Source organism: Seriola aureovittata, chromosome 14, assembly GCF_021018895.1.
Source record: "Seriola aureovittata isolate HTS-2021-v1 ecotype China chromosome 14, ASM2101889v1, whole genome shotgun sequence".
Classification (NCBI taxonomy): Eukaryota; Metazoa; Chordata; class Actinopteri; order Carangiformes; family Carangidae; genus Seriola; species Seriola aureovittata.
Window position 1 is genome coordinate 12,182,395 of NC_079377.1, and position 120,353 is coordinate 12,302,747.

At 41.6% G+C, this 120,353-nt stretch overlaps 7 protein-coding genes across 14 annotated transcripts; 6 read left to right on the forward strand and 1 right to left on the reverse strand.

Annotated features, from left to right (window-relative positions):
* The first annotated feature begins 20,500 nt into the window (after positions 1-20,500).
* On the forward strand, positions 20,501-36,894 carry ercc6 (excision repair cross-complementation group 6). Of its 4 annotated transcripts, none has more exons than XM_056396062.1 (22): positions 20,501-20,571; positions 21,080-21,348; positions 21,463-21,691; positions 22,047-22,167; positions 22,278-22,392; positions 23,605-24,313; positions 25,829-25,960; positions 26,672-26,830; positions 27,735-27,870; positions 28,143-28,313; positions 28,596-28,772; positions 30,283-30,399; positions 30,910-31,005; positions 31,655-31,873; positions 32,352-32,462; positions 33,073-33,192; positions 33,486-33,580; positions 34,089-34,234; positions 34,365-34,973; positions 35,088-35,256; positions 35,355-35,433; positions 35,532-36,894. In XM_056396062.1, the coding sequence occupies exons 2-22, from the start codon at positions 21,153-21,155 to the stop codon at positions 35,976-35,978; spliced, it is 4,353 nt and encodes a 1,450-aa protein (XP_056252037.1). In that variant the 5' UTR covers positions 20,501-20,571; positions 21,080-21,152; the 3' UTR covers positions 35,979-36,894. The 4 variants fall into 4 exon arrangements, with proteins under 4 accessions (XP_056252037.1, XP_056252038.1, XP_056252036.1 ...); XM_056396063.1 differs by having other exon boundaries at positions 20,522-20,571; positions 21,083-21,348; XM_056396061.1 differs by lacking the exon at positions 20,501-20,571 and adding an exon at positions 20,614-20,732.
* Positions 36,895-38,286: 1,392 nt separating this feature from the next.
* On the forward strand, positions 38,287-44,833 carry drgx (dorsal root ganglia homeobox). Its single transcript, XM_056395785.1, has 7 exons — positions 38,287-38,534; positions 38,710-38,800; positions 39,632-39,732; positions 40,344-40,445; positions 42,265-42,437; positions 42,847-42,959; positions 43,058-44,833. Exons 2-7 carry the CDS (start codon positions 38,743-38,745, stop codon positions 43,423-43,425), a joined length of 915 nt encoding a protein of 304 aa, XP_056251760.1. The 5' UTR covers positions 38,287-38,534; positions 38,710-38,742; the 3' UTR covers positions 43,426-44,833.
* Positions 44,834-47,763: 2,930 nt separating this feature from the next.
* LOC130181603 (centromere-associated protein E) lies at positions 47,764-62,578 on the forward strand. 2 transcript variants are annotated; one of them, XM_056395928.1, is made up of 3 exons: positions 47,764-47,893; positions 50,023-60,456; positions 60,759-61,054. In XM_056395928.1, exons 2-3 carry the CDS (start codon positions 50,233-50,235, stop codon positions 60,906-60,908), a joined length of 10,374 nt encoding a protein of 3,457 aa, XP_056251903.1. In that variant the 5' UTR covers positions 47,764-47,893; positions 50,023-50,232; the 3' UTR covers positions 60,909-61,054. The 2 variants fall into 2 exon arrangements, with proteins under 2 accessions (XP_056251903.1, XP_056251902.1); XM_056395927.1 differs by having other exon boundaries at positions 50,023-62,578.
* A 1,171-nt stretch (positions 62,579-63,749) lies between these two features.
* Positions 63,750-71,759, forward strand: vstm4a (V-set and transmembrane domain containing 4a). Its single transcript, XM_056395240.1, has 8 exons — positions 63,750-64,020; positions 65,250-65,717; positions 68,628-68,681; positions 68,771-68,878; positions 68,995-69,028; positions 69,201-69,349; positions 70,289-70,356; positions 71,173-71,759. Exons 1-8 carry the CDS (start codon positions 63,972-63,974, stop codon positions 71,323-71,325), a joined length of 1,083 nt encoding a protein of 360 aa, XP_056251215.1. The 5' UTR covers positions 63,750-63,971; the 3' UTR covers positions 71,326-71,759.
* A 2,196-nt stretch (positions 71,760-73,955) lies between these two features.
* wdfy4 (WDFY family member 4) lies at positions 73,956-114,464 on the reverse strand. Of its 3 annotated transcripts, XM_056395234.1 has the most exons (65): positions 114,356-114,464; positions 113,159-113,248; positions 110,862-111,119; positions 109,438-109,549; positions 108,487-108,611; positions 107,947-108,075; positions 107,627-107,816; positions 106,903-107,092; positions 106,532-106,692; positions 105,087-105,319; positions 104,849-104,988; positions 104,172-104,302; positions 103,807-103,908; positions 103,503-103,693; positions 101,809-102,539; positions 101,564-101,657; positions 101,248-101,462; positions 101,037-101,119; positions 100,663-100,891; positions 100,363-100,439; positions 100,061-100,279; positions 99,656-99,834; positions 99,301-99,532; positions 98,633-98,784; positions 98,450-98,561; positions 98,170-98,360; positions 97,902-98,054; positions 97,695-97,768; positions 97,182-97,340; positions 96,970-97,064; positions 96,766-96,862; positions 96,454-96,656; positions 96,054-96,220; positions 95,858-95,977; positions 95,592-95,771; positions 95,350-95,508; positions 94,763-94,889; positions 94,510-94,658; positions 93,549-93,787; positions 93,321-93,442; positions 93,009-93,194; positions 92,809-92,918; positions 90,310-90,387; positions 89,992-90,183; positions 89,829-89,901; positions 89,516-89,730; positions 87,760-87,908; positions 87,534-87,648; positions 87,158-87,243; positions 86,999-87,061; positions 83,542-83,584; positions 83,216-83,335; positions 82,913-83,036; positions 82,701-82,810; positions 81,231-81,381; positions 80,346-80,437; positions 78,895-79,104; positions 78,668-78,788; positions 77,092-77,249; positions 76,512-76,670; positions 76,212-76,391; positions 75,783-75,965; positions 75,275-75,362; positions 74,479-74,608; positions 73,956-74,267 (listed from the first exon to the last, which is right to left on the reverse strand). In XM_056395234.1, exons 2-65 carry the CDS (start codon positions 113,177-113,179, stop codon positions 74,204-74,206), a joined length of 9,741 nt encoding a protein of 3,246 aa, XP_056251209.1. In that variant the 5' UTR covers positions 113,180-113,248; positions 114,356-114,464; the 3' UTR covers positions 73,956-74,203. The 3 variants fall into 3 exon arrangements, with proteins under 3 accessions (XP_056251209.1, XP_056251211.1, XP_056251212.1); XM_056395236.1 differs by lacking the exon at positions 114,356-114,464 and having other exon boundaries at positions 101,564-101,654; positions 113,159-113,406; XM_056395237.1 differs by lacking the exon at positions 114,356-114,464 and having other exon boundaries at positions 89,838-89,901; positions 113,159-113,406.
* On the forward strand, positions 83,709-86,944 carry lrrc18a (leucine rich repeat containing 18a). The gene is made up of 3 exons (XM_056395241.1): positions 83,709-83,737; positions 84,669-84,793; positions 85,924-86,944. The coding sequence occupies exon 3, from the start codon at positions 85,928-85,930 to the stop codon at positions 86,771-86,773; it is 846 nt and encodes a 281-aa protein (XP_056251216.1). The 5' UTR covers positions 83,709-83,737; positions 84,669-84,793; positions 85,924-85,927; the 3' UTR covers positions 86,774-86,944.
* Positions 113,592-119,946, forward strand: si:ch211-223a10.1 (putative ZDHHC-type palmitoyltransferase 6). Of its 2 annotated transcripts, none has more exons than XM_056395239.1 (10): positions 113,592-114,047; positions 115,822-115,957; positions 116,043-116,153; positions 116,267-116,399; positions 117,121-117,299; positions 117,469-117,542; positions 117,706-117,868; positions 117,956-118,038; positions 118,383-118,573; positions 118,943-119,946. In XM_056395239.1, exons 3-10 carry the CDS (start codon positions 116,071-116,073, stop codon positions 119,429-119,431), a joined length of 1,395 nt encoding a protein of 464 aa, XP_056251214.1. In that variant the 5' UTR covers positions 113,592-114,047; positions 115,822-115,957; positions 116,043-116,070; the 3' UTR covers positions 119,432-119,946. The 2 variants fall into 2 exon arrangements, with proteins under 2 accessions (XP_056251214.1, XP_056251213.1); XM_056395238.1 differs by lacking the exon at positions 113,592-114,047 and adding an exon at positions 114,897-115,183.
* The last annotated feature ends 407 nt before the right edge of the window (positions 119,947-120,353 follow it).

Sequence of the window (120,353 nt, forward strand, 5' to 3'; positions counted from 1 at the left end):
TCTATGCAGTGGCTCCAATGACAGAAACATCTCTACAACTATGAGGTGGATCGCAAAAGTTTTCCATTGAGCTAGAAGATGAAATGTAACGACTTTACTGATCCAGTGACTTTTCACTTAGCAACACAATCAGGTCGACATCTAATTTGCATCAGACCTTGGTTTATGACCAAATACCTGCAAAACTGAAAATGAGTTCCACCAGCCTCAGCTGTGCTTTGTGTTTAGTGATAATTACAAAATGTTACCATGCTAACACACTACAGTAAATACTGAATATTGTAAACACTCAGCCTGCTCAACATCAGCAAGTTTATACTGTCACTATGAGGCTGTAAGCATGTTGATGTTAGTGTTTAGCTCCAAACACCACTGCGTCTTTAAGAACAGCCTCACAGAGATGCTTGCATGGCTGTACCCTATTAGTAATTCTTTTGATAAATTTAGCATCAGCAATGATAATTTCATACATTTTTAGTAATGTGAGAACAACAGCATTTGTGATCAGACGACTAATCCAGCTTTGAGTACTGATCAGTAGAGAGAGAACACCAGGCCAATTTGTTGTAAGACAGTCAGTAGTTAGCCAGTCTTCACACTGCAGCTACGCCAGAACAAACATCGTAACCAAATGTTTAACAAGAGAAAAGGGAATAGTATTTCCACTTTCATTCTTCACGCCTTGCCAGTCCTCGTCCGAAACTGAGCCAAGACAATAAATCCTTGCCCACTCTGGCTGGAAGAGAAGTGCAGCATCCAAACCCAACATGTTCTCATATGATCACACAGATCTCAGCTCCAACTTCACTCTGGTGCTTCACTCTGGTGCTCTTGAGTGCCTAACACTCAGTTTGCAGGAAACCCAATCGCAGCATGGAAGTGAAGTAAAGTTGTGAAGCTGAAACCACGGGCACAGAGCAATATTTAAGACCATCCACCTTGCACTCCGCCCGGCGCATTTGTTTCCATCCATCTGGCTGCCTCAATGAAGCTTTACTGGAATCGCGTCTATTGTTAAAGGAGAACGCAACCTCACAGACACACCAGTTGTCTGCTGCAGTTTGCATAAAACACATCAAAGAAATGAGAACAAAGGCTGTCTAATACCCAGACTGAAAGGAATTCCATATCAATCTGGTATGAATTGTACAATACATAAAGAAAATCTTGTAAGTTGGCTGTTTATTCTTGGCCCCAGTACAGAGGAGGAATGTTTGGCTACTGCCTTTTAATATCAGGAAGTATTTTTACCGATAAAATAATTCCCTTCTTAACTGTCACAAATCAAATTTATTCCACTTCCAAAGAAAAACCATTGGATCATGTGTATTTCAGTGGGTGATCTTCTGACAAGCACAGGTTGTGCAGCTCATAAAAGCTGTGTCCAAGTTAAGATTATGAGCAATGAACTTTAGTGTTTCAACACCACTGTACAAGTCAGCTAAAAAAAAAAAAAAAAACTTGGACACAGTAGAGACAGATCTGGCATGGCTCTTGTCTTTAAAGAGGCTGCAGAGGAGCATTTTTCTTCCTTTGGCCCTTACATGGAAGTTCACAGATCAGGATGCAGTTTTTCAATGTTTCCATGGGCCAGATCTTAAATGTGCAGTATAGCACTGGCCCCCTCAAAAATAAATATTTCCATTTATTTTTCCATGTATAAAGTCTGTATACATTGGCACAGAGACAAAACCAAAACCAAAAACTTAATCTGTGACATTTAAAAGCGGCAGCTGAGCTTTGTTAACAAGGTACAGACAGATGACACATTTATAGCTGGGAACTCTAACAATTGCTTAAGTGACTAATTATACTGATATAACCGTCACTGTAGTTTAATCAAGCTTGAAATATGCTGAAGAACAACAACGAAAGGTTTAACCAGTGTAGGCTAGGTGTGACAAATTTGAACACATCAATAAAACCGAAACAATTCATTTTATTTCATTGTGTAAACAGGAAAATAAAGCTCTCTTTCTCAAGAAACATCACAACCATCACCACATCAGTGTTCAAATGGTCAGTGCACCCAAATCGTGAATAAAGGGAACATAAAATGTATACCCAAAGGCACTGTTTACGACGTGGTGCAGATCTAACATTTAACAGAGGATATAAAAGTTATTTTAATGCTGGAATCAAATAACCCTTTTAGTATCCTATTGTTACTACATTTATTCTTCTCCCATACACACACCCAAACCATAAACTCACGGAGTGATTCCTCACTTTCCCGAGCTGGACACATGAACAAAGCTGGCACCGCAGCCAGTATGTGAATCCCCCACGGTGTGAGCGAGACTTAAATCTCTCCACCTGCAACAAGAGGCTGAACTGTGATGCTATTTCTTCTCAAACTTAAACTGTCACATGCATTTAAAATGAGTGCCAAAAGTACACTGAGCAGGGTGCTCAGTGTACTTTTCCTTACAAACCACAGCTGGAGAAGCCACAGTGTACATTTTCAAGTGATGAAGTGCCTGCAGTGCTTGCCTAATTTGGAGAGTCAGTAGCAAGAACAGGAGAGTAAAGTAAAAGAAGAGTAGGGACTTGAGATCTTGACGGCGGAGTCTACTCTGGTGAAATAACAGCACGAGAAGATTTTACTTGAATGAATTCACTGAAAGCTCACACAACACTTCACTGTTGGCTGCAAAAGTCACTTAAAGGAACAGTTCCACATTTCGAGAAATTAGTTCATCAACTTTCTTGCCGAGAGTTAAGTAGATGAGAAGACTGATACCATTCAGGTCTGTAAAGTAAATATGTAGCTGAGACCAGCACTCAGTTAGCTTAGCTTAGCATAAAGACTGGAAATGAGGTAACCTGGCTCTCTCTTAAAAAAAAAAAAGTTTTTGTTTAATCCGAACAAAGTCTATTTTATCGTATGCTGGGACCAGATGCTACATGAAAAAAGATCATCTAATTGAGCTGAATCTGCTGCTCTCTTGCCTTTTATCTGTCTGAAATGCTCTCACTAAATGGTTTGTGTCTCTGTCAAACTACCAGCCAGCCATATCCGTCTTCCACAAACTCACTGCCAGCTTTTCAAGGCCACTTACACAAACAATTATGTCGACGTCGACCTCCTCCTTTCCTGACACACACATACACCCACACGCATGATAAAAAAGGACCCCTCCCACCTTCAGAGGGCTGTGGACAAATCTCTCTGTTCTCTCTTAACGGTAGGAGTTTTTCATTGAGCCTTGTGAAATGTGCTGCTGTGACATCCATTTCTCCGCTCGCTTTTGATGGTTAGGCTCTGTACACAATTGCTCATTTCATTTCAGCTGCTGACCCCCTGCAGGGGTTTTTATTACGTGCATCCAACCATCAAGAGTTAATAAGAAAATGACTGTTGTCAACATGTCATGAATGAATTTTCAATTTTCAAACACAATAACACTGACACACGAGCAAAAGCTGTGGTTAGTATTTGTCAGGACAAAAGAAGCACAACTAACTCTTTATGTGTTTAAAAAATTAACTGACAGATGTTGTTGCATATGTTTGTCGTCATCCGTGTCCTGTGACGTTAAAGAGCAAAGCTGCTCAGAAAAAGATGAGATTGCTGACACTGTCGAACAGCGCAGCTCATTAGACGATTCACATGATTGTGCTTCATACATAAATCACCTCCAGCATATTTAATGGATATAAAAGGAGATTGAATTCTTGGACGGAAACACCTCATGTTAAAGGATGTCATTGTCAGCAATAAAAATGGAGGGATGAGAACCTTTGGTTGCAATTTAAAGATGTAGGATAGACACACGCGAGGAGGAGGAGGGCAAGGAGAAGGCACCTGTCTCCTTCAGCAATTAAGAGTGTGAAGGCAAGAAAGACTTGAGAGAAAAAATAATAAAGGAAAAAGAAGAAAAAGGGGATAAACCTACACAAAGGAGAGACTTGGAGATACAAGGAGAGAGAGAGAGAGAGTGTGTGTGTGTGTGTGTGTGTGTGTGTGTGTGTGAGCATGTGAAAGAGAGATGAGCGGCTGCATTGTGTATAATTGCCTCTGAGGTGGAGGAGAATCTCACACCTTCTCAGGCCTGTTAATTTCACTCCAGAGATGGAGGCAGTTATTGCAGTCCCGTTCAGTAATTACACCGCGGTCCAGAAAATGCTTAAAGTTACATCTACGTTATCCTGGCTGTCCAGCCCCTGGGATGCACCTGGAAATTGCTCTCAGTGCTATTTCTTTCAGACTCATTACCTAGTGCTTCCGATACTGAAACTGAATCCAAATGATGTTGTGCAAACAGCAGAAACAGTAAACAGAGCAAAACCAAAACAGTGTATCTAAATTCTGATTGGGCTGTTTCTAAAGAACGACTTTATCTTATTGATCATAAATCCTTTCAGTTCTGAAAGAAATGTATTTCGATACACTGATGTGAGATCTAGTGCAATTCTTAGTCCAACTACAAGTGAAGTGGAGTTTTCCCAGCACTTTGTGTCCAGTAAGCATGACACCGCCCACACACTTCCAGGAAAGTCATCAGAGTTCTCTGGCTGCATTTTGACAGCACTTGTTGCTGATCCGGTGATAAAAATGCACCAGCATGTTGAGGCTTCAACTAAATAAAGAAGACCAGGGGTTTGCAGACATGGTGGGAACTCTGTGCAGGAACAGCAAGTTAGCTAATTGCTAACTCCAGTATACTGACATGTTTACACCAACAATGCAAATATACATGCTTACCATATTCACGCACCTGAGTTTAGTGTGTTGGCATGCTAACAATTGCAAATTAGCTAAACTAAACACAGAGTACAGCTGAGGATGATGGGAAGTTTTGCAGGTCATAAACCAAAGTGCTATAAAAATTAAAAATTTAACCTGATGTTCACGCTAGATAAAAAGTAAGGTGATCACAAAAGTTGGTACGATCCATCTTTATGTGGACGTGAACGTCAGGATGAAATTTCATGATAATCCATCCAAAAGTCATCGAGATATTTCAGAGGATCACCAAAGTCACTATTAGGATTCATCCTCAGGGCATCATGAATGTGTTTGAACCACATTTCATTTCAATCCTTCAATATTTCAATATACACAATGACTTTTCCATCCCTGAAGCCATGCAACTAGCATGGCTAAAAATAAAATACAGCCATTTCATTTCATTATTCTTGGGTAAATATTAGGATTCTGCCAAACAAAATGAAAATGTATGCATAAGCAAAGGAAATGCGCATTGTAAGCGTGACTTAAGATACTTTCATCACAGAGCACTACTGTATGGTTTGAGCAAATATTTACAGAAACGCACATGGCTTAATTGACTCTCTGGCAATTTTTTTTATCAGCAATACTCCTTGAACTGGATTCCTTCTAGTCTTTGTTTGGTCTTCTGCTCATGATGATAAGATTGCAAAACATTTTTAGTTTCTCTATCTCTATTTTGGACAACAACAATGTGTAGTGTTTGAATGACAGTACATGGGGAACTTAAGGGTGGTGTGTCAGAGAAAATACAGAGTAGCCTATTAAACTGATGAAGATGGACATTGTTGTTAATAAAAATGAAACGAAATATTATCCTTGTTTCGTTTTGTGTTGGGAAAACCTAGCACACATCCACCCACACACACAGCAGCAGGCCAGCAGCTTCTCACTCCTCAGTCAACCACAGACTCTGAGATCTGGAAACGCTTCACTGCTTGGTCTCTTAAAGATGCTTCACACCGATGCATCAGCCACTGTTCAAACCTTACCACCACAAGCAGTCAGGATTAAGACACAATGGAGAAAAACGAAAGCATTTGATTTTCATGAAATGAAGCAGTCAGCATGAAAAAAGAAGTACAGGTTGAACTTGGAAGGAGGTGCCAGTGAAGACATGCAGAGCAGAGACTGACCTCCGAAGGATGGGATGGGAACATGTTCAGGTTTCTCATGTGCTGGGAAAATGTTTTCACTTCCACCAAGAAGGTTACGCTTTTGTTGCAGTTAGTTTCTGTGTCTGTACGGATTGGATTAGAAGTTTATCTCATAAACCTACAAACACATTTAAATATTATTTTGTGAAAACAACATTGTTGCTCTGTTGACAAAACAGAACTGATTAACAATTATCAATTGATTAGTATTCGGTGGTGATCTGGAGCTGTTGAAAATTAGGAATTATTAGTCATGATTACAAAACAAACTGAAATACTGTAGATATTTATATTTTATGACAAAAATTCCACACTTGATGATTCCTGAGTCGGCTACATCCATTTGTGAAGAAATGAAATAAAGAAAATACAGTTGAAAGCTGTGAAAAGCCAGTGAGTGGATCCTGTGTTACACATAACAGAGACAGACAATACACATCACCAGTGAGTGTTTGTAAGGTCAAGAAATTCAATTTTAATGAAAATTTGACTGAGATTAGTGACATCTTTTTGTTATAAAAGCACATTAAGCTAATTGGCTAACAATATTTCCAATTGCATTTGAAGCATTTGAAAAACGGTGAATGCAGCTCACATCAATGTTCATTTCATTAACAAAAACTGTGATGAAAAGTATAAGTAAATGAAAAATATTCCACAGCAGAAAGAGACTAAAACAAAATATAAAGTAACCTATGAAAACAATTACTATGACAAAAGGTATTACCATTATCAATAGTCAATAAAAACTAAAATACAATATGAAAGATGGAACAAGAAAAATTATATTAAATAGAAAATTATATACTAAATTCATCTGTAATCCCAGTGACAGTTAGACAGGAAGCAGTGACAAAACATCTGGGAGAATCCATAAATACATTAAAAAAGTAGGCAAACATTAACATAACAGTATGTGCTGTAGATCTGAATATAATATTAACATTACTTTCATGTTATGTCATTCGTGTTTATAGAATATCACTGTGAATAAGTACAGTCAACCATCTTAAATCCTAAGGAATAGCGCTGCATTAATGTTATCTGATGTTTAAGCTGCTTGTCTCCATTTCAACCCCGACAGCGAGACTCTACTAAATCAGTGTCAGGTGCCAGAATTAACACTGAAAGGTTACTGAAGCATATATATTACCGCTCTGGAAATGACCTGTACAACTTCAAAGTGTAGCATGCTGTCACTAATTATGGCCACATTAAAAAGCCACATGTCCATATGTGTTGTATTGTGCTAACTCCTCATGCAGTCTATGATATTTGCAGTGTGCGGGGAAACACAGGAGCAGGACCCAACGTTGCTCCAGAGGGATGAGCTCTCTGGGGAAGCCCGGTATCTGTTAAAACAGATATTGAGTTTGTTATTTTAGCTCCAGGAGGGAGAGAGGATCTGTTTTCACATGTAACTGCAGGGGTTCTGGTGTGGATGTTTATTTGTCTTTCTCAATGACAGAGGCTGTTATCAGTCACTCGAGTTAAAGTCTGAAGGAATCACCAGCAGGTTTTTGCCACTGATCATAATCCAATAAAACATCACCTGCAGATAGATGGTGCCTCCCCCAACAGCTCATGGCTGGTTCAACAAATACAAACTGTGATAACATTAAGACAAACAAGCAAACACCCAGGTGAAGTGATAACTAGGAACCCTGAAGACCAGGGTTTGACCAACGAGAGTTTTGAAGGTCAGTTTCTGGATTGTGTAAATTTGGCAACGCACATCATCCTCCTTCTAAAGGAAATCGTGAAACATTTACATCATACAGCACAGAAATGCTCCACTTAAACTAAATTAAATTTGTCCGCTGTGTTGACAGCTCATGTGGGTAAAGTGGCCCACTGCACCAATTGAGAGAATGGAAACTGGGATGCACTGAAAATAAATTTCATTGCAGGGCTTAGAGACTGTTTTTAGAGCATAGCTGCACAGTCTAAGACTCATGTATCTTGCCACACCAGACTTTTCAAAAGGTGGTTGATTTTAGCTCAATAAATTTCAGAATCAATATATATATATATATATATTCTGGGTTTTTGATATGTTAATAGAAGTCATCAAAAAAGAATATATCAAGGAAAGTGTTTCATTGCAACCTTAGTAGCTTCATGCCCGGAGAGGCTTGTTAGAAATGTACACAAACACACCACTTGGACTTTGAGGCTGATACAGACAGACTGGCATTAGAGAGGATGTTTAGATGTTTAGTCTTAGGACACACAAACCCTTCAGGGAGACTTGGTAATGCAGGACCCCGAAACCCCACTGACCTCTGACCTCTCAGAGGGGCTCTGAAAACATGGACACCGGGGCATTTGAACCAAAAGATAGACGTATTAAATTTAAACAGAGGAGAAGAGATGAAGGGAAGCTGGGAAGGAGAGGCAGAGGGAGCCCGAGGGAGAGGGCAGTGGAGGGCAGAGGGAGAGCAGGACAGGAAGGCAGAGTGTGGCCTTCGGTAAGTGTTAAGGATAATAAAGAAGGGCTTAAGAGGGTTTAGGGGCTGATGGTGGATAACAGGAGGACAAATGAGAGGTCCTCTCTAACAGCAGCACTTGACTGACCCCAGCTGAGTCAACAACATCACCACGGGAAGGTTGTTGTGTCTCCAAGTGTGAAAATTCCTTCTCATCATAGATAACACTGATACTTCTGGTATTTTATGCCCTATTAAAGTGCATGAGAGAGAGGTATTAATGGGAAGAAACCGCCACTTATGTGATTTCATATATTATACTTATCTGCTGTTAGTATAGATAAATGTCAGTGTTATTCTAATAGTCAGTGAGGCCATATTTTAACTTGAGAAATGATGTTGCAGTTCTTGTAGCCCACATCAGACTATTGAAAGTTTCCAAATGGTTAGTTCACACAACTCACAAAAATTCAACAGCACCGTGTCATTACATAATGTCGATGTTTGAATAATCCACAGGCCTCAGCATTAAAGGAACAGTTTGACATTTTGGGAAATACACTTATTAGAGTTCTGGCAGAAAGTTAGACGAGAAGATCAACACCATTCTAATATTTGTTGGTTAAAGCTTACAGCCAGTGCCAGTTAGCTTAGCTTAGTTTACCACAAAGACTGGAAACAGGAGTATATTACGACCCATGGTTATGTTTTATTGTTAGGCGACGTCTAGCAGCCATAGTGATTATGATGGGAGCACACATGGGAGTCTGCTGTTCGTTAAACCAGAAGTTGTTTGTTTTATCCATGGCCGTTCCACAACCTTAACCGCATGTTTGTTATTGTAACCATGACGACAAAGGTCCTCTAATCTTAACGAAGTACTTATTTCAACCCAAACCGCGATCTTTTCCTAAACCTAACCAGTAGTATTTGTGCCTGAACCTAAAACCAGTAGTTTTTTAACCTAAATCCAACCAAAACGGTGACTGTTTACAGCCTTAACTGCATGTTTCTTATTATTACCATGACTACGAAGGAACAAGTACGCTATACGCTTGAGGACTTGTTGCGTTATATCTTGTTTGTTTGAGTGCAAAAAACAACAGTTCTCTGTTTTACAGGGGGTTATGTACACGTCACTTTTTCATGGATTAAACAAACTATGTATGGGCTTGCATGAGATTTAGAGTCACTGGTATTGTACTTGTTTCCCACCGTTTCGAGTCGTTATGCTAAGCTCAGCAAAAATGCTCTTAAATTTTCATTCCAATTACCTTTCAGTAAAGAAATGGCCAAAGGGTTTCAGCGAATACAATGCTTGTCCCGCACAGTTTATCCCATACCTAATTGCAGCCCAGCCCAAGTGGCACATATCCAGTCTATTTGAATTGTCACTGAATCTGCATCAGTGCGTCATAGGAAATATTTTCGGGTGTGGTTTTTCACTAGGCATCAAGCAGCCAGAGCGGCAGTGCTTCCCTTGAGGTAAGGAGGTGATCAACAATAGATTACTGAGAGTTGGACAACTTCATTAATGCTGTGTGCCAGCTCTCTGAAGCAAAGAGAACATGACCATGCCAGCATTCATAGAAAACTATTTCAACGTTCAGTTATTAACTGACAAATAGAATGAGAAAGCTGTATTCGATCACACTGAACAAGCACACAAAGTAAAAGAAACATCTGTGTCTCATTTCTGTGGGAGCCAGAAAGTTGTCAGCTTTACTAAAAATATTTTGCATCCAAACAACAGATGCTAGTAAGGTTAAATCAACTGCTTTTTTTACTGGCAATTGTCAGTCAAGCACATTTCCATGTGAAACAAAGCATTCGAGCTGCTGAGCAGGTGAGACCTCACATGTTGATGTGGTGCAACTGTCCATAAAACAGATCAAGTAATAATAATAAATAGAGTTACATGTTTTTCCTGTTTAAACACAGATTGAAATAGAGAGCTTTTCTTTTTGTGTGTGTGGTTGCTTATAGCATATTCACTTTCCTGAGCAAAACAAGAACAAGCTTAAATCATTTCTCATCTTTAAACAGTTTATTTGAAAGCTCTGGCATATGCCCTCTACAAATGAAGACATGAAGACAGAATACTTATTATGTCATCTTCTCTGAACGTCTCTGAAAGATGATGATTCCGTGGTTGCAGATTTAGGTGGCATCAACATTGGGCCCAGAAGATAAAGAAAAAATAAAAAAAGAGCTACTGTATATTTTGCCACAAAGCAATAGTTTTTTCTACACAGCTTTCTCCGCTGGTTCATTTTGGTTGGCAGCAGCTCTGTCTCTTGTTGTGTGAGCAGACAGACTTTTCAGATATTCTAACAGAAGGATAAGATATGTCGAAAACAGCCTACAATCATCTGTGATGTGAGTTTTGATACCGGCACAATCATTACCCATGTTTCACAAATCATTTATGTTAAAGGATTTGTATGAATAATTGAAAATTACACAATTAACAAGTTACAAGCAGCATGTTGTTAAATGGGTGCTGAACGGCCATTATCAGATTAGATTTAGGATCATTCTATGTTTAACCAACCCTCATAATTGCTTTATAATTTTGCATTAATGTTTCTGTTTAAAAACAGTTTATTGGACTTAAAGGCCAAAAGTCTCATTATAGAATGAATTTGTGTTTAAGCTCTAAAACTATACTCTGTCTTTGCGCTTGATGAGCTTCTTCCTCTCTGTTTCCTTCAGTGGAAGTCTCTGCACTCTCTTTTTCAAACACCTGATTGTGCTGCAATGTCAAGGGACTGTTAAGATGACGTTAGACCATTTATTTGTGATGAAGTATGCTGACCGCTGAATGAAAATGCCCAGAACATTTCCTCATTTCAATGTCACCCTCACTTTTGCATTTTTTCCCCCCAATCCACATAAACCACATGCAGCTATAATTTACTGTGGTCCATATCCAAGTTATCTGCCATGAAAGAAAAATGAAGTAAATGACAAATGTCTTAAATATTAAAAATGTGAAATTCTCCAAACATAAAAACTCTAAACTCTAAAAACTTAAGTAAAGCTTAAGTCTTGCACAAGGTGACAAGTCATAATAATGATGATCATGCTTTGCTTGATATTGCGCAAATTCTGTCCAAACAAGTGTGCAATTAAACAAATGACCAGTAACCAAGTCACACACTGTGAATGTGGGGTTTTGGAGCCCCACAGAAGTTACCCACATCTCCCACCTCTCACTTCTCTCAATATCTGAAACCAGTAATGTGACTGGAGATGTACCAGAGGCTAACAAATAAATATACAGTAGATTGATTTTTACTTGTGGCAGCTATGTGGCCAGCTTCTTCCGAGAATCCTTTTGTTTACTCTTCGTGAAGAAGTGTTACATTCTTCTGTTGGTCCCAGTTTTCCTGTTTTTCCTTTACACCATGTATCGCTGTTCTCAGCTAGGAGTTCCCCCGCATGTCCACTCTGAACAGACCCCAGGTCATCACAAACATGTGGCAAGATAACAAGACCCCCATTAACCAGGATCATGGCTCCCCTCAGGATATTACAGAGCAAGGCAGCACTCGTTCTGGACAATAAAAAATGCCCTGACACAGGAAACACAATAGCCTGCGCTGAAAAGTGACAATAAAAATGGCATGACCCCAAGCTCATGCTACTAAACTTAGACTGCAAGCAAATAGTGAATGGGTAGTGGAGTCATGAGGTCTGACATGAGAAAGTTCATTGCTCGCAAAGCTGAGATTAATGATAACCAAGATGACACAAAAAACAACGTAAAAACACCATTATGTCCCCAACAGAGGACAAATTATAATGATTCTTTAGACAACAAAGAAAGAGCAGGCCTGGGATTCTTCTTATGATGAATGATGTAGGAGTTTCCATGTTGCAAATGACAGTGCAGTGTAATCAAATACGCTTATTCGCTTTCTCACTGTGAGTTAGGGAAGAGGATCAACACCACTCTCATGTTTTTGCATTACATACTATATGTAGCTGTTAGCCTGGCTTAAGTGTTCCTGGCTCACATAATAAATGACTCCATTATTTTGAGGTTTTAGAGGTGTTGGGAGGTGTTTTCGAATTTCAGCCAGGCTAGCCGTTTCCCCATGCTTCCAGTCTTTATGCTAAGCTAAACTAAACTGAGGTAAAATGTTGACTGACTCTAGTGCATATACTTAACACACTTAACACAGCCAGTAACAGTCAGAATCTGCGACGAACGTCACAGCAGTATGAAGGGTAATACGTTCACTTACTGATACTGAAGGGCATTTGAACAGTGATGTGATTACTTAGCTTAGAAAAAAGTGAACATTGTCTCAACTGAACTTAACTGATTCGAATCAGCATAGTGTTTTTGCATCTGTACTTATTCTAAGGTCTGCTGCCCATTTCATCAATTAACAATCCCTGATACAGGAAGACAGCAGAGCTGAGTGACAAGATCCGCTAAGGAAGGACATTTGTGAGTAATGAGAGGAATGGGACATGTATTTTCCATGGTTGGATCCCTTGTATGTATTGTGTAGTGTGAACTGGCAGTACAAAGGATGGGCTGGAGGAAAGAGCACGCACATAGACACAATAAGTTGGAGAAGAAAAGCAGGCATTTTACGGTTTCTATATTTGTTAATTCCCTTTCTCTCTTCCTGGTCGGATTGCTCCCATCGGACTTACGCTACACAGAAAACATTTATTTTACCTCACTGACACGACTCCTTTGCTGATTCTTCGGCCCAGAGCTGATATCAGATTGGGTTGCGTAGCGGCTAAGACACTCTTGGCTCTCAGACATGGCACTTTATCTATTCCAGAGTCGGCTTTTCACTTTCCCAGCGATACTCCTCATTTTTCTGGATGTGTCCTTGGTGAATATACATAAATCTGCTATGCTAGAGTCCATTGCACTCCTGGCAAGAGGTGTGGTGTTTCCTCAAACTGTACAATAAAGGGTCAAGTGATAGTCACAACCTCAGCTCCTCTCAATCTTGACACAGTACTCTTTGTGCTTACCCAGCTAATTCCGTGTATTTTTTATCCATTGATGGGGCACATAAAACATTTGTAATCAGAGCCTGATGTGCAGTAGATTTGCCAAGTCTTTGTTGAAAGTCTAGAAACCAGAACATACTGGCAGAGAAAGGACTTTATGAGAAAGTGACAGAGCATATTCATTATCAACAAAGAACGTCGCTGCTGAACTGGAATTTGATTGATTCCTGCAAAAAGGATTTGGTGTAGCGCTTCATATATTCATCTAATGCACTTGGTTGTTTTACAAGACTGGTCATTGCCTCCCATGATATCTTTGTGCAGCTGGAAATACTTCTGAGTACTTCGCGATTAAATTTGGTTCTCAGAAGACGTCAGTATGTTTGCTTTGGTCCATTAAAGAAATCTGATAATCTCGTTCATGCATTTTGTTTCCCTGGTCAGTTTTTCTCATCAGATCATAGACTAAAAATAGGGTTTTTCACTTAAAATTACATACGTTTTAAAGGTTTAAAACAAAGTTAAAGTAGCTGAAATTTATAATTGTAAAATCTGAATAAATTCCTGTCCACACCCGCAGCAAACCCCAACAACCGGCAGCATGCCATGAGTGTGAGGAGTGATGCAGTTTGATAAAGTTGATGTGGTTTGCCTAGGGGCAGCTGTTTAGGACTCTCTGTTATCATCCTGTGAGCACAGCCACCGCTACATACCCTGCGGCCCTATTTGCCCCTGGCTGCATGGCATCGGGTCACTTCTAATCATGCTAAGTGAGGACAAGGGCCAAGTCTGTGACAATAAAGGGTAAATACGGTAGAGGGGCATGAGCAGAGGAGTTCGCAGTTAACAAAGCTTTTCGCTAATTTATGGCCCCCCAGAGCCGATGGGGGCATGGCCTCAGCTCCTTGGTCATCAAGGGCACCCTGCCTGGGCTCAACACCCTGTGATCCTGCCCTGGAGTAAATCAACCACTCAAAACCCTGACAGACCGAGGGCTGCCCGGGCAGCCCATCGCCCCTGCACTACACACTACAGGCCTGGTGTAAATCAGCTAGACGTCAGAGAGAGGGAGAGGCACATGGAGGGAGTGATGGACAAAGGGCTCCCTTGAGGCCAAGGTCCGCAGAGACACAAAGCTCTCTGCCTCTTATCAATGCATGTTTTTAGTTGAGTTTACTTGGGCAGACACGCTGGCAGACACAGAAATGTACTGCAGACCATCTTACAACTGGACAATATATTTTAAACACCAGTTTCCAGGCTGAAAAGATCATGACGTCTGACATTCTTTACATCAAATAACCATCAGTCAGTCTTTTTTTTTTCCCTCAATGAGCCTACCCCTAAAAACAGATCATTCTAGACACTATTGTAAAGTGGAAATCGAATGGATGGGTTGTTTATTTCACAGCTCCTCTTGTCTACAAGTCATGCCAAATTGTCCCTGAACAAGACCTCAAGTTGTGTCTGACAAATGAATGTACTGTGAGATATTTCTCTTGTAATTGCAAATCCTTACTTTTCCTGTTCTTCTTTTGGTTGTGAATATTTGAATATATGAAACACTGAAACTCATATGTGCATGATATTCATTGTTGTACATCTAAAAAATGAGGCCATGACACGTTTGTGGCTCCTGAAAAGTTTGGGTATGTTTTCGCCCGGCAGGAACGACAAACTCAATTTTGAAGTGAACGGCATGAGAGGTCCCTAACTGTAATAAACCACATATACTTTCGCAGTGGTTTTCTTAAAATATATTTGTGGTGAAATAGCAAATTCCTGTGAAACAGGCAAAAACATTTCTGTTGCTGTAAATGATTTATATTCTGTATGTCACTGGGAAACTTTCTTTAACCAACCTTGTTTGACACCATCATTAAATGGTCCTGGGAATCAATCTACTGCACATAATGCAAGTGTGGAGTTGGTGAAAAGTGTTGAGCTGCTTCCTGTTCCCAGAACATCCAGACCATGTCTCAATGAGCTGACAGGAAGAAAGAGCTTTGAACTTGGAGCTTGACATAACCTTTGTCTCTCAGCTTGGTCCGACTTACTGATCCTCTTGGCCTTGACCTTCTTGTCCCAACTTTGTTTCAGTGCTGGTAAAGAATAAATCATAATCTTTTTATCCTTTTCCCCGAAGTTAGCTTAGACACATCAAATTTTAAATAACAAGTTTATCCCCCTGCATTAATGTTTTCCCCTAATGCACCTAAGTATGATTACTTCAGCAATGTACTACTTGGTTCAGCACATCATCACCACCGATCCCTGTTGTTGTGCTCTATCATTTGAGTTTACTGCAAATCTGTTTTTATGCCCATGAAGTTAATTGCCCAGTGGGCGAGGTCCCTGGTGTGCAGTGGTCTCCCTCTTATAAAGTTCTGTGTGTTCAGCACACATTTCCGATGATGGTACACATGTTTCAGATTAGAGGGAGAGAACAAACACACAGCAAACAAAGGAGCTGTTCAAATGTCCAAAATATCCCATGTGGGCAAAATAGAATCAAACCTATCTAGGACCGCAGCGCAGTGACACAGAGAAATGTGAAGAATCTGACTGCTAGCATTGAAAGCCATGGAAAATCACTCAGCTCACAGCCAGATAAATCATAGAATATTGAGCATTATTGCATTTGACATTTGGAAACATTTCAGTTATGATAGTGAATAAGTGAATATTATAGGTCCAAATTTGGGTGATGGAATTTGTCAGAATTAATTTACCTTGAGTCTTGTCTCTTGTGTGGTTTAAGACAGACCCCCATGCACACTACTGCAATTTATTACAAGAATAAAGATATCACAGACAGTGCAATGACAGAAAGAGGCCTGGAGAGAAGTGGGATGAGAAGCGGAGGGGGTGAGGATGAGGATTCACTTTGCTATGTTTACAGACGAATGCTAGAGAGCAGCACAGCGTAGAACAGGTAGCCATACATCACTTTGAGTGGATTAAACGTACATAAACACACATTCACACATTCAGACGCACAGAGTTGAGGGAGGTGCTTGGGTTCTGTTTTGATTCCCAAGCACAAAAAGAGTTTAACTACTGACTGTAACTTGTTGAACATAAAAGTTGACAGGAGCTGATTTCTCTCCTGCCTGTGAGGTACGAGGACAAGGGAGAGTCATAACTCAGTTTAAACTGTTGGGAGACGAAGTAAAACTTCTTAGACTGAAAGTTTTCCTGTTGTAGGAAGTTTACATTGAACTAATGTCCATTCATCTTCTCTCCGATGTTACCTCCCGAGCTGTTCCCTGTCTTCAAGACTGAACAGATGAACTGCTGTTTATTCAGGGAGCACCTTTCCAGAGAGCATGTATCATCAGCTTGGCGGCTGGTTATGTATATTTTAACAATTTCTGAACCAAAACTGGAAAACAGGCACCATGAAAAATGAAGTCACTAATCAAACCATTTCTACATCTGTTGCACTGCGTTGTCTCTGCTTGTGTCGGCTTGTGTTTCAGTGCATGCTCTGTGTCAGGACACTGCTGCCACTGTATATCATCAACACAGTTCTGATCCCATTGTTGTGGTCTATGGCTATCACTAGCTGGAGTCCCCCAAGCCACATCTAAGAAAAGACTATTTATCACTGGAGAGCAATGCATACCCCAAGTTAGCTCTCACACACTGAAACACAAACACACACACACACACACACACACACACGCACACACATACACACACACACACACACACATGTAAACACGCATGTACACATACAGTAAACTGAGCCTACATTGCGGTGTTCTGGAGGCTTCATGTGACGTGTCACTGTACCACACAGATCACGTCCTGACTCTCTCTGCTGTGGTTTGTTCCAGCTGTGTTTGAGGTCGGCTAAGTACACAGTTCTGTGTGAACTCCCAGTAATGTGTCGGCACAAACTGACCTGGAGGAGGTAGACATGTGAAACTGTGGTTGGTCCTGATCAGAACCAGTTTGCATGCAGGTGGTTTTCCTGTGCACTCTAGGAATCACTTTAAAAGCTTCTATAGGGAGAGAAATATTAAAACCCATTCCCTTTAGCTCAACGCTTTGGACAGTTCTCCTCAGAAACTAATTTTCGTAAAGATCATCAAGACCACAGAAGTGTGCAGTTGCTGTGCGATTATGTGCACACAAACATGCATAATCGCACACTTGCTGCTGGGCGAAATCACAAGCAGATGGATTAGACATCTACTGTAACATGGCAGTGGTCTGATGCACTCAGATGAGAACCCAGCCCACCCCTGTAATTACTATCAGACACACACACACAGACATATACTAACTGGGACAGGGGAACACATGGGAGACATTAGCACTGCCAATATGGCCACACGTGTAAAGTACAATATGGCTTGCTTATACAGCAATGTAGACACGATGATGCTTTACTCATGTTGATTTATTAATTCATCTGTGGCTTAAGAAAACACCACGGTTCTCATCTCCTCCCAGTTAGACCCTGAGGCGTTCACTTACTCCAAACATAAAACACTTAGTGTTCCACTTAACTGCGCAATACTGCAGACTTCACCTGTAGAAATGCAATGATGTCACTGTATGTGTGTGTGTGTGTGTGTGTGTGTGTGTGTGTTTCTACTGTGGCATATAGAACTTTTTGCATGTCATAAAATAATGTAAAAAAAATATGAATTTAATTGTATAGTCTATAGTCTATGGGTTTTTTGGTCTGATCAGCGATATTTAATTTACAGTAATATTAATATTTGTATAGTACATATTTGTTAGGCTGAATTCAGCAAATGACTTACTTGATATTTGACTGAATGAATAACCAGACATAAAAATAATTGCTGATTACGTTTCTGTCCAACTTTTCTTTTTTCTTTTTTTTTTTTACACATTAGTTTTCCATTAAATTATATCCTTGGAAAAAGATCATTTTGCACATGTGAATGCATTCCTTGAAAACAAAACTCAGTAACTTGGCTCAGTGACAACCTTTTTAAATTCACTTGAAGTGAAATGAAGTGTGATGGAAACAAAATGCCCTTTAGCAGTGGAATGTTTGTGGAGTTTATGCCACAGAAAACAAAACAAATCCAGCATGACCACTCTGAAAAGACTCAGACTGAAATGACACATCAAAATTTTGAGGGAGAAAATGACCACATAAAATCCTCATATTTCTCTTATTCACCCGGGCACACAAAACACAAGAGTATTTCAGTAAAAAAAAAAAAAAAAAAAAATCTCCATTACAATGTTAAAAATGCAAATGTGCAAGGAAAAGAAACAAATGAAATTTCACATGGTTCACAAGGACGAGCCTGTCTACATTGAAATCTATTAAAGAAGGCCCAAAACAGTTTACCATAATACAATGTAGTGACAAGACAAGACATGTTTTCATAGACCTATTAAGTAACTGGTTCATCTGAGGTAAGAAAACATCCCTGTAGTACACTGTGAATGTACGGAAAAACTTGTTTCTCACAAAATGCTTTGTAAAATGATTGAATCCTTGAGACATTCGTCATGTTCCAGGCAGCTGATGAAGGCCATACAGACTAGAACACCCTTGCAAGGAGGACAGTGTGCAAGCGATAACAAATATAGCACAACTTCAACTCCACCAACACAGAAAATATGGAGTATGAAGAATGTATCACCTGTGGAAGCGTGCTACAGCATCTTGCGTTACCTCACTTACCCCTTTCTGCACATAAACACTCAGCATGTTGTAGAACCATAACTATATATAAAGACTCTGAACAACAAGCCCACCACGCTTTGCACATGTAAACTTAAACCTGTGATGTTCTCTCTTTAAATCTCACTCCACTTGTTATTCTACTGTCAGGATGCAGAGCGGCACTGAGCAGCAGTGTTAACATCACACCACCGCACCCTCTGGAATTTACACTCTAACTTCCAACAGCCTATAAATCTACAAGCTCCTCACACACAAAGTAGCAAGATTCATTAAACACTCATTCTCACATGTGAATACATGCGCACACATAAAGCTAAGACGGACAGCTTTTCCACCCACTAAATCCTGTTAGCCTGGTGTGGTCTGTCAACTAGCTTTACCTAAATTATGATGTGCAGAAAACACAGCCACATACATACATATTATCTCCTCCTCCTATGTGATAAAAGCTGTAGTATTGCTTAAATACACAAAAGATGGAGGGCGAAGACAGACAAGAGGTTTACATTCCTCTCTGCCGCTCAGCCTTATAGTCACAACATTGTGCGAATGCATTGGTTTATTTCCCACCATACATGGTTCATCCGCGGCTTGATAGTTTATCTGACTTTTTTCTGACTCCTATCTTTGAGCCTTTATATCAGCTCTCCAGAAGAAAACCAACAAAGAAAACAGTGTGTCTGTTGGCTACCTGATCAGAGTGGTGCACACTGCAGGTCTTCTACTCACTAAACTACAAGGCCTGTTTCTTACTGTGACACACTTTCCTTTTTGTTCAATACTTTTTTAAATTCAAATACCCTCCAGTGTCTCTGGAGAGGTTTCACTCAAGGTGACCCACATTTACTAGTTAAGCAAATAAAATAGACCAGTGTCTCCATCTTCCTTCACTTTCTGTGCCAAGGGTAACAGCAATATCTCTCCCTATATAGATCTGTCTGTTTACACTTATAACACTGTTTGGAAGGATTGCCGGCCTTTGCTCCGTGCAAGGCAGAGATGATATTTTAATTAAGTCCTTTGTTTATTATTGCATGACACTGGAAATAAACTTCCTCTGAGATATAAGTATTTGGCACTGCTCATATTTTTGACATCCATCAAGTGCAGGAAAAAAATAGTTACATAAAGGACTGATGCTTTGCAAGAAACAGTAGTTTTGAGACTTTGGAGTGGCTTATTGGACAGTGCCATTATGCAAGGTCTGTCTGAGCTGCACCCTGATTGCAACACAAAAGCTCCCAGACGACTTCAACACATACATCTGACTGGTTCCCAAGATGATTATGCAAAACAAAAAGACAATGGATAACATGTCAAACATGTCAAACTCTGGTCCAGCCAATTTCAACGTTGGTGGGGGTTCAGTGAGTTCCTCCACGGTCTCCATTATAACAAGCGGCTTCGTGGCGCCATCTAGAGGGCGACAGCCCCTGCAGCTGTGAACCAACAGAGGGCGCTATTTAACAATCATTGAACAGAGAGCACGATACCTTCTCTGGCACCGGAAGCCAGGAGGCATGGCAAGTAATATGACATAAACCAAGCCATTGATGTTGTGTAACTGCACGTTTTGTAAGTAATCTCTGTTATTGTCGCTTCGGTTTAATGTAACCGACATCACTGATAGCACAGTCACTGCATGCCGCATGAATCTCCGTCTGTAGCTGCACTGAAGCCGCTGGTCTCTAAAGGATGAACAGCTGATGATGTTCGGCTCACTGTTAGCTTAGCAGGTTAGCCTAGCCACGTAAACAATGGAGCTGTGTGAGAGAGTTTAATGTTTCTGTCTGAACTTCATGTGAATGTTTTAACGAACTATCTAACCGCTTCTTGTAGGACAGTCTTTGTTTAGAAGATGTATCAGAAATGTGTATTTCCTCGTTTCTACGCTTCGTACACAGCATAATCAGCTTAAAATCAGTCACCCATAGCTAAAAAGCAGACGTAACAGGTTAGTGTTTATCAGTTACGTTAACGTCAACTAACTAAATCAGTTCTCAAATAACATAACGTTTTAGGGTGTAAGTCTAAGTTGACCAAAAGTAACGACATAAAGTTAACATTATGTCTTGTATTAAAGCAGTGCCAGGGGAGAGCATCGGTTTACATCTGGATGACCCACTGACTGACTGACAGCCTGCAGCTGCACCATTATGCCTGTAGAAGGTTCAGAGGAGCAGGTGCCCACCTCTCTCTCTAGCCCGACCAGTGCTGCACTCACCCCGGGAGGGACAGAGGAGGATGGAGCCACAGGGGGCTCAGCAGTCAGCTCTTTCCCTGAAAACAGTCAGGGCTCTGAGGCTGCTGCAGCCTATCCTGCCAACACTGGACCTGGGGAGAGCAACAGTGGTGAGCTATGCAACCCCTTTGGACAGATGACAGAGAAGAAATAAAACAGACACACTTAAGGGTCTATCATGATAGACACAAAGTCAGTTAATGTGTTTTCATCTGTGCATGTAGCTGGCAAGAGGTCTGGGGCCTTGTTGCAGATCGACCGACAGCGTATTCAAGCTGCATCTGCCAGTTCTGGAGCAGATGAACTCCAGGGCCTTGGGGTGGCTGTGTATGATCAGGACGTCTTGGAGCAAGGTGTCCTGCAGCAAGTGGATGAGGCAATCCAGGAGGCCAATCAGGCTGCGGCTAAAGCCGAGGCTGAGAAGGAGTACCAGTCTGTGCTCGATGATGTCAGGTGAAGGACAATAACTGCAATAACAATTCGGATATATTTTTTTCTATGACCTTTAAATGAAGATCATACTATTTGTAGCAGTAGTGAAAGTATAATGATCATTCAGTTTCTCCAGGACTTAATTAGAGAAGCATATTTGACTGACTTACTTGACGTTGAATTATATAGAAAACTTAACTTTAAAGTCTTTGGTGACATTAAGGTTGTCACTAAGTAAGCTCGGATGAAGAAAATAAAAGATGAAAAAAATCATTTTCTCCACTATCGTCATAGAAATTTGTTTTTGATTTCAAAATAACACACCTTAAAGGGGCTGACAAACCTAACTCTGTTTTTTTGATGGTGTGTGTTTCAGGTCCGTTACAGCATCTCTGAAACATATCAACAAGATTATTGAGCAGCTGTCTCCTTATGCTGCTTCCAGCAAAGATATCAGTCGGAAGATTGAATCTGTCAAACGACAGAAAGAAAATAAGGTAAAACACTGCACATGGCAAACTGTTAAAGTAAAATTATACATTATAATGTCACATAACTATAATATTGATAGTGACTGTGATGATGATGAAGACACCTTTTAATTCAGGAGAAGCAGCTGAAGAAAGTCAGAGCCAAACAGAAGCGACTTCAGGCCATTTTAGGAGGAGAGGACACCCAACGGGTTGAAGCAGAGCTTTTGGCAGAGGATGATGAAGAGGAAGGTGAGACGCTTTTTATTTTTGACCTATGATTTATTTCTGTGTATTGACAAAACATTGTTCTACCACCCAGTCATTACCACTGGGGGTAATCAACACCGAGTCGCATGAGGCAAATAAAGTGCTGGTACCCTGCTTTCTATAGATAATGTGAAACCAGGGTCATGTCCAGCACTGCCCAACATTTAGCAAAACAAAGCAGAGATGGAAACAATGCAGAGCACTAATACCGTTTGCTGTTATGGTGGCCAAGAAGGCTATTCTGTGACATTCCCTGTTTAGGGAACTGACAGAGAAGATTGTAAGCAAAAGCATACATATTTGGTGTTAAAAAACAGGCTGTTTAGAAAATATCAAAGTTACCACATCTTTGCATCTTTAGTGGATTCCATTACTGACACTTCCACCAAAATATTTGCCAGAGGCTGTTGAAAGATGTGCAGATGTGGCAGCTGAGTTTCTTTTAGTGTTGAAATGTTTTTTTTCCCCCCTAGATTATATGCTGCCACACAGCACTGTTGACCTTTAGAGGTCTGTTCACTCTTGGAAGTAAAAACCAATACATCTGGAGTTAAAATCCAACAGAACTGTGATGTATAACATCAAACCCTTTCAATCAGCTTTCAATAGACACTTCTTAATTTTCAAAACCGCATTCATTTGCTGCTATAATAACGATTTGTACTAATCATTTGACTGCATGACGTCAGATACATAGCCAGTTATGTGTGATATGTCCATTATGCTTTGTTTTGGCAGAGCTGAACTTGAAACAAATGGAAACCACCTCAACATCATTGTGGGTTGTTGCTATTAGGGCAACATATTTGAAAGTTGCAACCTACAAAGAGTAGTGTTGCAGCTGTCTCTTTTCAAATGTGATTCAGTGCTGATTTAACATTCAGTCAGAAATTTCCTGAACACCAGTTGTTTATTATCAGCCTGAACAAGCAAATATAATAGAAGCCGCACACTTCGAGGTACACTGAAGAGTTTCTCATAAATAAACAGCTATGTTTACGTTCGATCAGTAAAATGTATTGTTGTGTAACCTTGAGGACTAACGAATGCGTTCAGTGTATTTCTTTCCTCAAAAACAATCTTTTGAATCCTGCAAAATCTTCTCGCACGCAAACGTTTGCCCTCATATACATAGCACTATTAGTGGTTAAAAAAGATAGGTCTGTAACTAAGCCTGTATGTGTGTTCTACCAGAAGCCGGGCCATCCACACTGGGCAGCATGCTCATGCCTGTTCAGGAGACCGAATGGGAGGAGCTTATCCGGAAAGGTCACATGACTCCTTTTGGAACCCGAATCCCTCAGAAGGAGGTAAAGAAGGAGCCTCGGAAAGTGATGCTCGCTGAGAATTCCGCCTTTGACGAGTACTTGGCGGACCAGGCAAAGTTGGCTACTGAGAGGAAGAGAGTCCCTCTACTAAAGAAGAAGATGCGCTCTGGACTCAGCCCTGATGGAAAAACTAACAGAACTGTTCCCTCTTCCAAGGATAAAAAAATAAGGAAGCGCATGCGAAAGCTCCAGATAATTGCTCTGAAGGCCCATCCTAAGGCTCGGCCTAAGGCTGAGCCACGGCTTCATAAATCAAAGAAGAAGCATCACACTGAGGGAGAAGAGACAGACAGCGAAGGGTCAGAGTACCTGCCCTCTGATGAAGGCGTATATCCTGACCAAGAGGAAAGAGAAGCCATGGAGGAGGGCTTTGGGGAGGATGATGATGATGAAGAGTATGACTTGAAACCATACAAGAGAAAGACTGAGGGAAGAGGGCGGAAGAAAGTAAAGAAAAAGGAAGACAGTGAGGAAGAATACTGTCCTGAGAGTTCAGATGAAGAGGAGGATGGGAAGGGTAAAGATAAAAGATGCAAAGATGATGGAGATGTGGAGTACTACAGACAGCGAATAAGGTATGATCATTGTTCTTGCTTTTTAAAATTTGTATAATTAGTTAATTTTAACCCCCAAATTAACATAGATTATGTAACTTTAAATATTTTGTAATTTATTTACAGTTTGTAAAGAGCAGATTTGTACTTGGAGTTATGGTTGGATGCAAAGATGCAAAAAGTTTTCATGTGTATGTCTTCTTCTAAAGAGAATGCAGACATCCCGGCCTGTAAATGACATGCTCAACAAACACCAGATTGAGCCTTTAACTTTGCATCACATTTGTAATGGCAGTGGTGCAAATGTGCTATTGTTCTTCCCTTTAGTTAAGGAGAAAGCAGTTGTTTTCTGCTGGCTCCATAGTGCAGAAGGAGAGTTAATCCCAGATGAGATTGGCAGCTGTTTCTTGACTAAGCAAATTCACTCCCTGCTCTTCTTCTCTCTCTGCTCTCACACTGGCCTAATTATCCTCCTGCACATGGTTTTATACACTCACTAACTGTAATGCTCAAATTAATGGAAGAGCAGCCCTAATGAGATTTCATATTTATAGCTGCCAAATAAATTGTGTTGGCATGTGTCCTTTTTCTACACTACAGTGATTGAATGTCAATTCAACAGCATAGACACGGCATGGATGGTGAGGCCAGCTTATATGAGGAATGATATTATTAGAGCGGATGGTATTTGTAGTTGGATGGGGGGTGGAGTGGGGGCAGAAAAGTGTAATTAACTGAACCAATGCTTAGTCTTGACTTAATTAGAGAGTGTGGTCTCCCAGGCCCAGCTAAAGGACCAGTTTTGTGGCAGGGTGACAGGACCAGGCCCAAATGAAGATGGATTCTTATCCTCTGCACCTCACACCTTTCTGGGGAACTCGCACTACTAATTGTCGGTATCAATCTTCATTTGCTGCGCGACGACTGTGCCTCTAACTGCCCTCTCTCCTGCACTATTAAAGCTGTTCTCCTTTACATTTCCCTTTTAGCTATAGATGTTCCACCGCTCAAGGGAAAAACCCACAGCTCAAAACATTTGCTGTCCATACACCTGTGTAGGCAACTCTTAAAATAAATCACTGAGTGCAGAAGGTGCAAATGGAACATCCATCCATCCATTCATCCATCCATTCGCTGTACCTGCTTACCCTGTGTAGGGCTACATGCAGCTGGACCTATCCCAGTATGCACAGGGTTGTTGGGTACTTTATACCCTGAACAGGTCATTATTGTGTCTTCGGGCTTATACCTATAGAAAAAGAAATCTAATCCATCATGAAACAGAATTCCCTTGAGATATCTCACTTTTTGAGCTTGGATTATCAAAAACCAAAACCTCAGAGTTTGAACTGACCGTGGGAGCCGTCAGCACTTCAGTGTTGCTTGACAATATTTGAGTTCTTTGTCTAAAGATTAAGCAGGTATTTGATCTTGGACTTCTAGCTTAGCAAGTTACCTTTGTTTTAGTAATATTGAATAAATACATTTTACTATTTAGTGTGCTATAACTTCAGCATATAATCGTTGTCTTACTAGGAGATGGAAGCGACAACGTCTTCGAGAAAGGGAGGAGAAGAGAGAAAGAGGTGAGGACCTGACGGACGACAGTGATGCAGAGTTTGATGAAGGGTTCAAAGTGCCAGGTTTCCTCTGGAAAAAACTTTACAAGTAAGTTTGATTTGATGAAATTATAGTTATCTCAAATAGCCACACAGTCGGTTAGAAATGTCGTTAAATTATTGTTGTCAACTGAGGAAGTGACTAATAGTTATAAAGATCATCTATGTACTTTGTACATATTCTGGTATATTGCGCGACATCAGACCCTTTGCTCATACAGATCTTTATACTGATTAACTAAAGATCATTTGATCAGGACACCGTAAATCTTTTTCTTATAATGCTACAATGGGTCACTAGTAGATGTTGGCAAAAGTGATATTGTCTGTCTGTTGTGTTAAAATACTTTTAAGAATAACTGTGGCATCACTTTTAGTTTAGCTTAGTTGATAAATATAGATTTGCCTTGCCAGAGATCCCAAATTCTTATTGCAGTTTTCATTATAACTTTTATGGATATTCCCAGACGTGTCTTTCTCAAAGCACCATGTTTGTCACAATTTACCCCGACTTGTGCTTTTGTTCTGCCTGAGTATATTAGTAATAATAGTAATCTAATCCATTTTTAATTCCTGTATGAAGTTTCCTTTTGGCTTTCAAGATGAGCTATAAACCATTGCTAAATCTGGTAGGGATTATGGAGTTTACTCTGACAGATTTCAGTTGAAATATGGTCTGATTACCAGGCCACCGCATCATTTATGTACATTTCAGTGTCCATGGTTGATGTTTGTACATACACCTATATCACGTTGTCAGGTACCAGCAGACAGGTGTGCGGTGGATGTGGGAACTCCACTGTCAGCAGGCAGGTGGCATCCTGGGAGATGAGATGGGATTAGGTAAAACCATCCAGGTCATCAGCTTTCTGGCTGGACTGAGCTACAGCAAACTGAGGACCAGAGGTTCCAACTACAGGTACACACACACACGCAAACACACACACAAACGCACAAACAAACTGTGGCCAGAGCCTGTGTGTCTGTATGGTATGAATATTTGATCAGGGGGATTTCTGCTTGAGAGTGTTCATCTGAATTATTAAACATGTTTCAATTATCAGACTCTTCACTTTCTTACTGCAGACATCAGAGAAAACACTGACACTGTGTGTGTGTGTGTGTGTGCGTGTGTGTGTGTGTGTGTGTGTGTGTGTTATGTGGAGTCAGTGTCTTCATGAACACTTAAAGTGAATCTTGGACTCAAGAAGTGGGAGTCGAGCAGGCATAGGGCAACAAATCAACAGTGGAAAACATGAGGCAGTAATCTGGTTTTACTGCACAAACGACACTCATGCACTTAGGAGGTGGAGCTTCCCTGATGGTCAATACTCTGTCTGCTATAGACGCCCACAAATTGATTGCTTGCAAACTCAATTATGGCCCAGTATCAATAGCTTCCACCAGGCAGAGGTTCATACTAGCCCATTAGTGTCTCTTTGTGCATGTGTGTATGTGTTTGTTTGACAAAGCTCTTGTAAATCTTCACAGAGGAGCTGAACATGTGGTCATACACCTTCTTTGATTCATGTATAAAGCACAGAGAATTAATGGAGCAGTAGAGGTAGACTGTATAGTCCGGGACTCAACTTCCTCTGTTGTTCACATGCCAGAATGCATCACATCATATACATGCAAGTTTAGCACATTTCCATACTTTAACCCATCTGGTTTCTATAATTTTGCATAAAAATGATGACTTTAATTTGCTAATGAAATTTGCTGAGGTCGGTGAAAGTTATATGAACTCTGAGATCTCTTGTTTACCCATTTTAATCCCAGGTTTGGAATTAAACATGTATCTACTGTGTGTTTGGTTTTAGGTATGCTGGTCTGGGTCCCACAGTTATCGTGTGCCCAGCTACAGTCATGCACCAGTGGGTGAAGGAGTTTCACACCTGGTGGCCCGCTTTCAGGGTGGCTGTTCTACATGAAACGGGCTCCTTCACCAGTAACAAGGTAGACGCGTGTTTGTGTTTGTGTGTGTCGGATTTTGATTTTCAGAATTTTAGAAAGTTTTTCTTCTGGGTCTTTTTTCCTCTGGGGGGCACTAGAGGTCTGTTTATAAGATATTACCTCCAAACCGTCTCCCCTCTTCCCCTCTCTCACTCTCTCAAACACCTTCTTCTTGGACACTCCTCAAAGTACAGGATACTAGAGATGGTTCAGACTTGCACTGACTGAAACTTGTACCGATGAGGTTTGTGTCTCTTCTTTTATTTCTGCTGCAGGAAAGGCTCATTCCAGAGATAGCATCATGTCACGGTATTCTGATAACCTCATATTCCGCCGTGAGGACAATGCAAGATGCCTTGCAGCGGTACGATTGGCACTACATTATACTGGATGAAGGCCATAAGATCAGGAATCCAAATGCTGGAGTTACCACTGCCTGCAAACAGGTATTCACACACTTTCAGTACACACACATTTTAACCACAGCACCTGAAGGGTCCAGTCACTGGTAATGAATGTAAGCTGTGCAGAGTTTAAAGAGTTATAAACCGCTTTTAAAATTGTATTATACATTTTGCTGGTTTAAATACACACAGTTGTCAGTTTGTTTTTCTACCTTTTTGAAAGATGTTTTTGCTGCTATTCATTCTTATACTGCAACATACATGTGCACCATATTTTAAATGTGTATGAATGTAAAGGGAACATTGTCTCTTTCCTCTCTGTAGTTTCGCACCCCCCACAGGTTCATCCTGTCAGGCTCTCCTATGCAGAACAATTTGAAGGAGCTGTGGTCTCTGTTTGATTTTGTCTTCCCCGGCAAACTGGGGACATTACCTGTCTTCATGGAGCAGTTCTCTGTGCCGATCACCATGGGGGGATACAGCAATGCCTCACCTGTACAGGTACAAGCATACCCCAAATGCAGATTTTGCTCCTTAATACTTCTTCTTACTTTGGGGTACAATAAGGGATATCGGCCCCATTTGAGACTTGGAATATATTTTGAGAAGATTAAAGCAAAGGGGAAACAAGGAGTATGGCTGACAATAAGAGTGTCTTTGTGTGTTATCTTGTTTTTTGGTACAATTTGATTTACTGACCATTTTCATTAAATGTTAGAAGAAAATACATTTTTAAAGTAACACAGTTACTTTAGAAGTAGAGCAAAAAGCTACATGGCTTATTTCCATTCTAGTCCAAAGTGAATAGGGAGTGGAGGAAGCAGATGTGCATCGTAGAAGTCATCAATTCATACAGCAACCCTTTCAGTAAACCTGTAACTGTAGCATAGGGAGGGTGCAATGAAGGGCTAAAGTGTCACTTGACAACACTAGTCCTACACATGCACATGAGCACAATTTTGGAGAGCCTGGTGGAAGCAGGTTAGAAGGAGCGATAGAGGCACAACAGAGCCATTAAGTGCAGTGCAGGATAATGTAGGTGCATGCAAAGGAACTTCAGTGCATCCCTAGTGTGTGAGAGAGAGAGGGAGAGGCTAAAGTGGAGAGCCAGTGAGCTAAATTGTAGCCCTTTGTCATTAGTGTTCAATCGTTAATAACCCACTGACTGTATGGATTTAATTATTTAAGCCAGCTATTGATGCTTCTTCCGCTGTCGATAATAAAAACCTTTACTAATTATTAATGTTATTAAATGGTCAGAGAGGGCTAAGCCCTGCTGCCTTATCCGCTTCTCGAAATTCTCAGAGCAACAAGCAGGCCCTCGGCTGATGTTCTTGTGTGTGTACAAGCAGATTTATGTAAAAATGTGTGTGTTTGGGGTGGGGCTTTGTGAGCATGTGGATGTGGGATCAATTACTGAAGCATGCACCCCCCCCCCCCCCCCCCCAATGTGAATCCACTCAGCAGCTTGTGCAGGGATACCTGGGTCATCTGCTGCCCTCTGCTTTTTCTTTTCCACTCTAACCTCCATTGAGCCCTAAATCCCACCATCTTATTGTCCCCTCCAGCTTTGCCGAGGGTGTCTTTGATCCCTCTGTGGACCCCTATTGAGTTAATGTTTAAAAGGCTAACTGGCCTTCAGCACTAACTCAGGATAAGGTGTAGCAGGCCATTTGCAGTGGGGCTCCTAGTGTAGGGTGGGGCTGAGTCTTTCTAAAGCTCCCCTTCTGTTTCCAGTGGAGCTGGCCAGTAGTAGTGATGAAAGAGGAGGGCTCTGTCCCTCGAGACCAACAGCACTCTGATCAATGTTTAATGGCTCGTACTGCTGAGAGGGACAGGAACATGAGGGAGGTGATGATAGGAGGAGGGAGAGGGGCTAAACGACAATCACGCCCCAAGAAACACACTGACAGGTGTGAGTGTTTGATTGTTTGACACACTGAACTGAATGCTGCTTTTGTTTTAAGGCAGTTTGTTTGTGCTAAAAGGTTAAACTGTTGTTGATTTTCAGGTCCAGACGGCGTTTAAGTGCGCGTGTGTGCTGAGGGACACTATAAATCCTTACCTGCTCAGAAGAATGAAGGCAGACGTCAAGGCCAACCTCTCTTTACCTGACAAAAATGAACAGGTATTCATCATACTCTAAGACATTTGACCCTTTTCTGTCTAAGTGTTGACCAGCCTCTCATGCCTGGATCTCTTAACTGGGGAGGTGTTTTTCTGATTGGATGTGACTGCATGTGTCACATCTAAGGAGTATTTGATGAATGTGCACGGCCCTTGTCAGGTGAAGCCAGCTAATAAAGTCCTAGTAAAGTAAAAGGAGCAGGTATTCATTAAGGTGGCTGGTCTCTGGTCTGTCCTCGCGGTTGACACTGGTTGACTCCTCAGTCCACTTCAGCTCATTAAGTCAGTCCCTCAGGACAGCAGTGGCTCCAAAAAACACATTGCTTCCCTCTAATTTCTCTTCTAGCACACTGCACTTCATCAAGGGGCTTTAAAACGGATGGTCACTGCTTATTACACACTTTCACACTGCCCTGTGTGTGTGTGTGTGTGTGTGTGTGTGTGTGTGTGTGTGTGTGTGTGTGTGTGTGTGTGTGTGTGTGTGTGTGTCTGTATGTGTGTGTCTGTGTAGGTTCTGTTTTGCAGATTAACAGAGGAACAGCGGCAGGTGTATCAGAGCTTCTTAGATTCCAAAGAGGTCTACCAGATACTAAATGGAGACATGCAGGTAAGTCTCACCTTCATAGTTAAAGCTGGTTCAGTTAAAGCCGTCTCACTCAGCTCACTCCATTCACTCATTTCATTCACAGTCATTTGTGTGTATTTTTATGCACTCCTGTACACTTTAAAATCGTCAGTGGCATTTAAATTTTTTTCGGCATGTAAATTTTGTTTAACTCCTAATAGCTTGACTTTAGTATTCCTTAAGATGCTCTCTGGAAGGAGGTTGTGCAGTTGCTCTTCTCACATTAGCCAGACCCTGGAGAGAGAGATTTGATAATTTATCACCACTGAACAAATGGACGCAGTTGGAGAACCAGGGGTGACCACAGCAGATTGCATGCATACACACACACACAGTAACACACACGCACACACACACACACACACATGCTCTTAGACATATTCAGTGGTCACTCTCAGTCCATTAACCACCATTACTAATGCAGTGACCGTTGGGCCTTCATCAAGAAACACGGCCTTTATTGTCCGTAAATAAATTATGTAACTCTTTCCTGTAGACTAAAGTAAATGTGTTAATTTGTTTAAAGGTGCAATGCTGTATAGTGCAATGACATCTACCAACCTTTTATACCAGTTTTGTCACCTGGCAGAAACACAACCTTTGTTCCCTTTTGTGTGTGTGTGTTCTGAAGGTATTCTCAGGTTTGATAGCGCTACGTAAAATCTGTAATCACCCTGACCTTCTCTCGGGTGGCCCCCGGATGCTGAGGGGAATCCCAGAGGACCAGCTAACTGAGGAGGAACACTTTGGCTTTTGGAAACGCTCAGGCAAGCTGATAGTGGTGGACTCACTGCTGCGTCTCTGGTTCAAACAGGGCCACAGAGTCCTGCTCTTCACTCAATCTAGACAGGTCAGGAACTCTGATTCATTTATCAATGACTTTGCTTAAAACGCAGTTAACATATACACATAATAAATATAATCCATTTTTTTTAGAATTGTTTGTACAAATGCCCTCAGATGGATTTTTGCATAGGCTTCAAATGCATATCTGAAATTGTCATGTCACTTTATGTAAATGTTATGTGTATTTGCTGCTGTCTACCTACAGCCCATGTGCCTGTGTGTGCCTGTGTGCGTGTGTGTGTGTGTGTGCGCGAGTGTGTGTGTGCGAGGCCCCAGCTGTTGCAGTCAATACCAATGAGATTATACCTCAGAGGGAACCTGAGACCCTCCCTGTCGGTATCTCTGTCCATGTAATATTAATCTGCTCTAATCCTTTTAGAGATAATCCAAACCTCAGCCCCTCTTTCCCTCTCTCTGTTTCTCTCCCCGTCTTCCTTTGCTCACTGTCTTTCTGTCGTCTGTATTGTCTCCCTCCTTTCCAGATGATGGACATCTTGGAGGTGTTTACGAGGGAGAACAACTACACGTACCTGAAAATGGACGGCACTACCCCAATAGCCTCCCGACAGCCGCTCATCGCTCGGTACAACGAGGTAAGGATTAGTCATCCCTAATGGCTCTGAGTGTTTCCCCTGAAAATCCCATCCTGAGGGACAAAAATGCTTCAGTGGAACCCTCCTCACCCTGAGGTGAAAACACTAATTGACAGCAATCTGTTGTTCAAAAAGAATGTTTCTTATTGACTCCACTGAAAAACGGATATGTGAAAAATATCACTTAGAATTATAGCAATGAATGTGAATCTTCAAAGAAAGATTTTAAAATTATAACTAATTAACAGTGATCAAAGCCTCTGATTCTGTTCAGATTAATTATTATCGAATCCAAAAATTTCAGATGAATATTTACAATTTATTTTGGCAATTTTAAAAGATTTCAAAAGATGTTTTTTTCTCTGTAGGAAGAATCAAGTATACAAAAGCCACGTTTTGTTTAAGCTATTTGATTCTCTTGAAATAGAGTATAACTTGAGAGAACAGGATATTACTGTTCTTGATATTACATAAAAATTTTAAGTTAACAATTTACCGATTAAATTTATTTATAAGGTATTACTCCAAAGTTATTCTCAAAATGAAAATAAAACGGTGGACATTATTTTTTATTAATCACTGACATTTTTTTCCTTTGCCTTTCTTTCAGGACAGATCCATTTTTATCTTCTTGTTGACGACTAAAGTCGGAGGCCTGGGAGTCAATCTGACTGGAGCCAACAGAGTCATCATCTATGACCCAGACTGGAACCCCAGTACTGACACACAGGTTAGACACACACACACACACACACACACACACACACACACACACACACAAATAATAATTAAAATAAAACATTTACTAAGTCCATTATTTCTCATGAATTTTCATTTTTCTTAACCAGCTTTATTTGTAAAATTAAATTACCTATTTTTTCCAGTTAGATACCAGCTTTTTTCACAGTTTTTTTTCCCCTTGTTCAATAAAATTAAACTATTCCAACTCTGCGTTTCTTCATATTTTTTTTACTGTGCCTTTCTACCATAATCATTTATTTGAATTTATTGTGTTGTTCAAAGGCACGGGAACGAGCATGGAGGATCGGTCAGAAGCAGCAAGTGACGATCTACAGACTGCTGACTGCAGGGACCATCGAGGAGAAAATCTACCACAGGTCTGACAGCAGTGTTTTCATGTTTGAATTTACACATGTCCATAAACATGACATTTAATTAGAGAACTTACAAAAAAAAAAAAGATTAAAAAATCCGGTTCCGGCTGCTTTCTCTTACCCAGCCTTCCATATTAGTTATCTTTCCATTGACTTCACACATCCATGAATATTGGTAATGCCATGACTAATTGCTCACATCACTGCTGTATTACTACTTGCACTATCCCAGTTCTCAGTAATTGAAAAGCTTTCCTGCATTATTAAATGGCCAATCTAGGACTTCTAAACCGTTGCTCTGTTTGGTTTGTGTCTGTAAAGTGCTTTCAAACAGCAAGTTGGAAGAACTGCAGGGATTCTATTTTGATACCTACAGTAGAGCGGTTAACTAATTTTCTCATCCATCAGCCAAACTACTCTGTGGTGACAGAGGATCGGGGTTGCCTGCTGAGGTAAAATGGTAAATTATACACAAGTATCTAATTCTGTATTTTTATCTGTTGTAATTCAGGCAAATCTTCAAACAGTTTCTGACCAATCGTGTTCTGAAAGACCCCAAACAAAGACGGTTCTTCAAGTCTAACGACATCTATGAACTCTTCACCCTGTCTGACCCTGATGGAGCTCACGGAACAGAGACCAGCGCCATATTTGCAGGTTAGTATGTTTTTCTTTTGTCCTTACCGGAGAAGCATTTTATTGTCCAAATATTAGATCATATAAATCTCTCCCTGAAATAAGTTTGAAAGAATTCACTTGACAAGTTTTGTTTTTTACCCTCAAACAGGTACAGGCTCTGATGTTAAGGCTCCCAAGAAACCTGAGAGGCCAAGGCCATCTCACACGGTAAACCATGGCAACCATTCACATAAACACTCCTCAGCAAATCAGAATAAAACCGGTGCAGAAAGCAGACACTCCTCAACAAACATTCCTGCATTAAAAGATGGTAATACCTCTCTGTGCAGTAACAACTCTCAGGGTAAATCAAATGTCGCGACAGACAGTGAAAGCACCAACCAAAATGGGGTGAATGTAAAGCCAAATATTTCACCAAATATGCAGCATACAGGACAAAATAACACAGAATGGGATGCGACCAAGCCATCAGTCAAAAACTCAAACTCAGCCAGTTCTCACCAACACGGAGACAAAGAGTCCGCTCTGACTAGCCCACAGAAACACAGGGAAAAGAGGAAGCACTGCGACTCAGCGCAGTCGGATAAACAGAAACATAAGAAACGCAAACACTCCCACGATGCTCGGTTTGAAGGCCACCGCATCTCTCACTTGGTGAAGAAAAAGACCTTTAAGAAAACGGAGAATGAAGACAATGAGACAGAGGACCAGAAGAAATCAGACGATTATGTCTTGGCAAAGCTCTTCAAGAAATCTGGTAAGCTTCTTTTACACAAACTCCATCTGTCGTATCAGATATGGTTTATTTAGTAAATCTCACAAAATGGTGCGCCTCGTTTTTTTCTTATTCATCGTCCTTGTTCTTCTTCAGGTATCCACAGCGTGATGCAGCATGACACCATCATGGAGTCCTCCAACCCTGACTATGTTCTTGTGGAGGCAGAAGCCAACAGAGTGGCCAAAGATGCCCTGAAAGCGCTTAAGGTTTCTCGCCAGCAGTGCAGACTGTCCTACAATAGACCCCCTCCTCCACCTGCAAGGTACACAGTCTCGCACTCACACGGTGGCATTGTCCAGAGCTTCACTAATCTCACTTAAAAGAAACATATTTCAGTTTTTCCCTCGTTTGCTCACTCAGGAAACGGTTTGGACAAAAGAAGAATTCTCTCCTGGTTGCACCTTCGGTTCAGTCTGTCCCTACTCCGAGCAAATGCAAGGTAACAGCAGTGTTATTATGAAAGGATGTACAGTGTATTTCTGCCAGTTATTTTTCATTTGTGACGCTACGTGTAAATTCATACATTTTTCTCTTCAGGATGCTGCTATCGTAAAGAAGTCTGCGTCAAAGAAGCCTGGTTCAGGAGCTCATTTTAGCGGGGAGGTGGCAGAAAGTGACTCAAACTCCGCCCCACTATCCTCCTCTTCCCTGCTGGCTCAGATGAAAGCACGTAATCACCTCAGTGTGCCCTCCAGCCAAAGAGAAGAAGCAGAGGAGGAGGACAGCTCAGGAGCTCCAGCAAGTAGCTCCACCCCAGTTCCGCCCACTGAGCATGACGAGCTGTTGGTGGATCTGCGCAACTTTGTAGCCTTCCAGGCGAATGTGGACGGACAGGCCACCACCCAGGAAGTGCTGGAGTATTTCAAACCAAGACTGACCCAAAAACAGGCACCTGTCTTCAGAGAGCTGCTCAGGAGCATCTGTGACTTCCATAGGAGCTCTGGTCAGGAGGGCATGTGGAGACTCAAGGAGCACTTCCGCTGAAACACAGATGAAACCGGAGTAAAGGACTGAACTGTGATGCATATTTAAGTACTTGTAGCCTGAAGAGTTCTGTTTCTTTGTCAGTCAAAATGCAGAAACACATCGGTCACACTGTATGAAAATGGATAACTTCATATTATTACAGTTTGTTATGAAAGGACCATATCGTAGGAAAGTAATTTTACAGTACCATGGACTGTTGGGTTATCTGATAAACTCATCTGATTTTACTCATCAGTTGATTATCAGTTAACTAAGTCCTGAAGCTAAAGTCTGTTGCAATGTGTAATTTATTTCAGCTACAGTATGGGTTGATTTGGGTTTTTTGCTTGTTCAGACAGCTATTTCTGTTGTTTTTGTTGATTGTTGTCCGTACCTGCTTATACTTGAATCCACTTTGTATTTGCCTCGAAGTTAAAACTGTATTACCTAATGATTTCCTCAATAATGATATTTTTTGTTCACTTTCAATATTTGTACCTCAACGGTGTCATATCTTGTAATATGTTTCTGTAAAATGTAACAGGGGAGTAGTGTCTCATTTTATAAATATGACCTAATCACCATAGGATTTGGTAGATTTTATAATGACTAACTTTTCATAAACTGTACACAGACATGGTGGGTGAGGTGGGCTGGGGTGGGGGCTTCAAAGTAATATTCAATTGGCCTACCTCCAATTATTTATGAAACATTGGCAAAAAGAAGAGTCATTTAAACGCCATGTTTTATAAAAAAAAAAAAAAAGAAAAAAACTTGATGCACTGTTTACATACATTGTATTTAATAGGCATCTGTAGCTGCTTGCATTTTTCCATTTGGGTAAAGGAGGACTGGTTTAATTAGTCCAAAAGGATGTAAGAAAAAAGTACTGTATTTTGAAGCCTTTAAATAAAGTTTACAGAGCAAATAATAATGGACAGTTTTGGACCCATTTTCTCAGTTTGTGGTAAATTTCAATATTTACCACAGTAATAGTGGAAAATATGTAAATGGTGATTTCAATTTGATACATCAAAATTGGATATAAATTAAGCTCATTCTCCCAGAAAGATCATTTGAGAGTTTTACTGGAGTGTGGAAGTGTGGTGCTGACCAAGGTGCTGAAATGTATCCGGTAGATAAACCTGTAATCGTGTAGAGATGGGACCCAAAATCTGCAAAACTTACTGAAAGTTTACTTGTAAAACAGTTTGTAACCAGCGGAGATGAGAGTTTAATTTCATTTAGTCATTTAAGCAATCATCAGAGGCTAGAGAGGAAAGGCGCTGACAGGAAGCACGCGCGCGCACACACACATACACACACACACACACACACTTTGGGCCTGCACTCTTGTCAGAGTTGTCTAGACCAAATATTGGGATAAAGTTATCAACCGTTATTTGATTTCAATTTTCTCCACGCACCTCACCGAGGTCATAATAACAACTTTATTTTCAGTGGTGCATAAATTAATTACGCGCATTTAATAACTAAAATATCATTATATTCCCCCTTTAATAACATAAACGCTGCACGCCAGGGAAACCCTTAATAGCGCGGGGCCCTGTAACTGGCCATTATCCGCCTGTAATGATATTACAGAACCAATTACGCGCCATTAGAAGGGATTTTCTGCACTTTATGTGGTTTAGTCCAATCCCGCACTCCTCTTCTAAATTTCAGCTGCTTCTCGAAGCCTCATTTTGCCTCCACCTCAGAGACGCATGGCGTCTGCGCTCTGCCGTCCCTGATGCGCTTTAAAACTAATTGAAAGGGTCCCGCAGCAGATCATTTATCTGAGGAAGCGTAATAAATCGCAGGACCCCTTGCTGTGAACAAAATCAAAAATTTGGCCTTGTGAGTGTTCTACATGCGCAACCCCTTGTAAAGTGGACCCCCTAACACACCCTGACGAGCAATTAACCCACCCGACAGTCAATCTAAAACCCAAAAGCAGTCATCCTCCTTTTTTTAATATATGAAAGAACCAAATAAAAAGTGCAGCGGGTATGTGTGCATGTTTATGGTTAGGGAATATGCTTGACTCTGGAATAACAATCACTTGTGATGAATTTTTTTGGCACCAGAGCAGAGCTGCCGTTTGCCACCCTGGGTATATCTCCCCTGCTCTCCCCCTCTGTCTTTCTATCTTTCTCTGACACACACACACACACACACACAGACGCACACACACACCAGGAGTTGGGGGTGAGAGAGACAAAGCCGTGATAATCCGATTAGGACCAATTAGGCGTGAGATTCTGCGACACTAGCTGAAAGCCTTAACACTCTGTAGACAGTTATACAGTTATAGAGACATCTGGACACTCCCAGAGAGAGAGAGAGATGTGAGTGTGGTGTGTAGCCTGTGTGTGTGTGTGTGTGTGTGTGTGTGTGTGTGTGTGTGTGTGTGTGTGTGTGTGTGTGTGTAGGAGAGAGAAAGAGACAGGGGGAGAGAGAGAGAGCGAGAGAGATCTGGACACTCCCAGGCAGAGTCAGAGAGTCAGCGGAGGTGCAGCAGCCACTTCTCTCCAGAGCGGGAACTCACTCGCATCAGCATCCTCACTGCAGGTAGGACGCGCTGCATCTTCAACTTTGAATCTGCTGAAGGTCCCGCACGGTGGCTCCTCTTCTTAGGACGATTTCATGTGTTCATTTTTTTTCCACCACAGATCTGATCTCGCACTGTAGCAGCTTCTGCAGCCGATCTGACAGTCCGGGTTGAAACTTTTCCTCTCTATTCCAGGTTCAGTTTTGCGGCTCAGACACGCGCGCCAGGATGTTCTACTTCCACTGTCCGCCTCAGCTGGACGGAGAGTGCTGCCGCTCCAACACATGTAAGTTTCCTCTCCTTGTTTTCAGTCGATCCCACACATGTGCGAGTTATTTCTAATGTCTCTCTTAAAGCCGGAGTCTGTAAAGTTTAGTGATGTTTCAGCTGCGTATTTGCGCGCACACAGTGTGTGTTGTTGTAGGAGAACCGAGTCAGGCCTCTCTTTCTTTCATTTTTTTTTTAATTAAGATGAATATCTTCAATTAATAATGACAATAAAATGACACAGACCTATAAAAGAAATACATATTTTATCCAGTAACAAATTAAAAGATTTTCATCCTCTAATCCGCAGCCAGCTGATCGTCAGAACAACATTGTAAAAAAAAAACGATATTTCCCCTCTTTAAAAATTAAAAGTGAAACAGGTCGGATGCTTAATGCATCTCTATAAACATTTCTGTCATTTTTTCTTTGCCACAAATTCAAAGGTGGATGTAAAGGGTTAAGTCTGATATTCCCTCTGCCATGTCAATCTGCTGCGTGTTTCGGTGAGAAGCGCTGGTGGTTTGGCCCCGGGGCAGAGGGGGCGTTTTGTCCCGGGCACAGATGTTGAGTGTCATGGCTCTTAGTCCGTCATGGTTCCCCTCAGACTCCCACAACATCAGTGTTTCATGCAACTAATGGAAATACCAAATGTGCCAGAGAATAAATTCCCTGAGTATTTGGCCTATATACAGAGTTCTTTTTTTTCTGCATCCCTTTTTTTTTTTATTGACACATGGAATCCAAGTTTTCTTTTTAACACATTTGAATTAATTTAAACACAAACAAACACAATTATAAACCTGAGTTTTATTAAGACAGAATTCTCTTTTTTTGACTTTTTTCCCAGTGAATTCCAGCGGTTTTGCCAACCACGCCGCGGCTGATTTTGATGATGGATTTCTCCGCAGAAAACAGCGCAGAAACAGAACAACATTTACTTTGCAACAGGTAATTATTTTCCAGGACAAAAATACAGAAAACAAGAAATATATGAAACTTCACTCAGAGCGAAACAGTCACGTGGAACTGGATGGAATTAATAAAACACCAGACAAAGTGTTTTCAAAATTAAGGACTTTGTCAGAGACTTTCCAGTTATCTGTCACACACACACACAATAATAATAATAGTAAGGACTTTACAATTGTTTCTGATACGGTAACAGCATAAAAGAAAATAACATAATTGCTTCACACATATGGAAATAAAAACACAAGGTGAGGAAACCTTTAGAAACGAGGCCTAATATTTGTGCTTTTAAGGATCATGCATGGGCAACTGTAAACCACTCACTGTGTGTATGGAGGCAATTTGATATTAGGCCAAGATTAAGCCTGCATTAGACTACTTTACTTTTTCCATCTCATAGTATGTTAAGCTTATGGGTTTTATATTTTTCACCAGCATGTACCTGGTGAGGATAACATTAAGGAAGAGAAAGAAAGAAAGAAAGAAAGAAAGAAAGAAAGAAAGAAAGAAAGAAAGAAAGAAAGAAAGAAAGAAAGAAAGAAATCAATTAATAGAAAATGAACTAAACAACTTAAACTGGTGTTTTGCAGTTGGAGGCTTTGGAGGCTGTCTTCGCTCAGACTCACTACCCGGACGTGTTCACCCGAGAGGAGCTTGCCATGAAGATCAACCTGACCGAGGCCAGGGTGCAGGTATGGCTGCAGCACTGTGCGCACTGTGTCCTGGGCACGTTTGACCATGCGAGAGAGGGTAAATTAAGCCACTCTGTCATTCCGGCGATGCACTTTAATAACATCAACATAATGGTGAATATTAGATTAGCTTGATTAATCGGTCATTCATAATTAACCAGCGATAATGGTCCTCACTAATTTGTCCGCGTCTCAAAGGTAGGAATACATCATCCATGCAAGATCCCTTTTCCCGTAACGCAGACAGAAAACGATATGTGCTTTAAAAGAGGGAGAAGCCTGCAGCCTCTAAAACTCTCTCTCTCTCTCTCTCTCTCTATCTTTCGCTCTCTCTCTCTGTCTCACACACACACACACACACACACACACACACACACACACACACACACACACACACACACACACACACACACACACACACACACACACTTCAAAACACAAACACACACTAGGAGGAGAAAAAAAAAGCCTTAAATTTGGTAATTTATATTCCGCTCCTGCCCTGCACATATGCGCGGTTATAAACTTGGCCAGATGTAATTAAGTTATGTGTCCTGTATGTAATTTCCTGCATTCCAGATTTGCTTTTGGGTTTTGTTGTGCGCGCAGATCTAATTGTGGGAAATATAATAGTTTGCCTTTTGTTCCCCAGGGTCATCTTACTATCGCTTAAACCCAATGGCGGGGTTGATAATGGAATCCAGCGCTGTAAATTAGGGATTGTAAACAAATTATTCCCCTCCTAATCCGATTACCACATTCCTATTATTAAATCTGAACATGAATCCACCGCAGTATGCAGGGATATTAAACTTACATTATTATTAGAAAATAAATTTCCTTTCTGTTGTAGTGTTGTTGCCCCCCTTTTTGTAAAGTGTCAATGGGCCTCCCCCGCATTAAGAGCATGCAGCAAATTGAGATTAATGGAGCAATTATAGCCCATTCAGAGATGGGTGTGTGTGGGGGGGCGCGACTTCTAGCTGGAAGGTGCAGGGGTGAGATAAGTCCATTGGTTGTATTGTTGTCCTGCCACCAAAAATGTTGTCCTTTCTTTATGCCGAATGAATGCATGTGTTTTGTTTGGCTGTTGACACCATTTATACCTCCCATACAATGGGAGGGATGCAGAGCACATGCACACGACTCTAACCTCCATTCACACATCATGATTAATGCCTGCTAGAACCAAGTCCTAATCGAATCTGATGTTGTCAAACAATCACTAAATAGGGAAATAAACGACTTCATCATAGCTGCCTCTCTCTCGGGCAGCACAACTGTCAGTGGGAAGTCATTAAAATATGATAATGAAAAATTGCTCAATTAAATGTTGTTATAGGCAGTGACCTTCATTCGATTAAGATACCAGAACTTGGCGAGCCTATATCTTCTCAGCTGTGTGGATGGTGAAGTTTCAGAGATAAGTCAGGGACTGTGGGAAAATTAGAGCGCTGGCGTGACACATTCAAACACCTCTTGATGTACAAGACAAAACGAAGCAAATAGAGCATTTGTTTCAACTTAGCTAGACCTGTTAAGCAGACAGAAAAAAAAAACACAGCTATGAGTGAATATGTGTGCTCGAAGTTTGCATTTGTTTGTCTGTGATATGTCAAAAGAGCGTACAAGAAGAAATTAAGAACTTGATGAGAAAAACTTTGGTATGGATATAAAGCTACACTCAATAAATAAAATTAATAGATGCAAATGTGTCAGGATGTGCAGCAATATTCTAGTTTTAATTAGTAATTTAATTTAATTGTTTTGCTTTTTGTCTTCCCTTTCTTTTCTTTTTCTTTTTTTTTTTTTATCGTAGGTTTGGTTTCAGAATCGCAGAGCAAAGTGGAGGAAGACGGAGCGAGGGAGCACAGACCCTGAAGGAGGGAAAGAGCAGATGAGTGAGGGCACTCCTCCATCTCGCAGCATCAACTCTCAGTCCCCAGTGGACCAGAGCAGAAAACAGAAAGAACCACTGGAGATGCAGCAGAGGTAAGAAAAAAAACAAAAACAGATGATTGTTGTGGCTATTACTGTTGTGAAACAGTTTCCTATTGGTGGGAGACAGAAAGGTTGCAGCTGCAGATTTATAGTCTGGTGGATCTGAATGATGGAAATAAATAAGAAGCAATATCCTCTCTCTCAATAACTGCCAAAACAAATCTCTGATAGCCATCTAGGTCATTTCTGTAGATTCCACAATGTTCTTAATACACTCATCCACTTAAACTGATTGTGAAACAGTCAAAGCCACAGAGAAAGCAGCTCTGCGGTGCACAGTAATTAGAGAAAAAGTTATAAAACAGGAGATATTACTAGAAATGTACGTGTGTCAACAGAAGAATTCGTCATCTTATGATTTTCTCTAGATGATTAGATACAGTATGTCTGTTCTCCCCAGTATCAACAGGACAGTGGGTCCTGGTGGTCCCTTCTTCCCATCTTGTATACCAGGGACGCTGCTCAATTCTGCCACCTACGCCCAGGCCCTCTCACAGGTCGCCACACTGAAAGGTAAATATGATTCTCATTAACTGGTGAATGGAGATGGTGATAATGATGATGAAAATCTCCAGTAATCTCACCACGAGTCCACTTTTGTTGTTTTTCAGGTAATGGTTTGTGCTCCTGCTGCGTTTCCGACCCCATGGGCCTGTCCTTCCTGCCGCCCTACGGTTGTCAGGGCAACCGCACAGCCAGCGTGGCCGCCCTGCGCATGAAGGCCCGTGAGCACTCGGAGGCCGTGCTGCAGTCCGCCAACCTGCTCGGGGCGGCAACTGGGCCCGGCGCCGGCGTGGGAGTCCTGTCTGGAGTCGGAGTCAGCCCGGCCGGGGTGGCGAGGCCCACGGTGGGTCCTGCCATCGAGGTGGGAAGAGGAGGAGACAGCTCCAGTCCCAGCCCGGTCAACAAGGTCCCAGTCCTGGGCAGCAACCCTGACAAACACCCTCAATGCTCCAAGGAACCACTGGAGAAAAAGTGAGGCGCTGGACGTGGACATGGATACTCTACATCTGTGTGATTGTGCCTGTTATTACATCTCTACTCTACTCTACTCTGGTCCTATGAGCAACTAAGCACAACTACTGACTGACTCCAGAAACAGCTGGGAAAGACTTTGCTGATATCTACAATGTATGGATGCAAACAATAAATATTTATTTGACAGTAAATTATTATTGTTTGTGAGAAATGCTGAATATCTGGGGCCTTGTTATCCCCATTAAAGCACAAGTGTGGTTTTGGATCTATATCTGTCGTCATGCACTCTTGGACTCTATTTGATGGATTAACATAGAAACAACATGTGTGCAACAAAGACCTATTTGATAATGTGAATTTAAGTTCCTCTTGTTTTCCTAAAGAGGACAGCTTACATTGTGAATGTTGATGCATGTAAACTGTACGTGTAGAACTAATGGCAGGACAGCGAGGATTTTGCAGGAGTTTGGCAAAACAGTGTTTTGCCATCAGGTCAGTAATGGGCTCAAACAATCGTCTCTCATTCTTTTGATTTTAAAGTGAAAGTGCACTTTAATATTAATCAGCCATTTTCAGTGTAAATGTGTACATGTGCCAGAATACAGTATGTTCCTGTGTGAGCCCTGCGCAGGCTGAAGCAGACTCAAGTGACAGAGCGGCGGTTGTCCCCTCCACTCTGTTAGCACATCTGTAGCGCCAGCAGACAGGGAACACACCAGTCCTGTTTTGACATGTTCTTTAAAACAATTAAAGATGTAGTCGCTCATGTTCCTCTCCTGTTGCCTCTCGCTCCAGCCATCTGTTCTGATACATTATTTATCAGCTTCCCTTAAAGCCGGGAGAGGAGAGCAATTGTGACTCTTATTATTTATTTACTTTTAGAAACGCCTGCCCTCTCTCTCCCTCTCTTCCTCTTCTCTGAGCAGTTTTTAATAAACCCCATTAAACATGATATATGCTATTTATTAATGTTGAATTTACATTTTAAAAAATATCATCTCTCATCACCTCAGGGCTCTTCACGCAGTAGTTTATCACAGGCAATACATTTGTTGATTCATTATTCCTAAATATCTCTCCGCACTAGAATGACTCTTGAATAAAGGATCAGCTGATCAGACACAACCAGTAGTTGGCCTGATTCAATTTGCGTCCTTGAGGATTTTCGGGAAATTACTTTTGATAGTCAATAACACAATTAAGTAAACTACACACACATTACCATGAATAATTGATAAGAAATTATGTATTACCATGAAGTACTGGTTCAATAATTGATGAGGCGACACCCTAGTGACACAGAAGAGGGAGATAATGTCAGAAGTCGTGCCAGGTTGTACACTTGTGTCCTATTTTTCACTATGTGTTCATGTTGTAAACACCTTCAAAATACTCCAATAAAGTGACACTTTCACGGACTATGAGTCACCCACTTGTGACGTTAACACTTTTTAAGATTTAACAGGATTTTTATTGTATTGGAGCGCGCTGAAAAACACACACCATAATAAAATTGGCACTTTTGAGGCAGAAATTTTCCAAATTTAGTCAGAATAAAATTTTAAAATCAAAACCTATTATGGCTTTTTTTTTTTTTATATATTTACTATCATAATATTGTAGGCCTGTAATATAGCAGGTACTCTATCTATTCATGCCCTAAATAATGTTACCAAAAACATCATGTCCTAATATAATGATTTTGCTTCAAGTGCATGAGAGAGCTCCACAGCAAATATGTTAAGCCCTGTGACATGGCAGCTAATGATAACACAATATCCTTATACAAATCAGCTCCTTTTCCTAAAATGTACCAATATGGACAACGGAATCCAGCCAACTCATACAAAAGACGTGAAAAACACATTCAATCTCTCCAAAATTGAATACAGTAGTTGTGGAATTTAATCATTAGCCAAAACAAAGGATGCTGAAGTTATAATGACTCCGATCATCATTAAGTTCTGCATGGTGCCCATAATTCACTGCTTTAATATTTCATAAACAAGTCAAGTTGGTGTTGACATTCAGCTGTGCATGTGGCATCATTGATAATTTTCTGTCACCTAAAAAAAGTCCTGAGGCGGTTTTGTGGAGCATTGTTATATCAAATTAGCTGGAGAGCGGCCAGAAAAGCAGACAAACATGGTGAATATGGGGGACAGCAGTTGAACTCTGTTCTTACAGTGCAGTTAATGGGCTTCTTTTGTTGCAGTAATGAAATATTTTTTGCAGGGATGTGGGGAAATATGTCCTGAAACAGGGAGACGTTGTGCACATGCACCCATCCACAGACACACACGGACAATATAAGGCGCACAGAAAAAGACAGTATGCTAAAGAAAGACACACATAGGGGCGTACATATAATTCTTTTGCCTGACACTGGGTGCAACACCTACATTTTAGAATTCAAATGCATTCAGGCCCGATCCAGTGAAGGACCAAAACACAATATCATCTCTGCTTTTAATTGCTGCAACAGAACTGATCAATAACCCAATCAATTAGAATCAATTAAGCTCATCTCTAAATGGAGATAATACAAACAAAGCATATCTTAATGCAGCAAGTAATGTGCCTGTCTGCTGTCTCCCACATAACCACATCTCTGCTCGTCCTTACTCAGCACAGGGAAGAAGAGCATCCTCAGCGTTTGTGATCGATGCTTACAGTCCCCAGCAGCTTCACAATTCACAATACAACTAATACTAAACTATACAGCAAAGTTGTGCAAAAATTATTTATATATAAAGTTGGACTGATACTGTATATATATATATATATATATATATATATATATACATATATACATATATTTCAGTACAGACCAAATGGAATTGGATGTATGTTCTTGGTTTGTCCACTAGAGGGACGTAGTGAGCAGGAAACTTGTCCAGACTTCCCATAACAGGCTTTATATCAAACCTCAATGGGAAAATTGAGCAGTTTGGATAAACACACTCAGTAATTTTTGCTGAGGGAAGTCTTTGTAAATTAAATTTTATTAATCAAAACAATTTTTTAACAAGTGCTGAGCATTGAGAGCCCGAAAGTAAGTAGCAAAACAAGATGATAGGCCCCCATATCAGCAAGTTGCAAATTCTGGATGATGATGTTTTGAGATGTGAAGCTGATTATCTCATGAAAGGAATCAAGAGATGGATGTTACTGACATTCAGAGTCCAGTGTGGAGAGAAAAATGGTGGATGGGAAGGTCGTGTGGGTGCAGAGATGGAGTTTGTTTAGCAGGGAGGAAAGAGATTAGTTAAAAAGGGATTACCTCAGCCTTTCCCAAAGTTTGGTGAGCTGTATGTAAAGCCATCTGAGTGACTCTGTGTGTGTGTGTGTGTGTGTGTGTGTGTGTGTGTGTGTGTGTGTGTGTGTGTGGGTGTGTGGGCATATGTGGAGGAGTGCGTCTCCGTTAAGGCCCATGTGTGTGTGTCCATCATCCCGCCTGCACCCGCCAAGAATCCCAGGAAACTATCTGCTACAGCAATCTCCTATTATAGCAGCAGGCTGTAGGAGTGGGGGGTGGGGGAGTGAAAGGAGGAGGTTCAGTTCCTCCCCTTCCTCTGCCTTATGGCCTTTTCTGCTGGGGTTGAGCGAGGCTGTAGCCAGGGGGATTAAACAGTGTTATAAGTGAGTGTGAAACTTATATTGAAAGGAGCGTCTCAGATATGAAAAATCACAGTGAGAAGAAAATGAATGATAAAATGTGACAGATCTGATCAAATATTTCAGCCTTCTATTCAATACAAAGCTTCATTCAAGTCTATAGTGATAATAGCAGGTGGGTGGTGACCAAGTGCCACTTGTTGACACTCCATATAGTGCTTGTCAATTTTGTTCAGTGAAGAGGGTGGCACTCCAGTGTGAGGCAATCGAGTTATTTATGTCTCCCATCGGGGGGCACCCAAACTACAGTCCCCCCTCCACCCCCACCTACACCATAATAACACATCTTCAGGGAAGGGAAAAGGCTATTCTCCTGGTTTAGACCCCACAACCTCCTCAGCCAGTTGTAACATTGTCCCAGTTTGCTGACAGTTAGCTCTAGCTGCTAATTGCCAACAGCTAGCTGTCCAGATTTATAAATAGTTGAGAGGCTGTTTGTTTCATCCGTCTGACACTCGACACCAAAGGATCTTGCAAACCCGCATGCTAGTTGAAGCCCTCCTTCTGTCCCCAATGGTGGACACTCTCTCTAGGACAAGTCCTCTATTTCTGTCTGGTCGTTAGCCCCCCGAGTCCCGCTGCCTTCTTCTGGTCAGATGCTCAAAGACTTGACTGTGGACTATAAAGAGGTTTTTGCTTTGGATTGTTGTCAATAGGAAGAGCCAGAGCTGCCAGTGAGGGCTTGTGTGGGGTGACAGGGTAGGATTAGATCACCAAGGCCTTCTTGAGGAGACGGAGCCTTGTGAGGAGTTTACAATAAGGCTCACACTATGGATTATAAAACCTGAAAGGTAAGATAAGAGCTCACTGTACTTTGTTGCTCATGTTGAGAGAATGACACAAAATCACAATATATAAAAAGCCTAAGAGAAAATTTTAAACAATATATAGATATACTCAACCTTCTATACATGCATGAATTTTGAAAGCATGAATGAGTTTCATTTTAAGAGTTAAAATTAAATATAGAGACGTGAAGATAAATGTAAATATATGACAAAATTCCAGAAAATACACGTTTGCTTACTAAAGGTATTGTGCGGTGTTTAACTCCACTGACAGAACTTGTTTTTATTCCACTGACAGTCGCTGACATTTATAAATATTTCTGCTCTCAGAAGTGACAGATTTGCTGCTGTTCAGACTTCGCTTGGACCACAGATCCTCTGAAAACGAGGCCTCTTTGGTGTCAAGTTTTAGAGGCCAGTCCCCGGACAAAAATAAACCTGTCACATGCAAGAATAAACAGAAATCACCCTGACAGTTGGACATGCAAAAACTGCTCAAATTAGGGGCAGTTACATCACTTTTGAATTGTTCTTTTGATGGAGCAAAAGAGTGACCCAGAAATTAGAAGTCAGAGTCTTTGTATCTTGAATGTTTTCTTAATGCTTTCCATCAATAAGAAGAAGATTTGTGTGTGTCACTATAAAAAAACATACCTTTGCCTAAGTTGTTTTCTGCTTAAGGAGAAAGGTGTTGCATGACATTTTAAAACTTCCTTTCATTTGATACTGACTTAGCAGTACAACATTGTGGTGTGTAGCTGCTCTGTACATGTGTATGAGATGGCTGGCCTCCAGGTCAGAAGATATTAATGAACTACTGGATATTCTGAGCAAGGTGACGGCTGCCTGGCAGCTGCAGTTAATTCAGCCAGAACATACCCATTACGTTACCTTGTTGCCTCTTATTGGACGAAGATTTTATTTAAAAAGCACAGTACAACAGAGGGAGTATGAGATAAGAGGTTGGAGTGTGTGCTGCATTATATAATTTTTACATTTTAAATCCAATTAATTATAAGTGCAGCTTTGAGGTCCACCCATAAGCAATGCACTGCAGGCAGCTTACTGGTGATGAGTGAGAGTAACAAGGATAGGACAGGTCATGATGTCAACAGTCACAAATATGTCACAGCACTCACCCATGGGCTTTGCTGTTTAAGAACACCACTAATACCTAATTCATACTCCTGTAATTTTTGAATGCTTTATAAACTTTTTATTTTGTAAACACAGCCTTTTGGTGATGTTAATGTTTTAAGTAGTCTAATTTAAATGAAGTTGGTTTTAAATAACTTAAATGTCACATTAAATCATGTTAGATGACAGACTGTGTAAACCAGCAATAAACATCCTAACTTTACCTCTGAAATCTCTGTTTAGTAGCACTTCTACGTAAGGATATTTTAATCCGCTTTCCACCTGCTCTCTCCGTACTGTAGTAAAACCAAATGGTTTTACTACAAGATTAGTTTTCAATGTAATGTTACAGTAGACTGGTCATAACCAGACTTTTTGACTCAAAGACAAAAAACTTGCTGGAAGTCCTGTGTGTGTGTGTGTGAGTGTGTGTGTGTGTGTGTGTGAGTGTGTGTGTGTGTGTGTGTGTGTGTGTGTGTGTGTGTGTGTGTGTGTGTGTGTGTGTGTGTGTGTGTGTGTGTGTGTGTGTGTGTGTGTGTGTGTGTGTGTGTGTGAGTGTGTGTGTGTGTGTGTGTGTGTGTTTGTGTGTTTGCTCAACTACGGTTGCATTCTGCTTTCCCAAAATAACTCACGTGAGGCTGTCTTTACTGTGCCTAGCAACAGTGTAGTTTTATTCACAGCATGTCTCTGAAGGTCACAGTGATTGAGTGGAAGGATTTACAGGGCTGTTTTCAGAGGCACATACAGTACATTGCTGCGTAATGCAAAGGAAAAAAGCTTCGCCTCAAGGCCAGCTATCATGAATTAAGCACCACAACAAATGAGGTACAGTTTTCAAATGAGAGAAAACATTGTGTGTATCTAAGACTTTGGATTAAGGTTGAAATACATCACACATCATGCAAACACTATTTTACAACTGTTTCTTTTAGGATGAATGGTTATGTGAGGGCTTGGTCAGATCCAGGCTAACGCTCCTTTCTCTTCTCCTGTAGGAGAACAACAAATTCGAGGATTCTGTGGACAGAGGCCAACTAAAAGGCACAATGCCTTAGGAGCAACTGGCTGCACAAAGTCCTGACCAGGGGCCCCAAACTCTGGGTCCTGCAGCTCCAGCAGCAGACAGAGTGTATAATTTTGAGGTCTGTGTTCGCATGGATGACTGAGCAACTGAGGACAGAGCTCTTTGTTAGCGAGCCTGCATCATGACCTCAGTTGAAAAGCGGCGCTCAGGCCGGAAGAGTGGCGGGCATCGTAAGCACAGCGATGGAGGCTACAGTGATACTTCCAGCGGTGGGTCGTTTCTGGACGAGACTGACCGAGAGGTCAGCACTCTGACAGATCGAGCATTCAGGAGTCTCTGCATTGGAGATGAGGCTGTTTATAATGACTCAGACTTGTGTTCATCTTCACCCTGCAGCCAGAGAGACAGACAGCTGGCCTTTAGCCAGAGTGGCCAGGACAGAGACAGAGATGACACAGAGAGGGAGGAACTTAAGAGAGCTGCCCATGAGAGCTTCACCCTCAGGGTGCAGCAGTATGGACAGGACTGGATCCATGGAGGAATGTATGGGGCTGAGATCCACAGAGATCCTCAGTGGGAGGTTTATGGGGAAAGGACACAAGGGAGGGTTTCTGCCACATTCCAGCACTCCTTTGTGGAAACCTCTCAACAGGAGAAATCTCTGAGGGAAGAACAGCTGTCTTTCCTCAGCAATGGAGCCACAGAGTTGAGTTCACAGCAACGCAGAAGCCGCTCCAGAGTTTCGTCCCTCATCAGAGCTTTTAACTCTGAGGGACACAGGGATGGAGCAGGGATGGATGGTAAAGTCAGAGAGTGGAATGATGACACAAGCTGGGACAAATCAGCTCTAATGAGTATCCAACAGGAACTTTCTGAATTCTCGACATCATACCAGCAAAACTTTAACAGTGATCATTTCCCCTCATCTGGCCCCTTCTCATCCCGAGACACCAGCTTCTACTCCTCTGAAGTTGCAGCAGTGGCTCATATGAATTCTGCATCCTCTTTCATGAGCTCTTCCCACAGTAAACACAGCATGTCCACCCAGGTCAACTGTAACTCTAACTTCTTCATACACAGTGAGTTTAGTCCCTTCAAGGTATGGAGGGACCATAACAGGTTTCCTTTTCAACAAGGAGAAGTCTCAGGGTTTATGCACTGCTCACAGTTTCCTAAATGGTATGAGACACCAATGTACAAGGAGCTTTCACTGGAGGCCCAACCACAGGGTCATTATAGGTTGGAGGAGAGGGATATCAGACACCCAAGGAATAAATTGGCACCAGTGGGTCCTCCCACACCTCCACGCTCCACGTCAACATCCACAATGCTGCAGAAAGCTGCGGCCGTGGAAAAACGCTGTGAGTCAGAATTGATAGGTCATTACCCTCACAGGAAGCGGACGCAGAGCCTGGGAACTAACAGGCTCCCATCCCAGCGTCCGTCAACTGCATCACCTACCATCGAGATGTCTCGACGTGTCCGGGACACCATCAGCTCCGTGAAAGCCCTCCATCAAAAAATCAAAATGATGACAGAGCAAAATGTGGCAACAGCAATGGCAGCAAATCAACAAGGAGTACTTCATAGCAATGATAATTTAATTCCCTTTGGCAACAACGCAGTATCAGTGGCACCAAATGTTGTCAGAAGTAACACAAGCACTACTGCCTTCAACATCAGTCAGCTGCTCACACCTTCAGTCCATGCACATCAAGAGGCAGAGACGTCAGAGGTCCGACCATATGCAGTTTCGCCTCAACCTGTGGAACATCCTCCAGTCCGAGCTGAAAGCAGGGGAGCAACACCTGATGTTAGGCTGTCCAGCTACAAATCCAGAGCAACAAGCCTGCTCTTCAATCTCAAAGACAACAGGAAGAGAGTAAAAAACACCTACAGTCCTACCAAATTTAAAGGTTTGGAAAAACCAGAGAAAAACAAACCACCCTCTATCAAGGAACCTAAAGACACTATAATAGACATCCCTGATCTTCCCGATCCAGACATTCAGTTTACCCATGTAGAGGAATCCACCAGGACAGATGTTGCTTCACATCATTATGCAAACCAGCATCAAAACCCCGGATTGTCACTTGCAACACTAAATTCTCAACCTGCCACAGCACATACAGGCCAACATTCACAATACACTTTAAGTGATTACCAGAAAGCTCAGATGCAAGGTGAGATGGTTCATCACTCCAGGTTCACTGGCTTCATACCTGAAAATTACACCACCAATCAGCTGGCTAATGGACAGAATCTCCGTGAAGACTTATTGTCATTTACTCCCTACAAGCAAGGGATGATAGATAATGTGGAAACTCTGGGAGGGGATGTACACAGGCTTAAACCATCGTATACAGCTACAGAAACACCAAGGCTAAATGCTGACAACAATCAAACCAGAGAATATTTAATAAGTAAGGCAAATGCTGAGCAACATTTTAATGAAACAGTGGGAAGGGAATTCACAAAGGAGGATAGATATCAGCAGCTCAAAGACAACAAACATGATTACAGTAATGTGTCCTCGCAGGATAGGTGGAGAGAGACAAGCAGTCAAGACACAGGAAAGCTCAGTCTGAAATCAGCTAACTCTCCATGGAAACAAGAGATAACCGCTTTAATCGAAAAAGACCAACATGCACAGGCTTACCAAAGAACAGCCACGATAAAGGAGGAACTAAATATACCCAGAGACAAATACAGAGGAGAAAATCAGCAACGTATAAATAAAGAAATTGAAAAAATAGAGCTGAGGCAGAGTTTTGATCCTGGAACATCCTCTCATAAAAATACTGGGTTGGTCAATCCTAACATTTCAAACCAGCTGCCACAATATGCTCCATTTGGTACTGTAGAAAATCAAGCCTATTATGCACCAAAGCAACCGGTAGCAATTAGGGACAAATGTGTACCTCAAAAGTATTATGGACACAATGAGGAAAATGTGATGAAAGAAAATTATCAGCCACAGAATTATAATAGATATACTGATCAGGAATACAGTAACCAACACAGCTTCAATTCTAATAAAGATAAAACTTTGCCCATGAAAGAAACAAGTCAGAGAAAACAATGTACGCCAGTCCCAAAGGGACATGAAATGCAAAGTCTCCAGCCAGTGCAAGCCAAACCACAGTTTGAACATAATATGCAGAAAAAATTATCTAATAACGACAATGCAGCTGCTCGCACAATGGCAAACCAGATGAAGGATAGACAGTTTGTTGAGGTCAAGGCTGAACAGGCCTCAGTAGAATATATAACAGCAAAACACGCCCAAGCAGAGCTGGCAAAGGTTCAGCACTGGGCTCAAGTGGAGCAGCCCAAAGCAGAGTCGGCGAGGTTAATTTTAGCAGAGCAGGCTGGTTCAGAGAAAGTCAAAGCAGAACAGGCCAAAGCAGAACTAACAGAACACGAGAGAGTAAAACAGACTAAAGCAGAACATGTTAAACAGGAGAAGAAAAAAGGGGAACAGGCAGATCAGTCCAGAGAAAAACAACCAGAGCGTGCAAGAGAGGAACAGACAAAGGTAGAGCAAACCAGAGTACAGGAGGTAACAGAAGAGTCAAGAAATATTACAGAGGAAGCAGGAGTCACGCACATGAAAAAGGAGCAGGGTGAGCAGGTCAAAGCTGAACAAGCTAAAGCAGAAAGGCTGAAAGAAGAACACATAAAAACTGACCTAGGAAAGACCGAGCAGGCAAAAATACAGCAAACTGTACAGGCCACAAGAGAAAGGATCAAAGTGGAGCAAATTGAGGAAGAAGAGACTAAAGCAAAACAAATTGAAAGAGACCAGAGAGAGGCAGAACAAATCAGAGCAGAAAAGGTTAAAGCAGAACAGGTTCAAACAGATCTTAGAAAAGCAGAACAAGCTAAACAAGAGCAGATAAAAGAGCAACCAGCTAAAACCGAACAAGAGAAAACAAAGGTAGTTGAAATAGGAGAGGTCAAAGCAGACCACATTAAAGTTAAGGATATTAAACAAGAGAAAGCTCAAGAAAATGCAGAGCCACCTACAACACAGATACGTAAATCCAAAGAGGCAAAGGTTAAAGAGAGCAAAGCAGAGCAGACAAAGATGGAGCAATCCAGCAAAACAGAGAGCCTGCAGGAAAGGTTAGCTAAACCTGCGGTAAAACTAACAGTGATACAACAGGTCAGAAATCAGCCAGATAAAGTTGAACAAGTTAAGACAGAGTTAGCAAAAGCTAAAGCAGAATTGGCCAAAATAAAGGAGAAAATGAGAGGAGAGCAAAAAGAGAAAGTCAGAAACTCTATCATCATAAAAGATGATGACATTACAAATAAAGATGTGAGGGGAAATATGAATAAAAATGAGGATCACAAAAAGAATGACCAGGCAACCCAAATGCAACAACACAAGGAAGAGTCAGCTGTCAGCAGAAATGGTAAAGATCAAGCTGATACAGGGGCTGATGAATTTTTAAGAGAGAAATATGTTTTGACTAATTCTGTTTCAACTAACACAAACAAAGTGTCAACTACTGGACACGGTTCTTCAAATGATGCCAATGAAACACCAGCTCTATCTCTTGACAAAGTCAAGAGAGTGAACAACGAGAAATCAAAAGACAAACATAGTCCTACGAGGGGATTTGCAAAAGCTAACACAGAAAATAAGGAGGAAGTAGGCGGCTTTAAATCCACTGAGGTAACAGACAGTCACTATGTTTACAGTGAGTCATCCAAACAATTCAAATTATCCAGTGCTAATTATTTAACTACCCATGTAGATAATAGAGCAAACTGTGACACAGTTACTGATAAAGTGAAGGATGACAATGTTGAAAAGTTGGAAAAATGTGACCCTGTGAAACACACTGATGTTTCACAGCGAAGAGTTTCTGATTTGACTAAACTGGTTCCCCTTGAAAGAAAACATAAGTTAACCGAGCACAGTGTAGGTCCAGGTAAAGATTCGCATTTTATCCCTCCCAGAGCATTGTCCCATAAAGAGAGAGTGCAGACCAAGCAGGAGATTCTGACTTCCAAAATAAAAGCTCATGCTGAAAAAGAGATTTCAGCAATTAAAGAAAAGGGTTTTGCCCTAAGAGATGGTATTATGTCCAAACACCCTACAAAGCAATTAGCAAGTATTCAGAATAATAGTATACGACAGAGGCCACCATCACAGGAGGTGTCTAAAAAGCATGAAAGCACAATGTCCAGTAATATAACACCAAAGCACCAGATGGAGCTTTCAGGAATACAGATGGAACCAGTCAAGTCTATGTCAACACCCAGCTCTGCTACAATACCAGTAAAGTCTGAAGTAACCACCGGTCAGCTAGTAGACCAATCACACAAACAAGTTGAACCAGTGAAGAGCAATGGCAGTGTGTCAGAACCACCCGAAGTTGCAAAACAGACAGGACGTTATACTGCAAGCACAGATGAGGGCTTGGTAGAAAATCAAAAGAAAGAGAATCAATCAGGAATTAAATCGCCAATGCCAAGTAAAGAGCAAGCACCAAAGAACAACCAAGGAAAACAGGAAGCAAATCATGGAGCAAACTCTGGAAAAGAGAAAGAGGGACTTAAAGGTAATCCTGCCATAAGCACTGACCAACAGAACAAGAAGAAAGAGGATCCATCACAAGCTACAGCTCTGGTCAAAACTGAAAGCTCCAAACCTTTGACAACAGAAAAGCCTGAGAGTAAGCATGAAGCAGGTGATGAGGACTCAGCACCTCTGCTACATCTTGCCTTCGGTCAGAACAAGGTGCCTGTGGCTGAAGACTCCTTGCAGATCATGGGAATAATGGTAACTGTACGAGAAAGACAGCCATCTGAGAGCAATGATCATGTGGATGACAGCACCCAAGAACAAATATATCCAAAGGAGAAAGAGTGCAGTAACTCAGAGATAGATAAATGTCATCCCAGCTCAGGTCTAGAATTAAGTAAAGGAAATAAATCTTCAAAGGAAGTGAGCGTAGCAAAGGCAAAAGACAGAGTCGTACAGGAAACTCATCCCACAATGATGGAAGATCAAACTAAAGTTGATGTAAGTAATCATCCTGAAACTTCAACTCTAAGGACAATAAAGAACAATGTGTCTGAGAATGTTATTAAGAAAGAGACTGATCCCCAGGAGAGTTCTTCTATAAATGCAAGACCCAAAAGGGAAATACAACTTACAGAACCACTGCCTGAAAAAGGTGTGCCATCCACAGTCACTGCTAAAAATAAAGTGTTGGCTGAAACTCAACCCCTTCTCTACAAGCAGGACATAATAGCAAGGGACATGAAAGACTACTCAAATAAAACACCAAGAGAGAGCTCAGCAAAGAGTATGAAGAAAGATGAAGGAAAAAGGAATACAGAAGACAAAAATCCACCAAAAACCCAAACAGCACATACCAATGAGAACGTAATGGCCAAAGTGGAGAACACAGTAATCAACGTCAAGAATGAGTCCAACAGGGCTGATGCCGAAACTCTGATAAAACATGATGTCAAGCTATCAGTGAAAGAAGATTTGACAGCTGTTGTAAATCCATCCAACAACAGGAATATAGATGGCAAGAGTGCACCCCTACTGGAGAAAAAGAGCCATGACTCAACACCACCAAAGCCAGTCAAGAAAACCACTCCATCTCACCATGTAAATGAGAATCAAAACAGAAATGTATCTCCAAAACTAAAGCATGAAGAGACGCACATTGGAGAATATAATGAAGTGGACGATGATGTGCATATAGATAGCATTGCCATCAAAGTTGTGCCAGCAGTAACTGAGAAGGACAACCTGAAAATGGTAAGAAAACATCATGTCACAACTGTCCCTTCTGATGTGGTTGTAACTAATGAACATAAACAAGTTGCATCATCTAGTTGTGAAGAAAACAATAAAGACAAAACCAAAGTCCCCACTCCAGCATACAATGAGAAGCAGATGAAAGAAAATTTAGAAGACAAATTAGGCGGACAACAGGAGCTGTCCAATGAGAGAAAACTGTCCAGTTCGTTGAAAATCAGCAATCAACAGAACAGCATAAATGCTACAACTGAGAATACCCATGCTGAAAATGGAAATCCTGAAAAAGGGAAGGATAAGGAAAGTAGGAAATCAGTAGTTGAATCAATGGAGGGAAACTACTTTCAAGTGCAAGGGGTAGTAGAAACAAATGATGAACCACACAATAGTGCAAATGTTGGAGAGATATTAGATACTGTTTCAAAGGAAGGGGAATTTCCAGGTCTACTACCAAACAAGGCGGCTGTCAGCAATAAACCATACAAAGAAGTAAAAAATGAAGTCTTTGTGTTGGATCAAAGTAAAAGGAAAACAGTGGAATCAAGTTCAGTAAGCGCTCAAAATCAGAACATAGAAAAGAAAAACTGGGAAACAGAAGATAAGCTGGCTTCAAAACAGAGTGATGGTCCCACAGAGAGGCAGAGTAATAATGAAAGGATGGAAGCAGGTCAAGATAATCACATCAGAAGACATCCCACAGTGAGCCAATCCACTTTATCAGCAAGGGAAAGACAGAGCTCAAGAAATTCACATCCAACAAGGGAAAATTCAGTCAAAGATAAACCTGAAGTTAAACCAAAACCAAAAGAAAGGGTATCCACAATACCTGAAATATCCGCAATTGCAGACTATGCCAGATTAAAAGTAATTGTTTCAGAAGAGCAGGAAAACACAGTTCAGGAATTCCCACCCAACAAAAAGGAAGGATTCTTCCCACTAATACAGACTCGTCACAGCAGACGTCCAGTGTTCAGTGCTGACCCAAAAGACATCTCTGTGAAAGAGAAAAGTTTGCCAAATAAGACAGAGGTGAGTGCCAAAGTGAACAAAGAGACCAAAGCACCAGTATTTCCCATTACAGAGAAAGAACACCAAAGGACGGGAATGTTCAAACTGGGAGAAAAAGAAAGACAAGAGAAAATGGTTTTGGATGCCACAGGTGTATTAGATGCTGGGGCAAAACATGCACAATGTCTCAAAGAAAGAAACAAATTGCCAACAACCCATCTCAAGAACCAGGGAAGTGAAGAACAAGTGACTGGAACTGATACTCAAAGACTTTGTCAAGTAGATCAAGGTATTCATCAGCCAGACGATCCTTCCTTGCAAGAAGTCAACAGGCCAAGAAACACGTCTGTGTCACAACACCTAAAATCACTTGATAACACCAATGCCAATCAAAAACCTGAAGAATGTTTAGTACCATATTTGGATAAAAACTCTATGCCACAACCCACTTTAGGGCAAGTGCACAACATAGAGGTAAGCACAACAACTCTAAGAAAAGAAAAGATTGAAAATAAACTGGCTAAGATGGGAGAGGAGAGAAAAGAAAAGCTGAGACAAGAAAGGCTTGCAACTCAGCATGAAGCAACCACAGCAAAACAGTCAGAGGAAGAACAGGTGATAGAAGAGGAGAAAAGAGCAGAAGACATGAAAATAAAACACATTATAGAGGAGAGTAGAGCTTCTCTGGCTGAAGAAGAGAGGAGAGCCATTCAGAGAGAAGAGGAGAGGAGAGCAAAAGAAAGGGAGGCCATAGCTATTAAGATCAAGGAGAGGCGGGAAAAACAGAGAGAAGCAGATAGAAGAGCAGAAGAAGAAAGAAGAGCTAAAGAGATAGAGGAAGACAGAGCTGCTCCAAAAGAAGAGGAGTTGAGAGCTAAGCAAAGAGAAGAGGAAAGGAGAGTGAAAGAAACTGAGGAGAAGAGAGTTAAGATTGAGGAAGAGAGGAGAGCAAAACTGAGAAGGGAGGAACAGCGGATGAAAGAGAATGAGGAGAGGAAGAGATTGAAACAGCAAGAGGAGGAGAGAGTTGTGCTAGAGGAGCAGCGAAGAAAAGCTGCACAAGAGGAACAGCAAAGGAGAGCTGCACAAGAGGAGAAGCAAAGGAGAGCTGCACTACAGGAACAGCAAAGAAGAGCTGCATTTGAAGAACAACAAAGGAGAGCTGCTCAAGAGGAACAGCAAAGGAGAGCTGCTCAAGAGGAGCAGCAAATGAGAGCTGCTGAAGAGGAGCAGCAAAGGAGAGCTGCACAAGAGGAGCAGCAGAGGAGAGCTGTTAAAGAGGAGCAGCAAATGAGAGCTGCTGAAGAGGAGCAGCAAAAGAGAGCTGCTCAAGAGGAGCAGCAAAGGAGAGCTGTTAAAGAGGAGCAGCAAAAGAGAGCTGCGCTACAGGAGCAGCAAAAGAGAGCTGCGCTACAGGAGCAGCAAAGGCAAGCTAAGCAGATTGAGGAGAAGCTACTGGCTGAAATTGAGGAGGAAAAGAAGAGAGCTCTGAGAAAGGTGGAGGAGAGGAAAGCTGCTGAAAAAGAGAAAACAATTATTAAACAAAGAGAAGAAAAACAAGCCAAAGAGGAGAGGACAAGATTACTTGAGGAAAGCAAAGCAGCACTGAAAGAGGACAAGAAGAGAGTAACACAAGAACAGTTGCTAGCTCAAAGAGAGGACGACATCATGGCTAAAAAGAGAGAAAATGAAGATGAAGAAAAGTTTGCAGCTCAGAGGGAAAAGGAGAGAGCCACTAAGATGGAAGAGCAGAAAAAAGCAGCACAGAGAATTGATGCTCTCCAGTACTATGCCATCACCTCAACAGAATCAGAGAGGAAACCAAAAGAAAGACAACTATGCTCCCCTTTACCCTCCCAACAAAGAAACAATCCATCAGGACTTGAAGAGTCAGGTTCCCACACAAGGCTTTATAGGCCACGTAGCTCTGCATCTCCAGCTCCATCTCTGCCCCGCTCCAACACCTCCTCTCCTGCTCTGGGAGCCAAGCCCTCTATGTTCAGGGTGAAGGATAATACCATCAGAGGTTCCTCTCTCACCAAGTCAGTCAAACCACGCTTCCATAAGAACTTTGGAGAGGATTTCCGAGTTGGGTCACCCATGGAAAGGCTGTCAGAGAGAGTAGAGGAGGAGCAGGAGATGAGACACAATGACACGGGGTTAAACAGACTCGCTGCTATCAAAGAATTTTCAACTTTTCAGCCAGCATCCTCATCACAGGATTACGCAGCCCATCTCCCACAACACAGGCCTTACTCCAGGAGGAGCATTGTTCTGGATGAAGACGACTCCCGCTCTGTCATCAGCAACATGTCAGAGGATGTGGAGAGTTTTGCCACCAGCGCAGCAGACCTGGCAGATTTACGAGGCCTGTTTGACTACGACAGGCCAGAGTCAGCTTGTAGCTTCAGCAGTGACGTGTCTCGTTCTTTGGGCAAACCTCCAGCTGTTCCCCCAAAGAGTGAAAAAGCATTGCGCAGGGCCAAAAGGTTGACTACTCGTAGGATAAAGAAGGAGTTGTGCAAATCTGCAGCAGACACCCCTGCTGGAGTTGAGAAACCACTTGAGGAAGTTCCCAGTACTCCTCCCTCCTCCTCCACTGAGGTATGCTCCCCCAACCACCATGCTGTGGCTTCCCCCCATTTTTCCTCACCTATTTCCCTTGCTCATGCCCCAGCTTTGGGGTCTAGCTTGCCTTCTTCCCACTCAGATCGCCAATCCTCGCACCGCTCTGCCCATGCTTCCCCTCATGCCACAGGTCCTATCTCCCTCCCAGTTGCCTCGCCTCATGCTGCTGCCCCTGTTACCCTCCCTACTGCCTCACCTGCTGCTGGCCCTGCTTCCAACACTGCTGCTCCTAAAACAGTTGTTCATGTTCCTTCATCTCCCACTCTCCACCATACTAGCCATCCAGCTCCAGTGACACAGTACCATGTAGAGACAAGCTACCCTCAGTCCTACCCACTGACCCAGCGCAAGGTGCTGCAAGACCTCGGCTCTGGTCAGTATTTCGTAGTGGACGTACCTGTTCAAGTGAAAACAAAGACTTTCTTTGACCCAGAGACAGGAAAGTATGTTCAGCTGAATGTGCGTGAGTCTGGCCAGAGCACCTCCCGACCCCAGTCCCGGCAAAAGTACCCACAGCCTCAGCTCCAATCCCAAGTGCAGGTCAAGCCACAACAACAGCCTCTCTCCCAGGCACCTCCAGCTGGCAAGCCCTTAGTGCTTTATCAAGGCTACCATGGTTATTCCCAAGGCTACCAACCTGCAGCTATCAACTCTGTGCCCCCCCACAGCTCATCAGCCCCTGTGACTCTCTACCAGGACCAGGACCAGCCTGTCAGGGAGAGTCACAGCCACGGTTATCCAGCCCCTGAAATGAGACAGAACTCTGAAGGGCAACGCTATAGCCCAGAAAAGACACCATACATGGACACAGTTAATGATACAGAGAAAACATATAACACAGTTTACAACACACATGGCTCATATGAGGCGTTTCCAGAGTGTGACACAAACAGCCAGCTTGCAGGAAGCTCAGGTTGTGAAAATGATAACTCAGCCCACCCACGATATCAGCCCCGTGATATAATAACTATGAGTGACCTGGAGGATTTTATGGAGCTGTCTGACTGGTGAGAACAAGGATGGAAATCTTTGACTCAGAAGTGTTAATTATGTTATAATAATAATGTAAAGAAGACAAGAAGCTAAATAAACTATCTGATAAAATAAAGATACCTAAAGGTGCAGGATGAATGGATTCTTATATGTGGGATTTTAAGTATTTGTAAATGGCTTGTTCATGTGAAAATAGTCTCAGAATGTTTTTGGATTGTAGTTTTAAAAAGTCCCTGGGACATGCTGTTAAATTACTGCTGATGATTTTGGAGATTCAATGTTGAGGTATTTATTGTGTTACAGAGAAGTTCACCATTCCATTTGACTTTTGAATGTGAGAAGCTAAGATATTTTTCTTGTGTATACAGTGTGATCAGTATCCCATTGTCTCTTAGACCTAGAAGTATGTTATCATACATTAAACAGCAGCATTATGTCAACAGTGTTTAGTTGTAGTGGTCTCTGCTATGAACACTGGCAGGCCTGCTTAAGTTTTAATTGTTTTTTTTTTTCTTGTTGGAGAAATCCTACTCTTTGCATTTTTGTGATGCATGAAACATTGTTAAAGCCACAGCGTCAATCAAGGATCTGCAGATGGTATAAAGCATAGTTTGTGTATTCAACCACTGTTTCAAAGTGAAAACATGGTGATGTGACTGTTTCTGTTTTTAAGGTTTAATTTCATACAGTAGTCTACTTTTAAAGTTGGAAGTTTGTGAGAATGTTTCTGTGTTGCTGTGAAACAGAATAGTGCGGACATGGACTTGTTCAGGCAATTAAAACAAATTTCATTCTACAAATATTTTCTCATCATAATGACTGTCTTTCAAAATCACCTCGTAAAGGTTAAAAATAAACAAAAAGGAAATATAAAAGGTTTTTGCTGGGGCATGATTTCATTTTACTGCTCAAAAAGACTGTAATAACAATAACTGCCACTGGCATCCTGTTCTGACTCTTGAAATGTACCCTGGGTCTGAATGAATCAAAATGAAGAGTCCTTTTACTGAGTGCATTATACAAAGTGTTATTGAGAGAGCACAATAATATGTCCTGAGAGAGTTCATAAACACAAAAAAGAAAAAATAACACTTTGTTGATAACATTTGTGTGTATGTGTCTTTTCTGTTGCTGTATGAATCAAATCCAAATGCTTAAATCTCTGCCTACTATACCTAAGGGATCCAGTGATAGAAATAATACAGTGCTTTGATTTCCCTTGATTCACAAACTCGGATTAAATGTACACGGCTGTGGTGAGAACGCCTGAATATATACTCTCCAGCTTCACAGTAACCTCAAGTATTGTTGTCCCCCTGAGGAGCAGTAACTTGCTTTGACCACTGCAGGGCAGAGGAGAGTGATTCCTCCACTGGAGAAAAGACTTGAACTTCAGACTTAAGTAAAGGAAAACTTGAGGGAAACCCCAAGTAAAAGATGTAATTAAGAAGACATTTTACATTCTACAGTCACCGTAACTATTATTTTAACATTTTTACATGTGACCCTGAATTGATAAAACTACTACTAGTACTGTACTAGTACTACGACTTAAACTTAGTACAGTACAATTACTTCTTTTTCAAAACAAAAGATTTTGTCATGGTTAGAAAAGTTTGAACCACCGTAATCAACCCAGCCAGTACATTTTCCACTGAATCCATCCATCAAGAGAATCCTACATACAGTAGGTCATATGTATGAAGGGTTAAATCTGTTGTGTAATTCCATTTGGCTTTGGCAGAGCTCAAAGCGCCAGCAGAAGCCCTGCCTCAGCAGTTTAGCCTGCCCAATAAAGCAGCAGGCTTCATACCACTGGGACAGTCTGACAACCACAGCCAGAGACAAGCCCATGCCACTCTGTCCAGCAGCCAGACAGGGAGAGGTCCCAGCACACACACGCACATCCACATCCACATAAATGCATGAACACATGCGTGCAGGCTCACATATATGAACACCAACATTTCCTCTTTGTTAGCTTTATGGGGAGGTGCAAGATGAGCATTACCCCTTGACTCTGAGAGTAACTTGGGTAATGGAAATGCATGTTCAGCGCTTTATTGAATATGCTTCTCAAAATGACACACAGTGTGACAGGCGCATGCACACACACAAAACCACGAGATTTGACCATCGCTTTAGAGTTCTGGGGTTTTGGGCCATGGTCCAAGACTCCTCACAGAAACACAGGAAATGACATTTCCTACGTTTTGCAGGACACACAGAGAAATAGAGGGAGAGGGAGAGGGAGAGAGAGGGAGAGAGACAGTCAGCGAGAGAGTGAGAGAGAGAGTACTGGGAGAGTGAGTGGGAGTTTCTAAGTGGGAACAGAACATTTACTGTTTCATATTACACAGAAAAAAGGAGAAAGAGGAGAAGAGTTAATGGTGGGTAAGGGCTCTGGTGGGTCGTGTAGTCAGGCTCTGTTTTGAATGTGGCTGCTTGTGTAAGTGCTGTGCAGTTGTCTGGGTTTATGGATTCGCTGACTGTGGAAAATGTACTTCTCTATAGTGGTCCTTGTCCTGACTAAGGCTCTGGTCACAGGTAAGTTTACCTTGTTTACAGCAGTATAAACCAGTAAGAATGCGAGTGAGCAGGCAAGAAAGGAAGAAAGAAAGAAAATGTGTCTAAGTTGACCTAAAATCTAACGTACACCACTGTGAAACTGTAAATTTTGAGTTTGTTATGAAATTTTGGCACGAAAATCATGTCAAACATACAAGAGTAAACACTTCCTATTACTCATTGTTTCTACAACAAACAAAAGTTGCAAGTACAATAATCTTTAGCAATATTAACGTAGCAGAAGGTCTGTTGAAAGCTTTGTTTAAAATGAAATCGCTCGGAGAGTTAGGTTCGTTCTATGTGATCAGAGAAAACTTCAGTATAATTTGTATTCTATAAAGTGGCATAAAGTGGATCTACAACTCCTATTTCCTGCCCTGTAATCTTTTGGTTATGTTCGGTTTTGTGTTATGTTGGTTTGAGTCCCTGTTGCTGCTTTTGTTGTCACATTAAATAGTGGCGCACAGACCCTGAGGGAGATTTCCCAACTCACACAGCAACAAACAAACAAACAAAAAAAAAAAAAAAAACAGCAAGGCAGCCCAGATGTTCCCTGTTATCCTGTCGTGTTTCTCTTTGCCTGTTTCGGAATGTACCGTCCTGAAGATGAATGTCTCCCACCTGTAGATTCTCTTTGCCTGTCTGATCACACATATTGTGTCCAGACACCATGTCTCCTCTAGACAGACCTGACCCAGCTGGCAGCAGAATAAAACACGAGTACCTCCAGGCTGGTCTAGTTTTCTTTCCTCTTATGCCTTCTAGATATTATGAACTGAATTCCCATCCACTGATGGAATGCCATATATATATATAAGTAGAACCAGCGTGAGCTCTAACACCATAAATCCCAGTGGGCACTGTGGGTGTGCATAGAAAGTTGCTTTGTCTAAATGCCACAATTATGTTCAAATGGGAGGAAATCAAACATCTCGCAAAAATGAACCCAGACATTCTCCATGTGGGAAACATTACCAACTGTTAATTACTAATTTAAAAAGCAGGGAGGAGTCACTCACGCTACCAGATCTTTGCACTCTTGTTTGGAAAAAAATAATATTTTATGGTTTGGTTTGTGTTATTGTGTCAGAGGGTGCAGTACACGCAGCGCAGTGCGGCACACAAAAACAAAAACTACATTTAAAAAAGAATAAATAATGATGTCAGCTGTTCATATTGCCTGTATTGTTTGTGTCTCTTGTCAACAGAGGTATGTCACGCCCTGAATGTGACAGTGACCCCTGGACCTGTTGTCATGGTAACAGAGAAAGACAACTTGACCCTGTCCTGCCTGGTATCTCAGAGGAAGAGGAGCAACAGCGTCCTCATCCTTCGCTGGTTCTTCTCTCCTCTTGCGGCTCCTACTCTCGCGCCTCCTCCCCCCTCTCCATCCCCCTCTCCATCCCCCTCTCCTCCCCCTGCTCTCGAGCCCACTCAGTTCCTGATTGTAAAGATGGGCATAAAGAAAATTAAGATTTACGGGAACTACACCCGTCGTTTCCCCCAGTCAAAGTTCCGTCTGCATGAGGAAACGGAGGGAGAGCTGTACCGGCTGCGGATATTCAATGTGACAGGGACGGAGCAGGGTTTCTACACCTGTAAGGTTCAGGAGATCCGCAAACACAGAAACACATGGAGAGCATCGTCCAATGGTACCAGCACCACACAGCTCACAGGTAACTGAAGGTGTACTTGAACACATTGTGCTCTTCGTGTGGATAGACAAGACAAGCTGCTTTTCTTTTTCTTTTTTTTTTTTAAATTAAGCATGTTAGCCAAGTGCTGAGGGGTTTGAGGTCCTTTCTCCACAAGCATCCTCCCTGTCTAGGTGTCCTTGATCAAGATGTTGAAGCTCTGCAGCACTGGGGCTGTGTCCCCTGGTGGAGGGCAAGTCAAAAGTGAATTAGGCAGTGAAACATCAACAAAAAATATTAGTGTTTCTAGCTTTTTGTTAGATCAAATGCAAGAGAATTTATTAACCTTCGCTTAGTTCATGCAGGCAAGTACAGAAAAAGAAATTTGCGCAGAGCTCTCTAATACTTTTGCTTTTTTTTTTTTTTTTATACCTTTGCGCAACCCTGGTCACTGACAAGAGAGGAGCAAATGTAAGGCAAAGGGGATTTCTGGTGCTATTACTCTGAAAATGCTTTCCATGGAATTCTCCTTTCCAAGGAATCCCCTCACAGCCGCACACTATCAGTGGAGGCATGCTGTCCATGTTATCTGGCAATAGAAGTGACAGATTAAATGGAAGAGCAACAGTTTTTATTGAAGGACCAAGGGCAAAGAGAAATGTGCAGCTTGTGTTCTTTGACTCTAGCTGCGCTATTCGCTCTAAGTGGAGCACTATATGTGTTTGAGTGTGACCCCAATCCTCTGGCATTTCCATCTCAAAACAATGAGCTCACACAGCCAAACCACACTCAACAATATCACTCTGTGTGTTTGAGCATGAGGAGCAAAAGGTAGAGTGTTGCTGAGCTGGCCACGTTCAAAAACTCTGAATTACATGACGTCAGCATTCTGGGTTCACTTTTATGCAGGCCTCAGGAGAAAATTTACTGGAGAATTCAGCTGCAGTGGAACTTATTTAGTCCGTGCCAAGGTTCCTGCAGAAATCAACAATAAACAACCTGAGCAAATCTGGTTAAGAACTAATTTGAATCACATGCAGCAATAAATACTTCTTTATACAGAACAATCTTTTACCTGATTGAACTGGATTGACTGCTGGGAAGCCATCTGTCACTGTTGGCTGCACACATTTAAGGGGCTATAGGTGTGGCTACACCTGACTGGGTTGCGCAGGTTACCTTTCGCTAGTTGTATGCCTAGAAGTTGAAGTCAGACTGAGCCATCTGACAACGCCCTGCCCTATATTCAGGGCAATGTCCCACTAAGGAAGCCACACAACCTCAGGCATCTCCGACATGCATCGACCGCAGAACCAGAAACACAAGAGCTGACATTATACGGGTAAACAAAGAGAAAGCAAAGTTCTACTGTAACTGTAATCCAGGGAACCCCTCAGTCCGCAGGTTTCAGTCTGCAGATCTCAGAGCAAAGGCTACACCCCACGGAGATCACTGGGCCTTAGTCAAGAGGTTTTGCACAGAGGGGAGATGGTTCGTCTTCTCCCATATCTCTAAAATCTCACTTCTTTCAGTGGATGATTCACTTTTTTGAATCCCGCCTTCACAGCTGGACTGTGGGAAAGCAGATGAACATAAATCTTTATTTTATGGGTTTTTGGCTCTTCATGAAAACCTTTTTTCATAAACTCCTCCTCTGTGTGTACCTCCCTAACAGCCAACCTGTTAACCTCGGGCATCTTACACTAATCAGACGCAGGGTTTAGCATGTGGCTAACCACACTGTGAAGGTCATATGTGCGGTCCACTTACATTGACTGCTTACGGCTCACATTACCAAAAGATGCCTGTTACATATAGCCTGTCGCCTCAACAAATGAGGGAGCCCCGGCGACAATTTGTCTTTTCCTTAGGCAGACATTACTTGTACTTTCATGGTAAACTGTGGGTGGACAAAATAATAAAACACCGCAGACTGGCCCTCTATAATTACAGTAGCATTGAATTTACACAACTGAAAAAAAATTATACATTTAAGATTTTGAAAAGAAAAACATACTGAAGGGCTCATGCATTGCATTGCACTTTTGTAAAGCATCCCTGTTATGTCTATAATCAAACTTGTTTTTTAAGGCTTACTCCTGGGTACTGGATACATATTTTAGAAAACATCTAATTGAACACTGGCCACAGTATCTGGAAAAAACGCATCACTTGTGGCGCATTATCGAAAGTGTATCTTGTAAACCTGATCGCTGATACATCTGATACAGTTTTTGTTGCCGCTTGGTCACAACACAAAAGCCATTGTGTTGCTCCCTGATATTAATTAATGGTCTGGAAACAGGCTGGAAGTCAATTAGAGTTAACACCTTATCATTTCTTATTAATATGTTTATCAACCTGTGTTTAAAAGACGTATTAAAATCTCATTATGGGGAGCAGGGAGACAAAGTAATTTATGTACATAGCCTCTGTTCACTCTCCTTGTCAAATACCCCTGACCTATACACAGCCCATCATTCACTGGCACATACCGACCACTTTTTTATTCATTCTCTTATCACACATTTTAAAAAATAAAAAAAAAATTTAAAAAAAAGAACTGCAACATTAAACAATTGTGAAGTGACCAACAAAAGGAAGTGGAGAAGCAGAGCAACAGGGAACCCCCCAAACACTGTCCAAGAACTGCACTGCAGCCAGGCCTGTGTGTTGATCGTGTGTGTCTGTGTGTGTGTCTGTGTGTGTGTGTGTGTGTGTGTGTGTGTGTGTGTGTGTGTGTGTGTGGTGGGTTTGGCTGATGCTGCAACAGACTCTCCCTTCATGACAGCGGTTTTGATATTTCTGGAAACCAGAAATGTCAGGCTGTCTGCTGTGTTGGTTCAGTGCCCTCAGACAACAGCAATTTACAAAGATTTTTTTTGTCTGGGCACAGTTTTCTGATTTTGCTGACCTTTTTTTTTTTTTTCTTTCTAACAATTGTTTCTCCAGTGCACTTTACTCTTGAGGATGGTAGCAGTGAAGGACTGTGGCGTTTATTTGCAGGTACCTCTTCACTTTACCATATACAAGTTTGATAAAGCCACTGTGCCGATGATTTTTCTCTAAGATTATCATCTGTCTGTGTTGTGAAGATGTGTATCTGTGCGCTGTGCTGATCTGCTCACTGGGCCTGTTGTCCATCTTCCTGTTCACGCTGGTTCTCACTTGCCAGTACTTTCACAGAAGACACAGACTCAAAGGTAAATAGCATCATTTGTTTTCCTACAGTAACTTCACTTTTGTAACTTTATATTTTCTATGCAAAACAAACCCTGGACGTCTTTGTCGACATGATTTTTTTTTTTTCTTTCTACAGCCAGTTACCTCTTGGTCAAATGTCCAGAAAGCAGGTACAGTATGCTGTAAAAATAGTAATGAAACAATTAATTAACAAGGATTAACTGCCCATATTTTATTTTATGAAAAACATAAAGCATGCTATTGGACAATGTGCATAATCGATTAATGGATAAACGAAAGCGTTAGTTGTAGCTCTAATTACAACTCCTCTGCTCCATACAGCTCAGGAGAAACTGTAACCAGCTCCATCAGTTCCTCCAGTTCCTCCCCAAGAGCGCAGAGGAAAGACATAAGACAGAAAACTAACAGAAGAGTCACAGTAACACCACCTAAACTACCTGAAGAGCCACCGCCGCACATACCAGCCAAAGGTGAAGTGACATTTTGAGAGCAGGATGTGACTTTTTAATTCTTTAAAAAAAAGGGTCATTAGGCCAGTGGTTCCCAACCTTTTTAGCTCCAGACTCCTCATCACCTGCTATGGCCTCAGTGTAGGGATGAATTGGAAGAAGTATGGAGTGTTTTTTCACTTAAAAGATTTGATGGTGTTTTAAAGGCCTGGAGAGGCAAAAGTGTCCAGTATTTCAATAATTCAAGAAAAGTCAGAAAAAGAGCCAACCCCCTCAGACCCAAGCTGGGAACCACTCAATTAGGGTGTCAATATATTTTATGCAGGAAAATAAAATGGACTGAATTCTAATATGAACATCCAAGATGAGACGCTTTTACAATCTAATGTGTTGGTTCAGAGGGAGGACAGTGGCTCAGAAGTTAATAGTGTCATCTCGCAGCGTGGAGGGACCTGGTTCAAATCCCAGTCTTTGTATCTTTGTATGGCACTTGAGTTTCCTCTTAAATTCCAAACACATCGGAGGCATTAGAGTCACGGGGGGCTGAGGGAGGCCCCAGCCCCCCGTGATGCTTAGAAAAGGAATTAACGGGTAAAGGAAACAATATTAAATGAATGCATCCAGCAAGTAAAAAAGCAGAAAGTGATATCTCCAGCATAATTCAATTTTCCGTGACAGAAACAGCAGCAGAGAGACTGGGATACCAGCAGAAAACAAACTGAGGATGAAACTTTAACGCTGTATTTAGGTAAAATCCTGCGTATTGTCTGAGGACAATTCAACACTGACACTGGAAATGGCAGAATGAAGCTCTTACTTCTCTTATAAGCTTCCCTTTGACTATGTTTAATATAAAGTGGTTGCGAAGGATGATTTTGACTTCAATCACACATTTGTATTTGTGAATTCATTCCTCCTGGCTGCTGTTTTCAGTCAATTAAGGTTGTATCTGTCTTTCAGTGCCTGTTGCTGCAAAGAGACCTCAAAAGCCCAGAAGGTTAAAGACTCAGCCAAGAAGATCTGCTGCCGTAAGTCACCTTGTTGTCACCCATCACACAAGCTCAGTTATTCCTATGCCCACTACTGCCATAACACCATTATTGAAACATATGCATTTAATGTATTTGTTAAAATGTATTTATTAACATTTTGAAAAGATGTTTTTTTTTTTTCATGCAGAGTTGTTATTGAGATATGCACAATAGGGAATTTGTCTCATGACTGCATGATTGTCTACAGGAGTTTATTGCCGTCTCTTCATTCAGTTATGAGCTTGATAATTCTATTTAGCTTTATTGCTTCTCAAACACAATTATTTATTTAGAGTGCTTCATTGGTTTTATATCTACAATAAAAGTGTCAAACAAATATATATACAGAAGAAAACTACTCAAACTAAGGATCATCATCAGTGCCTCTGCTGATGCCGTTCGTGTGATTTTGTAGTGAAATGAAGTTGTGAGCATTTCTTTTGCACGCACATACTGATTGGATTAGTGTAACTAGAAGGATCTGAGGACGTTGGATAGGAGTCCCATTGTATCAAATGTTTGTTGAGTAAACTGAATGTTCCAAGAGGTCCTGCAAACCCTGTAAACACATACTTTCTGCAGCTGAGAAGCACTATTGTGATGTTTACTACGGAAAGTGGAATAATACTACTGTTTGCTGTGAAAGATTGTATAGAGACAAGACACATACACTCCCTACATACATTTCTTATTTTTTTTATGGGGAAATCTGAAATGTTTATATTGACTTTGCAATACTTTCCCCTCTTGCCTTATCTCTGAGCTAAATTCCTTCCAAGTTCCTCTCATCCTTTCCTTCCCTCCCTCCTCTAGCCTCGAGTATCTCAGGAGGACAGTCTGACATACGCAGAGCTGGAGCTGGTCAGACCGAGGCCGGAGCCCCAAGCCTCCTCCAGCCCGGACCCCACACCCTCAAGCCCGGACACTGTGTACGCTCAGATCCTCTTCCAGGAGAAACAGCTGTAAACAAAGCAGCTTGGTACCTCCGAAAGTGAGGGCAGAGATTCAGCTCTCCGAACTGAACTGAGCGGCATCAAAAAGGACTATATTTATGAACTATCACTATGGCATTTAGCATTTGTTTTTTGGCTGTAAGTACGCTACAACTGTCGGCAAATGAGGCTTTTGTGTTTCCTCTGTGCAGTCCCATTCCAGCACAGCAATTTTTGGGTCTTATAATTCTGTTGTTTAGTTTGTTGGCATCGCTGGCCTGTGAGCCAGATGTTTATAAGAATGCTCTTACTGGTAACTATTCTGTATAAACTCAGGAGACTGTGTGGAAAGAAACTGTTGTCCAGGCTCTCTTGCTGCAGTGTCATAAGGCCACTCAGCCTTTAAAAATGCATTTATAATTACAGTACTAATACACAAAATGAATAAATATATGCCTGGGTCTGACATTCAGAGAGTGCAGCCTTTGATTCTTATAAACGCTGTTTTTAATTAACTGTTGAACTGCACTTTGTCAGATTTTTTCGGGGGTCACACAAGCAAGATCTGTTTGAGACGACAAAAGAAAAACACCACCAAAATATTACAAACAGCTGTGGTGCATTCAGCGTCTGACATGAGCCGCAGCACAGACTGAGAAATGAGAAATGAATGACTTCTGTAATGTATTAAGAGAACACAACTGTTTTCTTCTTTGGCGGAGAGTTCGATGAGCAGATCACACGCATCTGTCTGATAAGTGTAAGGCTACAGCCAGCGGTCGTTAGCTTAGCTTAGCATTAAAACTGAAAACAGGGGGAAGCAGCTAGCCGGGCTCTGTCCAAAAGGTAAAAAAAAAAGCTCCAACTAGCACCTCTAAAGCTAACTAATGAAAACATGATGTCTCCTTTGTTTTATCCATCTAAAAAGTGTAAAAACATCAAGTTGCAGTTTTACAGGGATTATGTAGGGGACAAACAGAAACTGCACAGGGAGTCTTCTGCCTCTGATTTCTCAGCGGCTCAGACATAAACAGCAAACATGGATCCTGGAAGCGGCATTACGCTCAAGTACCCAGGAAAGGTGAAGGGTGTAGGCCATTTTGTGAAGGTCAGTGTGTGGAAAAAAAAAAAAAAAAAAAAATGGGATGAAGAAAGAGGTGCACGGAGAAAGAGAATGATGCACATCCACACCCATCTCTCTGAGTGGGAGAGATCGAGAGAGAGACCATCATCCCCCACAGTTCAGACTCACTGACTAGGATGAACCCGCTAATGACTACATTTATTCAAATTAGACTAATTGTAATCATGGTTAATAATTAGCTTTACAGTGCATTATAATTGGGTTAGGCTACAAGATGGTTCTGCCTAGGTGCAATAATTTATTTGATTTAATTATTCTGAGGAACCCAATGGTTTGACATTTCATATCATAAAACCAGCGGTGTAGAGAGAATGGAGATGGCCGTTGTCTTTAGAGAAGGTCATTGCTCGCTCTCTGGGAAAATTATGAGGACTATTTTCCACTCTATTAAGCTACTCCACTTAGCACAATTAGCCACACACACAAAGGTTAAAGAGAGAGACCTCTTCCTTTATGACAGAGAACAGTGGTGCATGTGCATGAGGGAGCAAGCGAGACGCAGAAAGAGAACGAGCCTCAACAATCTCGACAATCTAACATAATTTAAGATGGTAAGTTATTTATTGGAACATTAGTGCATTGATGTGGTGAGTGTCAGCATTGTACTTTTCCACTGAAAGATGATGATCAATGTTTAGAAAATCTCACACAGTCCCCCTTCAAATGGGTCAGTTTTTCCCAAGAGTGTGTCATCGAGGCCCTGCCGTGATTACAAAGATTAAAACAGTCTGATGTGGCTAAAAAGGCACATCTGTCCTTGGTTCACCATAAAAATGCACACAAAAAGCTGTGACAAGCAGAACGGATATCCCAACAAGACCCAAACACATTTTACATCATCCACAACACACACACAAACTACACATGATCACAGTAAACTTGTGGAGGGGAATGGTATAGGAAGATTTAAAAAAAAATAAAAGTCAAATACTCATAAATGCCACATTACAATGCAAATTGAAAAAGTGAAAAAACAACAAAGGAAGTCCAGGAAACTATTCACAACTAACTAAACATCCTGAATTGTTCATACCACAAACATTTACCAAAGCAAAACACTTCAACCTCATAGTGTAAAACGCTGACATGTGTGCAGTAGTTTTCAAAGTATTGAACGCTTGATGTGCAATTCATGAGAAAAGGAACTGCTCCAGTCCTACAATACTAGTAGAGAGCTGCAGCTCTCAGGGAACATTGGCTGTGCCTGCACACGCCGGGTCATCATTCACAAAATTCCTGTTGCTTTCAGCTTAAAGCTGCCCAGTTCAGTCACAGGTTTCTGCTGTGGTCCCTAGTTAGCTCTGCCAGAAGCCCGGAGCTAACTTATTTTTAAGAAATGGTGTGTGGTGAGTGTTTTCCAATATTTCTCTCATCCAAATCAACCAAGCAGTTCTGGGGAATTTGTCCTTCCGCTTTCACCTGTATGAATCCGAGATGAAGTAAAAAAAAATAAAATAAATTAAAGTCCTAATGCCAGTCATAATCAAAATGACAGACTCGCATGAGAAGATTTAGACAAATGACCATGAACAGTTTTATTCAAATTTGTTGAAATTCAGTATTTACAGAAAAAAAGAGGGAATTAAATACTAAAGTAGACGGTAAAATATTGTCTGAGACTTGAATGTATCAAATATTGTAACACTTGTATCCCTGAATGCACACACAAAACAGTGATGGACTTCCTGTGTCAGTCTCTCTCTGAGAGGATAGAGGCTGTATGGAAATGGAGGCTGAAGGCATGAAACTGCTCAAACATTGCCACCTCTCACTCACAGGTCCAGGTGAAAACTCTGCCCCAGGCGTCGCCCGCCAACAGAGTAGCATGGCTCCTACACAGGAGAAAGTAATGCAAATGTATTCTGTTGTAAAGCATGCAATAGTAGAAAAAACGAAAACGAGTATGTGATTCAGAGTTGTAGAGAATTCAGCCAATATTCAGTTAGCTCTTGAAGTGTACAGTATTAGTATCAAAATATTTAACCAGGGACTAAATCCCCACCTCTCTTGAGTTTGTGCATGATATTAAGGTATTTACTATACCTGGACATGGCCAGAGCTGTGATGGCTGGATTTTTCTTGAAGCGGCGTTGGGACACAGCCTGACTTCTGTTCAGCTCTTGACACAACACCAGATGTCTCTCCCAGCCTTTAACCTGGCATGAGCTACTCACTGTGGATACATCATAAGAATACATCAGCCTCCACTTATTACTGAATCACAGGGCAGGTGTCCACTCTCTCTATAACTCTGACCCAGTGGTCCCCACAAAAAAAATGTTCCTCTGCTTTAACACTTTGTTTATCTGCGGTCAGCAGGCTGTTAAAGGGAGAAAAATCCCTCAAATATAAATGTTTCAATGTTACGTAAAGACTTGTCTCAATGTAATTTGCAAAGCATAATACTCCTATGAGGTGACGCGAGGCTGTAACCAATGTATGCCAAATTGGATCTGGGTATTATTGCTTTCTAAATTATACACGCACACACACGTCAGCAGAATTACTCATCAGTGTTTACTGCCTCTATGTTTAATAACTTTATAACAACATAATTCCAGCTAGCCCTAACGCTAGTGAGGGATGGGGTAAGCATTATAATCTCTCATCTGGAAATCATGCTGTCTAGCTCTAAGATGAGCGGTTATAAATAATCATCTCACACTTCAGGATTTATCTAATTAGTTAGTGATGGGTTTCTTTTTGAGACATGAAACTCTTTGAGCAGCTGCATTTTAGTCAGTCTCACAGTTGTGCTACTGTCAGCCACTCCCATTATCTGTGTTGTTATAAATACAGCACCTACATGCATATCTGATCCTACTGCCAGTAACATTACCGTCTCTCTCTGTTCGGTCTTGCCCTGGGGACACAGGCTCTTCTGGAGGGCCAGGTAATTGTGTTCTGGTGTACTCTGTCTTCCATATCTGTATGAGAGACACATAACGAGTTGCAAAATCAGACATAATTCAACATAATAACAAAACACACTCACATACGCACCAGCACGCGCACACACCCCACTCAAGGTAATAATAAAGTAATAATACCATTTGTGTGTGTGCTGTGCATGTGGCATGGACACCCACTCCCAAGTGAAGCCTAATTTGGAGTTTGCTGCTTTGATTGCAGAGAGGCATCATGTGTTTATATTAATCCTAGGCGTAAACAGTTACACACACACACACACACACACACACACACTCAACCCATATGCTGATATTAATACGTTGATGGACATCCAAGCCGCTATCTGCAAAGCTAATGCAAAAGTAGGGACTACACAGAGCAACCTCTCCTCCCTATGTTCAAGTCGTACAAAGAGAAAAAAAAAAAAAAAAAATCACCTTTATGATGCCATCTGCACAGCCAGTGACGATTACGTTCCTGGCGTCCCACTCGTGTCGCTGTGTGAAGCTTACACACAGAATGTCTGCCTGAGGCCCACAGGAAGTGTCAGTGCAAGTCAACAGCTGACCCCTCATGGTCCACAGGTAGAGCAGAGGTCCCGCACATGACGCAATCTCACCCTAGAAAACAGCAACATGGTGTTGACACCCATGTGCGCACAAATATACAGAGATGCACAAAAAAGGCAAAACACACACAAAGAGGATACGCATGCTGTCAACAATAAGAATCCTCCCTTCCTCATGCTGTCAGCTGAATGAACAGTGTGCCAAAAATTACACAGAACAAAAGAAAGGGAGGAGAGAGATTTTGAGAGGAGCGAAGGTAGAGAATTACTGAGAGGATGATTAAGGAGGTGGACTTACGGTGAGGTCATTGATAGCCAGTGCAGAGACGCCGGTTGTGTGTCCTGCTAACTGGGTGATGTAGCTTAGCTCTTCCATATCCCACAGGATACAAGTGAGGTCACGGGAGCCACTTACTATCAAGCTGTGGACCTCCGACACCGCCAGACATGTCACTGAATCTGTGTGACCGTATAACGGCTATGAGGAAAAATTGGGTCAGTGTTATTCTGAATGTGTGTATACATGACTATGTTTACCAATACACTCTGGATGTTACTGTTAAATCTCTGGAGCAAACAAACACAGAGACAAACGAACCTGTCTTAGTTTCATGTGAGAGAGTTTGTCCTTGTTGACTGCTACATCCCACACACACACCGGGGAGCTGGTTCCTGCGGTGATGACGGTCGTCGGGTTGGGACAGGCTGCGCACAATGTCGCGCCCCAATCACATAAACTCTCACACACAGCAAAGATCTAGAGATGGACATACATAGAACCGTCATGACATGGTTTATGTGTGTTTGCATAAAGTGAATGAGTTTATGGATATGATACTGATTAGCTGTTGGTGTGTGTGGCTTGACCCAAACCCAGTGAGATGCTTCATATGTATGAGATAAAACTGGATAAAATTCAGTTTCCGCAAATGTGTTTAACACTGATACAGAGCACTTATCAATAAAAGGGAGTAAAAGTTGTATGTTGTTATAATATAATGAATTTATCAATCCAATTCTCACATTTAAAAACAAGTCCATGCTTCATGGATGTGCAATGTGGGCCTCCACAAGATTTGAAATTGTCTCATTTCAATTTGATTCATGCAACTAGGTGGACCTAGAGGGTTGTGTGAAATTGAATGTAAAATTAAACTACTGTGTAACACCACACACACCTTCTCTGTGGCATAGTTTCCAAAGGCACAGCTGTTGTCTGGGAAGCCCCAGCTGAAGAAGCAGGTCGACAGAGGGGACAGGAGGACCCGGTTTCTCTCCAGGACCAAGACCTCTTTTTCCAGACACAGTATTTGACCCACTGGGCCTCTTGTCAGCTCTGCAGAGGGGTTTACAGTGTTATTGAGCACGGGGCACCGTGAGTAAAAAGTTGAGAAAGAAAGTAATTGGGTGCTTTTTTTTTGCTTTTTTTTATATAAAAGAAAATTGTCAGTTATACAATATGCACCTATAAAAAGTAATGGTGACCTCATTCTGCCTTTTGTGTACCTGAATAAACTTGCCTGGCCAAATAAAGGTAATGGCTGTTCAGAAACATCACATTAAAGAGTTTGGTAGCTCAGTAAACTTGTAAAGAATTTCATTAAACTGACCACAGAAAACTGGGCAATTAAAACAGCTATTCCCAGGTTACAAAAAGCTGAGCAAGACTCTCTCCTAGGGGGACACCATCATCCTGGAAGTTGTACGTGCGTGTGTGCGCGTGTGTGTGTGTGTGTGTGTGTATATGTGGGCGAGGCAGTGAAAGAGCGGCTGTAATTGTGCCTGTAATTGACCTGTACATGCAGGAACAGGCAGAAATCATTATATCCTTTCACCAGTTCTGCTTCTAAAATCCCCAGAAAGAACTCGTGTCTGCATTAGTCTTAGTGTTCCTCCTCCTATTCATCTCTATCTGCTTATTGATCAGATCAGACACTCTAAGATTTAATATGAAATGTAATATGCAGGAATCTCTCCCTGAGCATTCGCAGATTCATCTCCTCTCCCTCAGTGGGCCTGTAGGGATATTCAGATTATTAAGTAGGGCTCAGCGGAAGAGTCATCTCCATATTGTAGCTCTAACAGATAGCTCCTTCTACTTCTTCCATAGTGTAAATTAATCTATGGACATTCTCGCTCTATTTCAATGATTCCCTTGAGACCTGGGTGTATCTTGTATATAATAATTGACATCAAACGGTGTGAAATAAAATAAAGGTGGAACAATATACAATAATGCCAAATACAGATGACTATAATTGATTGAATTTAGTTTACTCAGCAGAAAATAGCTTTGTTGATTCAGTTGTTTGATATCCATTGTTTACACGGTTATATTATAATACTTTAATTTCAGACCTTCATTTAAAGGAATAGTTTGACATTTTGGCTGAGACTATGCTAAATATGAAGCTACAGCCAGCAGCTGATTAGCTTAGCTTAGCATAGCATAACGACTGGAAACGGGTGAAACAGACAGCCTAGCTCTATACAAAGGTGAAAAAAATATCCGGCTACCAGCCCCTCTAAAGCTCACTAAGGAATATGTTATATATATGTTTAATACTGTATGGAAAAATAGTGTAAAACCAAGCTTTAAAGGTGCTGGTAGCCGGTGTCCACCTGCTTCTAGCCTTTGTACTAAGATAAGTTAATTGACTACAGGCTGTGGCATAAAGTGCACAGACATGAGAGTGGTATCAATTCCTTTAAGATTAAGATAATTGAGGTCCCTCTTTTATTATCTGCCTGTACCTCTGAATGGCTGCACAGTGGTCTTCAGTTTATCCAGTTTGAAGAAAAATGGAGTTGGATGGGGTGGTGTTGATCCTTCTTTCTTAGAGCCACTGCGAGGTGGATGTGGTTTGGGGAAGAGCTATGGAAAAGAAGCAGGTGATTCTCAAAGAATAATTATTTTAAAAACAATATGACACACCTACATGCAGAAAGTCTTTTCTGCTCCCCAAGCCAATTCTTTTTACCTGTTTGGGAACCTGGCCAAAGTTGCTGACGTATCCCAAGATTGTGCTCCTTATGAGGGGGTCCTTAGAATTCTGCCGACCTCTCTGGGCGTAGAAGTAAGGATGGAACGTGTTGACACTTTCTACAGCAGCTGGACCTTGTTGCCGATACCCAAAAATGAGGTCGATCCACAGGTGGAGGTGGGAACTCACATAGTCACTTTCCAACACCTAAGGGAAACAGTGCAGGAGATTGTTGCACAAACTAAGACCACCTAGTCAACTACCATTACAAAACTACTATGCTGCATTATGCAGCAGTGCAATGAAGCAATACAGAGGTATGCAGTGCTCATTGTTATTACAGTGAGACTAAAACCATCAGTCAAACTCTTAAAATGAGAGTTTAGAAAAACAAAAAAACTTATAGCAGAATGCACAACCAATCAAATTATTCAGGTACTGTATGATTTCTTCCAAAAGTCAATTTAGAAGTCTGGAACAGCAGGAAGCTGCACAGCTGGGTTATGAGCATATCTTCATGTTAGAATTAAAGAATGATTTCAGTAAAATTACACAGAGATTGGTTTTGAAGAGTTAATAAGGAAAAGTGGGCATTATGACCAGCCATACCCTGCACCCATTCTTAATAAACCCATCCTGGAATAACCGAAAACTAAAAAAAAAACAAAAAAAAAAAAAAAACATCATAAGGAGGATATATTGTCCTCAGTTAATTTGTCTATGGAAGAAAAAACAATCTTCTAAAGTCACTAATTTTATGAGAATGCTAGGCAATATGAGTAGTTCAGTAGATTACAGAGTGATAACCATCATAGTTGCCCCAGGAATGGAAAAAGGGAGGGTCACACTCTGAAGAAATCAGACCAACAGAGAGGAAAAGAGCAGAGTTATACAATAACCCCACACAGGGAAGGAGAAGAAAGAGCTGAGAAAAGAGAGAGAATATTCAGCCCATAAACAGCTGGCAGAAATAATGGCATTATGAAAAAGACTGTCTTGTGCCTGCCCTGAATAGTGTTAAATAGGCTTGTTGTCCTTCATCATCTGTCATCTCAACTTCTTTGCCTTTTCATGCAATTTCTTGATAAGAAAAACAACTGCTCCTTATATTTGAAAACAGTCAGTACTAAAAGAATTCAACTGAACCAAACTCAGTGGCACAAGATGGCCTTTAGAGAATATCACGAATTTGACAGTGGCTGTTGTGAATAAGATCTGTCTCTTATACTGTGGTAGAAAGAATGGAGACAAATAAATTGGCAGCTACCAGCACTGTTACAGTGGATACTTATACTACTTTTAAGATACTAAAACAGTGCATTTTCTGTGTACATACATCTGCTAGTATTGACAAACATTATTAGGTCTTATGGGAAAGCTCCCTGTATGTAACAGGCCGGACTGGCCAATTGTAATGGACAGGCGTGGTGGGGTCGGGGGTCACTGACCTCTCGATGGATTCTAATGAACTCCTGGGGGTCACCTTTCGCCCAAGGAGGCAGCTCCACATCTCCCAGAGCAGTACCATCCTCCAAACAACCTACGAAGATATGGACATACAGTACATACAGCATTCTGGGTCACATCACATCACAGTGAGGGCACTATGGAGCAATGTTTTGATGAGTGGTTCCCCGTTTTGTTTGTTTGTCAACTTGCACATGCATGAGGACACGCATGTACTGTGCGTGCATTAGCACCTGTGTTATGTGATACCTTTAGAGGATAAGGCTGGTGATATTGTATTTCTTTAAGACCAAACCCAAAATAAAGTGTACTAAAAAGTATTGGCTGTGTAGCCTGAAACAAATACAGCTAATTCCTCTGTGGCACACACCTCCATTGTTGTCCAAAAACTATTAAAAACACATCAATGACCCAGATGGTTGAAATAGGTGATATGTTTCCTCATTACAATGAACATGTGCACTGTAGTTTATCTTATCATTTTTATTTTTTTCAGCCCCAAATACAACATCCTGCTGCTGTAAATGCTCATTAGACCATCTCTTAATATGAAAATAATGAAAATAGTCCAACAACTTCACTATTTACTCTTGTACTGTATGAGTAACATTTTCTAAAAACTACACTACCCAGATCAAATGGGCTTGGGGCTGAAAGCCACAGACAGGGTAAGAAAGTCAGAAAGTACTCAGAGAAAGACACGTTGCTGGCTTTGGTGTGGACAATAAGAAAGATAAGAATAATGCTAGCCTAATCCTTTGAGCGCATTACTAATACAATTGTGTGCACAAGGCAAATATGTTAACAGGAAATTCATACTTTGAGTCATTCACTTAGATATACAGAGGATGATTTTTGAGTCTGACCCAGCTGGATGTGGTTAGAGTTGAGCAGGAAGTCGGACAGGTAGAAGAACTCTGGCATCAGCTCTCTGACATCGCCCATGTTGTCTCTGGAGGCCGACTCCCACTCCTTCTTTACACTGTGAAACATCCGCTCCGGGATATCAAACCCTCCCTGTCCGGGAGACGAGGCACAACACTGTCAGATCTTCTGCACACAGTTGAACCAAACTTTGCAACAGGCATATTACTAAAGTAGTCTGCATGATTCTGTGTAGTGAACTATATTTTTTTATTCTTCATTGTATTATGTAAGGGGGAAAGATTTGCTATTTGAAGAAAGCTTTTCATCTTTCTGTAAAATTCCATAATCTATAACGGAAATCTCATGAGAGAGAATGTAATTTAGAGTAAAACAATTACCTCAATGAATGAAAATAGCATATATACTGGTAAACTCAGTTAGAGATGAAAATTCAGTTATGGATATTACTACACACCCGTTACACGCTACAGAAGACAAAAAGGCACTGTAATGCACCAGACTAACATTTTTATTGCTTTATTCTGACTATCAAATGCATGCCTTTTCATTCTAATCAATTGGAAGCAGCATCATAAATTGGTAACATCTGTGGCTATTTGCATTGGCTTCTTTTTGATGCTTTCTGTAATTATTTGCATATATATTGAAATCTCCCTATAATCTGCTTCCATACCAAAAGCAGCACTGAAAGAGGGTCTGGAGTGCTGAAAATAGCTCATATTAGAGTCATATTATTAGCAAGATTACGTTCGAAAATAAAAAATGACAAAGTGATGAACGTCAATGGGCATCTGGAGCACTGGGTTTGCAGAGGGGCCTGTGGGTTAATGAACAGACTGAACAGACCGATACATTTCCTTAAGACAAAACCTACAGTGATCAGCAGTGATTACATTCAGGAAGTGATCCACCTTTATATCTTATACATCATACATTTATCACTTACTGTAATGTGTGTATACATGCATATTTGTATTCATGTGTGTAAGAGTATGCAGAGCTTCAGTCTATTAGATGAGCCATGAATTGATGCAACAAAAATGGCTGCTGTCAAAGGTTCAGAAACTCATCCAGTAAATATAGCATTTTAATATATATGATTCTAAGCTTTTATTATTGACCTCTCAATGAGCTGATAAAAAGTATTGTACTTTTGCATGTGATGGATGTGTTTATTGTTACGGTACAAACCAATAAAGTGGTTTCACACAGAGAAAAATGTGTATTCTTTCTATTCAAAGCTATTCTTAACTGCAGAAGTTTCTGTGGAAATGGGTTAGTCAGGCAAGTGACCGACATACCTATTAAGGTCACATCCAATGTGTGCTGTGAGCCACAGGATTTTATCTAATACCAGCTTATTGTTTCAAAGGGCAAAAAATGACAGTTTTCCATCTGTGAGTTTAGTCTGGATATTTTATTGCATTTCCTGGTGTTAAAGGCCTCACCTGCAGTGCCTGGAAAGTGTGTGAAAACGGCTCTATCCTGACAAGGAAGGACGCCACGATGATGGCTGAGGAGTAGTGGGTACAGTAGTGGCATCGTGCTGACAAATCTCCTAGAGAGTGAATCATTTTAAAAGGACACACAGTGTGCTGAATAAAAAGTACAGTGAATAGAATAGGTGAGAAGAATGAAGAGTGATAAGACGAACAGATACCTTCACCCTCGCTGTTCTCCACTTCTTCGTATCTCTGGATAAACATCTGCTTCCTTTTCTCTGTCTGAGCTCCCATTGGCTTAGACAGATCACGGAATGTCGCAGGATTTGAGAGATCAAGTGTCTATTGAGGAGAAAATACGATGGGATGAGGGTAAGGAGAAAATATACACACCACACAGAATATTCAATAGATGTTATACACATTCTACAATGGCTTGGTTTAACAAAAGCACTAACAGTTGTATTACCATGGTGCCTGAACTTCAATATAAAGGTTATCTGTGTTGTGTGAGATCCTACCTCTGACTGGTAGTCAGCTAGGACCCAAGGGAACACTGGATACTGCATCAGGTCATTGTATGTCCTCCCAGCGATGGTGTTCAGATGCATCAAGTACTCAAAGTTACTTATCTCCCCTTTCTAGAGCACAGACAAGAATAATATAAATACCTCTCTAAACACAGGAATACATTTATAATCAAAACTAGATCTGGATTACTCCTCATGTCATATCAACATTTTAGCAGTCATTCATTACTGATGTGAAAGGAGCAAGAACTGAATCTGTGAGCACAAACAACTCAGATAAAAACGAAATGGATGAAGAGCCGTGTTTATTGCATTACCTGCCATTTAGCAAGGGCTGTCTTTTCAACCACAGGAGTCTTTCTAAAACACAATAAAAACAAATACCTTGAATTAGCATCAGAGGTTGATCACTGAGAAGTGCCTACCAACACAAAGTTTTTTTTTGCTTGCTCTGTTGCCTAGCAACCAGTGTTGAAATGTAACACAGCAGAGTTCAGAAGCAGCAGAGTGGAGGTGAGTGAGTGATTCAGGAAACAGAAATTGTGTGTACACAGCTGTAGGAGCAGTTATGGGATTGAGGCTAGCTACAGTATGTAGCATAAATAGTAAGGATGTAGCACATGGTGCCATCTGAAGGCTCTGAGGAAATGTACTTTCAGTAACACTGGAACTCGTGTGGCTAGTCTCCATCAGCAAAGTGAGCTACTCTAAAGAGGAAGTAATATTTTCCTTCTACAGTGACTTTTTAAATGCTATGCTTTGATATACAGAGGTTATTCATTACTGGTCAAACAGGAACAATAACTTTCTTTCAAATATCTGTCACAGAACAGTTCACTGATTTCCAAGAATAATCAGTGATTTCCTGCTTCATAGCTAAGACAAACATTAGTTTCTTCTCCTGCTGTTTTTTATTTTTTTTCATTTCACTAATGTAAATATTTTAATAGGCATCTATTCAAAAGGAGGCACACACGTAAAAGTTGCTCTTTAACAAACTGCTGAGTACAAAAACTGCTCATTCAAAATACCTTGTTTTCAATTAATCTACCAGAGCGTGTGTTTAGCCAAACAAAACATCTAAATGACAGTGTTGCTGAACATTTTATCAAGTATTTTACTCAAGGAATACCTATCTAAACTTGTTTCATCTAAGTTGGCAAAGCATTCAACTGCTCCTGAAATCTCTTTTCCCTCTGTGGGCCAGTAACATGGCAATAAAGTCCTGGCGCCAGGCACCCCAGTTGCTAAGTAACGCTATTAAACAAGAGGAACCTGGACTTTCTCTGTTTGATGTGGGGAGGCTAAGGAAATGTTGATATACACAAATGGTGCATTCCTGACCTTTCCTCTCAACTTCACCACCATAATTTGTGAGACAGCATTACCAGGTAATATTAATACAACTGCAACATGTTGACCACACTGGAAATGTAATTTACAGGAGGGAGAGGCTTCGAGCTGAATGGCAAGTTCACCGAAACTAAAGCTGTTGGTGTGTTTCAAAAACTGAAGACAATCTCATCACTTGATTGAGGCCAAATCAGAAAAAAAAGAAGACAAAATATGGTGAGTACATATTTTATGTTGAAAATGTAGATAAACATTTTAAACAAGAATACAGTAAGACACCAACTGAAAAATAGACATGCATACCGTAAATGGACCAATAACTCCTTCCATTGTTCAATAACTCCTGACCAAATTATTTTGTAAAACTACACTAAATCAATCATTGCATTTGGCCCTGTATGTGTTATCTAATTGCAGGCAATAATTTCATGCAATAGTTTTCTATAGGAGGTTATAATGGGAACAAGCACCAGTGGATAACCTCTCTCATCCTGAGGATGATGAATGAGGCGAGAGAGGGCCTTGGGGTGTAACACAGACACAAACAGACACACACCTTGCTCTTTTAGACAAGGAGGGGAGAAGAGCGAAGCCCTCATCACACTCCCAACACTCCCTATCTATCATTTATCAAAGTCCAGATTTGACTCTTTGTGTACATGCACTCTAGTATAGTGCATCCATGTCTGTCAACACACTTGCATGTCGATGGCCGGCCTACACACACACACACACACACACACACACACACACACACACACACACACACACACACACACACACACACACACACACACACACACACACACACACACACACACACACACACACACACACACACACGCACACATCTTCCTTGCCTGAAAAAAGCCAAACAGCTCAATCAGTTGAATGGTGAGGGAGCATCAGCACTCATTTGTTTTTGCTGTATTATCCAGTGTCGCCTCTCTCCTATTGTTCCCCAGCATTAGCCTTAATTAGAGAGTCGTGCTCTTAAATACCCCCATGGGCAACACTGGGTGAGCACGCACTAGTGCAGACATAACACTGCGACACACACACGTGCACTCACAGAGACACACACACACACCGCTCAGGCTCTCATTCCTCAGAGAGCATGCTTTGCCTACTGCCCTGGGCCATACATAAGCCCTTGTATCTGAATAAATCACATCAGCCTTACACACGCATACTTACACGTAAACATACACACAACACATTTATTTGCTATAGCACTGTGTGGCGGTGTAGATTAGATAAATTATTGTAAATCAGCCTCTTGGGGGCAGCTATCACAAAAGTGAAATTGAGCAGAAATTTTAAACTGAGCTGTGTGTGTGTTGCAGTACCATGCCCAAAGGAAAGGGAGCCAAAGGGACAAAGGTGACCCTCAAGATTGCCAAGAAGGCAATACGTATGACACCAGATGGACGGCGCAGACTCACCCTTAGCAACATGGGTATAACCATCTTCCCAAAGTGTCTCCTCAAACTGACCAACGTGGATGAGTTGGACCTCAGCCGCAACCTGATACAGAAACTCCCAGATAACATCGGGAACTTCTCATCACTGAGATGGCTAGATCTACACAGCAACAAGCTGGAGTCTGTTCCAGAGACCATCAGCAACCTGGTGGGATTGACCCACCTCAACGTCTCTAACAACCGCCTAACCTCTGCAGGCTTACCCTCCACAATGGGTTTGCTCACCAGTCTGAAGAGTCTCAATCTGGGGATGAACCAGCTGGACACTCTGCCTACCACTATGGCAGCTCTAGGCAATCTCCAAGAGTTAGGCCTATTTGATAACCTCTTCATCAACCTACCAGAGTTTCTGAGCGGCCTACGAAACCTCACTAAGGTGAACATGAAACGAAATCCTCTATCGTATGCTCAGGGGGATGCTGAGGGGATGCTGAAGAAAAAATCAGAACCAGAGGGAGATGTGTACCTGGTACATGAAAGCAGCCTGTGTAGGACATGCCTTAAAAGATGTAAAGAGCAGGGGGAAAACTTTACGAGAGGAGGAGGAGGAGGACGAGGAGGAGGAGAAGGAGGAGAAAGGAGAGGAGGAGGTGACATGTTTGAGGAGAAAAGGATAAGAACTTATGCAGGACTGATAGCGCCAAACTCAGTCGCTACAGTCAATCAGGATGCGTGGAGAATAAGGAAGGTCGAACACAAGACAATCAAATGACCAAAGAGCTGCTGGCATCCTCTTAAACTACAGAACAAATGGAACCAATGTCATTTTTAAGCAGGCACACAAATTTTAATTATATGTGCATAATATCTATCTATATGTCACACAACTATTTTTATTGATGTATTTTACATTTCAATAGATGAAATAAAAATAGTGATTACATGTAATTGTCTTGAAATATTGCTGTTGGATGACTGATTAACTGATGACACTTACCTGGCATTAGCAATGACCTCAGCAACCCCTCTGCCTTTTAATGCTGGCACTACTGTGCACAACCTGCAGGAAGACAGAGAAAGGGAGGAATAAAGATCACTGTCCGAATATAAAAAATGAAAACTATTTTTTAAGATCCAATCTTTATAAATGTGGTACCTTTTATATGCAGAGACGTGGTCTTTATTCAGGAATACCAGGAAGGCTGAGTGTCCATTTTTCATAAAGACCTCGATAGCATTGTCCTGATAGACACAGTGGCTCTTTAGTTACTCAGGCATGAAATTTCTGTGCAGTAGATATTTTTATCTCTTACATCCCTTGTAAACCCAGACTTAACATGTACCTTGACTGAGATCTTGATTAATCGAAAACAACTGTAAGTAAAATACACAACAAAGCTGATTTCTATTTGTACAGAGACAAATTCTAAAATCTAATGTGAATGTATTCAAGCTAAATCCTGTATAGACATAATCTGGATATAAGATGCAAGTTAATTCAAGGTATCTCTGGGAGCATTTGGATGTCTGACCTCCAAAAGGAAACGCATGAAGCGGGCCTCCTTGATATCCTCATAGAGCCAGCGTCTGCAGCGAGCTGATGGCGGCTCTTTACTCAGCATGGTGGAAATGAAGGAATCCCGCACACTGGCAGAAATAGACACAGAGAATGATGGATAACGAATTGAGCCGAATGAGTGGCTATGCTTATATGTTTTTCTGTAGCTGCACACAAATACACAGCACACACAGGTGTACCTGCTAGGATGGTGTTTCCTGCAACAAACATCCCCAGTAGGACTGAGAGTGAATCCCTCACACAGGAGCAGGCTCTCCTTCCCAAACAGCAGCACCCCCTCTGTCACTCTGAGGCCACTCACCATCACTACACACATCTTAGCCTTTACCTATACAGAGAGAGAGAGAGAGAGAGAAAGAGAGAACACGAGAGAGAGAGAGATACATTAAGCCCTATGTGAGAGGCATAATACACATCAGCACGTTTCTCTCCTGGGACATGACATGGCAGCAACACAGGCACTTCAGGCTTTACTTGATTGATCATTTTAATCACATATTTTAATCATTATTAAAAAGACACAGTTGAACACTTCATTATCAGAGCTGATTGATGGGGATGAAAAGACCCGGCCCCTTTTTCAGCTGTGTGACTGTGTGTTTCATCCAGTGCCAAAGTGGACCCACATGCTGCTTTCAGCGCCGGTTGTAGCTAATGCTAACTGCATTGTGATAATGTGTGGCTAATTCTATTGTCTCCCCTCATTTCACAGTGAGTGTGTGCACCTGGCTGTCTCTCTGTGTTGGCCCCTCTGCAGGCCCTCTGGGACACAGCGCCCAAAAACCATATGGGGCCCCAACATACCCGCAGGCCCCTCACAATTTATACTAATCAAATCAAACTCCCTACCCCCAGACACGGAGTCACACACTTGGTGGAGGAGGAGGCCATGCCTGGCCATTATTAGGAGAATTAATCACTGCCACACACACAATAGGAAACCTGCTAAGTGATCAGAACCTCTTGTCTAAATGCACACATAGAGACACTCTATGATGGATAATATCACTTGTCATGTTAAAGGGTTTAAGAAGAGTCAAGGTGAGTGAGTCTCAGCCACATGGCACAGAAATCTTACATTAAGCTATATCATGGTCAGATTTTGTGGCAGTTTCCATCAGTGAACATAAATTGGTATAAGGCATACTGTCTCTAACAATGACTAGATTTCAGAAAAAAATAGTTAAATTTATTGTTATCAAACATTAAATACATAACAATAAACTTGTTTCCTTATCGCCTTACTGTGCTCTGGACAGATATGCGTTATCAGTCTGAGGGTGATTTAGCTGATGATGGGAAGAAGGAGAGAAAAGGAGGACTTTTATTGACTGAGAGCCTAATGTCAGACCATTGATTTCTCCCCATACACATTACTGTCATAATCACACTATTGGCGCTGGCAAGCTAATTATGAGTGGGTCTCCCTTTGTGTGTAACTATATGTGTGTGTGTGTTAGTTCGTGTGTGTGTGTGTGTGCATTTTTCAGAGCTAATGACTGTGTTCATTTGACAGGAAGCTCAGCAGGACTCACACAATGAACCACTGCAAGACAACAGGACACACAAGCACACATCACACACTTACTAAGCGGATGTAAGACAGCTTGCATCACCTCCTACTGTTTTTATTAATACTTCTGTCAGAAACATTAAAAGCCGCGGCTGGTTGCCGGAGCGATGAGAGTCCCTGTCAACATGTGCTTTGGTTTCTAACTCACTGGAAGAATGAGAAGAGCTGAGCTGGGCCTCGACATTAAAACATTACACTAATGAGGAAAGATGAAATTCTGATAGCAGCGCTGGGCTATTGGAATCCCTCAGTCTACATCAGATAATTATGATTGTGAATATTAGTAGGGTGGGAAGGAGCTGTGTTTGTGTTTATGCATGTTGTTTTTAGCCCAGCATACCAACCCTCCTGTGCTACAGTACCTCCTCTCCAGGGTGCAGCTCCTGCAGGATGATGCGTATGTCAGTGCAGTCTTGTGTGTGGGAGCAGGGTTCGGGGGTTAAGGGGTCAGGTGGACCCTCAGTCACAGCAGGGGTCTCATTTAGAACTGGGAAGAAGGTCAGGTGTTCACAATCCTGTCCTCCCTCTTCTTCATCCTCTTTAGCCTCTGCACCAACTTCACACAGGATCTTGGGCTCTGTTACAAAGGAAACATATTTTTCCACTGAACTTACATCCAACACTCACATTATAGCAAATAAAGTAAAATTTAAAAAAGGCAACACTACTCTTAACCTCTGTCACCTTCTGTTCTGTTTTTGATCTCAAATATGCCAGTCCTTAAACCCAGACTCAGTGTTCCTAGCACCTGTTGTAACAACATATGACATTGTTAAAGGTTAGACTGCGTACTATATGAACACTAAATAGGACTCTGCTCTAAAGTGAAAGGCTGTACCCGTCTAGTTCGTCTCAAAGCTTTTCTGCGGATGCGTGATCTGGTCCGGTTCGGTCCTTCAACAGAGTCTTGCACCCAATCTCGGCTCAGTAGCACCCCTGGGCCAGGGCCGAACACAGCTCTCTCCCTCAGCAGCTCGGCCTCCACATGCAGCCACTTGGAGCTCACTCGCTCCCACTCACTGGCTTGTAACTGCGATGTAGAAACAGGCCCAGGATGGAGGTAATAAATGAGACAGAGATAACATTATTATGCATCTAATTTGGGTTTTTTAACAACATTAATTTCAGTATATTCACAGTAACATTTATGTCAAACCTGTAAGTGGTTTGTCCTCATATTCTCAAACATGCTGTGGCCTCTGTGTCGATGTGACTCCATGCAGGACAAAAACTCCTACAAAGAAAGGAGAGTAACCTGATGGGTGCAAATGAAAAGAGCGGGTTGTACAATCGCTCTTCCTCTAGCTCATATTGTACACACACAACACACATTATGTTCACAGAGATTGTATATTCATAATGGTATTGTTGTTTCCTCATGCAATTACAATGCATTCATACAATTACATCTGTTCTAAATTGCATTCACTGGGCAAAATAAGCTAGTGGCTACAGTGTTACAATAACCCTGTCTGGAAATGTAATCATTTGTTGGTGTGATCTGATTAACATAAACATTAATATCACTGAGCCACACCACAGTCAAGGGCAAGGTAAGTGTGCATGCGCCTTTATCGTGTGTGAGTGAGTGTGTATGTGTCGATTAAAAGAGAAAATAAAAAAAAAAAAAATAGAAAAACCCAAAACAGAGCCGTGTTGACACTGCAGGATGCTCATGTTCAGCAGACACACTGGGATCATATTCTGACTGTTAACTGCTTCATTAAGCCCATCATCACAGCAGTGCTCGCTGAGAGACTAGTGAAACAACATGTGTCCATCCTCACAGCTGACCCAGGAAAGCCATTTAATTGACTGAATGAACATGCAGTAACTCTTTATATCGAGTCTTATTTACAGATGTTAATTCTGTGTTTTGCTCTATAACGCCATGAATGCAATAATTGATTTCAAGTACATTAAAAAGAAAACAACTTCTGTAACACAAGAGATGCAGAAATTCGACAATTTCAGAAAAAACCCATGCATAAAAGTTGAAAACAAACTTTGACAAGCTCTCTGGAGAATGAAAACTGTTTCTCTAAATGACTGACTGCCTATCCAAATGAGAAGTTGTGCAGAGAAAGAAATAAAGGAGTAATTTGAGGGGAGATTATAGAAATATTACAGACAGAAAAGAGAGTAATAATGAAGTTTGCAAACTAGAGCCGTGTTGTGACAGATAAACAGCAAGTCGGCGTCATCATCTCCTAATTTCATTCCTTCATTTGGCCAAACATAAGTAATATATAGCATTAATTACCCTATTTAGCAGATAGGAACCTCATTGGCTTTTTAAATGTTGCATTAAATACATAACTCATCTCTTCCCTCTGCAATTAACATCAGAACATCACACTCATTTCCATTTTAATGACTTCCCAACAATACGCCACCTTTGATGATAAGGCAACATAATGTCAACTTCATTCTGGGCTGGCAGTGAATGTGTAATGAACTTAACGTGATCATTAGTGCTGTTAATTATCTTTCTAATATGAGGACACAGATATGATTATGGAAACTGCATTCGCTGATGAAATAAATCTCTAGAAGGATTGCACTGAAGCTTGACTGAGGACACAGTCTGCCTATCAGTCTCTATATTCTCATTCATTACCTACAGTAGGCTTTAAAATTATTTTTTTGTTCAGTAAAAGTAGATATCTGAGACCCGGAAACTGTGCCCCGTGCTCCGTAGAAATGCATTCCTATGGATCCAGTGACTGAAAAGAGACTCCCCATAAGCTCATGACTTGCCAAATAAAAGGTCATAAGTTGATGATCCAGAAATTAATTAATGGCTCACTTGTTTTTTCATGAGGATGAATGGAAAAATGAGCAGACTGGCTGACCATTACTAAAGATTTGAATATCATTTTGTGAACACTCGCTGAATGCTGCAACCTATTCAGAGCAAAGTGGTGCAACACACTGCAGAGAGGGAGCAGGCGAACGTCCCTCCCTCTTCTTCCCTACCTCTCAGATGGAAAAACAATTCATCACCCTCTCTGATAGCCTGTCAAAGACTGATATGATAAAGAATAACATCAAATGAATAATGTTTTCATCAGATTGGTACCACTATAATTGCCAACCCGATTTCTGTAGGCAAGAGACGTGCACAAACAAGAACACACACACGCAGACTCACACACACTTTGTGGGGGTGAGACAGACACACAGACGCGGTAATTTCATGCCTGTGTGCCTGAGTAATATGTCCCCGCTCCCTGCTCCAGATGGCTCGACGTCTTAAGCGTTGTGGGGGAACTAATGATGTGGGCCACGTGTTTCGGGGGGAAAAACAACAATAAACGCGTCTTTAACCTTCAGCAGCAAACAGTGTGTTGTAGTGAGTGTTCCCATGGATAGGCCTAACAGATATCAATTACTATGCCCACTCAGGGGCAATCAGCTGTGATAATCCAAATCCATTTAAAGAAATAATCAAACACCCCCACAGGGCTGGACGGCCGACAGCACAAACACCAGTGACTTTGGGATGAGTGTTTGGGCACAGCGCTCTGGGTAGCAGGGTGCACCTGAGAAAAGGTGACACTACACTCCTCAAAGGGAACAACCATCATAAGCACACACACCTCTGTGCCCAAAAGAAACAGAAACACTGAGGTCACATGAGTATTTTATTTACCTCTACTGTTACTGACTCTTTGCCAAGTCTGCCCAAAGCTGAGCGAACCGCACTGCTGATCATATCAAACTTCTTCTGGGAGCGGCTGGCCACCTTCTGCTTCTGAGACTCTAAAACGAAATTTTGAAGACAAAAAAAATTTGTTGTTGATGTCGATAAAAATCTTCTCCCACTGCATTTTTAGTATGGTGAGAGCTAACCTCTGTGTAGCTGCCAGGCTTTGTGTGCCGTCTCCTCCCACAGAGGGCTGATATCAGTCATGCTGATGGACCCTGTTGTGCGTGTTGCTGAGATCTCTATCTTATAGGTCTCTTCAAGCGTGTGTTGCCTCTCCGTCATGACCTTTGACCAGCAGGCTTCCGCCAGGGACACTAGTTCTCTGTCATCTGGAACACGTGCACACACACATTTTTTCTTTCTCAAGTAACCCAGTAAACCTCCATAGACTCCACACTCCATGGCAGGATAACATGATGAATGTAAATAAACCCTCACATACTGGCCCCTCATACCTGTGGTGCTGTCTGCTCTTTTGCTGAGGCATGCAGAGTCTCTGGCTCTAGTAGCAAACAGGTGGAATGAAGTTTTCCTCTTCTGCACTTTTTGCATCAGACATCCAAAACCTTGAGGGTAGCTACAAAAAAAAAAAAAAAAAAAAAGAAAAAGAAAAGTGATTATGTGAATTAAAGGTGAATCCTAGTTTCCTGGACATGTTATGTGGGTTCTGGATTCACTAATACCTGCCAGATCGTATCAGTAACAGACAATGAAGAAGGCATGTGATGAAGTTCATGTTTGCATTGTAAGTTGCCATGACAACATCCCAGCGTTCCATCCAGGTCTGTAACGCCCTGATGACCCTTTCCTTTTCTTCTTGGGAATGACGGGGTTGAGACAGGAAATAAAGCAGGACTTTATTGGTGCATGAGTAGAGGGCTGACACTGTCTTCTCTTTCTGACTTTGGCCTTTCTCCAGAACCTAGAAATATACAGTTTGTTATCAGTTATTTTTCACATTTTCACAATCCAGAGCTCCTATTGGTTAAAAGGAACTGTGTCCACGTTGACAATTAACAAATTACTTTCAACCTGAATTTACAGATTAACATAAATTTTCTGTTTGAATTCAAATGTGAGATTTATGGTGAAAACATTTTATAAGCATCTATATGAAGTATCTCTATGACCCTGTTCCAACCTGACATTAACAGGCGTCTTTGGTGATTCCATCACAAGTGGGCAGCTCTAAGTATGTGAGTTGTTTTTAGCCAGTTTGACAGGTCCATTGTCGATGTGTTTGTGAGAGAGAGCAAGAGAAAGGGAGTGGGGTAAAGAGGGGTTGAGCGAGGGGTTGCACTGTGCACAGCACAACAATGGAGTATGGCTTTAGCCATTTGAAATGGTAAAATATTTTAGTTTCATTATGAAATTGTGGTGGGACTAATCAGACTGTGGAAAAGGACATCAGTTGAGTAGGTGGTCCTTCAATGTGGCATTCACACTGTTAAAAGAATGTGGTCACATGTGGCCCGGACCACCTCAAAATGAGTGATCAGGTCTCAAATGCGTCCTCAATGCGTTTTGGGTGTGTTCACGCCTGTACTTGTATGCACACCTGTAAGTTAGAGCTGTCCACTTGTGATTAATCACGGAAGATGGACATTAATACCAGGTCAGAATAGGCCAATGTGTTCATCTCACCACCACAATCTGATCTGCGAGGAAGTTGATCAAACTCTCAGAGTCTCCCAAGAATGTTCCACTGTAAAGTTTCTGCAGCAGAGTCTTACTAAAGAGGACCACGTTCTCCATCAATGTGCCCATCTGTCCTTCAGGCCTCGGATTTGAGCCTAAGGGATACAGTAAAAAGTAATGCGTTCAGATAAGAGAATTTTCTGCATGGACACAATCAGGCCAGTTACAGCAATGAGGAAGCCATGCATGGAAATTCTACCTTGTGAGTTGAGATGAGTGTTGTTTTCTTCCTCATGGCTGAGCATGTGAATGATGTCCATCATCAACTCCAGCAGCTCAGTGTGGAAAGTCTCCCTCTGTTCCAGCAATGCACCATTAGGGGAGAACTGCAACATTTATATAGTTTATTAGTTAGCAAACAGAATCTAATTACTCTAACTTAATCTAATATGATTTGGAACTGACGAACAACAGAAATGTAATGACTCTTTCTTCTGTTACGTCTGATAGGAAACATCTTTTGTAATGTTATCTCAATTGTAGTTGTTAGTGGTGGTGTGTGTGCATCCAGGTTAGACTTGGCTAGCTGAAACCAACATTACAGGAATCTGTACTTGTTGGCCTGTTGTTTCACTCCATCCTAATGGTGAATAATTTTATCAACAGTACCTTGTCTCTTCCTTATTCAGTAACTGAGCAAAGAGTGGCACCTTCTGGAGACATGAGAGTTTTGCAGTATTGTAGTATAGTGAAGAGCCTTTTCAGTGGGAATGCACTATTGGTAATAATATCTGGAGTATTTATGTGTGTATATGTATATACAGATATATAGGTGTATGAATTCACCTCCAGCAGCAGAAGAAGGGGATTTGTGTTGGTGTTGGCAGAAACGTTAAGAAAACTGTCCATTAGCAGTATTCGGATGAAGTCGCACACTGGCTTCCTGGTTTGATAATTCCTGAATGTGTCCTCACCTTCACTCATCAGACAGGGCTCACCGACACCCTGAAAGAAGTGACCACACCAGTGAATAAAACCAGAGAGAGTAGAACTGTAAAGGCTTCATGAATCCAGAGTAACACACAAACCTCTGAACCGTCCAGAGGGTACACGACTCCAGCGAGTGCATGGAGGAACTCTGGAGAGGCCCACAGTGGGTCTCTTGGTCGGAGGTTATGGAGAAGACAAAAGAACTGCATCACACTTGCTGGGAGCTGCCACTCCCATGATGCATCACTGCCTGACATGTGCTTCGTTGGAGGAGCAGGCTGTTAAAACACAAAAGAAAAATGTGTTACACATTATCAAGTTGTGCCAAATATACTGAGAAAATGCAAAATTATTACATTCTTACCTGAGTAATTATGATTTTGACTAATTCCAGCAGTATCGTAGCAGCTTCAACACAGAGCTGCTGAGCTGGAGTGTTTGCTTGGCTGTCAATCAGTGACTGCAGGTTATCATCCAAATGCACCTGTAGATTACACATTATAAGAACATTATGCCTGGGATGATTCAGACGATCATTTAGAAAATTTTAAATTACCCACCTTTCTCTCGGCAGTGTGCCTGTTTTTTTCCCCCAGCAGCAGAGCAGCCAGGGCTTCATACACCTGAGGCAGGTGAGAATGTCTGATCAGCAGCTCCTGCAGAACATCAAAGCCTCGACACGTGGTGGTGAGGCACTCATAAGACCAAGAATGGGCTCGCAGGTTGTCTGGTGTCAAGGCAAGAAAACAATGATAGAAGACACTCAAAATATTCTAATAGTTTTAAATGACTGTGAATTTATGACATTCAATAAGACTAAAATATAAATATAACTTATATAATTACGTGTAAAATATCTAACTATATAAAAAATAACCCCTATTTGATTCCAATGAAAGAGGCAAAATGACAACATTGAATTATTTCCCTGCCTCGCTGTGACAAATTATTCAGCCTTACCCATGACAGCAACAGGCTCCTCCATGCCTTCAATAAGTGTTCCAGGGACCACCCCCTCTCTGAAGCTGCTCTGCTGGTCTGGACTGGACAGAAAGTGCGTAAGCAGGACGAGACCCAGTTTCAAGGTAGAAGGGTGAAGGTGGGGCTGAAGGAAGAGCAGGAACCAATCACTGCCCAACGAATCAAACACTGCCTTCTGCTGACTAGTGGGGAATAAGAACATGACAGACTAATTCAGTTAATGCTCCTGCCATGACATTATGGCACATGAGATACTGGGCAAATATGTAGACAGCAACAGATGTTACTCACTCTTTGATTAGAAGGCTGTCTGAGTTGAAGATTTCACAAAGCACTAGTAACAGCTGGTTGCGGATCCAGATGACACTGGCTGGATCAGAACTCTGAGCTACAGCACAGAGAGGACATGTCTGGGTCAGTACTGGTAAAAACTTGTGTCATCCATGAGACATGGAAAGTACTGTAGAAGTGGTGTTTGTGTGTTATATGTTGTACCTGGTGTATCCTGGGAAAGATCACTGTCAGATATCTCCTTGCCTTCAGTCATGTCACTAAGAGGAGGGAGCGTGTAGGCGAGAAAGAGCCCGAGTCTGACCAAAGAAAAGGACATATTTTAAATACACAGCTATACATAAAAAATTAATAAATCTGATATCTTTATGTGTAAACTGTATGACAGGAGCACACACAGAGTGTATTCCCAATACCTGCTCATGTCCAGAGGGGTGAAGTGAGCTTTCAGGAGAGATGTGATGACGCAGGAAATTATCTTAACCTTCCGAAAGGTCACAGCAGGATCCGAAAGCTCGAATAGCAGCTTTGGTAGCAGACCTACAGTGTGCATGACCTCTGCATTCCTGCTGTCACTGTTGAGGACACAGAGAGAAAAAACAGACAGAGCACCAATATCAATCCCAATCTGTTCCCACAGACAGATAATCTAATTCAGCAATCCATGCACATGTTCAGTCATGCTCTTCTCTTCAGCCTCTGTGACTGATTCTGTTCAACATTCCCTCGACTATTTCTGTCACATTTCTGTGATATTGATGCCTGGCTGCTGCAGATGTTGACAGAACAGCCGATAAAGTTTGTCGTCAGTCCTGAACAAGAGCCTCTTTATTGTGTTACGCAACCTGTTGGTCATGTAAATTAATAGCAAATTAGATTAAAGCTACAACATAGTGGTGTGGTCGCACGCTGATAGCTGTGGAAATTACCTCGAGCATTTCAAGATTTCAGCAATGTGGTTCAGAACTGAAAGGTCCAGATTATCTGATGTGTTCTGCCACACCTGAAAACACAGTACAATGATAGAGCAACAAAATTGTAACAATTAGCTTCCAGATGCAATTAAAAACTTTCCAAATTAATACTGGTTATTTATTATCCATTCTCTGCATGCACTGAATGTTTTGGATGCTCACCTCCAGGTCACACAGCAGATCTTGAAAAGCAGGTATGTTCTGTAGGCAACCAGATCCAGAGCTCAGCTCCACTGAACTTGAGAGATGCAGAACCAACTGAAGAGTTCTGTAGGTGACCAGACTTCTCTTCATCTTCAGCAGGAAAGCTAGCAGCTACAGGGAGAGCATATTACACACAAGAACAGGCCACAGTAAGGTAATAGATTTTGATGGTTGTTTACAGGTAATGTGTAGCTACTCCAATGATTTCAAACATGATCCAACCGACCTTGTATCCGTTGATGCGGTTCATTTCCTGCTGCATGGCAGAGTTGGTCTCCAGCACAGAAAGAAGAACTTTAACAGCTGCATACAAAGAGCTATCATCTGGAGCCATTGCAGCTAAACTGAGAACAACTGCAGGCCCACCAACATACAGGAAACCATGGGATGCACTGCTGGGAGTGAATGTACGCACACCTAGAAGGAAGAGGCTGTGATCTTAGTAAAAGTGCCTGCAAGAATCTACTAAAGCAGAAATAAACTTTTGAAAACAGTACTTCATTTACCAAAATGTCCAACCAGCGCTGCTCCTATGGTGCGAGATGTACCACTCAGGTGTTGGCTGATGTTTCGAGCAAGGAACACAGGAGTGGACTGATCCCGAGATGTTATGCCCATCTGTAATTAGAAACAATGATTGCTACTCTGTGTAAAAACAACAAACACATAGTTTCAAGGTGCAACCTTACCTCTTTAGCAATCAGTCTGCAGTCCACCTCATTGTAATCCTCTCTGATCTGCACAACTGTTGTTAAGGTAGAAATTGCTGGGTTGATGCCAAATGAGATCCTCTCCTCAGGAACCATCCTGAGAGGGAGCGCCTCAGAATCTGGATTATGGCCTGGACACAAACAGAGAGGCGAGAAAACATAGTTGGTGAACTAGAATTTAGGCTAAACAAGGTCTAACCTGTCACTATAACCATGTAATTAATTTTATTAATTAGAAAATATTTATATATGTCAATATGTATTCCTTCCCATGAGCTGTTAAAGTATTAAGTTGTTGGAGTTGTTCTGCAGTATATACTGTGCTTCTATATCGAAGCACATTATCTGTTTTACAGAGAGAATCGATCATGCATGCAATGAGCACCATGGCAACATAATTTCCTGCATGCCATTGCATGGGTGAAAGAAAAAAAAGATTTAAAAAAAATCTCTGATCAAATTTACATTCATTAAGAATCTAAAGAGAAATGTTATCTTATTCTAGGGTCACATGTTTCTGAAAAAAACGCAACAGATTCAGATTCAGTGTGCATGAAAGTCTCTTATCCAGTGTGACCTACTGGAGGTAGACAAAAGACATTCTGTCGAAATCCTGGGAAATTCCTGCACAAGATCTTGTGACTCACCTATGTTGCGCAGAGCCTGGAAGTTGCCTTGGTATGCAGTGCCTTTTGTGTATATGACACCCACTGCCTCAGGACTCAAAGCCTCTTCAAACAGGTAAGAAGGACCCACTCGCCACACTAGAGCAGCGTGCTCCTTCCAGAGAGCTGGCGTTCCTATCAGTCCATACACGTCAATCACAGCTGTGGGGTCCATGGAGACATACTGACCAGGGAATGGCTGAATGTACCTCATCTAACAGAAAATGCACAGGCATGATTTTTTCCATTTATGAAAGTGTCTATGATACATTGATATCTAAATGCCATGTTAGACCTGGAATCAGTTTAATCATCAGTCTCTCTCCTCTTGTCATACCTTTCCGGTCCCCAGTGCCTTGCCGTTGAAGTAGGCTGAGGTCACGCAGCTCTTCTTCACGTCTTTGGCCATCACCACAGCCAGGTGGTGCCACTGACCTGGGACCAGCATGCTGGAGCAACGGAGCCTCAGTGATGTAGGCAGAGAAGTGGGAGTAGAAACTTCTGGCTCCATCATATCTGTTAAAACAGACATGGAGAAACACAATCAGTCAATCAGTATGCGGTATAAACTAATCATGTAAGTATTCTGCCGGACCACTTTAAACACAGCTGGTAAGAAAGAGCTGACAGATGATAAGATTAGCTAGAAAGCTGAACAAGTTCCTTTAAATTCTTGACAATCAATAACTGTTATGTAAAGTTAATCAAGAGCAAATACTGACCAAACTGTTATTGCTCTTACCCAGGTATGCTAATGCCTCCTCCTCTGTGGAGATGACCAGGCAGCCGTCATAGGCTGAGAAGGAGATTGACAGACAGATGTACTGTTGTTCAGTCCGAGACATGTGGCGAACCACTGACAACAGACGGATTGGGTGGGAGTCACAGGCTGAACTGAATCTGTTGATCTGGAACCAGCAGGAAAACGAGAGACCAGCTGTGGGGGGAAATCCCCTGCAGTCTAAAACATGAAAGGGAGATGATTAGACATTTATTCAAATTTATTAACACATTCATTATCAAACATTTAGATTCATCACTAACCTTTTCCAATTCCACCTGTTGAGATTGAATCAGCAGTCACTCCTTTCACCGTAGCCAGAGAGGGCAGGAAAAGGCAGCTGAGAAGCGTACCGTCACATGCCAGTAAATTAGTGAATAACTGATGTTCTTACATTACATGTACAATAATACTCTGTTGATAAGCTAAAGCATCTTTTTTCACTATTATATACATCCATTTTTTTATTCTTTACTGTTACTTGGTGCTGCAACAATAAGTTGTATCTCTACTCTAACTGGGACTGCAGGACTACACAGAGAACCACAAAAACAGGGACTCACCCATATCCGCTCTCACTCATGTCAAACTCTACAAAAGCAGGTGAGGAGGAGACCCGGTGTGGTCTGAATGTGCGCGGTGATGTCATGGACACCAGACTGATAATCTGATGGGCAGGGACTGCAGAGCCAACAGAGGATTCACTGCAAGTTGTGGACTGCAACAAACTGAAGGTCCTCTTCAGTGTCTTCACTTTAGATTCCGATGAGGGATCTGCCTCTGTACTATGACCTGATTTAGATAATACCAAAATCAAATTAGCGATCTGCTTTATTTTTGGGTATGAAAGACAAAATTAAACATCAAGTGGATTCAGTAAAAAAAAGCATGCAGGAAACAACATAAGAATAGTCATTGTCACAAAACAAATATATACCATTTGATACAGGAGCTGGCTGTGGTTTTGTTGCCGTTTTGTCTACCAAGCACATAAGAGGGTTTCCTAAACACAGGAACTTTCTGAGAAATAAAAAGGACAGCTCAGATACAGAATCTTGTTTGCATAAATATTGAGAAAAGATTTTAAATGCAAACAAATTAAAATATTTCTTCATATGCATTGCACTATATAAATGCATGTGTCTGACCTGAAGTCTGGATGTGTGATGGCCTGGGAGGAGAGCTTTTCCAAGATCCGTGTAATTGGTAGATGTAACGGGTGGTCTGGAGACAGCAACATGCTCTGACAGTGGGCCAGGAGTGTGGAGACCAGCCCCCCCTCACACATTATCTGGCGGTTTCGCTCAGCTTTGACCATGGCCTGGACATGGTGTGCCAGGGAGAACTGGACCTCCATGGACAGCTGGGAAAGATGGAAAGAAATTTGTCTCATACTGGAGTCCTACCATGTTTAAAATAGTATGTAACATTAGGGACTGTAACATGTTCAGTCAAGAGAGGTACCTGTGAGTCTTTGGGAGTAAACACTGCTGGAAGGAGAGTCATTATAATTCGGATTGCTCCTGGATGAAGAATAATATGATCGCAGGTGAACCTACTGTGGGCCAAGCCAAAAGCACAAAACAAAGAAAAATATGGGTTGATACTTAAAGATAACATATAGACCCTCCTTATATTTAAATTTGAATGTAGAGAAAAACCACATTATAGGAGTCTTCAACAACCTCCAAATGGTTAGAAATATCCACCTGTAATGAGACTCTGTGCAGACCATAGAAATAGTGGATGCTGTGCTTCTTGATCTTCCCTGTGTGTCCACAACTGACACTGGGCTTGATCCCAAATGGACAGGAGGGGACCCTGAATGCACTCCTTCATGCCCTGCTGGTCCATTTTGTTTCTCTTTATCTACATCATACACATCATCAGGCTCAAGTCCCAAGTTTAACTCCTGAGGAGAGTAGGCCCCAGTGGCGAACTGGTCGAGATAGGACAGCAGCCTTATACATGTCCGAAGAGTGACAGGCAGACTGGGCTGCGGTGTGGTGGAGGGAGAGGAGGGAGTTTCAGAGGCCTCTGCTAACTCAACAAACTGGTGGAAGCTCTTTCCAGGAGACTGGCTGTCCCCTGCAGCCTTGGGACAGGAGGTTTCCTCTCCATTCCACCTCTCTTTCTCAGGACTTTCAGCGTGGAAGCAGCCCAGCTGGAGCAGAGCCTCTGCCAGCCTTTCGTAAAAGCCACCAGTCTCAAAATGGTGTGCATTTACTGTGTGAAGATGCACAGCCAAGGCCAGGATGTGAAGAGTAAGGAGCAGGAGGTCCAGCAGCTGTTGATGTCCCAACGACTTCCAAACTTCTCCCTGTGGAGGGTCAGACAGAGCTCCCTCCATGTCGATCACCAGAGACAGTAGTCCTGTGAAGCCTCCTGCTCTCCTGAAGGCTTCCCAGCTGTTGGGGCTCTCCAGCACCTTCAGCACAGACTGAAACACAGAAGGGACGAGCCAGATAGACGATTTGGACAGTTAATATGTGGGATCACCAAATACACTTAAACATAATCATACATGTGACAAAGCAGATTCTGTTTAAAATACTATAGAAAGAATGCATTTTGATAGACACTAAGCTTAGCTCAAAGTCTCAGCTTTTAAAAGCATCTCCCTCGTCAATTAAAACAATGTCATGAAAAATAGATGAAACATATAGATATATCATAAATCATTTCTGGTAACTAGTTTTTGGAGGTGAACAAAATCAAATTAGGTTTATTCAATTTAAAGAGCTAATCCATCAGGTAGGTAATGTGTGAGACAGAACGCAGAGGGAAATGTGATTAACTGAAACTGGAGTAATCACAATGGCTCTCAACACTTGCCAACCCAGGTTGTACCCAATCTGATTGCCACTTGCTTTAACCATGTTAGCACAAAGCGCGTGCACACGCACACGCCAATTCATGCATGCACAAACAAGCACTCTCAAACACTCACACACATTGAATACACACGATATCTGCAAGTAAGTGCTCCTCTTGCTCCCATCTATAAAAACGGACACATACAGTAGGTGTGTAATTTAGTTAGGCTTAATCACATCTCTGTCCCATTCACTGATCTGATAGAGGTTGCAATCTTCATAGTGCCACAGCACAAGGCTGCTGGCCTAATCGAATTGGTCCAGAGTTAACAGCTAAACCTGTTTTAGCAAATCAATCTGCATTTGTCTATAATGTAATCGGGGTCCCACATGCTAAGAAAATAAATTCACTAGCTTATTATGTTTTAAGTGCATTACAATTTGTTATGATTTGATGTAGAGTGGAGACTACATTCTCAATTCAGCTGAGATCACTATATATCTGGAAATGTGTTTGGTGTTGTCAATGACTGTGTGTGAATGAAAAATGCACACACACACACACACACACACACACACACAAGTACCTGCAAAAGGTCCCACTTCAACCCAAGCTCCTGCTGTGTTGAGGAGCAGAGGGCTCCTATGGCTGTACTCATGAACTCCTCGGGGTTAATCTCAGCTAGCTGCTCCAAAATGCTCAGAGTGGGACCTCGATACTGATCCTTATCCAAGAAGATCTTTATGTAGGGAACCATACCAAGGTCTCGCACTGAAACTGGAGTATACACACAAAATTAGCCTTAAATATGTAAAAGTAAACACAAAATGGTGACAGAGTAGGGAATTTAACAAAAAAAAATGGACATGAAAAGAAGTGAATGTGTATACCTGTGTTCTTTATCGAACGCAAAGTAAGAGTTGACACAACTTGAAGCATACAGGTAGTGAGCAGCCTCTCACTTTCTTCTACACATTGCAGGTCCTGGGGATCTAAAGAGCACAAGTACAAATTAGAGCAAATTACACAGTAAACATAGAAGGTGACAAGTGGTTTTGAATGTGAAATGTGGCTGCTGAGTCACACCTGCAGGTCAAGGACAAATGTCCACATGCATTAAATGTAAAAATGCACTGAATCAGGACTGAGTTTGCTGCTCAGGTTCGCTGTAATGACATGCTGTTCTGCAAACAATCCCTCTCTGCACAATCGTGATTACATCAGAAGCTGAAGAAATAAATATGTTGGTTCATACTTATTTCAGAGGAAGAAACAACTCCAGCCTTCCTGAGAATCTTAGCTCTCCTCCGAAGTTCCCCAAGCAGCAGCTCCAGAAGACCCCAGTCACTCAACACCTCAGCCAGCATACCACTGTGCACAGTCATCCTACAGAGAACAGAAGATAGATTCTATTCAGCATACATCGAGGAAAAAATGGGTACAAACAAAGCACTGCAATTTCTCAGGAAATACTGTATGGATCTTGATGTGAAAAAAACATATTAATATTAATATAATAATTGTGTTGAGATCTATGACTTTGTACAGTTTGGTGCAAATCCAGATAATAATCTAGATCCAGATAATAATCTGTGTGTAGTGTAGGAGGAAGTGTAGGATTGTTTGGCCTTGGCAGAGGTATGCGCTTTACTAGTTCAAATAGAAATACGCTGTATTTATACCTAAACTTGACAACTCCATCCTGTCTTACCTTTCCTGTGTGTATTTGTCTTAATGATCAGACTAACCAGGCTGTTGCAGTACCAATGGGAGAAGGTTATGTTTTTGGCTATTTCCCATTTAAACTAGCTTTATGAGTGTCAGCTGACAGGAGAACAACAAATTCCGACTAATATCAGAGGATTGATTCAGGACAAAGCGGCAGTATCCTGAACATGAGTGAGTAATATCTTACCAACTCGCACTGCTCACCTGTGAAAACACTTAAGAGCCACCACTCCAAACTCTGTCCCCGCCACCCCTCCAGCCAGTGTCCCAGCCCAAATCTGCTTCAGCACATTAAGCAGTGCACGCAAGGTCTCATGGGGGATGTAGTTCAATTTAAATACCACCTGTAGGGAAAACCCAGCATTTAATCAGACCTTGTATGCATGTTGTATCAAAGACCAAACAAGCACAGAGAGTTTACTGTACACATTAGAAGTTGTACCATCTCTAGAAGCGTAAAGAATAGTTTTTGGACAGGTGCTGGTTTACGCAACACACAGGCAGCCACCTGAGCCACCGACTGGACAGTCCACTCCAAGAGGAAGAAATTGGCTGGATCCCTCTCCCATATTGTCTGCAGGGTTCGAAGAAGCTGGCAGCACAGCAGAGAATCCTGGGAACGCAGCAAGGAGGCCTGAAGCAGGTGGAAGGCCTGCAGGTTCTTTACTGCTAAGCCTGGAGACAAAGGAACATAAGACGATGACAAAAAGAAATCTGAGTATACTTAACCTGTTAAAGGAGGTTTCAGCCCATTGAAACAAGTCGGATTGAAAAGAATACAGTCTGCATATTTGATTATCTTAACTTTTTGAAGTGGGAGAGAACGTATCCTGGTACTAGTCTGTCACAGACAGTTCTGCAAAACACTATCAGCCTGAGGTCAATTTAGCTAAAAGATGTTTTGAATGTAATGCTCGATTTATCTGATTTTACTATGGCAAGGTCAGTCAGTCAATTTCATAGAAAAAGGAAACTCAATAAATCACAAACAACCTTTTAACACACAGCACATGCTGAATCCCAGAAGCCAATTGAGTTATAAATACATAGACGGATTGAACAAACAACATAACATGCATGAAAGCAAAAGAAAAAGTAAGATAATCTGCCTTGATAGGGTTTGTTTGGTGTACTGTCAAAATATTAAGAAAAGGTCTTAGATTTGGGAGCCAAAACACACTTGTGTTTGTTGTAAATAAATATATACCTGGTTAGTAATAGGATTCATTTTCACATTTAATCAAAATTGCATCAGAATAAAATCAGATAAACACAAAGCAGTCCCTGAACACTCTGCTGAAAAGAGATCTACTCCTCGATTTGATTGATGTGTCCTGATTGTGTGTGTCTGTGTGTATGTTTGAATGGGTATGTGTGTGTTTATTATGGACACTCTATTTATGAGTGTTGGATGGAGGTGTGTGTGCATCTATGATAGATGGCTAGTTGCTGTAGGCCAGTGTTGAAAGGATGTGGGGCATCCTAACAGAGTTAGAGGGGAAGCCTCCACTTCATCATCCCAGACATAATCACCTCAGCTTCCCGTTAACCTGAGGGGTGTTGTGCACTGCAGCAGGGTAGCGGTGGGGGAGTAGGAAGCCAGGGTATGTGGTGAATCAGGGAAAGTGGGTGGTGCAATTTGGATGGGTTATATCAGGGCAAAAGTGCAAAGGAGTTATGAATAGTGTGGTCATTTGGGGGCGACCCCCCTCCCTCACGCCTACCTTTGCTGAGCTATGCAAGTGATAATAATTAGATAGTTTGGAGTATGCATTTAGAGGGGATTGTTCCGACTTTATCCTCATGATACAATCAGCCATTAGAGTTAATTAGGGAGTGGTGCCCAGAGAATAACAATGCAGAACTTTTGTTGAATACTTGACCTACCTTTGGTGAGTGGTGGATCAAACTTAAAGCTTGGAGGCTGGGGGTTGGTCACACAAAGAGCCACTTTCAGTTCAGTTTTTCCCAGCAGGGTGAAAGACGCAATGAGAGCCAGCAACTCCTCCACGGGCTGAAACTGATCCATGGACACACCCTCCTCACAGCTTATGACGGTATAATGATATGAGACAAGAAAAAAAGGGTAAGTTAAATGAAGAGCAGAGCGAAATTAAGATTTTTCCCGGTACTGAATCTAAGAGCAGAAAATTACACGTGAATTATTTTGACGTCTTTTCTAGGATGACCTATTTACTACTAATCCTAAAATCACATAGTTGTTTCATTCTTTGTCAGTTCATGTCCTTTTATCTCACCGTTTTAGGATGTTCTTAAGGGCCTGGTAGCCGTTGTTGGTGTCAAACTCAATGAAGAGGGCTGCATTCAGGGAATAGGTGTCTCTAATGAAGCTAAACACAGCCACAGCCACCTCAGCTAGTAGCGGTCCTGAGACGTCAGCACTGATGTGCAGCAGGTTCTGGATGCAGATACGCACACAGTTCTTGCCTAATGCGGGAAAGGAAGTGTTATTGTTAAGTGAGGTCATAGAGCACAGTCAACACACAGTTGACCCAGTTTTCAGTTCAAGAAATGACCGCTAAAGAACAACGATATATTCAATGTGAACGATACAGCAAAGAGCTATTGTCATGTGAGCAAAATATCCTGCAGGAAAATGCAGATAATGATGTCCGAAACAAATAAAAGTAAACTTGTGTACAAGTTTATTTGAGGGACTCATCTGTGCTGATGGACACATCATGTGAAACATTCTTGCAGTGCGTCTGTTGTTGGGCTGTGCGGTCATGTGTCACTGTATAATCAACTCATTACAGGAATAAAAATATCTGGCAGCACAAATAACTTCCCAAACAAAATCTAATTATTCACTTTGTGTGCAGCCTGTTTCTGTTTTTCTGATTTGTCCTTATGTGTTCAGTGTCATTGGTGGAATAGAATCTAATACAGAAAGAAGAACCATTAAACGACTATGAGCTTAACAGAAATGTGACTTGTCTCAATAGATTTGAGTTACCTCACCTAGCAAGCTCGGGACGGTGTTGCTTGTTGCTACGGCAGAAATTGCCTTGAGGACGCGAGAGGCCTGGTGCCTCCAGGAAGCGCTAGTCTGATCCCATAGTGATGTGAGGCCAATGATGAGACACTGCAGTTCCTGGGTTTCCACCATTCGCTCCGCATTGACTGGCTGCCTACAGAGCTGAAGGAGAACCTGGAAAAGAGCAGGGGGAAGAAATGGAAGGTGAAACCAAAACATAATGGAAAAGAATAAAAGCAGCACAGAGCATAGACAACATGATGAAAAGAGTAAAGAGTAAACTGAGGCTATTGCTTCAACTGACCTGTGTTAGTGGCTCCTGAAAGGTCTCTTCTATCGCCGTGTTCTCCTTTTTAGCTGGAAGGCAGACTAGCAGGTACAGACATTTCACCAAAGCAGCAGGGAGCCCTGGGTTTATATAGGAGCATATATCCTACAAACACACACGCGCACGCGCACACACACACACACACACACACACACACACACACACAAAAGATGACAATTTAAAGTGAAATGTAGGAAAAAAGTCTATTTTCAGAAGATATTTACAGGTATGGTACTAATAATAACAATAACCCATATTGTCCCAGTTTTGGGAATTCTGATGCATTTTGAAGGTATGTGTGGATTTATCAATATGGTGTATACCATCTAGTTCACCGTCCAATGCCAGTCAATGACTTAACATAAATAAAGGGCAATTACCCCATAAATGACTCTCATCAAATACTGTATAGAAAGGTTGTCAACTAAACAGCATTGATCAGCTCAAAGTGTAGCACTTTCAGTTTAACTCTGAAAATTCACTTCATTTTAAAACTAACTGTTAATTATCACTCACTGAGTTGTCAGCTGTCAGCAGTAAAAGGGACTTTAACAGCAGCCATCCTGGACTTTCTCCTACTTCACATTTTGTGTCCTCGTCCAGCCTCTGAAAGAACAGCACCACCTCTTCACGAGCCGCCTCTGAAAACACAAAGGACTTAACGTTTACTGAGCCATGACCCCTGAAGACTAAGGGTCATACACAAAGACAAAATATACAGCAAGACTGCTAAATACTATAGCTGCTTCTCTTCACCATCTACTGCTGCAGAAATCATTGAAATCTAACTCCATAAGTCAGTCAAGTACTCAAATAGAGAGCGACATGCATATCTGAAAAGCTTGTGGGTAACAATGTGTTCTCATAAAGGGTTTCATTTCTATTTTTGGCAGCTACAAATTTTTGGGCTACACAACAGCTGTCAAACTGTTAAATTATTTTAATATGACAGTAGTGTGTACATAAAAAGACCTGCTGAGCCTACATTTGAGAAAGAAAAGTCACACCTTTGTTTATTTAAGTAGTATGAAATATCTACTTCACGCACCATTTAACACCTTATCAAACGTCCACCCATACCAGCGCTTCATCAAAAACAACCCCAGAAGTATCTATTTCCCTAAAAACTTAGTAAGACTCTTGCTGCATTCTATAAAAAAAACTCTTTTGCACAAACATACAGAGCAAGACAGGAGAGAGACAACTGACAGAAAATCAGCCTCTTGAAGCATCCCAGCGTCAAGAAATGAACTGTGTATGAGGTGTTTCCCCTTTCCTGTGAACACACTTCATGTGCTTTGGATTTCCATTTTTGATAAAATGGTAGAAGTGACATTTACAACATGAAACAATTTAGTGGAAAAAAACCCACAGTACACTGAAAAAGCAGAAGTAGACAGATGAGATAGAAAGTCCCTATACCTGGAAATAACTGCAGTACATGCTGATATGAGTGGTTGTTTGTACCTGCAGGCCTTTCTGCCAGTCTTTTGTGGATGTTATGGATCACAGTGTCAGCGGTGAGCGCTGCAAGCCCCTTTACGTCCAAGTCTTCAAGTCTGGCACCATCCTCACAGACCTGGGATCAGAGGGGAGAATGTCCATTTTACAGAGATACTGAAGAGCAATAAAACAACTGTTCTGAAAGGTTTAATACAGATGTTGACACCGATGTTGAAAAACTATACACATACTGACAAGTTTGAGTTATACGGAGGTGTTTTTGCTCACCCCATTTACCTATATCACTGGGAGTATTAAGGGAAAATATAACCTTTATTAAAGTAGAATTTATTATTAAACTGATAAGAGGTTTTAGGACTTTACCCACTTTATGTTGTATCTGTACATTATGATATTCAGTGAAGCAACATTAACACATTATAGTTGGATCTCAAGTGCTTTTGCTAATGCGCTACAGTATAAATAATGGAGGGCAGTGCGTACTATATGCTCTTTTCAGTTCCATAAGAGGATATCGCATTTCACTGAGTTTGCTATTCTTAAGTGAAGCCCTGAGTTCTGGTCAAATCTCTGGTCATGAGGCTTATCCGTATACCCACACACACACACACACACACACACACACAGAACCCCACACAAACCAAAGAGCGATTACGTCTGCAGCTGTAAGCCTGATCAATGGTGTTATATATACACACACACACACACACACACACACACACACACACACACACACACACACACACACACACACACACACACACACACACACACACACACACACACACACACACACACACACACACACACACACACACACACACAGATCAGTTAAGGAATTTTCACAGAGTGTGTGTGCACGGGCAAAAAAACAATGGGAGGTATCTTCATAAGTGTGACGCAATTGAGGCACCGAGAGTAAGAAATTCCACGTCTTTCCATTAATCAAAGTGAGGCCTGAAGCTATGGATGTGAAGCACTTTTCCATTTCATGTGACAGACCAGTAAACTGTATTGTTTTACCAAGAGACACATTCATTCAACAGACAGTGCAGTAGTGGGATCAGCTGAGGCCCAAACATCTGACTGCCGACTCATGTTGTTTTAATTGTTCATTCAAGCAGTCTGGAACAGTGTTTGAAATCAGGGAGCCCTGAGGTATCCATTTAACCTTTTCAATGTTCGGTAATAATTAGAAATGTGGCCCCACTTTAAATTCTCCTGCCATGATCCATTAATGATTCTCCAGTTGACAGTCTCCATTTGTTTAAAGAGTTTTACAATAGAAAAACTTCCACTTCAATCATAATAGAAAATAAATAACTCCCTTGGTTGACTGATGAACTGTAAAATATATCTCTGAAAATGATAAATGAAAGAACAATTAGAAACAAATAGGCCCACATTCTTGTCCCGCAGGTCCATACCTGTATGTAGAGAGGTAGGACTTTGACCAGATGTTGTTCTCTCTGCTCTAAAGGATCATGGTCAGTTCTGTGGTCAGAGCTTGAGTATGTGTGAATTCCCAGCTCCACTAGTTGTTTTCTGAGCACTTGTGGGAGTTGAGGATTCCTACAAGAGCCCTCTACTTTCAGCTCCTTCAACTCCACAGAGACAGGTAGCTCCCCTGAAGCACTCAGCTCTCCGGTTTCCTTATTGATCCTCTCCCCTTTAGCAGTCTGGTCCTGGAGGGGGAAACAAAGAGTGTGTGAAAAGTGAGAAATCCTCAAACTGTTCCATCCTTTTTTTTTTAGATATCCTGAGTTGACCTAATATTCAAAATATGTTTTAATCATATTTCCTCAATCTCCAACCAAACCCTCAGCTCTCCTCCCCCACTTGCTGAGCACACTACCTACTTTGAGAAATCACCAGATGGAAGAAAAGACCACTGTCATGTGCCACTCTCATGAACTAGTTATCAACCTCTGCGAGGGATTCGTACAGTATAATTGATGGCCATTTTCAGTAACTGGAAGAATATAATGCCATTAAATGCCATCTTTGAAAGCTGAAACCGCAAATGTTGAACACTTTTTAAGCTTCAAACCCTCCACTGCATGGACTATATTTACCTCTTTTATACCATCTAGTCATATTATTTCCTTTTCTCCAGTGTAGTGTTTAGTCAGCAACAGTAATTGTGCAACAGTTTGATAAAAATAAACAGTCCCGTCCCAAGTACAGGAAATTTGGACATTAAAACAATTGAATGTATAAGACAATTTGAGGTTCACTATGCAAATGATTGAGAATCAGGATGTTTTGTTCTTACAAAATCAAATAAATGTCAAGTCAAGTATTAGTCAAGTCACATTTATTTGAGGCGCATGTTTAAAAACAACACAATACCAAGGCAATCAAATCAGAATAAATCAATAAACAGTGTCAAAGATATAGAAAATAAATACCCATCAAGTGGATCCAAACGTGAAAGAACAAAAATGTGTTTTAAGCCTGTATTTAAAGGAATCAATAGACATGGCAGATCTGATAGAGAGGGCCATGTTGTTCCACAGTCTAGGGGTTGCAACAGCAAAGGCTCGGTCAGTCCTAAACTTAGATATACAATGCGGTAAAGCCAGGCGCCCCAGCTGAGATGACCTGATGGACCTGGGAGCCGAATATGGGATTAAAAGGTCATATAGGACCTTAAAAACAAGGAGTAGCGTCTTGAAATCAATCCTGAAATGCACTGGAGCTGGAACCCAGTGATCTTCAGAGGCCTAAATAGAGTTAATATGGTCTCTCTTCCTGGTGCCCATCAGGAGTCTGGCAGTGGCGTTTTGGAACAAATTGGAGGAGGGATAGGGACAATTGACTAATCCCAGGTTACAGGGATTTTCTCTAGTATAAGTATGGGGAAATGAAGGCATGTATGACTTTTTCAAAGTGTTTGAATGAGAGAAAAGACTTGATTTTGGCAATAATACAGAGCTAGGAAAAGCTAGCTTTTATTACTGCACTGACCTGCTGGTCAAACGTTAGGGCGATGTCAAATATCACACCAAAGTTTTTAACAAGGGAGCACAGGTTGCCTAGGCAGTTGGTAATTGATTTGACGGAGTCAGAGGGGCCAGTTTCAAATGTGACACTGATAAAACCCAAGGATGTTCAGGTCCACTCAATATTGCCCCTAATATTGATAAAGCTTTGGATACTGTGACATTATTATTCCTCTGTAGTTTTCCTAGTCTGTCCTTCACACAGGAGGCTGCTAATGTAAGTTTTACACTTCTCCATGGCACCAGGTGTAGAAGAAGAGCAGACATGTTAGTGTTCGACTGAGGCTTGACGAGAGGATTGTTTCCACATTACAGTGGTATTATTTTGGTCACTCTCTGGTTTGAGACACGCATGATGCACAATGACAGACATTTTTAGAGACAGACTGCTAAACTGATGAGCCAGAGCTGGTAGACTCAGTAAAGCTGGTACAGTAAGTACAGGGAGAGACAGTTCTCATTCCACAGAAATTCATTAATACTTTGATGTTTCCTCATGTGAGTAGGTTCTGTGTGAAACGAGTGTGTGTGAGAGACCGACAGCAAGAAAGTGCAAAAGCATCCAAAGTCACTCCGTCCTGGAAAAGCAGCACATACCTCTATTGTGTTTTATAGTTCCATATAAAGTCATCAAAATGAAAATGTATTCAAGGGTACATGCATTCATGACTTTTCAAAAATAATAAATGCAACACACAGTTAAGTCCCCATATTCTTACCTGTAGTTGTGTAAGAGCCATCTGGGAGTTTTCTTGGAGGAGGACTCTGTCATCTGTGGTGTGTTATTCCAGTGAGTGAGTGGTCTGCCTCTGTTCCCATGTCAGGAGGAAAAGACACGCAGAAACCTGCTAAGACATGACTTACGCCTACTGTGCAGACCCCTTCTGTAAAACTACCCGCCCCTTACTAATCTGCACCAAGCATACTGAACTTTGAACAAGCAGAGTAACTCACATCAGCTGGCCCAAGTCATGTGCCTTCTTACTTCCTTAGAGAAGCAGAAGTGAAAAACTCTTGTTTAGCTGGTTGGTTGGGGCCCTCCCACTGCAGCCCAAAGAAGAGTCCCTTTGCTTTTTATAGACATGTCATGTAAGGCTGGCATGATTATGAATCCCTGTAACAGATGATTCACCAAAGAAGGAAGCAGGCGCAGCTTATATGTGGGTAATTTGAAGCCTTTGACTTATAGGTGAACAATTACAACAAATTTTATTTTGTTGTTTGTGTGCTGATAATAATTGTAAATACAGGCCTGTTTTACTGTTATGGTGTTTAAATGTTTAGTGAAGCAAGAAAGCATCCTGACAGTCTTTTAGTGTTAGATGTTATTTTAAAAATAGTAAGTAGTAGTGGTAAAAGGAGGGTCCGATTAGAGTTTTGTTTTTTCTTAATATTTGCTTCATATATTGAGCTTTCAATCATAAGCAGTATATTGTAGTTTGATTGAGTTTAACTGCACTGAAACTGGTAAAGTAATGTTTGTATTGGTGACATAGAAAATCACAGCAATACCATAACTTAGCTAAACAGCGCCATCTTGTGGGGTTTAATGATACAGAAATACGCCGACAACAGCCAGATAATGGGAGACAAAAACACTGTCCTAAGGTAAATGTACAACCGTAACAACCGGTCAATCATGTACCTTTTACTTACTGAAGATATGTTAGCAGTAAAATCACAGGTGTAACCAATGGCATGATGACGCAGCTATATTAGTCGTGCGCTGGTATGGTGCATGCTAACTCAGTGGCCATTTGGGCACTAAAACTGAATTAAGCCAGCATTAATGCAATTAATTACATTTTTACCTCATATGAAAAGTCAGTGCGTCTACACTGAAAGCAGTATGCAAACTTGTAATTACAAAAAAGCGAACAAAAATAGTGTGTTGTCACTGATTAACATTTAGCTACCTCCACCTGTAGAAAGTCAAAGCCCCTCTCTCTGGACACTGGCGAGCTCGATGGCGCACTGTTCCTCATTTTCAAGCCAGTTTATTCCTTGTGCCGGTGCCTGCTCAATGTTGACTCCAGCCGGTACCTCCACTTCAATCATTTGAAAATTTTTACCCTTTCATGCCCAAAAAGTTGGACTTATGCCAGTGTGGCAAACGCTGTATGATTACCTGTCTATCTTACAGGCGAGTTTCATAAGAGGCACGTAATCACTAAAAATGATGCATTTCTTTCAAATAATAAATAACACATTTCTTTCCATGTATGACTTTACGTTCCCACTATGTCTTTACGTCTAAAAACGTGTTTATACTCTGTAAATATAGTGTAGGTAATTTGCAGGCCATAACACTACCATGTTACGTCGTGAAACACTGCTAATTAACGTTTGGGGTGTTATCTTATTTATAGGGACCACGTGTTTTGCTGGCGCGTTGACGTCGTGGGTCACGTGGTCAGCTCCAGCCAATGAGGTGTCCAGGGCGTGGTCTGCCTCAATCAGTTTAGCACAATGAAAGATCCCCGTTACTTTGCTACGAAAGATGATCTCCCTTCTCGCCTTACCTTATGATGTTGTAGCGCTTCGTCCGAGGAGCTGATTTTGTTCCCGTTGCAGTTTGCAGCCTGTGCAAATAATAGCAGGCTGCTCCCGTTGTGCACTCACAATGCATCCGATGCCTGTGTGCTCCGTTAGCGGCGGAGACATATTTGACTGTATACAGAGAGGAAATGTTGAACAGTGTATACACTTCGTTCAAAGTGATCGATCAGTCCTCAAGCAAAAAGGTAAGATGCAATAACAAGTTCACATCTTGATTAGGTCTGTGTTGCTATTTTATTTGTGAAACTACAGGCCACTACTTGCCACTGTGTTCCTGTGTCAGCACATTTAGCCTGTAATTGTGAGTGGTTGTATTTCCTGATTTGTTCATAATAAAGCCAGAGAACTGCAGTTGAACATAGTACACAAACCTGTTATACCTGTTGTCATGTGTCTGTAATACACATCTGTTGAAATCCGCATCATATGAATAGATTAAGTTAAAATGTGCAAATATTATAGCACTGAACAAGTATCATTCATTCATTATATTTTGTTCAAAGTTTAAACTTAATCATGCTTCAGTGTCTCCTGGTGTGATTTTTTTCCTAATACCAAGGGGAAACCTAACCCTGTAGCAGCTCCTGTGAGATGGTCTGGCACAGATCTAGATGGACAGATCCTGTGACAACCCAACACAAAGTCACATTGTGCCAAAGGGAACCCTAACCCAAGCTCCAGAGGGTTTTAACGATCAACAGGCTAACACACCATGTATTTGTGTCAGACTTATCTTGTTAGTCTCAGGGACTGCAGATCAAATTTGAAGGTCAGTATCTTCAAACCTTACTGTGATCATGTGCTTGTGTTTACCTTCATCCAGGCTGGGGTGGTTTCACCCCGCTCCACTACGCTGCCCTCCATGGTAACCGTGTCCTGGTCGACCTTTTCCTTAGTAATGGAGCTGACCCTAACCTGACGTGTGATGCAGGACAGACAGCCTTTCATTTTGCCTGCAGGTGAGCAGTAGGTCTGTAGTGTTAAACAAATGTGCCTGGACTCTCAAGGTGTAATAACAGTTTGTACTTTACTTACTCTCCTCAGGCAAGGAAACATCTACATCATACACCAAATGATGCAGTATGGAGCTGATCTACGCCTCATAGACCTGCAGGGAAAAACGTCACTGCATCATGCAGTCACTGGGGGCAACATGTGAGTGGAGGAAACAACACATCTTAGTCTTTTTTTTTGTTTTTTCTTTGTGTGACTACACAGTGACACACAAATATATTATGCACACACTAACTGTTAGTTATCGCTCCCAGTGTTGCAGTGCACTATTTGTGGGAGACGGGGATGTTCAGATTCTCAGACACAGACATGTACCAGGTGACACCCCTGCACCTGGCTGCATCCACAGGCAACACAGAGGTGGTCCGGTATCTGCTCAGAGACCAGGTATGATACAGTCTTCACTCTCTCACGCACTCATATGCTTTAGTTGACGAACAGTATCACACGGGGGAATTATCTTACAGTTTTGTAACGCGGTAAAAATGTTTTTGATGCTAACATTGAGCCAAATGAAAACTGTTGCTGCGGCAGCTGAGAATTACCATGCAGCCAAGAATGTTTGACTTTACTCACCTTCTAGCTGTTTTTAGTCACTTTTAGCTCATTGTTTTGGTTCTCAAGATTAAGTCCCACACTCATGAACCACCCACATAAAAATGTAGTCAGCCATTATCAGCAAATAACCTCAGCTTAATACCTGTACACAACCCAGCATTAAAATACCTAGAGTAAAAGCTTTCTAAGGTTTCTATGTACACTGAGTTGTCAGTGTATAAAATTAGTTACATTGACTGCAATCCTACAAACAGCTCTGCAGTAAAAGCTGCCTGTTGGGTCCTGATTCAAGTTTATGATCATTTTTGTGGCTGCAGTATGTGGTCGCATTGCATTGTATTTCATTATATTGACATAAATGTAACCAGGGCCCAAAAGCCCCCTCAAACCAGAGACAATCTGAGCTCATACACTTGGAAATGGGACAAAGATCGGCGGAATCTTAAAGATGCTTTTGTGAAGCAGGTCTCAACGCAGATGTGACCATCTTTCAGCAGCTGTGGCCACCTTTTAGCAGCTGTGCACCTCAACCCTCTTGTTTATGTCTCAGAGATGTGCTGTGGATGCAGTTGACCAGCAGGGAGCGACAGCGCTTCACGTTGCAGCAGAGAGGGGAGTAGTGGAGGTGTGCTGGACACTGCTGCAGAGAACAGGATGCAGGATGCTCCATCAGAAGAGCCACAGCGGCCTCACACCACTGGATCTCTGCAAACAGGGGAAAACATTTAGGTGAATCTGCTGTCTCTAGAAAAATGTGGAAAAACACTGACTGCACAGGACTGTAACACTCCTCTGTGCCTTCAAAATATACAGTATATTTGCTTTTCCAGATTTTACCATTTTCTCTTGGGATCCTAATGCTGATTAGTACATGGCTATACTGTCTATTTTTCTCTAGACATCAGCAACTCACCAAACTACTGAGTCGGCACATTAAAGAGCCAATACACCACAAGCCAAGAGAGTCTCATGGTAAATATTACTCTATGGCTTTCATCATTCATTTCAATAAAACAAGGACGTAATGATGATAACAATGGTGATGATAGTGGAAATGTATCATTAAAAGTGTTGTGTGTGGGTGTGTTTATAAGTTGAGTATACGTGTTTTGCTTTATTTGTCTCTTCTCACCAGTTTTATACTACTGGACGCTGTTTTTTCCAACTCTGAGTGGAGCTGCCATCCTGCTAATAGCAGCCATGTTGGGAGGCTATGGGGGTCTGATCTGCAGCTTGCTCTTCCCCTGGCTGGCTAGAAGCATCTTCACACAATACCACCGCATGACCACATACCAAAGGTGTGATGAACATTGCAGAATGTGACATGTTTATCAGGAAATCAATGTATTTTAGTGTTTGTAATAACAATAGTTTGTCCATTCCAGGTCACCCAACCCGATCTACTTGGGAACGCTTATAGCGGGCCTGTTCCACTCCCTGCTCTGCTTCTTTGGAAAAATAATGCCTAATATCCTTAACAGAGGTAGCACACATTAAGTCTTACACCCATGCATGTTTTTGGATCTCAGTGTTGCTTGGTTTGTCATTTGTCTTGTTGTCTATGATTGTACTCAGTGAATATCAAAATTGAATGAGCATATTGGACTGATATTTTCAAAACACGTTCATACTCAGCAAGTTATGAATTCTTTGCATTTTGAACAATCTACATGTTTTTTTTTCCATTCAAAGTTGTCACTTGGCCAATGCTCTCTTAGTTGTCTTGTGCACCCAAATATAGACAATACAGCAAATGTAATCCAGGATTTTTGTATATTGATATGACGAGGGTTCATCCTTAACCTTTTGAATGTGTGTGGCCAAACAGTCCTCTGGTCCAGGTGTCAATGGTCCACTTCTCCCTAGTGCTCGGTTTGTTCTGTAAGGTTCTGACACAGGACCCCGGGACACTGGACAGAGCGGATGCCGATCCTCGATTCTCCTGTATCGCTGACCTGGTTGAGAACAACCAGAGCCCTCACAGGTTCTGTCCATACTGTGAGGTAAGACATTTGCACTGGTCATGATTCACAGAGCATACACCCATATTTACCTGTGTATCCAGGTATCTAACTATCTGGTTACCAGTCTTTTCTGTTTGGATCTAGAAATGTACACACAGGTTTTCCCCTCCTATACACCCCTGTTCAAATTTCAGATGTCAAAGCAGCCATGTATTGTATCTAACAAAAATAATGATGAAAGCAGGAAAGATAAGCTAATCAAACACAAAACCCTTGTGTGGTTTTGAAAAAAGTTGTCAGTTAAGTTTAAGATGCACATTTTCTAGTTCTTGGGCTACGTCGTACAAAAAGTTACATTCGTTTTTATAGATATGTTGCTGTGCTTCACACCCTGTCCTTTCCTCATAGCTGTTTCAGCCTGACTACACTAAACACTGCAAGCTGTGTGAGGTGTGCATCAAAGACTACGACCATCACTGCCTTTTCCTCAACCGCTGCGTCGGCCGGGGTAACCACCGCCTCTTCCTCTTCTTCATCCTCTCCATGGTGATTGCCCACCTTCTTTTTGTTGCCACGGCAACAAGTTACCTGTACGACAAGATGCCTGCTGGCAGTCGAAGCTTGTCACTGTGGCTCACGTTGTTAGGGCAGGAGTTCTGGGTTGCGGTCATGATTGTTATGAACACGCTGACGCTTTTGTGGGAGGTGTGGCTACTGACCGAGCAGTTTGATGCCGTTGCCACAGGAACGACCACCTACTTCAGACAGTGTGAAACCTCAGCACGACAGAGGTCGCTAGGACAGCGCTGGGTTATAGTACTGTCATTTCTGCTGGAGGGTCGAAGACGAGTAGGCAGCGGACAAATACGAGAGGACAAAACTGCCATAGACATTTAAAATTGTCAGTTTTTGTCGAATGCAGCTGTTTCATCATCGGTCACTTACAAATCTACATCCTCAGTTTAGAGTCTTCGGTGTGCAGTCAACTTTGTGATAATGTCCTCTTTAGATTCAGTAACTTTCGAATGCCATATAACATGTTGTACTTGAATGTAAAATTTGATCATATCTTAATATTTTATTTTAATATATACAGTCGACTATACAGTAGATTTGTGAGCAGATCTGTCCACAGTGGCTAACAGGATAACTAGCACTAACTGTTTAGTCGTTCACCTAGTTTTTAGAGACCTCACTGAACACTTTTAAGATAACAGTGTTTTTGATTAACTTGTTGGATAACATTGTTCTGTGTGTAGTACTGGATATTTCCAAAACTGTGTTTTAGCAGGAAACGCCTCTGATAACATGAACACTCACATTCACAACTGTGTTTTTCTACTCCGCATCATCTGACTTTTTTAACATCGTTGTTAATCGTTGCTTTAAATAAAAGCATAAAGCATACTGTAGATCAAAGTTGTGAGGATTTGTGCGCTCAAAACAAATGACACGTTCTGTGATTAGCTCATAATAATGGTTAATAGCAGGTGCACTGAAAGACTTTGTTCCTAACATAATGTCGTTACCTCGGCGACCTGCTCCCAGTCATTTGTGCCATGACACTTCCTCTGCTCTCACTAATGGGACGTGCTCTTTTCATGCCTTCAATTACACATACTCATTTCCTATGTGTCCCTCAGGACCATATTTCTAGATTATAGATGATGTTCCCCACACCCCTTTAGAGGCTGGTGTGTCTGGACTATGTGAGTGGCTATGTCATGTGATATAATTTAGTGTCTACTGTACCGCCTGTAATGCATATGGAGTGGGTAAGATGAGTGCATGTAAAGCTTGTGAAACTGAGTGCTTTTAC

Bases quoted from the DNA above. Each gene is read 5' to 3' on its own strand.
- drgx (XM_056395785.1), top strand. From the start codon at position 38,743: ATGTTCTACTTCCACTGTCCGCCTCAGCTGGACGGAGAGTGCTGCCGC. The intron at 40,446-42,264 runs GTATGGCTGCAG...TTTTTATCGTAG, and splicing joins TGACCGAGGCCAGGGTGCAG to GTTTGGTTTCAGAATCGCAG. The intron at 42,438-42,846 runs GTAAGAAAAAAA...TGTTCTCCCCAG, and splicing joins CCACTGGAGATGCAGCAGAG to TATCAACAGGACAGTGGGTC.
- lrrc18a (XM_056395241.1), top strand. From the start codon at position 85,928: ATGCCCAAAGGAAAGGGAGCCAAAGGGACAAAGGTGACCCTCAAGATT.
- vstm4a (XM_056395240.1), top strand. From the start codon at position 63,972: ATGTACTTCTCTATAGTGGTCCTTGTCCTGACTAAGGCTCTGGTCACA. The intron at 69,029-69,200 runs GTACAGTATGCT...TGCTCCATACAG, and splicing joins GTCAAATGTCCAGAAAGCAG to CTCAGGAGAAACTGTAACCA. The intron at 69,350-70,288 runs GTGAAGTGACAT...TCTGTCTTTCAG, and splicing joins GCCGCACATACCAGCCAAAG to TGCCTGTTGCTGCAAAGAGA.
- si:ch211-223a10.1 (XM_056395238.1), top strand. From the start codon at position 115,063: ATGCATCCGATGCCTGTGTGCTCCGTTAGCGGCGGAGACATATTTGAC. The intron at 115,958-116,042 runs GTGAGCAGTAGG...TACTCTCCTCAG, and splicing joins GCCTTTCATTTTGCCTGCAG to GCAAGGAAACATCTACATCA. The intron at 117,543-117,705 runs GTAAATATTACT...TCTTCTCACCAG, and splicing joins CAAGCCAAGAGAGTCTCATG to TTTTATACTACTGGACGCTG.
- wdfy4 (XM_056395234.1), bottom strand. From the start codon at position 113,179: ATGGCTCTTACACAACTACAG. The intron at 93,788-94,509 runs GTGAGATGAACA...GTATATTTCTAG, and splicing joins TCGCAGATCAGATTGTGGTG to GTTCTGGAGAAAGGCCAAAG. The intron at 74,609-75,274 runs GTAATGTTACTG...ATGTATCCACAG, and splicing joins AGACCGAACAGAGAGAGACG to TGAGTAGCTCATGCCAGGTT.
- LOC130181603 (XM_056395927.1), top strand. From the start codon at position 50,233: ATGACCTCAGTTGAAAAGCGGCGCTCAGGCCGGAAGAGTGGCGGGCAT.
- ercc6 (XM_056396062.1), top strand. From the start codon at position 21,153: ATGCCTGTAGAAGGTTCAGAGGAGCAGGTGCCCACCTCTCTCTCTAGC. The intron at 22,168-22,277 runs GTAAAACACTGC...CTTTTAATTCAG, and splicing joins AACGACAGAAAGAAAATAAG to GAGAAGCAGCTGAAGAAAGT. The intron at 31,874-32,351 runs GTCAGGAACTCT...CCTCCTTTCCAG, and splicing joins TCTTCACTCAATCTAGACAG to ATGATGGACATCTTGGAGGT.